A 136945-nucleotide genomic window follows, 5' to 3' on the forward strand; every position below is an offset into this window, starting at 1 on the left:
GGTCATAACTTCTTACCTGAAGTTCAGTTCACCTGACACTCGGACCGGCGGCCGCCTCAGGTCTCTCCTCCTCCTGCCTCCCCTTCCCTCATCCACCTGCTGGCCTCCACCACTTGTTAATTTTACTGAATCTGTGGAAGCTCCGCCACAGCCACCACCAAACAATTGAGTTATTTTTACACACCGACCAGCATCTGGCCAATCCACCACCTCTCATTGTTTATACCGTTACAAAGAAAAAAATTCAGTCACCGGGCCACCCAGCAAATGCCCAGTATGCCCGATGGCCAGTCCAGCTATGGTCGTGCCATCAGTTAACCCTTCGCATGCCAACTGTGGCACGCGTGCCTAGGGTTGCCGACCCCTGAGGTAGAGGATCAATACAGGGTCCATTACCCTCTTGGGGACACTCCCATATGGCTTAAAATCTGGGACTCTCCATTATTTGACCCTAGAACTGAAGAAGCTTCTCGGATGAGACGTCTTCAAGAAACTTAAAGAAGTCCAGACGCTTTTCTTTCCAAGCTCCTTAGACTACAATGACCTGGATGACTGAGAACCTACACGGATGTGCTTAATAATAATACATTTTATTTTAAAAAAAATAGCGCTTTTCAGAGCACCCAAGGACACTGTACAACAAATACACAATATACACAATAATAAGAATAACAGATAAAAGTTAAGAGCATGCAGAGGTTTATACATAAGCAATTTTAAACAGGTGAGTTTTGAGGGTGGACTTAAAAAAAGGGAATGAAGTAATGTTTCTGAGGTCAGGGGGTAAGGTATTCCAAAGTCGAGGGGCAGAGCAACTAAAAGCCCCGCCCCCCGTTGTAATCAGACGAGCAGAAGGAACAGAGAGAGAAAGAGAAGATGAAGATCTGAGGCACCAGGATGGGAAGTTCATTTGTACTAAATCAGAGAGGTATGATGGAGAGAGAGAATGAATAGTCTTAAATGCATAAAGGATTATTTTTAAAATGAATGCGAAATCTAACCGGGAGCCAGTGTAGCTGCTTCAGGATTGGGGAGATGTGGGGGGTAGAGGAAGTCCTAGTAATAGGGTTAGGGCAGCAGAGTTTTGGACACGTTGGAGCTTGTTAATGGATTTTTGTGTAAGGCCAAAAAATAGGGAATTACAGTAATCAATTCGAGAGATAATAAGATCATGGATGAGAATGGCAGTGGCATGAGGAGTGAGGAAAGGGCGGAGGCGATTGATGTTACGGAGTTGAAAATATGCTGCACGTGTGACATTATTGATATGTGAATTAAAGGATAACGTGCTGTCGAGAATGACACCCAAGCTTTTCACAGAGGGAGAGATAGGAAGCAGCGAATTATTGATAGTGAGAGGAAAATCGTTAATTTTGGATAGCGATAGTTTAGTGCCGACCAGGAGAAGTTCTGATTTATTGCTGTTGAGTTTAAGGAAGTTGGAGGAGAACCAGGAATTGAGTTCAGCTAAGCAGAGGGTGAGGGAGGGTGGAGGAAGAGTAGAATCGGGTTTGGTAGAGAGGTAAAGCTGGGTGTCATCGGCATAGAAGTGGAACTGAATGTTATATTTACGAAAAATGTGTCCGAGTGGAAGAAGGTAAATGATGAAAAGGAGGGGCCCGAGGACAGATCCCTGGGGCACCCCAGTAGATAGAGGAGAAGGCTGAGAAGTGAAGGATTTTAACTGAATGAACTGAGTGCGGTCAGACAAGTATGATTTAAACCAGGCTAATGGAGTATGAGAGAGGCCAATAGAAGCTAATCTGCTAAGAAGAATGGGATGAGAGATGGTGTCAAAGGCTGCACTCAGATCAAGGAGAATAAGGATGGAGAGGAGACCAGAATCAGCTGCCATAAGAAGATCGTTTGTTATTTTTATAAGAGCAGTTTCGGTGCCATGCAGAGGACGGAAACCAGACTGGGACTGTTCGTAAAGGTTATTATCAGTTAGGTGTAGATGGATTTGTGAAGCAACTATTTTTTCAAGAATTTTTGAGAGGAATGGTAGGTTGGAGAAAGGACGAAAATTGTTAAAGTTGTTGGGATCTAGACTTGGTTTTTTCAGGATTGGAGTGATGGCGGCAACTTTGAAAGAAGCAGGAACAGTTCCAGTGGTGAGTGAAGAGTGAATAATAACAGATATGAGGGGAAGGAGAGGGGGTAGACAGGCTTTGACAAGGACAGTGGGGATAGGATCAAGCTGGCAGGTAGAAGGCTTTGATTTGTGGATGAGATCAGCGATATCAGTTAGAGACGGAAATTGAAAAACAGAAAGGAAGTGAGAAGGGGGTGGAATTAAGACGGAGGAGCTACATTGAGCATTAGGGACCAAGTCTAGGTGTATTTTATGAATTTTTTCAGTGAAGAATAGCAATAGAGAGTCGCAGAAGTTAGATGAATAGAGATGAGCGGGCAGAGAATCAGGTGGCCTGTTAAAGGAGTTGAATAAAGAGAATAGGGTCTTGGTGGAGTTCTCACTTGAACAGACAATGGTAGAATAATAGGCAGATTTGGTTTGACTGATACATTCCCGATAAAACAGAACATGGTTATTAAACATATCCTTATGAATAGTAAGGCCAGTTTTCTTGTAAAGACGTTCAAGTCGTCGGCCTTTAGCTTTCAATAGTCGGAGTTCAGATGTGTACCAGGGTGCAGAGCAAGAAAAGAGTACAGTTCTGGTTTTTGAATTCAAAATACTACTGAGGCTATGATTATAATGAAATACTAGATCATCTTGAATAGACAGATTGTTAAGAGACAAGCAGCTAGAAAGAGCAGAAGAAAGGATATCAAGATTTATATTCTTGATATCCCGGAAAGAAATAATACGAGGATTGTTAATTATGGAGAAAGTCATGTGAACATTAAAGGAGAGAAGTAGATGATCCGAGATTGGCAGCGCGTCAGCTGTGCAATAAGCAAGTCCAGAACAACAGACTAGGTCCAAAGTATGGCCCTTAGTGTGGGTAGGGAAGTTTATGTATTGTTTAAGGCTGAAGCTATCAAAGCAGGATAAAAGGTCCTTGGTAAGAGGATGATCACAGTTATCCACGTGGACGTTGAAGTCACCCAGCAATATTATATTAGGGGAAACAGTAGCTAGGTTGGTCAGCAGATCAGCAAAGTCACTTATAAAAACAGAATTAAATTTTGGGGGGCGGTAAATGACAGCTATGACAGTTGGAGCAGGTCCTGAAAGTTGACAAACAACAGATTCAAAGGAGCTGTAGGTAGGGACAGACAGCGGTGAGACTTTCCAGTTCGCGAGGCCACCACCACGGCCGGACTCAGGAGGTTGGCAGGTGTAAACAAACCCCCGGGGGTTGGAGTCATTGAGTTACGAAAAGTCATTGGGCTGTTGCCATGTCTCAGTCAAGCAGAAAAAGTCAAACTTACAGTCTGTTAGGAGATCCTGGATGAGATGTCCTTTGTTCGTAAGCGAACGGATACTAAGCAGGCCTAAGTTGACGGAAGTTCTGTCGGACTGGATGAGAGTGTTGGCCGACCTAGGCAGGTTAGCCAAAACATTGTGTTCAACAGACCTGCCGGGGTTCCGTTGAGAGCGACCAGAGGTGGAACAGAAGGACTGAATTGGCTTGGAATTATCCTGATGGAAATACCGACGGGAGCCCCGATGTACGTACTTTTGGCGAGGGAGGAAGGCAATGTCCGTGTGGAGATGAAGAACAGCTGGCAGTGGAGCAGCCAGGGAGAAGCGGAGCCGGAGGAGATCATCAGCTGTATACTGATGGAGCCCAATGCCGAGTCGGTAGATCGAGGACATAAACATCCAGACCCACACAGACAGTGCATAGATCCTGAGAGGCCACATCACGGACAGGAACAACCGGACGGAAACAAAGATACCGGTGGGCCGCAGAGACAGGAACAGGACAGGAATCCGGTAGTGACAGAGTTAGCGGTGAGTAGCGGCAGCAAGTCGCGCCAGCGTTCACTCAACCGGAAGACATCGAGGTATTCAGGTATTTCAGGTATACAAAAATGAAGGCAGAGAGCCACAAACCAGCAGCAGCTGAAGGAGCTGCAGTAAAGACCTGCAGAGCATCTCAAGGAGGAGACGCAGCACGTAGCTACATCCGTGAGTTCCTCAGGCTGACTGCAAAGGATTTTCATCCAAGTAGTAAAAACAGCCCTTATTTTGGAAAAGATAAAGGTTTGTCCGATCACTGACGAGACTCTGAAAATGGGGACAGTTCATGTCAAACTTTATTTAAACTAAAGCTGAAAGCCTGAACCTCAGTCACATCTTGATGGTTTGGTTTGTTTTGGCATCAGAGCAAAGCTAACTGAGAATTACTTTGGCTTCATTTGTCCTCATGCTGGAGTTGTGTTGTTCACACACTGGAACAAAATAATGATCTAATACATGAAAAATGCCACACAGCTCACATTTTAAGACACAGTAATAACTCATTTTTCTTCCAGGTGTGGGATATCCCGATGTGGAGCAACTGAAGTTGATCAGCTCTGATCTGAATAAAATTTACTTAGCCGACAGTTTTGACTCTCTCCACCACATTCTCAACAAACTCACCATCGACTTCTTTAACAGTGCTAATGTTTTAGGTAAGCATTCTTCCATTACACTGGTGCTTATTAGCACCAACCTGGTCAGTTGTCCAGTGCATGTATAAGCCTTTTCAGACTGGTCCTATATCTTCTTCCAGAAGGTATAGGGACACGTTTGAGACCAGGAGATGTTCTGTCTCCTGTTCTCACCACCTGAGGCCTGTTGGTGAGAAAGTCCATGATCCACGGTAGTTGTAGCTTATGGAGCTTCAGTGCTAGTTTATCTGGCATTACTGTATTAAAGACAGAACTAAAGTTAACAAATAGCTTCCTCACATATGTGTTAGGAAGCTGCAGGTGGGACAGGTCAGCCTCTCACCTGACCTACAGGCAGCACGCCGGGCCTTAAGAAGAGGTAATATCCAGCTAAGGTTTCTGATTTGGAAACAAACACTCTGATGGTTCTTCTGTGGAGGACAGTATCACTACAGAAATCAGACAGGACAGATGATGTGTATTCACAGGTTCACCTACTAATGGGAAGGTTGGTGGTTTGATCCCTATCTGCTCCAGTCTGCATGCCAAACATCCTTGGGCAAGATGCTCCAAGTTGCTCTCTAAACCATACATCTGAGTATGAATGTGTGTGAATGTGAGATAGAAACACTTAGATGGAAAGATCATAGAGAAAAGTACTTGTACAAATAAGTGAATGAGGCAAGTTGTGTAAAGCACTTTGAGCTTTGATTAGAAAAGTGCTGTACAAGAACCAGTCCGCAACTGGCCTCTTTACTTCATACCTGTATTGTTTTGGTTGGTCTGGTGCTGCAGGTTAATTTGCCCCTAGAGTTTAAAGTCTCCGGCCATGATCATGACCCCCTCTGTGGTCCAGCCACAAAGCTGTAGTCTAATCTGAGTTTGTTTGTTGCGTTTTAATATTTTACTGGATCTCTGTTTGATTTCTCTGATCTCTGCAGACTCTGTCAGGCTGCTGAATGGTTCCAGTCTGTGTTCAGGCAGACTGCAGGTGAAGTCTAACCAGAGATGGTCCTCAGTGTGTGAAACTGACTTTGACCTGCAGGATGCAGAGGTGGTCTGTAGGGAGCTTGGCTGTGGGCCTCCTTCGTTCCTCCAGGGGGCGCTCTATGGAGAAGTGGAGGCTCCAGTGTGGAGCAGAGAGTTCCAGTGTGGAGGCCATGAGTCTGCTCTCCTGGACTGTAGAAGCTCAGGCTCAGTGAGAAGCAGCTGCTCACCTGGCAAAGCTGCTGGACTCACCTGCTCAGGTAGAAGAGGAGCTGCAGCTTTGGTTCAAACTCACTTTATTCTCTCACTGATGACTCTCTGCTTTCTGTCAGAGCCTGTCAGGTTGGTGGGAGGAGCCAGTCGCTGTGCAGGTACACTGGAGGTGAGACGAGGAGAGTGGAGACCAGTGGCGATGGATATCTGGACCCTGAAGGATGCAGCTGCTGTCTGTGGACAGATGAACTGTGGTTCTGCTGTTTCTGTAGGAAATACACAGAGTTCTTCACAGAGATCGGTGTGGTGGGTGGAGTCACTCTGTGTTCAGGCTGGATATGCTCTGAAAGAGTGCGCATCAGCAGATCGCTCTGACTCCACGCTGAATGTCACCTGTTCAGGTAAGTCTGTCACAGACATCATCTTGGATGGTGAAGTTTCTTGTTACCTGTCTCCTCTTTGACCGTGGTAGAAGTTCACTGGACGTGTTCATGGTCTCCTCGTTTGGTAGGAATGTTGAGACACTGTAATCTGACGGTCCTGAGTCCAGCATTGTTGAGCTGATTGTGTTTAGAAGGCCTTTTTGGTTTGTGTGTAAAGTATAATTCATTTGCAGTTGAAGCTGTATAATGAAACATGAAAGTTTTGAGTGTTTTTCATGGTTTCATTGCTTGTGATGATGCAAATCTTACATTAACTTATTTAAGTTAATTCATCAAATGCTGATGCTGTGTAAACAATTTTAAAACTCATAAAATGAAATAAAATTCACTGAACAATGAGTTAGTTCAATTATTCATCTAAATAACATAAAATGTTTCCAGTTTAGCAGTTCAGTGTGAACCCCAATCACGGCCTTCGGCATTCAGTGTGTTTCTGATGCTTTTACTTAGAATCAGAATCAGAATCTTTATTGTCATTGTCACAGGTACAACAAAATTAAAAATCGTCCCCGATCATTGCATCATCCCTAACGATATCAAAATATAAATAAAACAATAAAATTCAATAAATAAAATAAATAGAATACTTAAAGTGCTAATAAGAGGTATCAACAAACATTCACATACATTCCCACATACATGCTTCAGTCAGCGCATAGATTAATACAAGAGTGGCATGATTGGCATTTTTTTAGTAGCAGTATTCAGACGTGTTACTGCAGTTGGGTAAAAGCTGTTTTTGAGTCTATTTGTTCTTACACTGACTGCTCTGTACCGTCTGCCCCAGGGCAACAGTTCAAACAGGGAGTGGGCAGGATGTGAGGTGTCTTTTATGATGTCTTTAAGTTTTTTAAGACAGCGGCTGTTGTGTAGATCTTCCAGTGTGGGGAGAGGGCAGCCAGTGATCTTTTGGGCGGTGTTAATGACCCCTTCCCTTGGAGTGCTTTCCTCTGAGCCACTGTGCAGCTAGTGTACCAGATGCATATGCAATAGGTTAGTACACTCTCAATGGTGGCTCTGCAGAAGGACACAAGCAGTCTCTAGCTGTGTCCCAAAACGTCGGCTGCATCCTCCGGAGGCCGCATTTGAAGGCCGATTACATCACAGCCAGGCGACGAAGGCTGTCCCAATTCGTCGACTTCTTCAAATGCGTCCTTCATTTCCCCAAATTTGAAGGATGGGTCAGGTGTGTCCTTCGTGGCCCACCATATCCCAGAATTCATAGCGCGGCCCAGCCAATTTCAGTTTCCAACAATGGCGGCCGCTACTGAGTTTTAAAATTAGTCTTATTAATCTTTCTGGGTCACAAAATAAACTTTTAACATATTTTCAGGCAAGAATGTAGCTGTATAAACTTCAAATATCTGCTTGGTTTATCAAGACATCGTATATTTGCAAAAGTGCACCGACTGTTTCGGAGACGTCTGTTACCCACCTGCTCTATAGCAAGCCGGGGGGTTCAATGGTCACTCCAGCCGGCGAGAGCAGCGGACTCCCGGCTTCATCATTTTCAGACCCCCGCTCTTTCGCTACTCAGGTTAAACATGATATATAAGTCACTCGGATAACTTAAAAATGTAATTGTTTGGCTTTTTTCTGTGTTTTATTTGTTCCGGAGTAAATCGGTTTGGCTGAGATTAAAGTTATTAGATTAAATAAAACTTTATTAATCCATTGGCTGGGTTCCTCCGGGATTTTCACACAGCTGAATAAACGTCAAACGTCAAAGTGTGAGACGGTCGAGAATTTACGCCAGTGTCCTGTTATATTTTAGATAGCAAGGAGCAGATGGCCAAAACTCCACCGACACAGTGGTGACACAAATCTGAAGGCTAGACCGTCCCATTTCACAGCCTCGTACTTCCGGCCTTCTCAGCCTTCGAAGGACCCGGCCCACGTAGACCGAGAAGGCCGGGTCCTCCGAAGAATGCAGCCGACGTTTTGGGACACAGCTACTGTGTGATATTATTCCTCCTGAGAATTCTCAGGAAGTGCAGTGGAGCTGTAGACCACACCTCTGCCACACACAGAATATTCACGTTTAAAGTAAAAACCTTACATTTTGTAAAATGGATCGAATTTAAAAGAAAGAAAACAGTTTGCTGTTCAGATTTTTCAGTTGTAAGTTATCAAGCTCTCAAAAATAAAACTGCATTAAGATAACATTTTTGATAGCCAGAACTCATTTCTACCAAATCTAGCCTTAATGTATTTTTAATAATGATTCAACATCTTGTTAATGGCCTAAGATTTTTGCATATATAAGGCACGAAATATCATGTTAATCAATGACATGATATATCATTGAGGCATGAGGGCATCTCTTGACTTAATTGTGAAATAGTTTTGAACCAATAGTACGTACAAACTCCAAAACACAATGGAAATGCTCCAGGATCCTAGTGGCTACACAAGCCAGGAAGTACCAACGACCGGATTTGGTGTGTGGTAGTAACAGGTAAATGAACTTTTTTTTTAAATTATTTGAATATATATGAGTGCTTGTGTATAAATACACAAACAATACACATATGCTTTCAATTGTGTAATTTAAGTGATCTAGGTAGCTCTGTTTGGAAGTTAACGCTAGAAATGTGTTTTTGAGTTTGTACGTGCTTTGTCTCTAGGGGCCACCGCATATATACTTTTATTTATTCACTCCACATAAAATGTAATAAATAAATCATATAATACAAAAACCAATTATTCATAGTTCAACTTTTAACTATTTAAATTTTCAGTTTTTTCATTTTAAACAAATTTAAAATGAAACAACACAAAACACTGCAAACCACAACACAATTAAATATAAATTAAAATATGCAGAACAAAAAGAAGATGCACATTCTCTGTCATATGGGCCTGGGGTGATTTTTTGGGAAAGTGTTTTCCTGCTTGGAATTGCATACATAGGATTCACTGCATGAATAAACTTTCTGAATCCTTTGTCATCCACAACTGAAAATAATTGTGGATGATTACTATACCTTTCTAATGTGACGATGTTGTCTCTTGTTGTTGTCCTTGGCTCTCTTCCTCTCTCTGCTTTGTCTCTAGGGGCCACCCTATATATTTATTTATAAACATATATAAATATAACCACATTTTTTTACATTAGTAATTCCTTTTGTGCATAATTTTACATTGTTGTTCATAATAAATTAATTAAAGCAACAAAACAACCTGAAGAGCCGGTTGGTAGCTGAAAGAGCCGGTTCTCTAAAAAGAGCCGGAATTCCTATTACTAATGACTACTCCCTGGAAGTACCGAAAAGGAGACGGGAATATATAACCATTAAGAAGGCTCTGACAGGGGGCTTCCGGTGTCATGGTGGCGAGAGTAGCAGCATAAACGGGAGCTCCTGCATCGATAGCTAAAATAATCCGCAATTCAAGAATATAATCCACTAAAAGTGACTTTCCTCTCAAGAATAATGAGCGGAGATAAAAATAAGAAGGGACGAACCCCAGGCCGAAGCTTAGAAACGCGACTTGAGAGCAAGACATACGAAACACGCTCCGAGCAGGAGGGTGAGAAGATGGCGGAGGAGGCCTCAACATCAGCGTTAGGCCCCCTCAGACAGGTGGTGAGTGAAGTAGTGGCGGAGGGCATGCAAGACCTTAAGGCAGAGATGAAGAAGGAGCTATCGCTTGTGAGAACAAGTTTGAAAGAGGACATGAAAACCCAAATGAGCGAGTTAACACACGAGATAAACCAACAGGTTACCGCCGCCACAAGCAGGATCGAGGAGGTGGGGAAACGTCTGGAAGAAATGGAAAGAAACATGGTAGGGAAGGAGAAATGGGACATTGGAGTGAGGGATGCCATTGTCCAGCTGCTGGATAACCAGAGGCAGCTCCAAGAGAAGGTTACGGATTTGGAGGGGCGCTCACGCCCTAATAACATACGGATATATGGCATCCCTGAGAATATAGAAGGCACCTCCATGCTAAGGTATGTGGAAAGCATGATGATATCGGAGTTGGGGGACGGTGTGGGCAGCGAGAAGAACCTAGGGATAGAGAGAGCTCACCGGGCGCTGGGAGCGCAGCCGCCTCCGGGGGCGCCCCCCCGATCAACGGTGGTGCACTTCTTAAAGTTCAATATTAAAGAACAAATCCTACGCGCTGCATGGAAGAAGCCTGTATATATACAGAAGAAGCGGATTTTCTTTGATCACGACTATGCCGAAAACATACAACTGAAGAGAAAAGAGTATGGCCCTGTTAAAAAAGTACTTAAAGAAAACGCCATCCGGTTCCAGACCCCGCTTGCCAAAATGCGGGTTCATTTTGACTCGGGAATGGTCCTATACAATAGCGCGGAGGAAGCTGCGGCGGATCTAAGAAGACGCGGATACACGGTGGGACCGGTGGCCACAAGAAAGCCCAAAGGCATTACGGCGGAGATGATCAGCAGTATGCTACCGACGAGCGTGGTTGGGCCGCGACGTGCCGGGAATACAGCTGATCTACGCGGGAGCGCACGGGAAAAGCTGAAGGTTTTCCAGCGCACGGAGGACGTCGGTATGGAGGAGTAACACCCGCCGCCCCACCCACCCCGTTTCGCTGTTAAGATGAACATGGATCAACAGGTGCACCGGGCTGCTGATATAGGGGTATATGATTGGATGGCCTTCTCCCCTGGCCGTGATGGAACTTGGGATGTCGATCGCCCTTTGATCATGGAGTGGTGAGGGTCCGATGCAGGTGACTCACATGTTTTTTGTTTTTGTTTTTTAGTTTCCCTTTTTCTTTTAAAATAGGAAACGAGAGGGGCCCCACACTGTGGCTTTTCCCCCCAGACTGAGAGGAGAAAAAAAACCTCTCTCATGGAAGACCTGGTTTGTTTGGTTAAGACAAGTTCTGTCTTTGTTCATGTGTGTTTATTATGTGTTCTGAGGGCTGGGAGTATTGCTATGTTGGTGCAGGAAAATAAGTTGGAAATATATAGAATGTATGCGGTATTATAAGGTACTGTCTTTGAATGTAAATGGTATAAAGAATCCCATTAAGAGGAGTAAGATAGTTTCAAAGCTAAAAAGGGAACAAATTGATATTGCATTTCTGCAAGAAACGCATCTATCAAAGGAGGAACACGAGAAGTGGAAGAGAATGGGATTCAAAAATATTTATTATGCCTCACATAGATCTGGGAAAAAAAGAGGAGTGGCCATTCTGATACCGAACAAGGTTGGTTTTGAGTTTACGGGAGAACATAAAGATAAAGAGGGAAGATTTGTGTTGGTGAAAGGGAAAATGGAACAGGAAAATGTCACGCTGTGTAATATATATGCACCCCCTGGTAGTAGTACAGGGTTCTTTAAGGAGATATTCAGTCTTATTGCCACGGAAAGTGTTGGAACATGTATATGTGCGGGAGATTTCAACTTACTTCTCCATCCAAAATGGGATACAACTAACCGAGACCGGAGGGGAACTAAATTAGAGAAACAAGTAAAAACAATGTTATCTGAGTTGGGGCTTATAGATATATGGAGATATTTACACAAAAATGAATGCAAATTTACATTTTATTCAGCGAGACACAATATGCACTCGAGGATTGATTATTTTTTTACTTTTAGTAAAGATCTCCACAGAGTGAAGGATTGTATAATAGGACAGAGAGATTTATCTGATCATTAGGGACTAACTATGAAGATTGGGTTTAAAGCTAGCCCCAAAAACACCTTATGGAGGCTTAACACAGGTCTGTTAAATAATGACTCGTTTAAAAGAGAAATGGGACAGGAGTTAAAAACATATTTAGAACTCAATGACAATGGAACAGTTAATCCTACAATTTTATGGGATGCGGCTAAGGCATACCTTAGGGGTAAAATTATTGCAAAATGTGCAGTCCTAAAGAAGGTGAGAGCAAAAAAGCTGTCAGATTTGCATGAAAATCTGGGAAAATTGGAACAACTGCATGCCGTTACAAGGTGCCCCCAGGTATTGGAGCAGATGAGGCCGGTTAAACAGGAGATCCACCAAATTTTAAGTGAGGAAATTGAAAAAAAATTAAAATATAATAGACAACGGTGTTATGAGGCAGGACCCAAAGCTGCTAGGCTATTATCATGGAGACTCAGGAGGCAACAACAGGAGAACACTATTCATAAAGTTCGAAATTTAAAAACTAATAAGATAACTAATAAACTCGAAGAAATTCAGAGAGCATTTGAAGAATATTACACTGAGCTATACACACAACCGGATAAAGCTGATGAGCATAAGATTCAGAATTTCTTATCCAGCTTAGATCTACCATTTATAGGTAAGCAGCAGAATGAAAAACTCGTCAGAGAAATATCAGCAGAAGAAATCAACATTGGGATCTCAAAGCTCAAGACTTTCAAAGCTCCAGGATGTGATGGATTCCCACCAGAGTGGTATAGGCAGATGAGGGAACCCTTAATCCCACTATTAAAGGCCTCTTTCAATTACACACTGAGTGGGGGGGCGCTCCCACCATCGTGGCGGGAGGCGTATATCTCTGTCATACCAAAAGCAGGGAAGGATAAAACTGACCCCAGAGGTTATAGACCTATTAGCGTGTTAAATATAGACTATAAACTATTTGCCGCGATTTTGGCTAAGAGGTTAAGTACATTGATGCCCACGCTGATTGAGGAGGATCAAACAGGCTTCATTGGTAACAGACAAACACACGATAATATCAGAAGGGCCATTCATATTATTGACCAGATACTTAAAGGGGAAACTGGAGCAGTTCTCCTTGGGCTTGATGCAGAAAAGGCATACGATACGGTCGGGTGGGAATTTCTGTTTCATGTGTTGAAGAGATTTGGGCTATGTGACAGGTTTATTCAATGTATAAGAATGATTTATATGTCTCCAACAGCGAGGATCAAAGTTAACGGCAGCCTCTCAAATCGGACAATATTACAACGTGGCTGTAGGCAGGGCTGTCCGTTGAGCCCGCTGCTCTTTAACCTTTTCATTGAACCGTTGGCTCAGTGCATCAGGGAAGAGACTCGATTGGAGGGGGTTACAACGGGGAACGTGGAGAATAAAATTTGCTTGTATGCAGACGACGTGCTGGTAGCGCTAGGAAACCCGGAAGAGGGAATCCCGCTGCTTATGGAAATGCTGGAAGAATATGGCAGACTGTCTGGTTATAGACTAAACATTCAAAAAACTCAAATCTTGACATTCTTTTTTAACCCCTCAAGACAATTGGTAGCTAAATATAGATTCGGATGGCATCAACCTCAAATGGAGTACTTGGGGATCCTGCTGACAAAAGACCTTGCATTGTTATATGAAGTTAATTATAATCGGGTGAACAAGAAGATATATGAAGATCTGGAGAGGTGGGGTCTGCTCCACCTCGATCTGGGCAGCAGAGTTAGAGCGATAAAGATAAATATCCTCCCAAAGCTGCTATATTTGTTTGCAGCACTTCCAGTGGAGGTTCCAGCAAAACAATTTAGGGAGTGGGATATGCATTGCTCAAGATTCATATGGGGAAATAAAAGGCCGAGAGTGAGATATGCAACATTGCAGCTGCCTGGTGAGAGGGGGGGCATGGCCCTACCGTGCTTTGAGGATTACTATCTGGCAGCCCAGATCAGACCTCTAGTGTGCTGGTGTAACTCTAAGTATGAGGCAAAATGGAAGGACATTGAGCTTTCCTTGATGGATTTCCCAATACAGTCTGTTCTGGGGTCTCTTGAGAGATTGCCACAGGTGTATCAGATGCAAAATTTCTGTGTAAGTTTTTCCCTGAAAAAATGGGCAGATGTGATTAAAAATTTTGGTCTTAATAGGGAAATAGGGTTGCTGGGATGGCCGGCGTATCTCCCACGCTTCCCTCCAGCATTGTTAGACCATAAGTTTAGAGAGTGGTCCAGGCATGGAATCACTGCAATCTGTAGGATAGTTAAGCATGGGGAGATGATCACTTTTGAGGACATGGGTCAGATTTACGGGATCGGCAGGGAAGATTTTTATCGTTACCTACAGGTTCGGAGCTACTTCCGGAAGGAAGTTAGAACGCCTGACGCAGTTGTTAGTGGGGTGATCCAAATATTTATGGATGCTTATGGTGAGAACATTATAAGAGGCACTATAGGCAAAGTGTATAGAAGTTTTATAGCTATGAAAAAGACCTCAACAAGATATGTCAGTCATCGATGGGAAAAAGAAGCAGGTATAATTATCTCAGAGGAAGATTGGTCGCAGATGTGGAAGAATGTGTTATCTACCACAAATTCTTTAACATGGCGAGATTTTGGATGGAAGAATTTAATTAGATTCTTCATCACACCAAAGCAGAAATCCAAAATAAGTGGTTCAGGCACCTCATGCTGGAGGGAGTGCGGGGAGGCCGCTGCAGGTTGCTTTCATGTCTTCTGGTCATGCCCTAAACTGAAGACCTTTTGGGAGGAAATTAAACAATTGGTGTTGGATGTGCTGGAAGTAACACTGGACTTCTCCTTTAGTACCATGTACCTTGGGAATATCCCTGAGGATATAAATAAAAGAGACTCATACTTACTGAAAATAATTATGGTTGCATGCAAAAAGGCAATTACTAAATGTTGGTTACAGACAAGCCCCCCTACACGGAAGCTGGTCATAGACATTATTAACACAATTCATCATATGGAACTGATTACCTTCTCACTGCGGCTGCAGAAGGAGAAAGGAGAGAGACTTTGGGAAAGGTGGGATCGTTATACGTCAAGAGACTAGAATCTGATACCTCTGTGATGCAGAGGGACAGCTGCAAATTTGTTTGAATGGAACATGCACCTGTGTAATATGTAATGTATGAAAGTAAGACAAGGCGATGTGTATTTTGGACTATGTGAACATATGTGAATGTGTTGGTTTCCCTTGCCCTCTTTAGTTCTGTATGTAAAATAAGATGAAAATCAATAAAGAGAAAGTATCAAAAAAAAAAAAGAAGGCTCTGACAGACAGGAAAGATACGCTTTCAGACACCACTTATCAAGATGCTGGTGTTTTTTGCATCAGGCAGTGTCCTATACAACACCGTGACCCAAGCTGCTGAGGATCTGAGAAAGCAGGGAATCCAGTCTTTAAGTGATGACGTGATGAATCCTGCTTCCGGGCCCAAACTACTCTGCGTTTAATAAGGCTGTTGTGTTTTTTACATGTTTTAATGTTTTGTATCTTGTTCTATTTAATTGGACAAGCCCCTAAAAACAGTCAATGATCACAACGTGCTGGCTTTGTAAAGATCCTCCCACTATAGTGGAAAACATCAGATTGATGGAATGTATGACTTTCACCCTGCGAATTCAGGGGGGCTTGGGAAGGAGACGTTGGAGAAAATGGCTGGGCTCTACAAACTGTGGCAGCATTCTTTAATGCATAGAACTTACATGTATGTATGTGCAGATGTATATACGTGCATATATTTAGCTCATAATATTTTGTTTGTCTGGGGTTTTTTTCTTTCCCTTTCTTTCCTTTTGCTGTATAAAAATGTTTCTAAATAAAAAGTAATCATGTTGCAGTTTTCCAGAATTTCTGAGCATAGCAAAAAGTCCATCTCATGGCCTCTCCAATGTCCATCAAGTCCCCAATTTTTGCTTCACCAACCACTGAAGTTACCCACCTCCTAACCCCCCTAGTAACAGTCTATCTACCAGACCACATCACTTCAGAGCTTTGCAGGCGGTGTCAGCAGTAAGAGAGAAGGGATGATGATACTGGAACATGTCCATCCCCAAGTTTCTAACATGGTTGTTTTGGGTTGTTTTTGGCCCTGTCCTTCTCCATGTTGCAGCTGAAATACGATTCAAAGATGGGATTTGAAGACAGAGGCCTCAAAAAATATGTTCTCACTACAATCGCATAAAGTTGGTGTCGTGTGTCAGTGTGTGGCTGGCAGTGTGGACCTAAACATGAAGACGGGATTGATTTTTCCACAGGGGCAAGATTAGGACAGAAGACACAGGGACATGACTGGAGGGACAGGCAGGGATACAAAATAAGCAAAACTTAGACCAGAACTAGATAAGAAACAAAAATTGAAACTATGAGTAAATAAAGAAAAAAAAGGAAAACATAGCAAGTAACCAAAACATCAAAGCACTAGGACCAAAATAGAGAGACCCTAACAGCCGGGTTTATGAGGGATTTGTGAAACGTCTGATCCAGCTCAGCAAATATTCAAGATTCAAATACGCACGTTTGTGGATAATCTGTCAAGCTGGGTGGGCATGCCAAGCCCGCATTTATCTCAGTTGGGAGAGGCCACAATGGGAAAACTGCTGAGTTTAAATGTGGGGCCCATAGCAGTTTGGGCCTTTTTGGCCCCGGAGGGATAATTCTTTGGGCTCCCTCAAAGGAGTTTGGCCCACTGTTGATGTAGTACTTGTACTTTTATAGTTTTATTACTTTTTAAGCTTTTTTTCTTGCCTTTCCTCTCTTTGTTCTTGCAGACTCTGTCAGGCTGCTGAATGGTTCCAGTCTGTGTTCAGGCAGACTGCAGGTGAAGTCTAACCAGAGATGGTCCTCAGTGTGTGAAGAAGACTTTGACCTGCAGGATGCAGAGGTGGTCTGTAGGGAGCTTGGCTGTGGGCCTCCTTCGCTCCTCCAGGGGGCGCTCTATGGAGAAGTGGAGGCTCCAGTGTGGAGCAGAGAGTTCCAGTGTGGAGGCCATGAGTCTGCTCTCCTGGACTGTAGAAGCTCAGGCTCAGTGAGAAACAGCTGCTCACCTGGCAAAGCTGCTGGACTCACCTGCTCAGGTAGAAGAGGAGCTGCAGCTTTGGTTCAAACTCACTTTATTCTGTGACTGATGACTCTCTGCTTTCTGTCAGAGCCTGTCAGGTTGGTGGGAGGAGCCAGTCGCTGTGCAGGTACACTGGAGGTAAAACAGGGACTGTGGAGATCTGTGGAGGCCTCAGGCTGGACCCTGATGGATGCAGCTGTAGCCTGCAGAGAGCTGGACTGTGGCTCTGCTGTTTTAACAGGAAGCAGAAATGCATCCTGGGATGGATCAACGTGGAAGATCAAACCTGGCTGTGTTAAATCTGGATCTACACTGAGGGAGTGTGCCACATCATCCCAGTCACCCACCGTCCTGGAGCTCATCTGCTCAGGTAAGAGAGTTGCTGTGAGCCAACGGAGTTTAACCTTAAACGAGTCGAGTAAAGTTCAGCCAATCGTCTCTCTGTTTACAGACCTGCTGGTTCAGCCAATCATCTCAGCGTCCTTCTCGTCCAATGACAGGGACTCCCAGGTCCAGCAGCAGGAGTCTTCTTGGGCATTAAAAGGCTCCAGCTTCACCATCAGCTGCTCCATCCAGCCTCAGTATCCAGGAGGCTCTTTCCAGCTCACCTTCACCTCCTCCAACACCAACAACAACTACACCCAGCCAGCTGTCAATCACTCTGCCCACTTCCTGTTCCCTGCTGCAGAGCCCGCCCACCAAGGAACCTACAGCTGTGTTTATCACATCTTCGTGTTTTCTCGTAGCTTCTCCTCTGAGAGCCGTCAGCTGTCTCTCACTGTCTCAGGTGAGCTGAAGCAGAGTGGAGCTCAGGTGTGAAACAGCAGCAGGTCCCACCTGACGTAGACTCAGATGGAGTCAGAGATGTAGGCGGGGCCTACCTGATGTTTGTGTTTGATGCCAGCTGTTGTTCTCCTAACATCTAATGTGACGGCTGAATGTGTCTCATCAGATCCAACAGTGTTTGTCATCAGACTGCTGCTCCTGCTGCTGAGCCTGCTGCTCTTCATCTCTGCCGTCTGTTTCAGCCATAAGGTACCGTGCACACGTCTGCTGATCAGAGGACGCTCTGGAACCAAGCTCTCGGCCCGTTGGAAGACTCGCTGACTCACACCTGTGTGCTGCTGTGTCTCTGCAGGTCACCGGGAGACAGGAGCCCCGCCCACAGGAGGACCCGGAGCTGGATGGTTAAAGCTGGCAGTGTCCAGAAAAGCAGGCAGCTCAGCAGCGCCTCCACATGGTGGAGGAAGTGTTTGCATCCTTCACCACAGTGTGAACATGATGTACAACCACAGTATCACTTATACTTTTGCTTATGCTGTATCGTGATTGTGATGATGGTCGTGATTATTAGTTTTGCATTTATATTATATTCTTAAGAAAAAAAAGTTTAACATTTGATGGTATCAGACACGTCGGGCACGTGTGAGCTGGTGTTGTGGTTGGACACAGGTGAACTAAACCTTTTAAGGTGGATCTCACCACAGGACACTGTGCTCATTAAGTTCACTCTCAGCATGACAGCAAAGACGTTCCACTGGAGCTGTTCGATCCATCCATCAGCATGCATGTTTGATTACAGTGCTTTGTCTGTAGGTTACATATTAATGTAATTTTTACTTGTCCATACAACATGATATGAGCCAGGAGTCATAAACGTGGGGTCCTCCATCAGCATCTCACAGCACGTTGTGCAAAGCTTTTGCAGCATCAGCCTCAATAAAACATTTCCAGCTGAGAGATGCTCTGGTACTCTGCAATAAATGTAACCATCTCCTCATGAGCTCTGTGTGAGGTGACCCTTCTCCAGGTACTCCCTGGTGTTCTGGCTACGCTCATCAGCAAAAAGCTGAATAAATCCATCTTTGCACACGGGCCTCGTCGTACAGTTTGCTCGGTGATCATTACTAGACAACTCCTCACAGTCAGGTCCAAACAGTGTGGGATCATCCCGACAGAAGGCAGAAACATCCAAAGGTTGGAGAAGTACTCCTGAAGATACACACAAAACTAGCTCAGAGTTCAGAATAACGTTAACTCTGCTTTAACCTTGCAAATATGCAAGTGAAATGTATGAGACAGTAAGTTGATGGATGTCCAAACAGTCCAAACAGCTGAACTCCGATCACCTGTTTGGACTGAGTTTCATGGAGGGAAGTAATCAAGTACAAATACTTCACCACTATACTCATTTTTCCTTCAATGTTTACTTCCTGCAGGTGTACACAAGTTGCACCTGCTGTACTTTAAACCTACTGAAGCAGAGTAAGGATAAACCAGCACAAACAAACGAACTGTTTTTGTGCGTCATCACTATCGTGTCCGTTAGCTAATCGTCCACCTGCTGTGCTGTAATCGCATTTTTAGAGTTTGTTTTCTTCATAATTCAGTTTCAGTTGGTCTCCAGGTTAGGTTTACCGTTTATTTTAGTATTCCTCCATCTAAGATCCAGGTTTAGCTCTGACATCATGATACCAACGCTTCACTGGGAGCAGCTGTGATGAGCTTCTCTTCTCAAACATAACATCTGATACAAACAGTGTATATTAAGAAAATCTTTATTAGGAGCGTCCAATATGAAACCACAGATTAAAAACAAATTAAGCTGAAGACAAAATGAGAAGAACAGAACAGCAGCTGGATTTCACAGGTTCAAACATTTCAGTCAGTCTGTGCAAAAAAAAGCTCAAACTCCCTTTTAAACGATTCTGAGCAGGAACGTCGCCCGCGCCGCACGGATCGACTCGCCGCTTTTCCAGGAGACAGTAAACGCGTCGCTGTGGATCGGCGCCGTTTTCAGGACCGTGAATCATTCATGTGCTGCATCAACATGGCAGCTCGTCCACGGGTCGCCCTGTGAGAACGCCTGAGCTCAGAGTAGAGACGCTCGAGGGACCAATAAAAGACATAAAACAGGAAAGCCAACAGGAGGTCAAACAACAACACTGACAGAAAAATATTTACTATTGACAGAAAAATGACACACTGTTGTTTTTCCACAGGAAACATGCTGATCACTTCCAGATGGAAATGTCTGTGGCGAGGGCAGGAGGCGGGTCTGAACCAGAGCTACGATGACAACGTCCTCTGCGCTGCCTCCACCCCGCTCGCCATTCTAATAGTTCGACCCATATGAGCGCGCTCAGACGTCGCTGGGCGTCCCGTGTACCCTGAAGCGGTACATGCAGGTGTACTCCTCGTGGCCCCAGTTAGATAAAACCTGGACCTCGATGATCTGAAAGGCTTCGTCGTTCTCCTCCTGACGGGACAAACAGAGCGTCATCGGCATATTTGAGAACTTCAGGAAAAAGAAACTCGTTTTCTGCCTCGAATGAAAAAACACTTAAATTTGGATCAATTAATTATTCTGCTCATCTCAGCAGCAGCTCTGCAAAACTAACCCCCAACCTGCCTGTGATTATTTGTTTGGTGGTTTTTTCCATTGATGGGTCGAGGGTCCAGATTTAGATCTGTGAGGTCATATTTTGCAGTCATGTGACAGCCTCGCCGTCTCGTTCTTGCGGTTTTAAAAACAAGAACAAATTTAAAGAAACAAAGTGAAGCAGCTGGTATCTGACAGGCTTCTGTCGCCCTCTGCAGCTGGACGGTCTCAGAGAGCTGAGTGTTAACGACTGTGACAGACTGGCTCGCCAACATTAAGGAAGGACAAAACCACAAGCCCCGCCCCATGACTCACTGAAACAGCGAATGTCTGCAGAGCGTCTCCATCCTGGTCATAGGTGTAGGTGCCGAGCAGCTTGCCTCGCTCCCGGCTCTCATTATCCAGACCCTGAAAGAGCGTTCAGGTTACACAGAGACTACAGAGCAGCGGCTTTATGAATGCACACCATCGCTCTCTTACGTAGACGGCGAAGTCTCGGGGGGCGCTGTGCAGCGTCCCGCTCGGGGCCAGGGCTTTGGGGATGTGCTCGAGGGTGAAGGCCGAGGGCAGGACCCTCATGGAGAGCCGGATCACCAGGAAGCCCGTGGAGCCTCTGAAGGCCCAGCAGTTCCCCGGGTGGACGTCGGGCTGCAGCAGAGAGCACAGATCTCACATCAGGTAATTTCTCATTCATCAGTCTGAGCAAAAACATCTGGAGGAGCGCTGAGAGGAGGACAAAGTCCTATTACAGAGTCAAAAATGAGGAAGAGGAGAGGCTTCATATCACAACCACATGACTGTGCGCTCCGTACAGGTGAGTTACCTGGATCACAGCTCGGGGAGACTGAGAGAAATACCAGAGCGGGACTCCGAACAGGCTGAGCAGCGCCGCCTTCGTCTCGTACGTCTCTGAGCAGCGAGTGCTCAGGATGCTGCCCCCTGCAGGACGAGCACAGAAACCACACTGGGTAAATCAGCAGGTTCATGACATCACAGACAGTCGCTGTTGGATTCTGACCTCCAGACTCCAGAGCGTAGTCCGCCAGGCCGGTTCGATCCTCAGAAAACAGCTGCAGAGCGTTCTTCACCGCCGCACGGACATCCTGAGGATACGAGGGAGGCGTGAGTGGCGATTATTTCAGCGTGAATAAGCGACAGTCTCTTTGAACACCAGACGCGACAGGTCATTACTCCGAAGGTTAAACAGGTTTATCAAACTCATTCTCAGGTGTTAAATTTAGGCCCGCCTCTGACCACGCCTCCTCACCTCCTGGGTGACCGTGGCCCCGACGCCCTTGGCAGCATGCAGGACGGGCTCTCTGACCGTCTCCTCGCCACGCCGCTGCTCCAGCTGCAGGCTGACGTTCTGCAGGATGCTGAGCTCCAGAGAGGCCAGCGCCGCCTGCAGGTCCGTCTCGCTCACGTAGCGCTCAGAGAGCCACCGGAGGAGCGACTCTGGGAGGGCGGCGGCGTCTCCACCCGCTGTAAGCTGGTTGCTGAAGAGCAGCGCCCGAACTTCCTCTCGCACCTGAGCGGAGACCTGCCCCAGAATCTACAGAAAAGGACAGTCAGAACAGGAAACTGGTCCTTCACTATAAAAGCAACCGTTCAGCGAGTCTTTTATTGTGAAGGAGACCGTTAAAACGAGTGTCTCACCGCCTGCTGGATCGTGGTGAGCTGTTGGCAGCTGTCCTGACATCTGGACAGAAGCTCGACGTCCCGCCTGACCTCCCCCAGAGCCGCCTCCAACCGAACCACCTCCGCCAGCAAGGCATCATGGGACTGCCGGTCAACACTGGAGGAGGAAAAAGACACGTCAGCCACGAAGGAGTCGCACCAGCATCAGCAGCTGCTTCTCTTTGGTCCAGATAAACCTACAATGGCCTGAAGAAGGTGATGATGAAGAGGACGAAGGTTACCTGACAGCAGCAGGAAGCGTGGTCGGCGAGGGTGAGAGGAGAGATCCAGCAGCTTCACGTCTCCACTGAACCTCCTGCAGTTTTAGTGAAGCTGTTTTATTTCTGAAGCTTTCACAGGTGAAACACGATGCCAGGCTCGTCTCAGGTCATGTGACTCACCTTCGTTTTGGCCACCAGTTTCTGCAGCTGCAGCTCGAGCTGATCCAGACGAGACGTCTGCGTCTGCTGCTGCAACAGATCCTGCCGGCGTGCCTGCAAACACAAGACAACTTAAAGGTTTCAGTAAAGTGCAGTTCCTCCGGTGTCCAGCGGGGGCTCCAGTGAGTCCGTGTTAAACGTTCACAGCACGATACAGAAACCGTTCTGGTCTCTGGATAATGGCCTCCATCACATCTGCATTTTATAACTGTTTAAATTGTAGTAAGGGTTATAGTTTGTATCATTAGGGGCGTGGCCTACTTGACTGACAGGTGGATGGTGCTACTGCTGTGTGCTAGCTTCAGCTCAGCGTTGGTGCTGCAGACCCTCACCTTCTCCCTCTGCTGCCTCTCCTCGTCCAGCTGTCTCCTCAGCTCGGACAGCTGCTGGTCCAGCAGAGCGCTCAGCGACGCCTCCACGCCGTCGCGCTGAGCAGACGAGAGCTGCTGCTGCTGCAGGCCGGTGTAGAGCCGGAGCAGCTCTCTGTGTCTTTGCTCCGCCCGCCGTCCTCCGGCCTCCACGCGCTCCCACAGCACCATCAGACTCTGCTCCAGACGAATGAGCCGCTCAGCATCTTCTGCCGCCGCCTCCACTTCCTGTAACAACCACATTCATAATCTGGAAGAAACCTCAGAAACTTCCAGGATTCATGTTAGTTTATCCTAACCTGTCGCCGGCCTCAGGCACGTGTTTTGTTGCAGGTTTTTTTTCCATAAACATGTGTAACTCCTGTTAATCAAAAAGCGACTGTGCTTTTCAGTGATACTATGGTAACGCCTGAGAAGATGAAGAGAGCGTGACGGCGCTCTACAGAAAACAAATGTTTTGGTTATCGCGCTGTTTTTTCCCTTTGACGGCACAAACAAACCACCAAACATAAACCTCATCTGCTGCCGGCTGAAAGCCTCTGGTGACGGTGCCCGAGGTCATACCTCCTCTCCTGCTGCCGTTTCTGCTGGTGGAGGTTCGCTGTGAAGCAGCCCCGCCTCCTTTGACTCATCTACGTCGCCCTCTCCTGATTGGCTCTCAGAGGACAGGAAGCTGTTAGTGGACAGAGCGGGGACATTGGAGACCGCCGGCCTCCACTCTGTGATGTTAACAGCTGGAAGCACCAATTGTAAAACAGCCGGACCAAACCAGCGCAGACCTGAGGAGGGAGGAGTCCAGTTACATCACTTCCTGAAAGTCAGCTGTGATCATGTGACTGCTGGGTTTCCTGTCTAATCCTGCTGTGAACGAGCATCAGACTCCGCAGGACTGTGTTTTAAACCCAACTGTCAGCCACACAGAAGCTGCATTTTAGGAAACCGAGGAGAATCGTCCACGTTTGCCGTTAAAACGGTGATTTAATTTAAGATCATTGAAGTCACTGAACTCACCGAACAGGAGAAACAGCAGAGAAAGAACCACCAGGAGGACAGGAAACCTGCAGAGACATCAGCCATGTTTTAATCACAGGGAGCCTTCCTTCCACTCATTTAAGCTTAAATGTATTTGAGCGGTCGAACAGGTTTGATGATGCACATTATGATGAAGCAGATTTACTCCAGAATGAAAAAACGTAATGAATCAGCTCAAACTTGCCAACTCAGCTGTGTGTTTGTGGTGGTGTGACGCCACCGTGTGTGGAGCCACCTGAAGGCGTCGCCTGCTGTCCGACCTGCAGACACAGAACGATAAAACCAATCAGAACACAGATTCAGATGGATGGGAGGGGGAGGGGATTTTTTTTCCACCAACTATAAAACCACACACACACACACACACACACACACACACACACACACACGACTTTCCAAACCAACAAAGCAGCGAAGCAACAAACAGCTGGGGGTTGGGTCAGGGAGCAAAGCTGCAACAAATCAAACGCACACACGGCGGCGTTAACCTGCAGAGCGTGCGGCGCTCCACAAAGCAGAACCGGCTTTCCTGCTCTGAGGCCCGAGGGCCCGAGCCGCTCTCTGAGCGACGTCAAAGAGAACCGAAGCTGCAGGAGGAGAAGAGGAAGGTCAGTCAGCACGTCGGGAAGCGGCTGCAGACGCTCAAGGGCCACGCCCATTTTGGCCAAAGTCAGTCTGGTTTTTAAGGCCTGACCAAACCAAACGCTCCAGTGAGCTCAGTCCTTAAAAACACAACGTGTGGACGCGCCTGTGACTCAGCAGCACGTTCACACGGCGCTGCGCTCACACGCCGTTATTACCGGTCACTTCTGTCACCGTTTTCAGGATTTCATTGAATATCGGCTTTAAAACAAACAAAATAAATAAAATTCTTCAATAATTTTTTTTTAATTAGTCAAATGGCAGCGACGAGGAAAAAAAAAAAATCAAGTGACATCACATTACACCCATCTTTTATATACAGTCTGTTAACATCACTAAGTTTTTGGTTTTGAGCCAATCAATCGTGCTGCTGAGTCCAGATTTGACTTTGTGTTGCCGTGACGACCAATCTACTCAGGAGCGAGTTTATTCTATTTAAATAAGATTCAAATTTAAACCGTCACAGCGTGCGTGTGTGTGTGTGTGTGTGTGTGTGTGTGTTGCCCTTGAAGTCAACAGGATGTATAAAGGGTCAGATAAATTGTGTGTTTTGAAGCATCTTTATGACTCGCAGCTTTGAGATATTTGTCGTCATTTCCGTCTTTAAGTGTTTCTGCTGCTCAGAAACACTTAAAGACAGAAGAGACTGACAGTGCTGCTGTTCACAGGCCAACACGTTCTTCACACATACTGGAATCACTTTGTGGACTCACACTGCGACTGAACAGATACGACTCGGAGCGAACATGAATAAAAACGATCTGCACGGGCCGATGGGACGCCTGCAGCTCAGACTGCTGGAGCGGATATTGAACCTGTGAAAAGAGCAGCGCTCCATGTGAACCCCAACAAACAGGAAACCAGGGAGGTCCACGAGGACGAGGACGAAGAAGACGTGACCGCATCCATCGGCGCGCGCCGTCTGTCCTTACAGTCGTTACCTGTAGGTGTCAGCAGAGCGTTTAACCGACACACAAACACAAAGGAGGAGACAGAACAGGAGAAACATCTACACAGGAACCATGTGACCGCTGCTTCAAACAGGAAGCTCTGAGTTTGGCTGTGGAGCCTCGAGGTTTACGGAGAACACCTGAGCGTGCACACGGCGACCTCTGCATCAGGTGATCACTGTGAGTCACAGACCGACTGTTCCCAACACGCTGCTGCTGCTGCAAAGCCGCTCTGAGCCGACTCCACAAACACAGTTTCATCGTTATAGTGTTAAAGGGCGAGGTCGGGTTTGGCTACAGCTTTTCGTAACATGAGCACCGCCCATTTCAGAGGCAGCGTTGGTGCAGCAACGGAGCTTTTGGTGAGACTCCACCTGCTGGTTGCCGTCTCTGTGCAGGCAGCAGGTGGAGACGATACATTTACAGACAGAGTCGGCTTAAAGAAAATCTGGAACCTGCTGTGATTTGGTGCTTTATAAATAAAGTTCAACTGAATCTTTTCTGTCCTCAACATCACACACACACACACGACTGTTGTCTGTTTACGCTACACCCTTCATTCAGCTTCTGATTCCTGCCATGCACATCATCACATACAAGTCCAACATTAAATACTGTGTGTGTGTGTGTGTGTGTCTTGCAAATGATAATCAGCATCATAAATGAGTGAGTAGCATGAAGAGCAGGCTGATTAAACCCTCTGAGGTGTGTGTGCTGCTCACACAGAGATCCGTTGGGCTGTAGCTCCCTCTGGCTGGACTCCGTCAGGCTCATGGCTCCACCGCGGCCGGGTCGAGCTGAAACAGAGGAAACAGAGTCAGGACTCACCGAGAGCAGCGGATCACCACCGTCGACCTCCGAGCCGAGGCCTGAATGCTCGCTGCAGGCAGGCGAAGGGCAGATTTGCATTTTGCCAGGGAAACAGCCAAAGTGAAGAGGTGCAGCCCATTTGTTTATTTGGAAAGAAGCACAGCAACTGCAGGGTGGTGTCAGCGCTGCAGGTCCAGAGATCCAGAGGACGCTCTGGTCTATGAGTAGTCAGGGATGTTTAGCGAGGAGGCGTCAGGGGACTAAAACTAAATGGAAATAAACCCTTTGAGGTCTAATGACCACAGAAGGGACACGTGAGGGTGGAGCAGCTCCTCCTCTGTGTTTAATGAAGCCTGCCTGTGCTTCAAGGAGGACATTAGGCCCTCCTCCTGAAGATCCAAAACAACATTAAGGCCGTTGGTAGACATCTTTGATCTCGGGCTACTTTGGCAGATTCTCCTTTAAGAAGTTCTAAAAAGTGATCTTAGTCTATCCTCGGGGTCGTGTAGGCGGAGCTAACGCAGTTAAGTGAAGGGTGAGAAAGGTCAAAGGTACTGAAGCTTGAAGGACAGAGTTCATACCACCTCCTCATAAGAGCACCACTTTAGGTAACGCAATGCTGCCTCTGCAGGTAAAGGTGGGTGTGGGTCATTCACAGGGAGCTGAGGGGATTCTGGGAGTCTGGTTCCTGCTAACCACTCAAACGGGGTCTTTTGGTCACCGAGGCGATTTTGGGTGCTTTCACTGGACAGCGGTCCCGCTCAGGTGAAGCAGATGTGTTTTACACCAGTGTGTGAAGAAGAAAGGTGCACAGGTAAATTCCACCACCTGCTGTAAACAGACAGTCAGTACCTCTGTGTCCGTTATCAGCCTGTATGTTGACCTTTAACCCCCGACACACCTGCCAGGTGTGCATCAGCAGAGACACGCAGCAGGCGGCGGCTCTCCTGATACACAGCAAACACGAGTCGAGCCACAGCTGCAGCACATCTGGAAGAGCCAAACCACAACGAGTCAACGAGCAGCGCCTTCACCCCGACACCTGTGAGCGGGCTCGCCGCACACAAACACATCGGCAGTGCCACAGAACAGGAAGTGACACTCAGCTGATTCTTAAATCCAGGAAACTAACCACAGCTTCATGAAAGTGGAAGCCTGCGCAAGCCCCGCCCCCCAGCACCCGCCCAGGTGCCTCAGAGCAAACCATCAATCTCTGCTCGGGTTTGTTCCCCCCCCCCCAGCTGATAAGTGACCGTCAGCTGCTCCACCTGCTGAAGGTGAAGCAGAGCGAGCGGCGAGATTCACACCTGCTGAAAAACAGGCAGGTCAAAGAAACGGCCATCCAATCACCTCAGCACCAAACAGCTTCACTCTGTGTCATTACATGAGTAATTATAGTGAAAAGTTAAAGACTTGTTGTGGCAAATGCTGAGGCTCAAAAACCTTTAAATGCCTGAAATGGCAGATAATTTAGTGACACAATAATCAGAATTAAGCCTCAAATATCCGTCACTGGCTGCACATGAAACCACGTCACACTGCAGAAACACACTTTAGTATTTGTTTCTCGTCCCACTCCAGGGTCACACGGTGGTGGGTAATGTTGTAGTTCACAGGCTGACCTGATGGTGGCAGTAAATCATCTGCATATAAACTAACCCTCAACTTTATCAGTCTGATTTACATTCACCGCTTATGTTTATCACTTCAAACTTATCAGATCAAATTCCTCAGTTACTCCAACCTCCTGGAAGCCGTCAGCAGCAGAGAGGAGCTGATGGAGCTGATGGAGGCTCTAAAGTGTTACGTTTGTCCAGAACCAGAACCAAAGCCAAACTGGACACACTGGTAGCAGCAGACGGAGCCCCGTCCTGATAAATCATGTGCTATGGAGAGCAATGACTGTGGTAAACCTGTGCTGCACTGATCGAGAAGGTTGCGTGGTTTAATCTGTAACAACACTGTGATTACAATGTGACAGAGAGGAACAGAAACTCAACAAGTGTTGCTTTGTCTTAATTCTGGAGATTTGAAATGTTTCAGGAATGATGGGAAAAGATTTTTACTACAAATCGATTTGTTTTTGTTACGTTTGTGTTATCATATTATAATACTTTTACAGACATTATCATTATTATAAAAAAAAAAAAAAAAAGTGGTCATTTTGATACATTTCACAGTAAAGACAGTCACGTCCGTCTGCCTCACCCGTCCTCCTCCTGCGGCTTCTGTCTCTGTAGTAGATGGTAGAAGGTTCTGGTTCCTCGGATGCTGAGGGTCCCGGTACCATTAGTGTTGAGGTGTCTGTGGTGTATTTGGAGGAAGAGGAGCCGGCCTCCTTCTCATCCAGCGGCGGCTCAGATTTCAGAGCGCTGCAGTCTTTACAGTAAACCCTGCTGAGCGCCTGGCCCGGGTGTTTGGTGCAGAGGGCGTCTAGACCAATCAGAGTACTGTTCAGTGCGACGCTGCTCGGCTCCGCGATGGTGCTTTCTGCAGACAGAGACAAGGACATGATGAAACTGACTCATCATGTCCCCTTATCAAAGCCTTTATGAGTCAGGCACAGGCGTACGGGGGCACAGGCGTACGGGGGCACAGGCGTACGGGGGCACAGGCGTACGGGGGCACAGGCGTACGGGGGCACAGGCGTACGGGGGCACAGGCGTACGGGGGCACAGGCGTACGGGGGCACAGGCGTACGGGGGCACAGGCGTACGGGGGCACAGGCGTACCTTTGGAATCCGAGTCGTGGTCCAAACCTGAGGAGGAAGATCAGCGTTAAACTATAGTCTGCTTCAGGTGGAGCAGGTCTGTTCAACAGATGCTCCAAACTCAACATAGCAGGGTAACGAGTCCAAAACTGAACCCAGATCATTTCCTTCGACTGAAAACATCAGACCAAAGTAATCAAAGCAAGAATATTGAATCCGTGGATCTGATGACCTGTGCTGTTGCCATGGTAAAGCACTGCAGAATGTGCTCTGTAAACAGAGATCATCATAAATCTATGAGGAGGCATCGTACCCCAGAACGCATCGACCTGCGTTTGCTCCTGGATGGAGGACTCGTTCTGCAGGGAGGAGAGCAGGGAGGCGTCGGACGCCACGCTGTGGAGGCTGCTGTTGGGGAGTGCCATGATGGCAGGTTTATGCGGCGCATCGAGGAGCGACTCGGAGCAGGAGACCGAGTGCTGCTGGGAACGACGGGACCTCAGCGACCTGCAGAAGGAGGCAGGAGGTGAAGGAGGAGCAGACCTGAACAGAACGCACCTTCAGCAGACGTCCACACCGACCTGCTGCTCCTCCAGTCGCCTCCTCCCGCACTAAAGGAAGCGCTGCCACGAGGAAGACTGCGGTCCAGCAGGCCTTCATCGAGCCGCAGGCTGCGTCTCGACATGACCCTCGCCCGAAGGAAGGAGGTGACCTGCTGCTCCTTCTCAGAGTCCGACGAGGAGTAGGTGGAGCTGAGGAGACAGGCGTGAAAGATGAGGGAGCAGGAACAGGAAGAGGCGTGTTCCTTTATGGAAACAAAGTCTGAAAATGTTACCAATTTAAATGAAAAACTTTAAACTGATCAAATAAAGCTGCAAAACCATTTTAACAGAATATAGTAAGAAATATATATTTACATCATGGATAAAAGAATTAGATGCCAAGTAAGCTTTTAAAATGTGTAAGGACATAATGAGAAAACATTGAAACTTGCCAAGCAGAAACACGTTTTTCCCTTTAAATATGAAAAAAAAAAAAAACTATTAAAACATAAAGAGGAAAGAAATCTGATTAAAAGTCTACAATTAAAAAAAAAAAAAAAAAAACTTCTGTAAAATTATACAGACTACATCGGTGATGATGTATGAATCTGATCAATAATCCACACACACACACACACACACACACAGAGGTCTGGGCTTCTCTGCTTACGCCGCTGCCCTCGCGACCCGGATAAACAGAAGACGACGGATGGAACAAAGAAAACTGGACAACACTTCCCAAATATGATTCTAACAGGTTTCTCCAGCAGGTTTTAATTTTATAATAAGAGTCTCACTAAGTCAACCATAAAATGCAGTTTAATAAAATTAAAAACGTTAAAGTTCCCAGCATGTACAGAGGAATGTTATTAGTATTCCGAGCCACATTTCCTGTGATATGGAGGCAGATCGATGGAGGTCTGGGGTCGTGTTAACCAGACGCACAGCGAGCTGCAGATACTCGCTCTCTTTTCCTTCATTAAACTCTGAATTAAAAGCAGCTTCAGCTTAATGATTAAACTGGAGTTTCCTGAAACACTTGTTAACCTGCAGACACGCTGCAGCAACTCAGCAGAAACACAGAAACCACTTCTTCCTGAAATACTGAAGGAAGACACACACACACACACACACACACACACACACACACACACACACACACACACACTAAGTCCCTGCGACCTTATCAGACACCTGACCTACATACAACAGCGCAGAGAAAGAAGCCGAGCATACACACAGGTCAGTCCAGCCCCAGCTCTGCAGGTCCTCGTCACTCATGGCGGCCGGCAGAGCCGCCAACAACGCTGCCACAAACACACAAATCACACCGACGCCAACTCTAACACACACACACACAGATCCAGCCAGCAGCTGAAGTTCACCTTTAACCTGCTTACACTTCCTGTCTGTGGGTCAGTCAGCTGCACACACACACACACACACACACACACACACACACAGTTCTATCTCTGTGAGGACACTGATATTTTTATTGAATTAAATAAAGTCAGATATTTCCCGCCACATGTTCGCATGCTCGGGTGTTCAGCCTGCTGTTCCTCCCCCCCAAATAACCAGGATGTTACTTCAAAACTAAGAAAGAAAATTCTTTATGTGGCCAAACTGGGTGCTGGAGTCCAGAAGTCAGCCAATCAGAAGAGAGTGGGTTTAGAAAGGAGGACATTATTTCACCGTAGAGCCCCACCCACCTACCCCTCAAACCTTCTGTTTGAGAGGAGCTGCCAATTAGAAGAAAGCTGTCTTAAAACAACGTGTGTCAGAGAATGAAATGAGGAGCTGCACAGAGAGCGAGGACGAGACAAAGGAGGATCATCTATTACCTCGAGCTGCCACCTCAGACTCAGTTACCCAGCAGCCCTCACCTTCAGGTAAACGCCGACTTCCTGCTGAGCTGTCAGGTGGCGCTGCAGTGCTCCCCCTTCACCTGCTGAGAGCGCCCTCACCTGAGAGGCTGATGGGAAAATAAGATCGTGTGTTTTAGGTGATTGTAAACTGCACAGCGGGGTAAAACACGTAAACACACAAACGTACATTTTTATTCTTGTGTCTTTATTGTTCCTTCCATCACCATCGTTACTCTACTTACATATAATCGCCCTTCTACACCCGCGTGCGCGTGTCCGCTCTGTTTGTTTGCAATTGAGCCCACGTGTGCAGTCTTTTAACTGCAAGCTGTCAGCTTCCAACCAATCCGCGGTCAGCTCACGTAAATGATGTTGTGCGTGGCCAATAAAATCCCGCAGTGGGCGGACCCCCGCGAAAAACGAACCGTGGCTCTGCTAACGTCAGCGTTAGCGCTCACAGAAAATAAGAGTAGAAAAATAAAAGTTAATCAGGACGGTACAGAGAGGAAAAACGCTATGCTCACCCGCAGCGGGGGGCAGATAGGGAGAGACGCCGGCCACAAGCTGCCACTAGCTGTTAGCAACTAGCGAGCGTCAGATAGAGCTGGCGGAGACAGTTAAATGGTGTTCCCGTTATAAACCCGCCGGTTAGCAGCGTAGCGATGAAAGCAGACTGCGAGAGCTCCTCTCAGGGACTCACGTTCACACTAACAACAGGCAGGAGACTTAACACTAGTGGTTTACAGTGGGGGCATTTTATAGCGCCAGCAGTGATTTACGCCCCCCTGTGGCCGGAGGTGCGACACGCTCTATGAAAAAGATTATATATTGATTTGAGATGGTTCACTCCGAGTTCAATGTATAGAGACATTTTCATTAAAATGTTGTTTTATTGCAGTGAGTGAACTTTTGAAAACAGAAAAAAAAAACAAATTTTCCAAAGAACATCACATTAACAGATGATTTCGCCTGTTATCATTTGTTAACGGAACTACTTTAAAATAACTTTGAGGATATTCAACTTTTTCCAGAAACATCCGAGTTCGACCCTGTACCTGCTGTCACATTCACGGTGTTAAAGTGGCGGCGGGAACGTGAAACATGGCCTGAATCTCAGTTAACGAGGTCAGTCCGTGCTGGAGTAATCTGAGTACTCCCTGCGTCTGCTCCGACCGTTTTTAGGGGGTTTTTGCCTCTTGGCCGCGTGGACTTTAACTGGCGGGGATTTCCTTATATGGTCACGGGAGCGGGCTCCGCCTCCTCCTCCTCGCGCTCGGACTCGGGAAGTTTTCCAGCTCCGTGTGCATGAGCAGGACTCGGACCAGGATGTCTCCCAAGAAATGCATCTTCGGCTGCGAGGGGAAGCTGAACCTGTTCGCGCTGCCCAAAGAGGAGCGGATCCGGCAGCAGTGGATCCAGTACCTGTTCTCAGACCAGCGGCCGCCCAAAGCCACCGTGTACGTCTGCTCGCGCCACTTCTCCGAGGACTCGTTCGTCAACAAAGCCCAGTATGACGCCGGCTTCTCGGCCAGGCTGCTGTTGAAGGACGGGGCGCTGCCGTTCATCCACGGGGACGTAGAGGAGTCCAAAGCGGCGGCGGTGAGTTTCAGTCTAGCCCCGGGATCTCCGCGGCGAGTAGCTGCCGAGTCCCGGATCACCGGGAAACGGACGATAGAAACGGTTTAAATCCACCGGCGGAATTAAAAAACAACAAAAATGGCTAACCGGGCTAACGGTCTCAGTTAACGTGTAAAAAAAAACCTAAAACAAAAATAAAGACCGAATTTATCAGAAAAACACTGAAAAAGCCTGAAAATAACGACACAAGCGGCTAAACCGTGACCGCTCTATGGAGGTCCAAACATGCCAAAAATAATAAGAATAAGCCCGTTACTCCGTAAATAAGGTTGTATTGTTAAAGAGTCGTTAAAAACCAATAAATATTCGTATACTGCTACAGCATGCTATGATTTTATTGGCCATATTTGTCAATACTCTGATAATTGGTGTAAAACAAACCTATAAGTGTCATTACATCCTTTCATAAAAGCGACACCTTATAAGTGTTAGTAAATTAGCGAGCAAGGCTACCTTAGCTTTACTTTTTTCTTTTTAAAACCAGAATTAATTTTAAAAATACTCCCAACATCTGATCTGATCAGCAGTTAGGATATGGAGCACCAAAACGGCCAAAATAACAGAAATGACTCAATATTTTTTCCAAAAACCTTTTAATTATTTTAATATTTAGAGTTGGTAAGGAAGTAAAAGTTTATTTATATAGCACTTTTCACAGACATGTCACCAAGTGCTTCACAAGAAAGGTAACAAAACATAGTACAGTGATGGTATCATAATATTGTGCATAATCATTGTTGGACATCAGTACAGTGCTGTTAGAGCCTGACCGATACTTTCACTGTATCGATAATTTGACTGTTTATCGGTATAGCGCTATAGCGGAATCGGCAGGAATCATGTCAGCAGTTACACATTTGAAATCTGTGGTGAAGCCGATTAATGTAAAAATAAACGGTTGAAAATAATGATAATATTAATATTTATTTTGTTTACATTACTTTAATGTATTCTGCTTTTGCTTGAGGGAAAACAGCAACAATCTAATTATTAAAAGCAGAAACATTAACTGAACCGTTTTAAAGATTTTCAGCTCCTCGTGGCGCCTCCTCTGAACAGTTAGCCACAAAATTCATAAATATGGACGACAGCCAAAACTGTTTAATGCACCGTCATCAACATGGCCGACGTGCTCCAGTGTCTCTAATTTTTCCGCTTTGAGTCCTCTATATTTTTAAAATTAAAGTCTATGGTTTTAATCGAATATTCCATGAATAATTATGGAGTTATTTACTTATTTTGGCACCTTGGGTCCTCCGTAGGGCATTAAATATCATTTGGCCTCTCTCCCGTGAGCAGAGTCCGGTGCTGCTGCCCCTCACTCGCTTCAGAAACACCGCCTGTCAGACCGACCCTGAACCCAAGGTCTCCGTGGCGACGCAGTTCTGTCACTACATGGTGTCGGTGGGCACGCAGACGTCCTACTCCCCATCTACGAGGTGCGCCGCCACTCAGCTGTCCTACAACACGCTGAAGCAGCACGTGAGAAGCAAAGGTGGGTATGAGTGCCACACACTGTAAGTAAAAGATGGCCACATACTAACTGCTGGCCCCTGCTGGTTGGTGGAGGAACTGCAGGTTTTGGACTGAAATGAAGAGGAAGCTTTGTTCAGTTTTAAAGAGTGTAAAACGTGTTTTGTGCGTTTCAGCCACACAGGCCTCGGTGTTGCACTGTAACGTGGGAACGGTGACCACCCAATCAGAGACGGGGATTCAGCCGGGTGTCAGACCAGCGAAGAGACCACGTCTGGAAATGAAGGAAGAAGAGGAGGAGCCAGAGGAGGAAGCAGAGCTCCCTGAAGCATCCGACCAGTACGACCCCATCTGCGAGCCGTATGAGCCGGACGAGTCTTCGAGCGAGCCGCCTGACAGTCGGTAAGGTGCCGGCGCCTCCTGCAGGTTTCTTGTCTGTCTGTGCAGCAAACGTCTGATCCGGGACCTGTTGTTCTCCACCCACACAGCGAGGCGGAGGCCACGCCCTCCCACTACAACGACCCCAAATACATCGTGTTTGAGAGCTGCCTCAGAGACCTCTTCCTCACCTGCCCCGTGTGCGGGCTGAGCTGCGAGGTGCGGCGGCGGCGGATGGGCACCTTCGTCTCCTTCAGCCAGCTGTGCCCCAGCTGTGACTACAGCAGGAAGTGGGAGAGCCAGCCAGTGGCGGGAAGCACGCCGCTAGGAAACCTGCAGATGTCTGCGGCCATTTATTTCACCGGAGGCTCATTCAGTCACGTGGAGAAGGTAACTTTGACCTTTGACCCGAGCACACGTGACGGTAAAACTCTGACGTCACTGTCCGAGTGTGCACACGTGCAGACGTCCTCCATGACGGCGCGTGTCTGCTGTACGTCACCTGCAGGTGTGCAGAGCCATGAACCTCCAGGTGTTCCAGTCCGACACCTTCAGGAGGCACGCCCGCATGTTCCTCGAGCCCGCCATCAACCACAAGTGGAAGCGGGACCAGCAGGTGCTGATGGAGCGCCTGAGGGGTGAGGGCAGCGTGGCGGTGGGAGGGCGGATGAGGGCGGACCTGTTGGGTGAGCAAACGCCATCGTTAGTGTCTTGTTTTTGTCACCTTGTGGTTACTTTGGCCTGATGATGTCATTTCCTCTGACAGGACACTGCGGGAAGCTGGGCAGCTACACCCTGATGCACCTGAACAGCAGCAGCGTCATCGACATCCAGCTCATTCAGGTAACGCTCGCTCTGTGCCAACAGGAAGTAAGAGCCGATCACGTGACTGTTTATGGTTATCCTCTCAGAGCGCCGGGGTCAGCAGCAGCTCGCACGTGGAGACGGAGGCTCTGCGGCGAGGCCTCGATCTCCTCCAGGTCAACCGCCTGAGCGTGGACCACATCGTGACCGACCGCCGCACGCGCGTGCAGAAATACCTGAGGGAGCGAAACGTCCGCCATTACTATAACATCCAGCACTTGGAGAAGGGTCGGTACGGCGCGGTCACGTGATGATAAGCCATCAGACACACGCTAACATGTTTTTCTCTGCAGGTTTGTCCAGGAAGCTGAAGAAGCTGGCGAAGAGTAAAGAGTGCCTGCTGGTGCGGCGGTGGCTGCCCAGCATCAGGAACCACGTCTACTGGAGCGCCACGACCTCCACGTCCGCGCCCGAGAAGGTGGCGAAGTGGAAATCCCTCGTGAACCACATCCAGAACGTCCACACTCACGACGACCCACTGTTCCCGACGTGCGCGCATCCTAACCGCGTGTCCTTGGATCCCAGCAAGTGGTTCCAGCCAGGTGAGTGTCAGCTAATCAGAGCCAGTCACACCTGTGCATGTGGACCTCACCTGCTCGGGGCGAAGATGACCTCTGCCTCAGGTGGAGAGTCTGGGCTTTAGGAAGGCGCCCACGAATAAAATGTATGATTATTAAACTGTCCAGTCATTGGCCGACAGTGTATCACAGGTGAAGCCGCTCACCTTTCTAACCAGCCTGTGACATCACAGCGGCGGTTTCCACAATAACGCGGGCAGTCAGACACTGACGTAGCGTGACTCATCTCAGCTCCAGAGACGCAGAGAGAAGGCGAATAAATTAACCCTCTGTAAACAGTTGACCTTTGACCTCTTGCACGTAATGATGTCATAAACCTCTGGTCAAGTCATGTGACTGCTGGCCTTTCAAATGTGTCCAGCAGAGTGTGACGTCCACACTCAGCGCTCAGATGAGTCATCCCTGCAGACCCTGCTGACATCACAGAGAGGACGCCCCTGATATAGTCAGCTTAGACACAAGCTCCACCCACTCGCTGTTAAGAGCCTCTGCTGAGGGGGAGGGGCGTTAAAAGGGCAATTAACAAACTGTTTAATCGTTTGATTTATTATGATGGGTGTGGCTTAACTCTTTGCTGCTTTGCTATTGGCTGACTGTTTACCTGTGGGTGTGTCTGTACTCACCTGTGTGGCTGCAGATTCGGTGGCTCTGCACAAGCTGAAGAAGCTCCTGCTCAACAAGCGAATTCTCGCCGACGTCGGGAAACTGAGTCACGACCACCAGGCGTCGTCGCTGGAGCGCTTCCACTGGCTTGTGCACCGCTTCGCGCCGAAGAACGCCGCTTTCCCGTTCGTCGGCGTGCTCTGCAGGTAAACGCTGCTGCTTTAGCTCTGATGTCACAGCTTCAAACACCTGTGTGACTGTGGGTCTTGTTTCCAGGCTGTACCTGGCCGCCATGCATTTCAACGAGGATGCAGAGAGACACAAAGAGAGGAGTTCAGAGGTCACCGCCGAGCCTCAGCAAAGCGAGCCCAAACCCAGTGAGTGCAGCGCGCGCACACACACACACACACACACACACACACAGAGGCGAGGCTGAACTGCTCCTCCCCAACTTTATTGACACCAGTGTGGTTTACAGTGACCTCCATGTCTTCCAGAATATGTGAGCGAGCTGATGAAACTCCTGTTTGAAGAAGTTTTTAAGGAACCTTCGACCTACGTGGACGAACTCAAACGGATCCCCGTCCCTGACGACCTGACGCGCGTCTGAGGACACGGAGCAGGAAGGAGGAAACTGCTCTAACGTATCCACGCCGACTGTTACTGAGGGAACCGCCTTCACCACGGCATGAGTCCACTGAAGAACATTTAGATACACGTTTGTCTTTTCTCTGATCACCCTGTTATTTATCTGTAAATAAAGCACTTCTTATTTACCTGGTCTCTGCTCGTCTGTGTGGGAACACGCTGGAAGACACAGAGTGGAACAGGAAGTGGCAGCAAGTTTGATTTAGCTTTTTTTCTTCTAATCAAATTTTAGCTGCAAAATATTTTTAACATTTAAAGTATCTGCAGCGACGCTTTCAGTGCGGAAGTCATCCAAACCTACCTTTCAAAATAAAATACAATCTTTTTAAAGACTAATAAAATAAATATAATAGCTAATTTTGTTATTATTTATATTATAAGAATTAATAATAAAATAATTATTTCATTATAATGTTTTGTTTTGTAAAATATGTAGAACCTTAAACCAAAATTACATTATATTATGATCATAGAATCATTTTATTTTTCTCTGATTTTCGTTCAAGTTTTTTTTTGTTTTTTTTACGTTTTATTAATTTACATGGAAATTGATTCAGTTTTATTTATTTTAATTTAATATATTTGAATTTGATTTTAAAGCGTTTTTCTTCGGATTGTTAAAAACAACTTTACGGAAGTAGATGGAGTGAATCATCTCGCGTCGTCATCAAAGATTGAGAAAAAAAAAGAAAACATCCGGAGTGAACCGGATGTAGAAGGATCCCGGTCACGTCGAGCACCGTGCGCACGTGTGTCGGTGCTGTTTGAGGACTCAGGTTTGAGTTTTGTGTTTTTTCGGTGAAATATTGAAACGTTTGAAAGTGTTGGAGAGCCTTTGAGACTTTTTGGAAGTGACGCGTATTTCCGGTCAGAGCAGCCTCAGAGGTCACAGCGAGTTCATCTGTGACCCGATAAAAGCGACGCGTGTTAGTGCGGGCGGAATAAGTCTGAACTCTCTATGAGCTTCATGTAATCTGGATCGTAGTCCGAAAACAGTGCTCAGAAAGCGAGATAACGTTTAAGTCTCGAGTTATTTTACATGCAGAAGTTCATTCAGAAAACGGCAGATTTAACGTTTCCGCTCATGTCAGGACGTGACCACCCATGTAAACGTTTAATTAAAACCTGTATTTTAACAGAAGGCAATCTGGCTTTAAAGTCGGATGTGATCGAGTTTGTAAGTAAACTTAAATATGATTTTCTGACTTTTAAAGAAATAATTCCGGAGTTTTTGTGGCTTTGATGTTGAAGAGTTAAATGGTGTAGAAACTTTGTTATTAACGCGCAGCTGCAGAGGAACCACGTTTCCCTGATTATTAACGGGCTCATCTGCGTTCAAAAGTCCCTTAAAAATACTTTAGATTTAAGGTTTTCTTGTTCAAAAGACAATGTAGCCCCGTGTAAAAGTGACCTTAACTTTCACTTCTTCCAAGCGCAGTCACTCTGAAATTCGTGAGGAAAAAGGTTATTATTCAGTTGTTTGGTTTTAATAGTTGTCTTTGCACAGCTGCTGTTCAATATGCTATTTTGGCTCAATCATGTGTACCGTAATATTGATCCAACATTTAAATTTCAAACCTGCTGTTTCTGTGTTTGTGTGTGAACCTTTTTCATCTTCTATGTAATTTACATTCCAAACTCCCTTTAAAAATCTGCAGATTTAAGGTTTCCCCCTTTAAGACAAACACGGAGAAAAAGGAGGTGATATTGATTATTTTTTTATTAAAGATTCATCTAACTGTCTGTTTTCCTGCTGTTTAAATAAAGTTTTGTGCAGAGGCCTCAGACTGACATCAGAATTTGGCTGTTTTTGTGTCTCTATCAGATTAATCGTACATCATGACGTCGTTAGCTCACCAGCTGAAGAGGCTCGCGCTGCCTCAGAGCGATGCCAACCTGCTGACCCGCAGGGAGGTCGCCTCGCTCCTCTTCGACCCCAAAGAGGCGGCGTCCATGGACAGGAGCACCTTCTACGCCCTCGGTGAGTCCCGCCCTCCTCTTCCTCTTCTCCTGTTCCAGCCCGTTTCCTCCCTGACCTTCATCCTGTCTGTCCTCTTCCTCGTGCAGGATGCACCGGGCTGGAGGAGCTACTGGGAATCGAGCCGGCATTCCTGGAGTTTCAGAGCACCCTGTTCAGTCCCGCCTCGACGACCCTGGAGCGCAGCATCCAATCCAAGGAGGTCAACAAGAAGCTGGACGCCGGCATCTCGCTCTTCCTCACCCGCCTCTGCCCATACTTCCTTCTCAAACCGGCTCACAAGTGCATCGAGTGGCTCGTTCACCGGTACGGCGCTGAGGCGTCGCAGCTCAGTTATTCTCTCAAGAAAAATACAGAAAATGACACTTTGTGTTTGAACAGTGAATCATTAGATAAATGAAAAACAAACCAAACTCCGTTCAGAAAACTTCTGATTTAAGATTTCACTGTCTGTTTACGAATGGCACGCCTGTATGGCGGGGCCATTAACGCTTCAGAAGTCAGAAGGATCCACTTTGAAATTCAGCATGAAAATATTCCATCTGGCTGTCATTTAACTACAGATTTTCATTCTGCCTTTCCAAACAGACATCTGTCATCATCAGATATTAACATGTCTTGAATTTAAAACGTGACTCATTAACTTCTCACTTTAATTTTTTTGGTCTGAGGCTGATTTACAAGCAAAAGTATATTCAGAAAATGGCAGATTTAAGTTTTTCCTGCTGATCTGAAATATTACTGTGTGCAGAAGTTGTTTACGCTGCTTTTGTATGAAGTTGAAATTTGGCTGTGATCAGGAACTAATTTATGGACCACGGTCCCCTTTTAAACGCAGCACTGTCATTTACCATCAGCCTGCTGTGTAACGATGACATTTCTTCACTGAATTGTGACAATAACCTGTTATTTGGTCATTTCCTAGTGTGGAGCTGATTTATGGTCAAATAGTCCTTCAGGAAACAGCAGCTTTAAGGCGCTGACGCTTCATTAACACATTTATAGCAATGCTGACGATTATTTTTCGTATTTAATTAGTTAAACAGATGTTTAACTAGATGAACCTTACATGTGCACAGAAGCTCTCCTTCACACTCTGTATTTCCTGTTTTATACTCCGGTGGTGATTCCCGTGTTTTCCCGTGTTCAGCTTCCACATCCAGCTGTACAATGCCGACAGCCTGCTGGCCTGCGCGCTGCCGTATCACGACACCAACGTGTTCGTCAGAGTCCTGCAGCTCCTGAAGATCAGCGACGCCACGAGTCGCTGGAACTGGCTGCACGGCCTGCAGGTCGGTGACTCGCCTGAGCTGAGGCGCCTGTGAGGTCCGTCTGCTGATCCGAGTGACGTGAAATCTTTTTGTTTGTCGTTGTTTGTTCAGAAACCCGGCGTGCCGTTATCCAGAGGAACTCTCATCGCTCACTGTTACACTGACCTGAGCTTCATGGACTTCATCTGCAGCCTGGTGACCCGGTCCATCGAGGTGACCTCCCTGACCCCTCCTGTTACCTGTCGACGTCCCGGCGAGGCTCTCGGGACACCTGGACAGTTACCTGCATTCACTGCTCTCCTTCTCCTCTGCAGGCGTATTCCGGACATTCGGGAAGTTGCTCCCAGCTCAGAGTGATCTTCTCTTTTTACGCCTCCACCATCGTCCCCGCCCTGGACGCCGTGGACAGAGTGTCCAACACCATCATCTCCAAGCTGCTGCCATACGTGCAGACGGTAACGTGCGCTATTATTCACCTGACCCGACCCGACAGGTGACGTGAGATTTAACCTCACATGTGTCGTTGCCTCAGGGTCTGAAGTCGTCGCTGGCGGACTACAAAGCCGCCACCTACATGATCGTGTGCCAGCTGGCGGTGAAGGTGGTGATGGAGGCGAGTCTGGTGGACAGCCTCGCCGTGCACATCAGCAAGTCTCTGATCAAAGAGCCCGTCCTCGCCAAGGAGGGCGTGGGCTGCCTCATCGTGCTGCTGCAGAACCAGAAGGAGGGCGCCGTGGGGCCCAGGTAGGACCGACGCCGCCTGGTCGTGATGTTTCGGACACGCTCTGTCCAGGCGTGACGTCCTCTCACCTGTCTGTTCCTTCTCGTGTGCTCAGAGCCGCCGGCCGTCTCTGCTCGATGGCGGCGCTGGTGCCGACACTGCAGGTCATGGCGGTGGTTCACGATGTCAGCCCTCTGCTGCGCTACCTGCTGCCTCACCTGGTCCAAAGCGTGTTCATCAGCAGCTCAGGTGAGGCCTCCAGCTTGTACGTCTAATGCTTTACAGCGTCGCAGGTGGAGTTTACCTGAGTTTCTGTGTCACAGGTGAGACGAACAGGCTCGCAGTGCTGGAGTCCGTCCTGGAATCCGTCCCGCTGACCAAAGACCTGGACTGCACCGCGGCCCGGTAAGCCACCTCTCAGCCAATCATGCAGCCAATCACGCGACACATCTTCTCACTGTTGCCGTGTTTGTCCCGTAGGTTGCTGCTGGACGAGTATCTGAGTCAGAGCGAGCGCTCACCTGAAGAGCTGTCGGCCCTCGACCAGCGCCTGCTGCCTCTGGTGCGCCTGTTCGAGTCCAAGTACGTACGAGTAAATATTATATAGTTCCTGGTTTGTCATAGAAACGTGTTCAGGTAAACGCGTCTGCACGGAAACAGCAGTGAAAACATGGCCGCCGGCCGCAGCTGCTCTGGGGTACGGAGGATGGAGCTGTGTTTAAGTTTTCTCCTCCATCAGGTACTGTGCAGCTCTGGACGGCGTCCTCGCAGGTCACGTGACCGACATCGGCAGCACGGAGCAGAAACGGCTCTTCCACCGGTTTCTGTCTTTGTCGCTGAGCAGCGGGAAACATCAGGTGAGCTACAAAACGGCGTCGCTCAGGTGAACTGTGGCGTCTTCGTCTCTCTGAGCTCACAGTCTTCGTTCTGTGTCGGCAGATTTTAGGCGACTCGGACACGTCGCTGCTGCTCAGCCTGAAACACCCTCAGCCGTCGGTCAGAGTCTCGGCCGTGGAGCACCTGAAGGACGTCATCGCCGCTGGACAGGTAGACTTCCTGTTTAATCCTCTGTGTCTGTTTCATTCAGGTGAACTTTGAACTCTGAGGCAGGTAATTGTGTAGCTTTGGTGCACCTCGGGGCTCTGCTCCGGGTCCTCTTCTTTCAGGGAGGCTTTAAATCTGTGAAGCATGTAAAGTCACGAGCGTGTAAACGAGCGGGCCGATGTTTTTAACCACACATTTATTTATTTTTTATTTTATGTTTTATTTAGAAAGAGAGGCAATACATGTTAATGAACATTTAACAAATGTAAATATGCCAGATTACAGCCTTGGGCTAATTTGCATCTGCAGACGCTCTGGCAGGTTGGTGTTAAACACACGTTAGTAAAAACATACAGAGACACTGTTTACAGCTCATGTGACAGTGAACACATTAGACTAGAACAAACAGTGACAAGAAGAGTGGACACAGAGGACGATATAGAGAGCAATAATGGAAACACATCAGTTATATTGCACATGCCCCGACTGTCCTGATATTGCACTCACACATTACACTAATACTTGTTTCCCTTTTTGTAACACACTAACTCTTTTTCACGTCCAATATGAAGCATGATTATGAAACATGATCACATGTTTGTGTCCCTCAGCCGCCCTTTTAAGTGACTCTTAAAGACGGGGAGACTTTCCCTCACTGACAGTGGAAGAATATTCCAGAAGCTCACTCCCTGATATGACGGAGCATCTGTGAAAAGGTGCTCCGTCTAAATGCTAGTTCACAATCACCTCTCACAGTGGCTCGAGTCAGTCTTGACCCGGCAACACTGCTAGACTTTTGTTTAATAAAATCACTGATTGGTTGAGGCGCCAGACCATGTAGAACTTTGTATATTAGGCAGATTTAAATAATTTGAAATTAGTAAAATGTAGAAACTTGTATTTAATTTAAATTTGACAGTGGTGATATGAAAAAGGTTTCTTATCTAATATTTTCAATGCTCTTTTGTAGCACACTTCGATTGGCCCAATAGCAGCAAAGCTACTTGGACCACCTTGTAATACAGTATTCAATATGAGCCAGAGTCATAGAGTGCAGGAATGTAATCGCTGCTGTGTCTGTTAATGATGTGCGGATATGTTTAAGTTCTGTATGTTAACATTTACAGTTTTCACTACGTTGTTTATGTGTTTTTTAAAGGATCATTTTGAGTCTGGTAGCGCTCCCAAATACTTAAATTCCTCAACATTCATTCGTTCTTGTGCACCCAAACTTTGACTGCAGCCACAGTTGTTTTTACTAAAACAACCGTGGCTGCAGTTATTTTACCGCATCGTGGTCGTGTTTCCTCTGAGCAGCAGCAGAGTCTGGATGAGGACTTCCTGAAGGACGCCGTCACGGAGCGTTTGAAAGACGACTCGCTGGAGGTCGTAGCCGCCGCTCTCCAAGTCCTGGAGGTCAGTGAGACGATGGTTAACGGGTCTGATGGCATTCTGCTTGATGGCGTTGTGGTTAATGGCGGTTTTCGTTGTGTTTCAGGTGGTGTTTGACGTTGTGGACCGCGAGGACGCCGTCTCGTGTCTGCTGTCTCTGCTGCACAGAGCCGATCTGCCGGAGTCTGAGCGATGGTCAGTGAAAGCTTATTTTCGCTGCTGTTAATGATGCCTTCATGAACCTCCTGTAAATCTGAGACTCCTTCCTCCAGGGTTCCCGTGCTGACAGAGGTGGTGCGTTTACTGTCCGACCCGCGGATGGGAAAGGGGGACGGCGAGCTGGTGACGAGGACGGGCTGGAGGCTGCTGCCATTCCTGGTCGTCACCTCGACCCAGCTCGACCTCGCCCGCTGCATCGCCCGGTCCCCCCTCCTCGCCAAACACCCGCTCACCCTGAATTGGGCCCGAGGTAACAGACCCATTTCCTGTGGCGCTTTCACAATAAAAGCAGTGCTGTCCATCATTTCGTCAGTGTCTGAAACTTTTTGCATCACACAGAGCTTGATGACGTGATGAAGAGAAGCGTTGAGCCCGACTTTGTGGGTGTGGCCAACGAGCGGCTGGTCTCCACGCTGACAAAGAACCTGGCGAACATGGAGCACTTCTCCAGGCGCGACGCGGTGAGTTCAAACGCCTTTCCTCGTGTCGCTCACGTGAACGTTTTCAAGCATGAATGTGTCTGAGTCACGAGGCAGCCGTACTGTTGGGACTACTTTCAGCAGCGGATTGATCTGTTTTGAGTCTGTCAGCTGATGGTTTCCGTGTGTGTTGCGCTCAGCTGGAGAACCTCGCTGTGCTGGTGGAGCAGCAGCGACGCTCCAGTCTCAGGGAGCGTGCGGCGTTCCTGGTCCTGACCCGGACGCTGCTGCTTGGTCTGGGTGAGCTGAGCGAGACGCAGCACCTGCTCACCGCTCAGAGGGTCTACGCGCTCCTGGAGCGCCCCCTGCTGGAGGTCGTGAGGAGCGACGCGTCACAGGTCGGTCGGCCTTTAACATCCATAAACACAAACTTAAACAGAGCCCGCTTGCATTGTGGGTATTGTCGGCGACGGGTTTTGATGGATTGTGTTGGTTCTGAACAGGAAGCCGAGCGTCCCGTCTCCGTGCCTACCTCCTTCTCTGAGGCGGCGGCGCTCTACCTAAGCAGGTGTGCTCAGGGACAGCAGCCGGACACAGAGTACGGCTTCGTCCTCGTCGCTCTGCTCCGAGACTTCATTTCCTGCCTCAAGTGTCACGACGCCTCCTTCAAAGGTAAAATCTCCCAGAGCAGGCAAGAGCTTAGGTAGAAGAGGGAACCGGTCAGCTGACTGGTCACATGATTGTCTTCCAGGGGCGGCGTGGTGGAACCCAGAGAAGCTCGACACAAACACCTGCTGTTACCTGGGTCTGATCTGCCGCCTGTTCGGCATAATCATGAGTGGCGCCGCTGAGGGAGCGACGGCTGACAGCTTTAGAGAGCTGATGAAGCTGCTCGTCCAGGTATGACATCATTTCCTGTGAGCAGACATGATGTTTCAGCGTGATGGAACGAGCCACTAACCTGAGAAACCGTCACCTCAGGTCCACCTGCGCGAACCGAGCGTGCTCTTCAGGTTCCTGTGCATGCTGTGGGGATACACCAGTAACCATGGAGACCAGCTGGATGTGAAGGTGGGCACCGTCCTGCAGACACGGGCGCTGTACATGGGCGGAGCTCTGCTGAGCACCCAACCCGCCTCCAAGCTGAAGGAGCTGGCGGCCGCCAACTCACCAGGTGAGATTATTACAAATATTTACAAATACAGAAGATAACAAAAACAAAATCACAAAAATGTAACAAATCTTTTAAAAAGGTCCGATTAACATAAACAAACCTCAAACTAACGTTAAGAATAATTTTCTGTTTTAAATTCATGAAACGTCCGAAAGTTTGAAAGATGCGCTGATGACATACGAGGTTATTAAAACACCTGCGTGTGTGTGTCTGTGCTTGTGCGTGCGTGCATGCGTGCGTGTGTGTGCCTCAGTCGTCCCGTCTCTGCTCTGCTGTCTCACGTCTCCTGTTCGGGAGGTCCGGAGGGCGGCGCTCAGCGTCCTGCAGAGCCTATCGGCAGCCAACACGTCCCCCTTCCAGCCAATCACAGAGAAGCTCCTGTCGACATCAGAGGAGATCGTCGCCGACCCGTCCTACCTCAGCACGGTGAGGACTCTGAAACAGCTGATTGGTTTAAATCTGGACTTCCTGTATTTGTTGTTCTGACTTCCTGTTTTGCCCGCAGGTTCTCGGCGTGCTGCACGATGAGTCGTCAGCCAGTAAAGCGAAGCCGCAGCAGAAGAAGCTGGCGGCGGCGATGCAGCTGCTGGTGAGGAGCATTCAGACTCCGAGCTGCCCGTCGTACATCGCCGCCGCCCTGCTGAGAGCGCTGAGTGAGGTCAACGGACAGGTGAGTGGGCGGGACCGCGTCTGAGGATTCACCTGTTTGTTCACCGCTGACGGGACGTCTTTGTTTTAGAGTCAGATCTTTGAAGCTGAACGGTTTCCATTTCCTGGTGTGTCGTGTTTGATGGCGGCGTTATCGTGAGCGCTGTGACGCTCACAGCCAGAGAAAAGCATTGTTGCTGCAGGTGTTCATGCAGCGATCAGATCATTGATTCCTGTGCTGATCTGTTATCTAACCTCACAGTCCAGTCTGATCAGGTTAAATGTCGTCCTCGTCTAAAGATCCATGCTTTGTGTCTCGTTTGACCTCCTCCTCCTCTTCTTCCTCCTCTTCTCAGTCAGAGCTCTCCAGCCTGCTTCCTGTCCTCGATCGCCTCCTGGAGACCGGCCCCGACACGCCCGCCCTGCTGCGGGCCGAGGCGCAGCTCCTGCAGCTCGTCCTGGGGAAGTACAACGAGGCGTCGGCGCCCCTGCTGGCCAAAGACCAGAACTGCCTGGACCTGTTCATCAGAGCTCTGAAGACCTCCACGCAGCAGCACGCCGGCATCCCGAGCTGCCAGATCATCGCTCTGGAGCAGGTCAGGAGGACAAAGCCACCAATTGGGGGACGGGGACTAACCCTACCCAAGTGCACACTCACAGTGATGCTGTCCATCTTTGATTCACAGTCTTTAATTCAAACCCAGATTAAAGTTTGAGTGACTGGTGATGATTTAACGTGTTCAGACGTCTCTGCGTGTCTCTGCAGATCACAAAGCCCTTCTTCTCCACCCTCGCGGACGAGGCGGTGCAGCAGAAGCTGCTGTCGGCCATGTTTGACCTGCTGGTGGAGAGCAGGAGTCCGGCGGTGGCCAACACCATCAGCAGCGTCTTCAAAGCGGTGAGCCGAGATCGTCTGCTCAACATCGAAATGGAGATTTTTCTTTCTCGCAAAAGAAGAAAAATGACTGATAATGAAACGGTTGTTTGTTTCGGGATGAATCGCCGAACGTTTGACCTTTGCATTTGCCTCAGGTCGTCGTTGACTGTCAGCTGCTGGCCAATGAGCTCGTTCCTCCAGAAAAACCCAAAGTCAGCGTGACGGTGCAGCAGACCCGGCGGAGCCGACTGTCGCAGAGGTATTTGCGCCCTGAAACGTTCCTGAGGTCACGTGATCGGACCAGTTGGATCTGCAGGAGATTCCTTTCAGCTTAAAACAATTAATCTAATTAATAATTGTAGGCTGTGACATGAACGAATATGAATGATTTGCTCCTGTGTTTATTTACAGATCTTTGATGACGATCTGCTTGAAAACAATGTTGTAGTTCAGAGTTCACTCTGATGGCGGCGCTGTTGTCTTGTTTCTCGTCCCTGCATTTTAATGATGTAATTATTGAACTGAAGTTGATAGAAATCAGTTAAACCGGTTGACGTCACCTGTTTAACGTCCGTGCAGCCTGCAGGCCCTGATCAGCACTTACACACAGATCTGATTTCCTTCTGATAGTTTCAGGACGAATCCTGACAATCTAGAACATTTCAGCTTTTAGTTGCAAAAAAGAAAAAAATGAGCCACAATTTTCCACGATGAGTGATCGAGTGAACCGCTGCCGTGTGTTCAGGAAACCTCAGGAGAGCAGCGATGCGGCTCCAGAGGGGGGCGCCGTGTCGTGGCAGAGAGTCACTCTGATCCTGGAGCTGCTGCAGCACAAGAAGAAACTGAAGAGAGCCCAGGTGTTGGTGCCGGTTCTGTTCTCTCTGCTCGCCAGGTAACATGACAGCAAACGCCACGTCTTACAGTTTCTCATGTTTTATAATTTTATCTAAACTGAAAGAAGAATGAAGGCTGTAGTAAAAGTCCTCATTAAGACTTCGTGTGGATTTGATCCGTGTTTGGAGTCGTGTGGAAGTGGCTCCGGGCTGCAGAGAGGTCCAATCTAAAAGTGGAGCTTCTCTGCGTGGAATTATTTCTTCTTCTGTTTGTTTATTTAAGACAGAAGTAACAAAAAGATGAAAAATCGATTGATAGAATTTTATTTCAAACATGGAAATGTAACTGAAATAAAAGAAAAACAGAAACATTTGAGTAATAATAACTGCGTCTGTCGTCAGGAGTATGGAGCCGTGCTCCGATGAGAACGCCAACACGGAGTACACCAAGCAGCTGCTGCTCAGCTGTCTGCTCAACATCTGCCACAAACTGGCTCCAGGTGGAGGAGCTGTGGCTGCAGGTGGGTGTCAGAGGAGGAGGAGGATGATGAAGGTGTGTGTGTTGCTTCACTGTGCTCTCCTCCCTCTGTGCAGACGTCCTGGATGAAGACAAGTTCAGCGTGGAGCTCGTGGTTCAGTGCATCCGAACGTCCGACATGCCGCAGACTCACCACCACGCCCTGCTGCTGCTGGGCACCGCCGCCGCCATTTTCCCCGTGAGAGCTCCACCTCCTCTTCTGTCTGTCCACCACCACCTTCGCTCTTCCTCCTCCTCTTCCTCCTCCGTCTCTGTTTGCAGCTGAGAGAGTTTTATGTCACTGATACAAAGAGCGGTCTAAGTCCCGCCCCCTGAGACTGAAGCTCCTCTGCACGTCTGTGATGACATCATGGCGGCAGAAGTGTTTGTTTAAATCAGGGGTCGGCAACCTTTCTGATGATGAGTGCCATTTAAATTTTCCTCAGAAGTCAGTGTGCCATATGATTGCATTAGCAATAAATGTAATAACGCTCTATATTAACAGTTACACACTAGAACAACTTTATAGATTATATTTGTTTGCAGCTATCAGCGAATAGTTTTCAGCTATTTTGAAACAAAACAAACACTTTTTATCCATAACAGCAAATGGACTGTACAACAGAAAATACAAATGCTATTTATGGTCTCCTCACAACAATGATAAGAAAGATAAACTGAGCCAATATGGCATGTTTGTTAATACAGAGACACACATGTTAATGTGATCTCTGGTCTCCCACTCAGAGACACAGGTCTCCAAGTGTCCAGCATTCAGAGGCTACCTGAGGACACTCATGTGAGAGAAAATCTGCTCACACAGATATGTAGAGCCAAATACTGTCAATAAGGCCTCTGCAATGTTCTGAAGACAGTTACACGTGTCAGGTAGTGATGTCCAGCAGGTGAAAATGCAGCTCCATGAACACGCACAGCTGTGGACTCCAGCTGCGGACTCCAGCTGCCCCCCTCTCCCTGTTAATGCCCTACCTGCCCCCCAGGCAACACTTTGCTAGACCCGCCCCTGCACAGTTACCAGCTGTCAGCTACTTAGAAAAGGATCCTGGTGTTATTTGTCTCTCAGAAACAGTTCATAACTTCAACTCATCCATGTCACCTAAAAGGTAAACCTGTTTCTCCATCACCTGTTCAGCTCTGATGATTCAGTAAGGACATCTCCTGGTTTCATCTTCATGTTTCCCTCTCACCACATATCCAAACCGACATCATGACCAGCAGCTTTACAGCTGTGGCTCCAGCAAACATCAGCTGATACTAGAAATTAATATTAAATAAATGCTAACAACAGGTGATAAAGCTTAAACGTGCTGCTGTTGTTTAGCGCGACATCCGCTGGTTTCCTCTTTCTGGCGCAAAGTGGGCAATAAACAAACAAGAGAGACGATCAGCTGATCATTGATCAGTTTCATGATTGAAGTAGCAACAGGAGAGGGAGGGGGAGAGAATGAGAGAAGAAGAGGCAGCTGTGCAGCGTAACGACAGAATAAATCCAGCTTTGAGTCTTTTTCATTCTAGCTGAAGTTCGGGACAAACTGTTCCTTTTCAGCTCAACACGAAACGCGTAATATTTTCTCTGAATACGAGACTATTCCGTCTTTTTACGGGACGGTTGGCAACTCTACTAACTAACCTTATGAATAAAATAAAGTTCACTATCAGTAACATCATAGCACCCACCCAGCTGTATAGAAACTCCGTCATGCTAGCTAGTACGAGTTATTGTAACTGACTGTAAAAAGTCAGCACAACGAAAATAAACTAAACTTGGTTTATATCTGACCCAGATAGACTGCAGGTCAGAACTTCTTACCTGAAGTTCAGTTCACCTGACACTCGGACCGGCGGCCGCCTCGGGTCTCTCCTCCTCCTGCCTCCCCTTCCCTCATCCACCTGCTGGCCTCTGTGGAAGCTCCGCCACAGCCACCACCAAACAACTGACTTATTTTTACACATCAACCAACATCTGGCCAATCCACCACCTTTAATACCGTTACAAAAAATAAATTAATTAAAAAAAATCATCTGCCCATAAAAACGAAAAATCATGCCCGATGGCCAGTCCAGTTATGGTGTGTCATCAGTTAACGCACGCGTGCCCGGGGTTGCCGACCCCTGGTTTAAACAAACGTAAAAATATTGATGTCCTGATGGATATGGAGGATCAATGCAGCCGACATTTTAAACAAATATTAGACGATTGTTTTGATTTTTTTTTTAATTTTTACTTTTAATTGTAGTTTAATGAACCCAAAGAAGGAAACACGAGAAGCAGTTAGTGATGCAGTTAGAGCAACTGATACAAATAAATGAAATAAAGTAGTAATTTTGATATTTGGTACGTTTAGTATCAGATTTGTTTTAGAAGAGAAGAATTAAAGGAAAGAAATAATAATAAATAAATATGGGAATTAAAGTAAACAACATTTATTTAACTAGAAAGTGCATTTTCTGAAGAAACTGCAGTGTGAATGCTTGAATCTGAATGTATGCACTGAAATGAATTAATATTAACCTAAAAATGTTGAATGAGCTGGAAAAAACAGAATTTTTAACCTGAAAACAAAAGTGCAGAACCTTTGAAAGCTGATTTTTACAGAGAAGTTGGAAAATAGCTGAAAATGTTTTAAATGTAAATTAGAAAAACCTAAGATTCAAAGTCAGAAAACATCTGAATGAATATTAAAAGTTCATATTCTTTGAATCACTGAATTACTAAAATGTGATCCCTCCGCTTGGATCCACACAGTTTAAAAAATTTAAATGTCTGAGCTTTGAAAGACACAGTGTTGGAAAGAGAACAACGATGGTGACATTTTGAGGGTAAAATGATGGCTGTAGAGCAAACACTGTGGACACAGCAGCAGCTGAAAGTGTTTAAGATGAATCTTGGCACAGTGAGAGAGAGAGCTGGTTAAGCAGGCAGGTGTGAGCCTGGTTGCTATAGTGACTGCACCCAATGGCTCCATACACACGGACACAGACATGCACCTCACTTTTGCTGCTTAAAATGAACAGAAAAGTCAGGCCGAAACAAATCGTTCCCAAATGAAAAGTACAAGTCGTATTGACAAAATTCTTTCACCGTGAGCGACGGCAACGTCTAGTCTACCTAATTCTCGGTTTTCATGGCGGTGGAGTTTATTATATGGACGTGGTGACAGTGGAAAGACACCATGCTCTTCTGATTTTCAAACGAACCTTCTGAGCCATTTTAACATTGGAGTCTATGGAGCAGTTGGAGGGAGTAGGCTGTGCTTTGGTGACAATTATGAAAGAACCATAACACCTAGTACAATAGTAAACACATTGGATGAAAGAGGACAGCGATGGCTACGTTTTGAGGGTAAGATCAGACCTGTAGAGCTAACGCTGCGGACACAGCAGCAGTTTTAAAAAAGATTTTAAGATTAATTTTTTTGCTTCTCTCACTGTAGCAGTTGAGCTGTCTCACTCTGGCCCCAACATTCCGTCCCATACACACCCATTATAAACTCTGAAACGGCTGAAAAAACATCATGAAACTTAAACTGGAACTGAAGAAAAAGTATAAAAGATATTGAAAAGATAAATACAAGTTGAATAGTTGAATGTCTTGTCTTCGTTTTAAAGTTTGAATGGTGGCTCTATGTCAACGTATGTGGAAGTAGTAGGAGTTTAAAAATGAGTAAGTTGAATGAGGATTTGAAGGGTCTCCCCATTGAAATACATGGGAAATTTTTGTTGAAAAAAGTTGAATAAAATTAAAAATATAAATGTTAAAAATGAGAAAAATAGAAGCAGTCATGTCCTAAAGAAGAGGAATCTAACAGTGTTTGAATGGTTTTTCTAAGTTGAACGGTTTTGAAGTAGTAGGACTACAAAAAACGTACGGAATAGATAATAAAATAGAACTAGAAAGTGCATTTTCTGAAGAAACTGCAGTGTGAATGCTTGAATCTGAATGTATGCACTGAAATGAATTAATTGCTGAATTTAAGTTAAAAATGTTGAATGAGAGAAAAAAAACCTGAATTTTTAACCTGAAAACAAAAGTGCTAAACTGCTAAAAGCTGAAGTGCACAAAGAAGAAGTTGGAAAATAGCTGAAAGTCTTTTAAATGTAAATTAGAAAAACCTAAGTAATGAGAAAAGAAAATTTAGCGTCAGAAAACATCTGAATAAATATAAAAAGTTCATATTCTTTGATTAACTGAATGACTAAAATGTGATCCCTCCACTTGGATCCACAGAGTTTAAAAAGTTTAAATGTCTGAGCTTTGAAAGACACGGTGCTGGAAAGAGAACAACGATGGCGACGTTTTGAGGGTAAAATGATGGCTGTAGAGCAAACACTGTGGACACAGCAGCAGTTTAAAGAGAAGTGTTTAAGATGAATCTTGGCACAGTGAGAGACAGAGCTCGTTAGGCAGGCAGGTGTGAGCCTGGTTTCTATAGTGACTGCACCCAACGGCTCCATACACACACACAGACATGCACCTCTCTTTTGCTGCTTAAAATGAACAGAAAAGTCAAGCTGAAACAAATCGCTCCCAAATGAAAAGTACAAGTCGTATTGACAAAATTCTTTCACCGTGAGCACCGGCAATGTCTAGTCTACCTAATTCTCGGTTTTCATGCCTGTGGAGTTTATTATATGGACGTGGTGACAGTGGAAAGACACCATGCTCTTCTGATTTTCAAACGAACTTTCTGAGCCATTTTAACATTAAAGTCTATGGAAGAGTTGGAGGGAGTAGGCTGTGCTTTGGTGACATTTATGAAAGAACCCTAACACCTAGTACAATAGTAAACACACTGGATGAAAGAGGACAGCGATGGCTACGTTTTGAGGGTAAAGTCAGACCGGTAGAGCGAACGCTGCAGACACAGCAGCAGTTTTAAAAAAGATTTTAAGATTAATTTTTTTGCTTCTCTCACTGTAGCAGTTGAGCTGTCTCACTCTGGCCCCAACATTCCGTCCCATACACACCCATTATAAACTCTGAAACGGCTGAAAAAACATCATGAAACTTAAACTGGAACTGAAGAAAAAGTATAAAAGATATTGAAAAGATAAATACAAGTTGAATAGTTGAATGTCTTGTCTTCGTTTTAAAGTTTGAATGGTGGCTCTATGTCAACGTATGTGGAAGTAGTAGGAGTTTAAAAATGAGTAAGTTGAATGAGGATTTGAAGGGTCTCCCCATTGAAATACATGGGAAATTTTTGTTGAAAAAAGTTGAATAAAATTAAAAATATAAATGTTAAAAATGAGAAAAATAGAAGCAGTCATGTCCAAAAGAAGAGGAATCTAACGGTGTTTGAATGGTTTTTCTAAGTTGAACGGTTTTTAAGGAGTAGGAGTACAAAAAACGTACGGAATAGATAATAATAAAATAGAATAAAGATTACAACAACAATACTGTGAATGCTTTTACAAGCATTCACACTAACTAGAAAGTGCATTTTCTGAAGAAACTGCAGTGTGAATGCTTGAATCTGAATGTATGCACTGAAATGAATTAATTGCTGAATTTAAGTTAAAAATGTTGAATGAGAGAAAAAAAACCTGAATTTTTAACCTGAAAACAAAAGTGCTAAACTGCTAAAAGCTGAAGTGCACAAAGAAGAAGTTGGAAAATAGCTGAAAGTCTTTTAAATGTAAATTAGAAAAACCTAAGTAATGAGAAAATAAAATTTAGCGTCAGAAAACATCTGAATAAATATAAAAAGTTCATATTCTTTGATTAACTGAATGACTAAAATGTGATCCCTCCACTTGGATCCACAGAGTTTAAAAAGTTTAAATGTCTGAGCTTTGAAAGACACGGTGCTGGAAAGAGAACAACGATGGCGACGTTTTGAGGGTAAAATGATGGCTGTAGAGCAAACACTGTGGACACAGCAGCAGTTTAAAGAGAAGTGTTTAAGATGAATCTTGGCACAGTGAGAGACAGAGCTCGTTAGGCAGGCAGGTGTGAGCCTGGTTTCTATAGTGACTGCACCCAACGGCTCCATACACACACACAGACATGCACCTCACTTTTGCTGCTTAAAATGAACAGAAAAGTCAAGCCGAAACAAATCGCTCCCAAATGAAAAGTACAAGTCGTATTGACAAAATTCTTTCACCGTGAGCACCGGCAATGTCTAGTCTACCTAATTCTCGGTTTTCATGCCTGTGGAGTTTATTATATGGACGTGGTGACAGTGGAAAGACACCATGCTCTTCTGATTTTCAAACGAACTTTCTGAGCCATTTTAACATTAAAGTCTATGGAAGAGTTGGAGGGAGTAGGCTGTGCTTTGGTGACATTTATGAAAGAACCCTAACACCTAGTACAATAGTAAACACACTGGATGAAAGAGGACAGCGATGGCTACGTTTTGAGGGTAAAGTCAGACCGGTAGAGCGAACGCTGCAGACACAGCAGCAGTTTTAAAAAAGATTTTAAGATTAATTTTTTTGCTTCTCTCACTGTAGCAGTTGAGCTGTCTCACTCTGGCCCCAACATTCCGTCCCATACACACCCATTATAAACTCTGAAACGGCTGAAAAAACATCATGAAACTTAAACTGGAACTGAAGAAAAAGTATAAAAGATATTGAAAAGATAAATACAAGTTGAATAGTTGAATGTCTTGTCTTCGTTTTAAAGTTTGAATGGTGGCTCTATGTCAACGTATGTGGAAGTAGTAGGAGTTTAAAAATGAGTAAGTTGAATGAGGATTTGAAGGGTCTCCCCATTGAAATACATGGGAAATTTTTGTTGAAAAAAGTTGAATAAAATTAAAAATATAAATGTTAAAAATGAGAAAAATAGAAGCAGTCATGTCCAAAAGAAGAGGAATCTAACGGTGTTTGAATGGTTTTTCTAAGTTGAACGGTTTTTAAGGAGTAGGAGTACAAAAAACGTACGGAATAGATAATAATAAAATAGAATAAAGATTACAACAACAATACTGTGAATGCTTTTACAAGCATTCACACTAATAAAGATTACAACAACAATACTGTGAATGCTTTTACAAGCATTCACACTAATAACAAGAAAACAAACGCGTTTGTGTTCCTCCTGCAGGAGAAGGTCCTCCACAACATCATGCCCATCTTCACCTTCATGGGCGCCAGCATCATGCGGCTGGACGACGCCTACAGCTTCAGAGTCATCGACAAGACTGTGCAGATGGTCATACCTGCTCTGATCCAGGTGAGGTGGCGACGGAGCCGACAAACATGCCCGTTTTACACGAGTGGTGTGGCGATAACTCTTCGTCGCTCCTCCTCCTCCAACAGGCCCAGCAGCTTTCTGATGGAAGCTCCGCCTCTCACGTGATGGCTGTGGTGACGAAGATCATGCACGTGTTTGCCGACGCGCTGCCCCACGTGCCCGAGCACCGGCGGCTGCCAATCCTGTGTCAGCTGGTGACCACGCTGGGTCCCGCCCGTTTCCTCTGGGTCCTAATGCTCCTCCTGTTCAAGCTGCACACCACACAGAGCGCCGGCTCCACCAGCGAGAAGGTAACAATCGCCTGCTTCTGTTTCTGCAGAGCTTAGCGCGTCATTTCGTGTCTCTGCGTGTTTAACGTAGTTTATTTTGTGTTTTCGTGAGCAGGATGCAGCGCTGGAGCGAGACGTGGACTTCTGGATTTCTCTGTGCTGTCAGTTTGACATCAGCGATCAGCTAACCTCGCTCATCAACATCCTGAACTTCCTGCTGCAGCTGCCAGACGACAAAGAGGATGGTAAAACAAAACAAAAGTTTTACATCATCAATAACATAATCATGTTTTTGGTATGGAGGACTGTAAGTGCCAAATCTAAAGGACTCATTTCAGAATTATTTCCTTTGTTATGATTCTTCTATCAGTTTACTTCATTTACGAGAATCACTTATTATCACGATACGCTCCGAGTGTTTCATTTGGCAGATTTTTACTGTTACAGATGAAACACCCAGGAGCCAATCATCTGTCTTTCATTAAAGTAATAGATTAAAAATACAATGTTTAAAATAATGAACATCAAGGTAAATTAAAATATTTGCTGCTTTTATTTCTGACTCAAATTTTAGACATTTATTTTAAATTTAAGAAGAGAGGACGATATAAATAAATAACTATAAATAAAGTAAATTACTGGACTTGAAAATACTTGAAGAAACAGGTAAATTATTAAGAAAGTAAACAGAAATGTTACCACAAAGAACAATGGCTATGAAAACATGTACATAAAAGTAAATATGGTAAAAAAAAAATTAACAATTTGAATTTCTTTCATTTAAAATTTAGGAAATTGAATTTAAATTGAAACATAAATAAACTAATTTGTAGAAAGTACATGAGTTAATCCAAATTGAATAAATATTTGAACCCATCAGTCATTAATTCTGTATATAGAGTTTTGGCGTGTTTGGCCCTCCGTAGTCTGATGGAATTCTGGGTGTTCGTCTTGTGTAGCTCCAGTGAAACGGCCCGCCGCCCGGCGAGGAGCGAAGAAGGAGGAGGAGGAAAAGGTGGAGGAGCTGATCTTCAGCGTGGATGCTCACGGTGGCAAAGAGCTGCGACACTTCAAGTTCCTCTCCGTGTCATTCGCGGCTCAGCTGCTCGGCTCGGCGAGCTTCATCGGGAAGGTGGGCGACTGAAGGTCAGGCGGTAAGGAGCGCGCTCAGAGTGCGACGACAATAAACGTTTGATTTTGTTTCAGGTCGCGGACAGCGACGATGACATAGACGCATCTCTGCAGCCACTGCAGCAGAGGTGAGTGATGCTGTGATGTCACGTTGTCATGTGAGCGTTTGGTGGCGTTGAAGGTGATGTCATGTTCGTGTTTCAGGCTGTTGGAGGACATCCTGCGCTACATCCACAGCATCGCTCGCTGTGTGGAGGAGAACGCCGACAAACCCACCGCCAAGTTCTGGCGAGTTCTGCTGAATAAAGCCTACGACGTCCTGGACAAGGTTTGAATCCAGTTTTATTTAAACTCTTCTCGTTAACATTAACAGCAGGTCATCCACCGTTAACCTCAGTTTCTTCTTCTGCTGCTGGAGTGAAAGCCGCCCTGCAGAGGCGCTCTAACCTGCTCACCTTTGTCCAGGTAAACGCGCTGCTGCCCACAGACACCTTCATCACGGTGATGAGGGGCCTGATGGGAAATGAGCTGGCGTCGGTCAGGAGGAAGGCCATGGACCTGCTCAACAACAAACTGCAGCACAGAACACAGTGGGATGCACAGCAGGTAACAGGAAGTGATGTCAGAGTTCTCCGCAGAGCATGTTTTGGGTATGAAACGATGACATCAACTTCCTGTCTGCCCTCAGGTTACCGTGCTCCTCCAGCTGATCGGCGAATTGCTGAACATTGTGGGCAAAGATCACAGGAAGTTCGCGGACGGAGCGGAGCAGGCCATCAACCGCCAGACGGCGCTCTTCAGCCTCAAGCTGCTCTGTCGCAGTTTCGGGTCCGACCACCAGGAGACGTTCGTGCCCGTGCTGCTGCAAACCGTGGAGCTCGTCGCGGCGGCAGAGGAGGAGAAGAACGTGACGGGCAGCGCTCTGCTCTGCATCGCCGAGGTGGTCAGCACACTGAAGGCCCTCGCCATCCCGCAGTTACCCAGGTCTGTCACGCCCGTCCTTCACCCTCACACGACAAGGTGGGGAAGCCGCCCTCCAGGCAGCTGACGCGTGTTTGTTTCCACAGGTTGATGCCAGCCATACTGCACGCGCTCACAAACAGGAAGGAGCTTCTGACCAATGAGATCTACCTGCTGAGCGCCGTCACTGCCCTGCAGCGGGTCGCAGAGACGCTGTCACACTTCATCAGCCCATACCTGCACGACGCCACCTTACAGGTAACGCCGCCCCGCGAGCACTGCAGTGCATCAGAAAAACAAAACAGGTTATAAAGGATTGCGGTGGAGCTGTGCTTTGATTGGATCGTGCTGTGCGCTCTTCCTGCTTTGATGAGATGTGCTGATTGGTCCCAGGTCACCTGGGGAGCGTCACAGGGACTCTGTTATTCATTATTCCTCTTCGTTCTTGCAGGTGTGTCGGCTGACACGGCTGATGGAGACTTCCTCCTCCTCCTCATCCTCCTTTGCCCAGCTCTCCATCCGTCTCGCCTCCCTGAGGAGCACCCTTGCCACCAAACTGCCCCCCAGGGTCCTACTGCCCACCATTAGCAGGTGCTACAACACTATGGTGGTCGATAAGAAGGTGAGAGTCGAGCTTCAGGTGTGTTTACTGTTTTCTACTGAAGCCGGTAAAGTTCAAAGTTTGTGTGTGCGCCTTGGCTTAAAGTTTTCCAGAATGATCCAAAGACACTTACTGTCATTATTGGATTCAGTCGTTTAAAATGGCTCCACGAAAACAAATCAAACATCCACCGAAAAGTGGAACCAGGGACTTAAAATTCCAAATTCTCACGCTGAACTTTGTTAAATGTCTAAAATCAAACAGCAGCAGTAATATCCTGTAATTTAATGTTTTCGTGCTTCAAGCCAGAAAAAACCTTAAAAGTAGAAATCAGTGATAAACGGTGAAGCATCATCGGTGTCGAATCCCGCTCTGGGAGATTCCTGATGGTTTTCAGCTGTTAACGTCTCGTCATTTCCCCACAGAGTCAGCTGGGGGCGCTGCTGAGCATCCTGAAGGAACACATCACTCACATGGAGAAAGACCAGCTCAGCTTCCACCAATCAGAGCTCACCACCTTCTTCCTCACCGCACTCGACTTCCGCTCCGAGCATTGCCAGGTCCGCTCAGCTGGTGATTGAGTAAATGTACTTAGATTACTTTACCTTTCTCACCCGTCTCTTTTGTCTTCAGGGCGATCTGGAGAAGACGGCGCAGGTCGAGGGCTGCGTGATCGACTGCCTGATCGCCATGGTGATGAAGCTGTCAGAGGTCACGTTCAGGCCGCTCTTCTTCAAGGTAACGCCGCTGTGCCTAGGATTCAGCCGCCGCCCCAGTTTCCCGCTGTGTGGCGATAACTGTGTGTCTGTGCGTCTGTCCCGCAGCTCTTCGACTGGAGCAAATCGGAGCGTAAAGATCGTCTGCTGACTTTCTACCGGCTGTCCGACCGCATCGCCGACCGCCTCAAAGGACTCTTCGTGCTGTTCGCAGGAAACCTGGTGAAACCATTCGCAGACCTGCTGAGACAAACCAACAGCTCCAGCACAGGTCTGACCTCATCCACAACATTTTCTCTTTTTATTGATTTTTAACTGTAAATTGTTACATTTATGTTTATGTAAATGTTATATTTAAACAGCTGTTTGTTGGTAAAGCAGCTGTTTCCCAGCTGTCCAAGCTTGACGGTGGATTTGCTTCTTTCTTGCAGAGTCGCTGCTCTTCGACTCCGAGGACGATGGCGAGGAGAAGAGCTGCCTGCTGCTGCAGTACGTCCTCGACTGCCTCCACAAGACCTTCCTGTACGACTCGCAGCGCTTCCTGAGCCGCGAGCGAGCCGACGCCCTGCTGAGCCCGCTCGTAGACCAGGTGAGGTGCAGACACTTCAGAGGGTGTAATATTTGTCCAAAACTGCATGACTTCACCCGCTGGGCGTGGTTTCATTGGTGACATTGAACTTGAATGGTTTCTGTGTTTGTGTCCAGCTGGAGAATCGAATCGGTGGCGAGCAGCGATACCAGCAGCGCGTAACCCAGCACCTGGTGCCCTGCGTCGGGCAGTTTGCTGTGGCGATGGCCGACGACTCGCAGTGGAAGACCCTCAACTATCAGATCCTCCTGAAGACCAGGCACTCTGACGCCAAGGTAAGGCCACCTGCACACCTGACGGGCTCCCCTGAGCCCCGAGCGACGCCTTGAAGGCGCAGAGAAGTCGGTCAAGCTTCACTCTGACGCTGTCTGATCTCAGCCAGGCAGAGTTAATTGATCCTTGATGGTAATACAAAGAGTTTTAAATTAGACTCTGTGTTGGTGTTAGTTATTGACTCAGCAGCTTCCTCCTACTCCTCCTCCTCCACAGGTGCGTTTCTCCTCTCTGCTGATGCTCATGGAGGTGGCGTCCAAACTGAAGGAGAACTACATGGCGCTGCTGCCGGAGACCATCCCCTTCCTGGCTGAACTCATGGAGGGTGAGGCGCACACACAGACAGCTGTTCATGCACACCTCTCATATTAACTGTTGGCTCTAAGATGTAATGTAGCTGTCGGCCACAAGAGGGCAGCACATCTCTAACAGTGAATCTAGATCCAGATGTTTCAGAATAAAAGCATGACAGATGAAACACATTTTCACCATCATGGAGAAATATCAGTAAAGGTTCAAATCAAATACGACATCAGAGATGATAAAATGCAAACAGAATGCAGTAAAATATCACATTCGTGTTTCAGTGGAGCTTCGTTCCACCTGTGAGGCCAGGTGACGGCGTAGGTTCAAACCTGCTGTTTGTTTTGCAGACGAGTGTGAAGAGGTGGAGCTGCAGGTCCAGAAGGTGATCCAGGAGATGGAGAACATCCTGGGAGAGCCGCTGCAGAGCTACTTCTAACACGCATGCTGGTGTGAAGCTTCAGCAGAAACATAAATATTCTGATTCTGATGTTTTTCATGTGAGAAATAATAAACATTTGTGTCAAATCTGCTTTTTATTTACTCTGAACCTGTTTGAAGAAGGTCACATGACTCACGCGTGGACACTTATCGCAAATCATTCCTGCTGGGCAGCGGCATCTACGGAAGCCTGCTGATGCCAACTGAATGAAACCGTTAACAGCTGACAGCCGTCATCAGTAACACCACTTTAAGGTTACCATGGTGATGATGTTTCAACAGGTGTCCACCTGCTTTAAAAATCACGAGTGTCCCAGATGTTCGTCCACAGGTCTGTGGTTTCACTTTTCCAGGTGTTACAGATGTGTCGGTGAAGCGAGGTAAAAAGAAACGCAGCGTTTCTGCTCCAAAACTCCTGGGTCAAATTTAAAGGCCGGTTTGAGGACACTCGTCTCACTCAGATGATTCTGGATCATAAAGGTTGGATCTGCTGGTTTTGGGAGACCGCACTGGAAAGAAGAGTTTTCCTGTGAACGCTGTGGCTCTCTGACAGTCCGACCATTTAACCCTGTCATGCATGAATTATGACAAACTCAATCAGGATTCTTAAGTGTTTTTATTCATTTTCAGGCAGGAAAAGATGAATAAAAATACTTAAAAGAGTTAAATAACAGTAATTACAATGAAACACGTCATACATCTGTAGTAACATTAAACATCCAGTGGGTGGCAGAGTATGGAGTGACCGATCAGTGTCCAATGTAGTGGTTTCTGTGCAGGTATACCATCAACACTGGCACAAATGCAGGCAAACAGCTTTGGAGTAGCTGTAACTGTAGGGACCACTATGGTGAAAGGGTCAAATGAGTTGGGGCGATCGTGGCTCAAGAGTTGGCAGTTCGTCTTGTAATCGGAAGGTTGCTGGTTCGAGCCCCGGCTCGGACAGTCTCGGTCGTTGTGTCCTTGGGCAAGACACTTCACCTAACGCCTACTGGTGATGGCCAGAAGGGCCGATGGCGCGATATGGCAGCCTCGCTTCTGTCAGTCTGCCCCAGGGCTGTGGGCTACAGCTGTGGCTACAACTGTAGCTGCCTCCACCAGTGTGTGAATGTGAGAATGAATAGTGGAATTGTAAAAGCGCTATATAAATGCAATCCATTATTATTAACAGGACCTTTTTTCATTTTTAATTAAAACCCAGCCAGTCTCTGTGATGCCCGCCCCTCCCCTCCCTGCTTCTACTGGAGGTTTCTTCCTGTTCAAAGGGACTTTGTCCTTCCCACTGTCACCCAGTGTTTGCTCATAAGGGTCGTCTGACCGTTGAGGTTTTCGCTGTATTATTGTCGTGTCTTTATCTTACAGTAAAAAGCACCTTTAGGTGAATTCTGAAGGTGCTAGAATAACAGATAACCAGTTGGTAAAAGAAAACCCGTATAACAGCGCGGTGTGGTCGAGTTTATAACATCAGGTCAGATTCCTCTCCGTGACTTTAACGTCTGCCATTAATGCAGTTCTACAAAGTTTCTTCCTGGAACTGCAGATGTAGGACGAGTGCCGGAAATAGTTTTATACTTCGGAGAATCCTGACTCACACCAACGACGTTAAGTTCTTAGAGAACAAAGACACTGTTTGCATTTCTTTAAAACACAGTGTGTTTTCAGGTGAGCTCACCTGCATCCAGCGCTGTGCCCACGTGTTTACAGATGGTCGGCATGCTGGAAACGTCTGTATGACACTTCAAATGTCATCAGTTTGACTTTCATGTTGTTGTTTTTTTTTTTTTTTTACCTTTTTAGCTTCTGACTGCATCTGAAAACTCTGAATTTTTAAATCATAATTTTAAAAATCTATTTTTGAATCCTAATGTTTTCGGTGTGTGTTACTAAAGGTTTACACAATCACTTTAACTGACTCGTTTAAGTTTTTTACTCAGTTTGGGACAGATTTTCAGATAAACTTGATTTCTCTTTAATGGACTCCATCATTAATGTTAGAGTGGTTAAAAAAAAAAGGATCTGCAGAATGAGCTGTGAGCTTTCTCTTTGTGAGGTCACAGGAAAGTGCAGCTATGAATTAACCATCATAGCCAGTTAGCTGTAAGTTAGCTAACTAGCAAGTTTGCTAATGTTACACTGAGTGGATATGCTAACATTAAAACCAACCACTGAAGGATTTGTACATCTTTAATACTTTCTGGGTATTACAGAGCGTTATTGTAGTTAACTGAACTGAAAGTGGGCTGAACAAATATTCTAGTTAACACAAACACTAAATTTCATTTAAGTGCCTGTTATAAACTTATTACCACTGATTAGATTGGCATTGTGAGCCATACAGCTCACTGACATATTGCTGATGTATATCTGCTGTAGTGCGAGGCACTATGTAGCAGAGACGTCTGGTTACTCATCAATAAGATGTCGTTTCGCTGCCACAGTTCTGACTACCTTTAACCTTCCTCATAGACGCAGCGAATCCCACTCAGAGGGGGATTCGCTGCGTTTATGCTACCCAGGTAGAGTCGCACAAAGAGAGAAAGCTTCAGTGAAGCGGAGGTTGGCGACGTTGTCCCAACATCTTGCAGAGTGAGCAAGCTACATTAACGCCAGCAAATCCCTCTCTGAGCAGGTCAGAGTTGGAAAGTCAAAGATAAGCTGCGTAAAAACGACTTCTTACCAATAAGCAAACACGGTTCCACTACGTTGGTGCTACCTTCAGCCACACAGCACATATATTTCAGTGATATGTCGCTGCACCATGCTGGATGAAGCACAATTTACTGGCTACATTCCTCTGAAACGCTGAAGTCGAGGCGATGGAACGTGCTGTCTGGATTTATGGCTTTATTATAGTTAAATAAAGTTAAGCTGAAACTGGGCTGAAACATATTTTAGGTAACTGCAAACTTAATATCGCTGCCACACATCACTCACTAATATCACCCACCGCACTCAAACAATAACTGAAACTAAAAAGAACAAAACCTTTTCAAAACATAAAAACAGTAAAACTGGAAACTAAAATTTCTAAATAAAATAAAAATCATAAACTTCAGCGTCTTTGTTTTTTTGTTGTTGGCATGAACGAGCCTCCGTACATCAGCCCACTGTCTGACCTTCATCACTTCAAAGTGTTTAAACAAGCTTCATGACGTCACGGCTCCCCGCGGTGCCTCCCCCTGACGTCACGTGGAGTCTTTAGGAGACTCGCGCTGGTCGGTGGCTCAGAGACGGTGTGCGCGCGCGTGTATCAGCATGAGGAGCGCGAGGACGCTGCGGCAGGTCCAGGTGGCCGTGACGGTGCAGCGGAGCCTTCATCACCAGCATCCTCCTCCTGCGCGCTCCGCGGGGATCGTCGGAGCTCCTTTCTCCAAGGGACAGGTGAGAGCGCGAGGACAGGCTCCGCGTGCACTTGTGCGCGTGTAATCCTCCAGCTTCTTCTTCTCTGTCCGCTGCAGTCCCGAGGAGGCGTGGAGGACGGACCGGAGCGGATCCGAGCCGCGGGCCTGCAGAGGCGGCTGCAGCAGCTGGGTGAGCACAGCAGCGGGTCCGGTGACGTCACCGGGAGACTCCAACAGTTGATGACGTTTATTTTTGTGCTTTCATACAGAATCACCTTCATGCAGCAGCAAATGTAATGACAGCAGGTAAAACTGACCGGAAGTTAACATTTGAATGATGAACCGCCCTGTGAGCGTCACCGTGGTTACCACGGTGCCTCACAGCAAGAAGGGCCCGAGTTCGACTCCGCCGTGGAGCACGTCCACAGACATGCTGTGAGTGGGGACAGGTCAGCTCCCACTCACAGCTGTGTCTCTGTCCAGGCCGGCCCCGCCTCTCGGCCTGTGGTAGCTGAGATGGACTCCACAGGTGTTCTCACCTGTTCACACATCAGGAAGCTCCTCCTGCAGCTGTGACACATTTCTGTTAAAAATCATCCGAGCACCAGAGTGGCAGTTTGCCTCTGCAGCATCTGGACAGATGTTTCTGCTGTCAGGGCTTTTTCCCGGGATAAGAAAGGCCGACGTTAAGTGGAGCGCAGCCGGCCCAGTTAGTTATCCGTGTTGGTCGTCATTCCCAGTTAAGGAAACATTGTTTTTGTTAAATGTACAACTCAGAAACTTCCTGAGTTTCTCTGGGTCATCAGTTAATGTTCATCCAGAGCCGAGTAATCAGTGATGAGGAAATCCAGGAGACTCGTTCTCGTTTGATTAATACATCAGCCTGAGCGGACGGCGGTCTGCACCAGGGACGGAAAACCCCACCCAGGTGGGGGCACAGAGCTGTGCGGCCCCGTCCATCAAAGAGACAAAATGAAGCTTTAAAATGTTTCTGCTGATTATTGCGAGCAGTCACTGATTTCCTCCCACACACTGGATCAGATCATCCTCCTGTGGCCAAAAAATTAAACACGGTCCATAAATAAAGTACAACAGCTCAAAAAATCAAAATGACACAAGATCCCGAACAAACAGAGACGATAAAAATAAAATAAAGGAGCTCAGATAGTCAAAGTTGAAATAAAATAGAATAAAAGTGGAAAATAAATCTCGTATCTCGTCTTTATGATGGGTTTAATCAACTACAAACTTGACAGTTTGATTTAAACAGCTGTGCAGCTCAGTAACAGCGACAGTGTCTGATTTTTAATATTCAGAAACCATCGAATCGTCAAACAAACTGGAGGCGGAGCACGACGGCGTTTCCACTTTCAACTATTCATCTGAATGAATCTGTAACGTCGGTAAAACATTAACCTTCAGCACAGTTTGGATCCAGAAAAGGTGCTCAGAGCTGATCTTCAGGGCCTTCAAAGTCAGACTTCAAATAAAGTGTTTAAAGTCTGATTCACGTAACGCTCCGTTTAAAAAACTCTGTAAAAATCAGAGTTTGGTGATTTTTCCTTCAGCTGATTGTGAGTACGCAGGTAACAGTTTCACTGATACAGTGAGTTCAGGAACTGTAACGTCCTCAGAGGAGGTCACTGCACACGCTCAGTTTCATTACTGGAACAGCACTGACCTTTATCCACGAACAGCAAACAGTAAGTGTTTACAGGTCCACATGGGTCAGTGAACGCCTCATTACACCATCGTCTTCCTCTCTGAACGCCTCGCTGTTAATGTTCACACAGAGAGCATGCTGGGAAACGCCTCAGCTGCTAATGTTGGACAGTCAGTACGAGGAAACCTGCAATGATTGACACCGTGTGTGTGTGTGTGTGCGCGCAGGCTGTGCAGTGAAGGATTATGGGAACCTGACGTTTGAGGACATGTCGCCGGACGAGCCCCTGGGCTTGCTGAAGAGCGTGAGGGCGGTGGGCGCCGCCAACCAGAAGCTGTCACAGGCGGTGCGAGCGGTGAAGGAGGATGGGCACACGGTGGTGATGCTGGGCGGAGACCACAGGTCAGTCCACGCAGGAACAGGAAGTCAGGACGTAGGTTCCAGGTGCCGGCTCTCCATCGACTCACTTCCTGTTTGTGTTTTCCGTCCTCAGCCTGGCGATCGGTTCCATCCACGGGCACTCTGCGGCGGTCGGGGAGCTGAGCGTCGTGTGGGTGGATGCTCACGCCGACATCAACACGCCGCTGACCACGTACACGGGGAACATCCACGGGCAGCCGGTGTCCTACCTGCTCCAAGAGCTGCACTCAAAGGTGATCTCAGCGACAGAGATCAGCAGCACGCCGTCACACAGGATCACTAACCCCTCCCCTTCCTCACCAGGTTCCCGTCTTACCGAACTTCTCCTGGCTGAAGCCGTGTGTGTCCGCCGCCGATGTGGTCTTCATCGGGCTGAGAGACGTGGATCCAGCAGAGCAGTGAGTGCACCTGAGTCCATGCAGAGACTCACCTATTTCTGACGCCCCTCTGACCAATCAGCTCGTCCCGAGGCATTTTGGAGATGATTGAAATGAAATCTCAATAAAAAATTTAAAGAAGCAAAAAGCTCTGAAAGGTCAGCGACCTCGCTCTGGTCTGAGGGTCACCAGAAGTTTATTACCTGTGTGTACCTGCCGGCAGGCTCTAATCCTGAGGTTCTCTCCTCCTCAGCTACATCCTGAAGATGCTGGGGGTGAAGACCTTCTCCATGAGTGAGGTGGATCAGCTCGGCGTGGCCCGCGTCATGGAGGAAACGTGTGATTACCTGTCCGCCAGGTGATGCCCGCATGAAGCCATCAAGGTGTGATAGTCTGAGCGAATGTTAAAGATGCTTTGTGTCCTTGAACAGAGGGAAGAAACCGATTCACCTCAGCTATGACATCGATGCCATCGACCCCTCTGTTGCCCCAGCAACCGGGACGCCTGTAGTCGGAGGACTCACCTACAGAGAGGGCGTCTACATCACAGAACACCTGTGTCAGACAGGTACGAGTCAGAAACTCAGGGGAAAACAAACCCTGCTCTTCACAGTAGAGTTCACAGTAGAAACGTGTTTACTGTAAGCAGCTAATGTGGCTGCTTACAGTAAACACAACAGCTCTCACTTGGTGTTGGCTCTCGCTGCGGTAGAGAATCACTTCCTGTTCCTGTTCCAACGCACACTGGTTTAGCTAATCTGTGTATATTCACAGTATTCAGTCACTCTGTTGTTGGGGATTAGGGCTGACAGCTGTCCCGTTTTAGCCGGGACATCGTCACAGTCTCTTATTTGACAGTTAAAAAGTTGGCAACCCTATCCTGCTGTTAAGTGATGACGTGTGAACCGTGCTTCTGGGTCCAAACTACTCTGTGTTTGTTAAGGCTGTTGTGTGTTTCACATGTTTTAACGGTTTGTATCTTGTTCTATTTAATCTGAACAAACCCCTAAAAAGTCAGTTATCACTGTCGGCCTCTCTGGGTTTTTATTACCACCTTTCATCAGCAGCACATTTTAAAGCTCAGTTTTTAAACCCTAACGATGTAACTGCAGCCCAGCCCATGCAGCAGTATATTAATGACTAACCTCGTATTGTGGATGGATTATCTCAGTTGTTCTCCTGACTGAAGTTTGGTCCGTTTACAGCATCCTGCCATGCGATTGCATTTGTCTCTAACCATCAGGAACCCTCATGTTAACTTTTATCCAGTGGAAAAAAAGTTAGCGTTCATCCTCCAGCTTCACTGTGTTTATGTTATGCTAACATAGCTGTGTAGCTAGCGATCACGTAGCACATCATTATATACCAGCTAGCCCAGGGGTCGGCAACCTGCGGCTCCGGAGCCACATGCGGCTCTTTAGTCCTTATACTGCAGCTCCGCCTGGTTTGGGAAAATAAGAAGTATTTAGCTGAAGTGTATTTTATTTATGTTAGTTCTTTTTTTAAACTATTAGTTCTAAATTGGAAGATTATTGTGATATTGAAATATAAAAATAAAATGTTATTATTTTTTCAGAATTTTGCAAATATCTAATTTTCTCGTGGCTCAAGAGTTGGGAGTTCGCCTTGTGATCGGAAGGTTGCCGGTTCGAGCCCCGGCTTGGACAGTCTCGGTCGTTGTGTCCTTGGGCAAGACACTTCACCCGTTGCCTACTGGTGGTGGTCAGAGGGCCCGGTGGCGCCAGTGTCCGGCGGCCTCGCCTCTGTCAGTGCGCCCCAGGGTGGCTGTGGCTACAATGTAGCTTGCCATCACCAGTGTGTGAATGGGTGGATGACTGGATGTGTAAAGCGCTTTGGGGTCCTTAGGGACTAAGTAAAGCGCTATATAAATACAGGCCATTTACCATTTACAGGCCATTTCTTTTTCTTTTTTTCAGCAGCATAGTGCCTTTTTTCCAATTATCTTTTAAAAGTCAGGTCAAGCCTCCAAAAGCCCAAAGGCGATATAAGGGTGGCAGCTCACAGTTTTTGTTTGCTACATGGATCATTTTAGTTCAGTTGGGTGTCTTTCCTTTTGTTATATTTCTTTAAGAGTTCAAAATGTGTTCATTACATAAATAAAATGTAATTTTCTCTGTAGCACTTCATGGATTTCATAAGCAACACACCTTAGTTGTTCACACAAAGCATAAAGGTAAAAAACAATATATACAGTGTTATCTTCATTTTAGATGTCAAAAAGTATTTGCTGCTCCCAGTGTTTTCTTTTGCATGGAAACCAACCAAACGGCTCTTTGGGTGTTAAAGGTTGCTGACCCCTGAGCTAGCCCAACTTCAGTAACCCTACAAACGTCACTGCTGTTTAGTTTTCTGTCTTCATTTATGTTGGAAGTGACATAAAATATGGACAAATTTATTAAACCCCCCAAAATATGACTATCCAGAGTTGGGACCAGGAAGCAGAGTTGCAGTCTTACACGCCTCTCTGCAGCTTCTCTCCTCCTGCTACCCCCCCAAAACCCATCTCCATAGAGACTGTGTCAGCTCCCAAACAGACAAAAAACAAACTAAAAACCAGCAACAAACAACTTAAACATAAAAAATCACAAAGAAAGAACAATACAGAATCCACATCTGAACCAAAGAGTAAAACAGTGAAATGTGGATTATTAAATATTAGGTCTCTCTCCTCCAAGTCTCTGTTAGTACATGACTTAATAATTGATCAACAAATCGATTTACTCTGCCTTACAGAAACCTGGTTGCAGCAGGATGATTATGTTAGTTTAAATGAATCAACACCCCCGAGTCATTCTAACTACCAGAAACCTCGAAGCACAGGCCGAGGGGGCGGTGTGGCAGCAATTTTTCACACCAGCCTATTAATTAACGAAAGACCAAGACAGACTTTTAATTCATTTGAAAGCCTGATGCTTAGCCTTGTCCACCCCAGCTGTAAAACTCAGAAACCAGTCTTACTTGTTATCATCTATCGTCCACCTGGGCCTTACACAGAGTTTCTCTCTGATTTCTCAGACTTTTTATCTGATTTAGTGCTCAGCTCAGATAAAATAATTATTGTGGGTGATTTTAACATCCATGTAGATGCTAAAAATGACAGCCTCAACATGGCATTTAATCTGTTATTAGACTCAATTGGCTTCTGTCAAAATGTAAAAGAACCCACCCACCACTTTAATCACACTCTAGATCTTGTTTTAACATATGGCATAGAAACTGAACATTTAACAGTGTTTCCTGAAAACCCTCTGCTGTCTGATCATTTCCTGATAACATTTACATTTACAATAATTGATTACACAGCAGTGGAGAGTAGACTTTATCACAGTAGATGTCTTTCTGAAAGTGCTGTAACTAAGTTTAAGAATATAATCCACCCACTGTGATCATCTTCAATGCCCTGTACCAACACAGAGCAGAGCAGCTATCTGAACGCTACTCCAACAGAGGTCGATTATCTTGTTAATAATTTTACCTCCTCACTACGTACGACTCTGGATACTGTAGCTCCTGTGAAAACTAAGGCCTCAAATCAGAAGTCCCTGACTCCGTGGTATAATTCTCAAACACGTAGCCTAAAGCAGATAACTCGTAAGCTGGAGAGGAAATGGCGTGTCACAAATTTAGAGGATCATCATTTAGCCTGGAGAAATAGTTTGTTGCTTTATAAGAAAGCCCTCCACAAAGCCAGAACATCTTACTATTCATCACTGATTGAAGAAAATAAGAACAACCCCAGGTTTCTCTTCAGCACTGTAGCCAGGCTGACAAACAGTCAGAGCTCTGTTGAGCCAACCATCCCTTTAACATTAACTAGTAATGATTTCATGAACTTCTTCACAAATAAAATTTTAATCATTAGAGGAAAAAAATGACTCATACCACACAGGCCTTCAAGCTGGCTGTAGTTAAACCTTTACTTAAAAAGCATCTCTAGACCCAGCAGTCTTAGCTAATTATAGGCCAATCTCCAACCTTCCTTTCATATCAAACATCTTTGAAAGAGTAGTTGTCAAACAGCTAACAGATCATCTGCAGAGGAATGGCTTATTTGAAGAGTTTCAGTCAGGTTTCAGAGCTCATCACAGCACAGAAACAGCTTTAGTGAAGGTTACAAATGATCTTCTTATGGCCTCTGACAGTGGACTCATCTCTGTGCTTGTCCTGCTAGACCTCAGTGCAGCGTTCCATACTGTTGACCATAATATCCTATTAGAGCGATTAGAACATGCTGTAGGTATTACAGGTACTGCACTGCAGTGGTTTGTATCATATCTATCTAATAGACTCCAATTTGTGCATGTAAATGGAGAGTCCTCTTCACACACTGAGGTTAATTATGGTGTTCCACAGGGTTCAGTGCTAGGACCAATTCTGTTTACATTATACATGCTTCCCTTAGGCAGCATCATTAGAAGACATAGCATAAATTTTCACTGCTATGCAGATGACACGCAGCTCTATCTGTCCATGAAGCCAGGTAACACACACCAATTAGTTAAACTGCAGGAATGTCTTAAAGACATAAAGACCTGGATGGTCTACAGACGCAGCCTTTGGGGAGTGACTGCAGCACCCGACCAGCTGGAGAATTTGTAAAATCCTCGCTCACGTTAAAGTCTTTATGCGCCTATAAAACGATCAGAGGAACTGTGTGGTCACATGATACTGAAGCTCTTTGTCTCTCTGCAGGTCTGCTGTCGGCGGTGGACCTGGTGGAGGTGAACCCTCTGAGGGGCCAGACTGAGGAGGACGTCCGCTCCACCGTCAGCACCGCCATCGATCTGCTGCTCGGCTGCTTCGGACGCGTCCGCGAGGGAAATCACCTGCCAGATTACCGCCTCCCCGAGCCTTAACGCAGGCCTCTCTGACCGTGCCGCACAACACCAGCACAAAGGGCCAATCAAAGTTCTCCCTGCAAAACTACAATCCCACAATTCCTGCTGTTTTCTGCCTTGAACCAAAGACGTTGTCTTCCTGTGGGTGGGGTAGTCCATCGCTGATCAGCCAATCGATCGTTTTGTTTTTGATTATTAAATTTATACGTTTGAAGAGTGTTTGTTTCTTTTCTTTTTTTTCTTTTTTTTTTTTTAAACACGATAAATGGTTGCCATCTTTAAAACGCAGCAGCACGCTGCTGAGGCAACGCTGCCGCCAGATAATAACGACAGACGCCATTTTCTTACTTCTCCTGGGTTGCAGCAGCATTTTATTCTGATAAGAAACATGTCTTACATCAGGTCGCTGCACAGGACATCATCCAACACACAACAGACACACACAAACAGGAGTGAGGGTTGTCACGGAAACGGCGTGGAGCAGAAATTAGTAACTGCACTCAGATCTAAGCTAACAGGGTTAAAGAGGAGGCGGAGTGCTTTGCTTATCTGGAGTTTGACCTGCAGCATCTGAACGACCTTACGGTTAAACCTCCTCGAACGCTCACGCTATTGGTGGAAACGGGGGTGTAACCATGACGACGGGTGGACAGCGCAGAAAAATCCACTTGGACTGACTTTGTAAATCAAAGAGCCTCAGATGTTTTTTCTTTTCATGGACTTTGGACTCATTACGGGTGTTCTGCTTTTCAGAATAAAAGCATGGCAGCTGAAGCGTGGAAGACTTTCCAAAATAAAACCCACTTTGTCACGGCTGAGGTGACATGAGTCAGATCAGGAGCAGGAGCTCGGCGACACGTTTCAGACTTCAAAAAGAAACAGGAAACAGAAAAAAAACGTGCAAACATTTTAAAACTTTTAAAAGAGGAATTTTTAAAACGCAGATGAAAAACAGTGAAGAGGCGTTCACACGAATCCTGTCAGAAATCAATAAATACGCAGCTCAGTTTCAGCTATGATTGTCTCACAGAACCACACCATCGATCGTCGGTTCAGATTCGATCGGTTCTTGCTTCTGGTTGATTCCCCCGGAATCAGATTACTCTCGTCATCACGGACGAGAGTAATCTGATTCCTCGCCGTCTTTGTAACAGTCGTGAAGGTCAGGGAGTGACACGGGTGACGGAGTGTTTCTCGGTCTGTAGTGTCTGACTCATCGGAAGAACAAAGAACGCTGAAATGGACGGACGTCGGTTTAGAGTTTAGAGCTCGTGTTAGCGACCTCGGGCCAAACTCCATTCAAAATTTGTCACATTTAGCGCTCCTTCGTTCCACTCGCTGGTTTAATCGGCAGAACCGTCGATGGAACAGAATTAAATCAGTCAGATTTTCTGCTTTTAAGTCAAAGCTCACGAGATTTCAAACATTCTGGATCCAAAAAACCCAAAAAACTTTATTCGTCTTTAAACGAACCTCTCGTGCAGCGTTCTTTGTTCTCGAGAAGTTTTAGCTCTCAGGCTGAACACCTGGACAGGTACGGACGTCTGAACGTCGGCATGTGATTCTCATTAAAGGAGAAACGAGTCAAACACACACACACACACACACACACACACACGCGCTGTAGAGAAAAATAAGCGTGTTGGATCACATGTGCAGTCACACTCTGCGCCTGCAGGCAGGAAGCAGAGGAGGAAGACGGCTGAGATGGAGGAGGAAGGTCGGTCGTCAGTCGGTCTCGTTGAGGCTGCAGCGCCGCCTGAACTCCTGTCCTCGCTCATGGATCCATTTGTTCGATACTGCAGGAAGAAAGAGTTTCATCAGAGCCTCGGCAAACGCCACGAGTCTGAGCAGCGTGAAGGTTTCACCGTCTTTACTCGTTTCTGTTTCTCATCAAATCTGAAGCTTTTCATGAAGCTCAGTCAAGTTTGTTTCATCTGAAACCATCAAACACCAAAAATCAGCAGGAACGTGAACTGCTCCAAACACACCCAGAAAACATCAAATATCCATCAATCATACACAAACATTTAAAAATAAATCAACTCGAACATAATAACGAAGTTTTTAATGACCCAAAAATAGTTTTATACAACTGACAGGAAGTTTGGATTTCTTCTTTTACTTATTTATTTTTAGAAAATCATTTTTAAAAGAAAAAAATATTTTTTTATGTCAATCATCACCAGGCGTGAAAATCTGAAAGTATTTTTACTTTATGATGATTTTGTGCGTATTTATTTTTTTACTGTGCACGTGTGCAAATATGGCGCGATGACCTCACCCCACTTGTTTCCGAGCAGCACGGGGCAGGCGGCGTGTCGGGTCCGATAGTCTCCTTCTCCGCTTGGATACAGGTTGTACCAGAACACCGCCGTGCCCTGGAGAAACACGGTCACATGACGTGTCACATGACACTGCATCAGATTACTGAGAAACAGCGCCCTCGTCTCCCCGCCTGTTTCTCAGTTTGGTTTATTAAACACAGACGTGTTTCTGTGATGATGATGATGATGAAGAAGAAAGTGAGTAGTTTAACCTTTTTGGGTTTCACAGCAGCTCCGATGTCAGTGAAGACGGTGGCGCCCCCTGCCTGCACGTCAGTCATCTGCAGTGGGAAGGAGGAGAGTGTGAGCAGCAGCAACACAAACGCACACACACGCACACACACGCGCACACACGCGCACACACACGCGCACACGCACGCACACACACGCACGCGCACACACACGCATACACACGCACACGCACACACGCACGCACACGCGCACACACGCACGCACACACACGCACGCGCACACACACACACACGCACACACACGCACACACACGCACACACACGCACGCGCACACACACGCACACGCACACACACGCATACACACGCACACACACACGCACACACGCGCACACACACACACACACAAACGCACACACACACACACACGCACACACGCGCACAAACAGCAGCACTGACGTAAAGCAGCCACGTGGCGATCCGGTTCCCCGTGCCCAGCTCCTCGAACGCGTCCGGCTCGTCTTTCTGAAACAGGAAGTGCACGGCGGTCAGAGTAATAAAAATTCATTCATTCATCTTAAAAAACTGAACTTTTTTAAAAGTTACAAATAAATAAATCTACAATACAAATACATACACTGGATCTATTTCTTTAGTTGTTTTTAATGACATGTGTCCAACATGGATCCATGTCTGTTAGTAACTGATCGTTTTCGGTCTTTCAGTGGAAATAAATGCTGACAGAAACAGATTCTCATGTATCTGGTTTTATTTACCCGTCCGAAGTCGAAGTGCGGCTCGTACTGTCCCCCGAGGCCGTAGTTAGCCACCTGCATCAAACACAGCGCTTAAAACATCAGAGGTTCAAAGGCGCCGGACGGTTAGCGGTGTTTGAACTCAGGTGAGGCGTTACCTGCAGGTCCTCGGCCGTCTTCACGTTCAGCCCCGTGACGTCCTCGATCAGCTGGTTGATCTTGTCCACCACGGGATGCTCGTATGCTCCGAGCCAGGCGCTGAGAGGACAGAGAGGACACAGAGTCACCGCCGAGGTCACGAAAACGGCACAAACCGGCGCACGGCGAGGAGACGGAAACGAGGAGGGCGGGGAAACAACAGACAGTTTCTAAAGCAGCTCCTCTATGAAAAAAACCAGAAAAACGACATTTACAGAACTTCACCGCTGACGTTTGTGTCATTACAGCCAGCTGAACGTTAGAAAAGCATGAAGGAGGAGACTCCGCCCCCGAGACGGTGGTGACCACAGGCTGTAAATAAAGATGGACGCCCAAAAACATTTATATCATGACTTCAATAAAAGCTGATGTGAAAAAAACTCGCACGCTCACTGATGGATCCAGGAGTTCAAACGCGGCTTTACAAGTCGGCTTGTGACAAAGCCGTCCGGAGCGCTGCACGTGCGGCGTCCATCGTTACGAACAGCCTGTGCTCCGCCCGGGCCTGAAGCGAGTGGCGTCCAGCTCTTACCTCTTGGAGACTCGGTAATGGGCCGTGGTCAGTTTGCCTGTCTGAGGGTCATGCACCGTGGCACGTCTGAGCTACTCCCAATTATAGGTTAATGCAGAGAGACAGAGAGAGGACAGAGAGAGGGCGGTCACTATCCACACGCTGCAGTCAGGGAGGCAGCACGAGCTTCAAACGCCACATAAAGTCACTTCATTAGGTACACGTGAAGCCCTGATCTGCCGTGGAGAGTTAAAGAGCGCAGAGTCCAACCCAGAGCCAACAAGGTGTACCTAATGAAGTGGACATGGAGTGCATGTGGTCAGCCTTCAGGATGTTTGACAGTTCATCCTCCTGAAACAAGCTGCTTTAGCTCCTCCCACCTTCAGACAACTTTCCTCTGATTGGCTGCCCCTCACAAACAGAAGGTTATGGCATCGATATTCTGCCATAATTGAAACTGAAAATAATCTCAGTTGATGTTTTACTTATGAAGTAACTACACCAGCATTATACACAAAATACACAGTAATATTGCAGTACCTGCAGTAGTTTTACAGTAACTACTTTAGAAAGTATTTCCGTGAAGCTGACGCACTGACAGGTTAACATACTGTCTGACTTCAGAACTTTATTTTGAAACGTTTGCAGACGTTTGTTATTTTACATAACAATGTGCCGGTAACAGTGAGAAGCACAGGTATGAGACACGAATCCTCCTGCTGCCTCCACGAACACGTTAAAGCGACATCGAGAGTCTTAAATGTTTGACTTCCTGTCCCCGAATGAGCAAAGAAAACAAGCAGAGGCTCGAATCCCAGCGAGAGCAGAGCCTGAAAAGAAGACATTTAAAGTAACTGTTCCTTCCTTCAGTGTTACAGGACCTTCTGATGTCTACTCTGATGTGGCCTTTTACACCTGCCCAGGTGGGACTGATTGAGCTGATGACAGTTACAGCTGAGTCTGTCTCTCTGTGCTGCAGCGCCCCCTGGTGGGAGGACAGAGGTAAAACCGGCCTCTCATGAACATCGGCTTTATTATTATTAACAATTTCTCAGCAACAACAACGTGAAACTAAAAGTTTATGGAGATGTTTCAGAGCTTACTTTACAGCCCATCGTGGACATTTAAACGTTTAAAGCTGAATGTGTGAAAATGTTTTACTGGATTTTATAAAACTAAAGTCTTTTATGTTTCAGATTGTTGGGGAGCGTCAGACTGAGGTGTGATGATTGGAGGCTGTAAGTCTGTAATGACGTCAATAATGCCGATTCTTCCTTCTGTGACGTTTAAATGAGAATTCCACTTTGGAGGAAGGAACATTTTATTTATTCGTTTATTTGAAGCGACTCGTCGCCTTTTCTGCTCTCGCCGGGACGGCCGCCATCATAGAGGGGGGAGGACAGGGTGGTGTTGGGGGCAGAGAGGTGAGGTCCACCCCGCGGATGCCGCCTCCTGCCCCGGCAGCTCTTACCTCTTACTGATGCGGTAGTGGGCCGTCTCCAGCACGCCGGTGACGGGGTTAGAGATGGTGGCTCGACGGAGCTGTGGAGCCAATCGGCCGACAGTTACAGGCAGACACAGAGCGACGCCCGAAGCACCGACTAACGCCGACCGACACCGACGGAGTAGCCGCGCCACTGACCTGCACAACGGACGACCTCGTGATCCTCTCCACCCACCGCCCGCCCATCACCTGTCACCTTTCTTCATCGCTCACTGATGAGGCTCAAACTACACACTGAGTAACTACACAGTAACTGAGTAACTACACAGTAACTCTTAATTTCACTCTTTCACTTTGTTTATCTTACAAGTGATTTGAAGCTGAAGTTTTTGATGTGTTTGAAAAACAAATGCAATTTTTTACTTTAAACATTTTTTTTTGTTTTCATGCAAATATTTTTTTCTGGCTTTAAATAAATTTTTTCAGTTTTAGACGTTTGATCCTGATTTTGTGGGCGTGTATCAAGGGGTAGGGGCGGGGCATAGATTAATGATTAACAGCACCCGTGTCAGGGGTTACAAGTTAAAAATTAGCATTTTGGTCAAAGACAGCCACCGCTCGTTGGCAGGACGCCGCCGGCAGCGGCCAACAGGAAGCAGTTTGTGATGATGGATGTTTGAAAGCTGCACTGAGGTGTGAACGGGGATTCATTCTAATTTCAATATAATATATTACATTTCTCTACAGAGCTCATCGCGGCTTAACGACCTAGCAGCCAATCAGATAACAGCATTCACTGTTGCCGAGGTAAATTTTGTGCATCCACAGGATAGAAACATCGACCTGATCCAGAGCTACAGTGAGACATGAAGCGGAGTTTCTGGATGTTTTAGGTGAAAGTGCTCGCGCTGCTCTTCTTTACTGTAAACCGTGAACAGAACAAGCAGACGTAACCGCCATCCGATATTCGAGCCACGAAAACGAAAACTGACAGTTTAGAGTCGCAGCGACACATCAGGCAGGAGTCATGTTTTCATCATGACTCTTGTCCAGTTTTAATATTTCTGAATACTGATATTTAGCCCCGCCCCTTGCATTGGTAAAGCACTAATGGCGTCCGACCTCGGATCAACTCTGCAGCAGCGCGTGAGTTAAAGATGCTCGGACTCACCCTGGGCTTGGCCAGCTCTTTCACCTTCTCCATGTCTTTCTCCGACACGATGTTGTGGTAGCGTACGATGTGCGGGCTGTCCCACTCGTCCTCCTGCTTCACCGGGCCAATCACGTACCGCGGGTGCCGGTTGTTGTCATAGTAGCGGCAGAAGAGGCGGCTCTGCCTGCGGGGAGTCTGACAGGAAGCAAAGGTTGAAGTGACGCTGATAAACGACTCTCAGAGGTGCGCTTGTTTCGCTCGCCTCACCAGCTTGATGCCTTGGCCGCGACACAGCTGCTCGTACTTCTTCCTCTCAGTCAGGTAGTCGTCTTTGCTCTCCCTCCTCTGCCTCACCTTGCTTTCCTCCTCCTTCTCCTCCACCTTCTCCACCTTCTTCTGTTTGGCCAGCTGGTACTCAAAGTATTTCAGGTTCCCGTTGGCTCGCTGGTGTGTCGGATCTAACGGGCAGAAAAACAACTTCAGGTGAGCGAGATAAACAAATCTGCACACGAGCTCTGAAGATGTGAGAAGAAGCCTTCGACGCTCTGGAAACTCAGCTTTGCTCCTTTTTTCTAACTCTGTAAAACAACAGCAGCACGTTTGCTGACTGAACTAAAGTGCCCGTCTGCAGGTACTAACCCAGGTCCAGCAGCCTCTTGGTGAACTCCAGCGCTCTCTCCAGCTCCCCCTGCTGGTACACGGAGTAGCTCAGATAGTCGAGGACAGTGACGGCGTCCACGGCGCGGGACGTCTCGCCCTGGTCCAGCTGCCTCAGGGCCTGAGCCATCCACAGCTCGGTGTGGTAGTAATCAGCCTCCGAGTACGCCACCTTCCCGAGGTCGTAACAGTCATCCACGGTCAGAGTGCTCCAGGCGGAGGAGGTGGAGGACGAGCCTGAGGAGGCGAGAGAGAGCAGGAGCCTGTTATTAAAGCGTGAGCTGGAAGGTTGAATCATGTAAATGACTTTCAGACACACGACCGAGAGCACAGAAACATTTGTGGTCCTTTTTCCTCCTGAGCGCAGTCCCACTCTGTCCTGTAAAGCAGAGCAGGTCCTGGTTCACAGACCTGGGAGCTCTCCGGTGGAGATGGCGTTGGTGTCCAGCTGGTAAGTGTCCTGCAGTCTCATCAGAGCTTTGGCAGCGCCGGTCTGGTCGTCGTCGTTGGGGAAGTACTGCCTCTGGATGGTGAGGTTGGAGATGAACACTGAAACACCACAGAAGAAGAAGAAGGAGGACAATGAAAACAAGGAAAAAAGATTCTGTGTCCTAACGTCCAACAGCTGAATGCAAACAAAGTCGGTTTTGAATAATCGGATTTCTGCGTCGCACCATCAGACACGTCGGTGAGCACCAGGCTCTCCAGCTCCCCCCACTCCGTGTTCAGCCTCTTCATCAGCTTGAAGGCGTTCACCGGGTGACCCAGGAAGCCTTCGGGGTCCTGAGTGGCAGCTGCCGAGAGGACGTCCAGTTTGTCTGCCCACCTGAACACACACACACACACGGCATGCTCAAACACCTGCACAGGTAAGAGTGTGTCGCAGATCATTACAGCAAAGTAAACCTAGTTAGCTGCCCCCCCCCCTTCCCTCCCCCAACAAACAGGAGGTTCTGTTTCAGGAAAACAGGAGGCGGAGCTTAAAGTGTTTAACGGCGAGCAGCGACACTCACTTTTTGATCTGCTCCAGTTTGCTCTCCTCCGCTCGGATGTAGTCCTTCAGGGAGGTGACCAGGTCCTTCTCCGTGAACAGCAGGTCCGTCATGTGACCTGTGGAAAAAAATAAATTACCGCTCACACACACGTTCAGCAGGACCTCCACGCTACGATACAGAGCGGGTAAACTCACCGATGGAGGTGAAGAAGTCGTGAGCCGAGCAGGAAGTGAAGACGAGGAAGTGGATTAACCACCACCCACAGAGCGCCATCGTACCTGCACACACCGGCAGAAACCAGGCGTCAGTGCTGACATCACACCAACGCCAGATGTTGAAGCGTTACAGGAAGTCAGAGCGCTCAGCACACAGGACACTCACAACAACTACAAGCACACAAAAACATCAAGACACGCCCACACGCACGCTCTGTCTCCTGTCACAGGTTGAAACAGTGACGTGTCTGAAGCTGAAACGTGGCGTCGGTGCTGCTGAGGGGGAAGCCATCATCCTCCTGGGCCTGTGAGTTACACTGAAGCGGAGCCAGGAGAGGACAAAGAAGAGTCCTGGCCTCGTGCTGAAGAGCATGAAACACACCAGAGCTGTGACCACACACACACACACACACACACACACACACACACACACACACACACATACATTCTGGCCCAGTGACAGAAAGTCCCAAACCAGCAGACAGCCAAGAAACCAGACGCCACTTCCTGTGACTGGACGCTTCTGCTTAAAGAGCTCGATCTGCCCTTCTGCGCCTCTCAACAGATCAAAGTTCACCTGGAGGGCACTGCAGCTGGGGGCCAAAGGTCACCAGAAAGTCTCTGGAAGGTGAGGGTGAGAGCCTGAATGAGGCAAAAGCAGCTTTGCATGATTCAGACTCACAGTCAGCTTTCTTTGACTGAGTCTGAGCTCACTGAACACCTGACACACCTGCAGCGGTGCAGCTTTGTGACGTCACACAGGTCCCAGAGTGGAGAAGGCTGTGGTAAACTGAGTGTTTGGAGCAGCTCTGAGACAGTACGTGACCGGAAGTGAGGCCGGTCACGTCACTTTTATGACCACACAAACCCACCAAAGCCCCCTTTACTGTGACTCACCTGTGCTGGGCTCACCTGTGCGCAGTCTCGCTGGCAGACAGACTGTCTCTGTTCAGGTCAGAGTAAAGAGTCTGAACCGTAGAAGTTTCTGGATAACCGGAACCGTCACCTCTGTCAGCTTCCGATGAGGACCGGAGGGTTTCTGCTCTCACTAAGTTTGTGTCCGAGAACAGCTTCAGCTTCAGCCGCAACGCAGACTCCTCTCAGCGCTCCTCACAGCCAGGCTGGCAACACAAACCTCCTCCTCTTCCTCCTCCTCTGACGACGTCACCGCGGCTCTGCCCCGCCCCCTGCTGGACTGGAGGCGCCCTGCGTCTGATTTTCATCTGCAAGCTGGAATTACTGCGTGATGACGTCAGAGCCACCAGCGCGTTCATCTGAATTTACTAATACTAATTATTCCTCTGTGACGTCAGACATGCACGTGATTATAATCACAGAAAATCAACCAAGAACAACCAGCAAACACGACGGGATGAAGAGTGAGCACAACAGACCCAACATTAACACAAGGTGACAAAAAAAAACACAATCAGAAACGCACAAAATCAACATATGATAAACTGTGAGGCAACAATATGGCACAAAGTACCAAAACTGGATGAAAACAATGATTACAACGAGACGTGTGCAACAACACAAACACACAGCTTCAAGTTTCAGAGTTCAGAAGATTCAACATCGTTTTAATGTCACAACAAAAAAAACACGTGAAGCAGGAAGTGCACGCTGTGACGTGGACAAACTTTATTGAAACACTGACGGTTTACAGTCACCTCCTGAGCGCGTGCTGCAGGGGTCAGCTTCATCATCACCATCATCATCCTCAGCTTCATATCAAACAGGCGTATTTACAACACGTACAAATATCGCACACAAAAAGTTTGTGTGTCTGAAGAAGAAGAATGATGTGCAAAAGTACAGCTTCAAAGTGCTTCTATGTACAGGTGAGTCCAGGTGAGGAAACATATTTAAGCTCAGCGCTCAAGTGGAAATGTGGCGCAGGAAGTGTCAAAGGTCACGGTTTCAGTTCATCTTACAAACATGAAGTCTGAAATCAGAGGCTCCGAAGAATTCCAAGAATAAAGTCCCAGAGTGGAAAACTGTCACACCCGCAGATCAAATCACATCACGAAGAAGAGTCGGAACTAAAAACCACATCTGAACGATTCAAGAAGGAAATCTGAATTTTACAAATCTGACTGGAAGTTTTTTTTAATTAGAAAATCTGTAAATTAAAAAAAAAAAATCTGTTTCAAAAATTTAAAAAGATTAAAAAAATACCAAAGTAACAAAAACCAGAAGAAAGCAGGAAGAATAAATCAGCGTCTGCAGCTCTGATTGGCTGCTGAGAACGCGCGCTCAGTTTTCTGAGTATCGAGCAGCTTTACGTTACACTGTCAGACTTCGGGCTGACGTGCTCCGAGGGTTTTTCCTGACACTGTCGTTTTCCAACGATGTGATGTCACCTCACCTATGATTGGATGCCTGCAGCTCACAGGTGGCAAAGCAAAAGTCACCAAACACCAAAGTTTGAAGCGCGGTTCAGGTTCTGGTGAGGGATTCTTCACTTCCAACCGCCATCTTCAAATGTTCGAGCAGGCGGTGCCTTCACTGTCGTTAGGAGATTTTACAGCTGTTTCTGCAGCTCTGAGCCGACGGGCTGAGGGGCGGCGCCCGGATCAGTTTGGGCTTTTTCAGCAGCGCCCCCCCAGTCCTCTTGGTGGCGCCGTAGTGGGCGCTGGCGGTGACGGAGTAGGAGCGTCCGTGCATCATGCGGGCGTTGAGGCCGTTGGCCATAGCGAAGGACTTCAGGTGAGACTTCAGAGCCAGTGGGAGGGGCAACTTGTCGACCAGGTGGACCGGCGTGCAGGAAACGATGGAGCGACAGCAGAGGTCCTGCAGACTGAGCACTGACACACACAGAGAACCAATCAGATTACAGCGCTCACAGAGAAGAACCAATCAAAACAGGGAATTATTATAAATTTATTGTATTTCATGAAAAAACACTTTATCAATAAAGTTATAAAATTTTAGGAAACAAACTGAAATATTGAATATGGAATCATGTATTTGTACAATAATATATTTTTGGATACATTTGCTAATATTTTAGGATTAAAGTCATAAAAATTTAGGAATAAAGTTGTAAAATATCCCAAGAACATTAATTTAGCAATAAATGAATAAGATTATGAAAAACATATTTCAGCAACAAAGTGAAAATGTTGTATTAATAAAGTGACAAATAAAAATAAAGTTGGAATATTTCAGGAATAAAAAGTGTTTTGTGGGAAAGAGTAAAAGCAGAATGATGTTGGAATGAGTGAAAAACAGGAGAAACGTATTTTTGTGAATGACGTCTGACTTTATCCTCAGTGAGGCGGAGCCTCCAGCAGGGGGCAGCGCAGAGCTGAACGTCCCACTTTAAAGCTGCATCACAGACCTGCAGGGGGCGGAGCTAATGGCACACCTTTACTGGGCCTCCACAGGCGCTCCATGCCGTGCCTCATCAGCACGATTCGGGCGAGCTCCGTGAACGACTCGGTGATATTGAAGTTGCATAGCGGGCTGACCTCGAAGAAGGTGACGCCCAGTTTCTCGGCGTACATCTGCGCCTGCTCCGTGGTCACTTGACGCTTGTAGGCCAGATGCAGACGGTTGCCAACGAGGATCTTAGGAACTCCTGGGGCATGCTGGGTAAACGGGGAACAGAAAGGAAAGGGGGATGTGGGTCTTTAAGCACACTCAGTGTTACAGGTGTGTCAGGTGGGAGGAAGGCAGCTTAAAGTAAAGGGAAACGTTCGGCGACCTAAAGGGGCGCTGCCTCAGCGGGCGTGGGCGCCGTTTTGACTCAGTCAGAGAGTTTGTGACATCACCGGTCAGCTGTTAGATAACAGGAGAGCAATGGAGAGAGAGCCGACTGCACACACAGCGACACACGATCGATGGCTCACCTCGTCAATCTCTTTGATCCACCTGTCGATGCCGTCAAACGACCAGCGGTTGGTGATGTCATACACCAGGATGACCCCCTGAAAACAAACAAACTCACACTCTCATCAACGTGTTTACAGCCTCTACAGATAATCTCACCTTCATTACATCACCTGTTTAAATTAAAGCTTAAAGGCTGCATCGCTGGGGGGCGTGGCCTCTTTGACTGACAGGTGTGAACGCCCTGCTCTCGGGCCAGCGGGCCGTTACCTGCTCGCCGTGACTGAAACTACAGATTCAAGATCAACTTTTAGCCTCGCCGTGGCAACAGTGACACTGTTTCCATGGTTACATGTCCTCTAATAGCCCTGATGAGCGACTACAACAGAACAGCTTCATTCAGGGAAACATGTTTTGGAGGTGTGGGATGAGTTTTCTCACACTTCCTGCCACCGCCTGCTGCCTGAGTCACATGGCTTCATGTCCAATCAGAGAGCAGCAATCACAGCTGGTCAGCATCAGCATCTTCAGCCTCGAAACCCCCAAAATGTGTCTAACACGGTGCTTCAGAGCACGTTTGAAACTACAAACCAGTTTAAAACTAAGAATGTTATTTGTTCGGAAAATAAGATGAACTCATGTTGATCATTCTGATGATAGAACCGTTACTGCTTTACAGCAACCGAGGGGTTCGTTTGCATTCAGTAAAGGTCAAAGGTCATTAGGAGAATGGAGAACTCACCCCCAGGTTCAGTGAGCGCCCCCCTGTGTTTGTCTGCAGCAGTGCACTCGGTGCTCACCTGTGCTCCTCTGGAATAGGATCGGAATATGGTGCAGAACCGGCCCTGCCCCGACGTGTCCCTGCAACAACACAGACCAGGAGAGGTTAAAGGTCACTGTGGCGACACTCACGCCTCCAAACAAACATTACTCAGAGTCTTAACTAATGACTGTGAAGCTGAAGGTCAGACTGGGACGAGCTCTCCCGTTGTCCAGCCTTAATGGGAAAGAAAAAACAAACTCCCAGCTTTACTTTGGAGAGCCGCCTCACGGTGCCGACTTGTTCTAATTATGGAAAAAGGTCCAAACACAGGAAGCCGAGCACAGAGTAGAGTGCCAGTGGTGTGGACTTTGGTCTCGACCCTCTCAGACCGGTGACAGTGTGCGTCTTGGTTTTAAGGGTTCGGTCATGAAGTCGTGGACAGATTAGGATTGAAGTGTTCCTGAGCTGAGGCTCTGGAGGAAGTGTGCACAGACATGGTGGACTGGGTTCTCCCCTCACTCTTATTGTGAAAGGTCAGTGCTTCCTTCAGTTCAGGTTGCTGAGTCGTGGTTTCTTTCTGTTGTTGTGTTTGACTGGATTCAGAGACTCAGAGCTGCCCAGTGTCTCAAACTCCTGTTAAAAACCTGCTTTTATGAAGCACACAGTCGTATTTACTGCTGAGTTCAGCTGAGGCTGTTTTAATTGTGCAGCTGCTTCACATTTTCCTACAAGATTTAAGACATGAAAGGTGGCGCAAGACTTTTGCACAGCAGCGTCCTGACTGTGGTGATGAACGTGTGCACAGACGCTTGTCTCCGCCTCTTCCTGCAAACGTAGCGCGCTCTGTGGGTTTGTTGTTCCTGTCCACAGTAAGAAACACGAGTGTGTCTGAACACCACAGCGGGGTTTTGCTTGGCTCATGAGCACACGGGCGGGGAAAGATGGCCACCAGTTATCAAAGTCAGAGCTGCAGATCCAGACAGGATCATCACACACACACACACACACACACACACACACACACACAGAGCGTCTCGTCCGCTTAAACATCAAAGCTGCAGATCGAACATGTGACGGCGCCTCGGCTGAAACACGTTTCTACAAACACGAGTGAGTTTGTGCAGAGCAGCAAACCGTCATCACAGAAACAAACTGAGTAGATTTACTCGAGTACAGCTCCGCTGATTTCATCCAATAACATCATTCTTTTATGCCAGAGTAAAAGCAGCAGTGCTGCAGACGCTCTGACGATGACATCATCATCCTGGACTTCTGGACTGGTCCTTCAAATTAAAAGTCCCGGTCACTTCCAGGTTAGTTTGTGTGACGCATCCAGCAGGACGGGTCACACACGTCTTGTGTGGTTAAACTTTTACGGTGTTCGCCCTCTGATGACGACATCCTGTCAGCTGCAGCATCAAAGGTGGTTTTTAATCCGACCTGCTGTCAGTGTCACATTAAGGCTTTTAATCATCATAAGTTATTTTCTTTCCACTTTTATCCACCACACACCGCTCAGGCTGTGCTGTCAGCTCCATTCCTCTCAGTTTTTTTTTGGACATAAAACTGAAACTTCAAACTAAAACTGAAGGAATATTTTCACTGAGTGAAGCGAGCCTTTAACACCCGTCAGGCTGAAGCTGGATGAAGCTCAGCAGCTACCTGAAAAAGCTTTTTATGGAGTCAAACGGGCCTCACATGCCTCCTGTTTAGTTTGGTCATCCTCTGCTTTCTTTCTACACAGACTGATCACATGACACGAGGGAAGCCGTGTGAACGACGGCGTGTTCGTACCAGAGCTGCAGCTTCACTCTTCTCCCGTCCAGGAGGATGGTGGTCGTCTTGTAGTCGATTCCTGAAAAACAGCAGAAGGAAAGATTCAGATCAAACCAACGAGCAGCATTTTTAGATCCAACGTGCCAAACATCTCAAACATGCATCACAAATAACTTAAAATCAGAAAAAAAAATGATTTTGACTGCAATGAATGAATTTGTGAGGGCCAACCAATCAGAACAAACAAAGGCACAGTATTAGAAGGAATCGTCAATCATGCAAAGCACTGCAGCATGTCTGAGCAGATACAGCGGTTTACGAGGAGTTCACGTCCATGGCTAGCTTTATGTTGCTAAACCACGTAGTTCGGTTTAGGCTGTAAAAACAGTTTGCTCTGAATAAGGACTTGCTCAGCTTTAGTTAGTAACTAGATTTAATTAAAGGGTTATTCATGAAACCCTCATATATTCATGAACACCTTCACCAGAGCCCTGCAGCTGCCCAAATCCAGGTGTGATGCTGGGTATTCAGAGCGTCCTGTGCAGGTGTGTGGTTTCTCTCCAGCTTGTTACTGGTTAGCTGCTAATATCAGGCGACTCTCACAGGGGACAAAAGCAGAAAGCAGCTTGTCTCCTCTGTAACTGTAATTATTATTAGCTTCCTGAAAATAACCACAGCGCACTTTGACGCATCGACACAGGCGGCACACGCTCACCGTCACGTATGTCACGGGAAAGCTGCTGGGTGCAGGAAGCAGGGCTGGACTGGGACAAAAAATTGGCCGGGCATTTTGACTAGAGACCGGCCCACCAGGTATTATAGGAAAAGCCATAAAGCCTTTGAATGAAAACAGACGCTGTTGTGACAGTGATGTACACTGTCTTGTTGGTATATGTATGATTTCTATACATTTTACATCATACTAAAAACTTTGGTTGTAAGATTCAGATAATTATTTATTAAAAGAGAGACATTTTAAATGAGAATAAGAAAGTATTTCTTTGTGCCCCCCTCTCCCTGTTAATGCCCTACCTGCCCCCCATGGCAAAACTTTGCTAGACCCGCCCCTGCACAGTTACCAGCTGTCAGCTACATAGAAAAGGATCCTGGTGTTGTTTGTCTCTCAGAAACAGTTCATAACTTCCCTTCAACTCAGCTGATACTAGAAATTAATATTAAATAAATTCTAACAACAGCTGATCAAGCTTAAACGTGCTGCTGTTGTTTAGCGCGACATCCGCTGGTTTCTTCTTTCTGGCGCAAAGTGGGCGATAAACAAGCAAGAGAGAAAAGCCGATCAGCTGATCATTGATCAGTTTCATGATTGAAGTAGCAACAGGAGAGGGAGGGGGAGAGAATGAGAGGAGAAGAGGGAGCTGCAGCGTAAAGACACAGAATAAATCCAGCTTTGTGTCTTTTGTGACGATTCCGTTTTTTACGGGACGTTGGCAGCTACTAACTAACCTTATGAATAAAATACAGTTCACTGTGGTATCAGTAACATCATAGCACCCACCCAGCTGTATAGAAACTCCGTCATGCTAGCTAGTACGCAGTACGAGTTATTGTAACTGACTGTAAAAAGTCAGCACAACAAAAACAAAAACACACAACACTAATTATGAATACTGATTCCTGTGTCCATGCAGGTTGAATCCCAGCCAATCCCTGCACAGAAATGTCCAAAGATGAGTTAATAATTATAAGAATTCAACTGCTCAACCAACAGAAAGAGGGCTCCCTGATAACTGACTACAAATTAATAATGTGCCATTAGCAAAGAACAAACAGTGAAAGCCAGCTCCTCGTATCGAACACGTATATGAAAATATCTGCGGGAGAATATCCTGAGAGAACAAGATGTGATATAACGTAGGAGTTATTCTGGGAGACATAAGCCCCCCCGACACACACTGTGTCCAAGTTATTGCACACACACTCTGGTGTGCATGATGCATGAAGGGAAAGTGGAGTTACATAACAGTCTATAACAGAAAGGTCTGCTGACAGACATCTAAACAGCAAAGCGCTGGGAAATGTAGCTGCTGCAGGGTGACAATAAGAGCTCCATGATTCAGTTTAAACACCAGCAGGCGTGAGTACACGAAACAAGATTCCTTTATTCAAATCTGCACAAATTGATTCATCTTTGTTCTTTCAGTGTGACACAATAACACAGAGTTGCACAGTACAGGAGGAGTTACTGAGACTTTTCATGTCTACAAGAGTGTGAGTCAACTGATTTCACAAAGTTCTGTGTTTTTATTGTATAAAAATAAGAAGAAGAATAAAACAAACACTGAACTCAAACAAAGCTAAACTAACAGTAAACATTTTCCAACAATAACAAATAAACTGAATTAGAAATAAAAACGAATTTAAAAATATAAAACTGTAAAACTCTGATTAGCAGTTGTTTGTAGCTTAGCCACACTACAGTTAAAACAGCCTTATAGTGCACAAAAATAATAAGCAGCTTCTTATCTTACATTAGCTTCATGTCCTGCTCTCAGATATTAGCCACGCTAACACTACGATACGTTAGCTGACGTTAGTCGAGAAAATCATCTTTTTATGTTGCTCTAGCTTCATTTACTGCTGTCAGCCTATTTAAGGTTTACCTTAGCTAAACTAGTGTCACATTAGCACGCTATCTGATAGCTTTGTGTCCCATTAACTAAGAATTGATAACTTAGCCACATTAGTGTTGTGTTAGCCTCACAGCCTGACGTTAGAGTGGCCCTTCTTGTGTTAGCTCTGTGTTATAATTGAGTCTGAATAATAAAACAGGCAGTATTATGGTACCGATTACCCCTCTTTAAGTTTTATTGTAACACCTGGGCGAGCAGCCACACGGATGATTTTATCAGACTGTTAGTAACTCTCTTTGGGAACTGAGGGGAGATTTGGACTCACAAATGGTTAATGATGTCAGAGGTTCTGTCGGAAATGTGACCACTTACATCTTTGTGTGCCATGTGTGAAGAAGTCCTCACAATCAGTTCAAACCCAAACAAACACATCACCTCTAACAGTATTCTTCATGTATGGTGAAGGTCAGCCTGTAAGAGCCGGTTCACACCGGAGGAATGAGTCAGCCTCTCCTGGCAGCACCAGCAGCATCATTATACCCCCACCGAGCAGCTCGCAGCAGCACCACAACCACACAAACACGCTCACAGTGCACATTTGGAGTAGATGGGAGAGTGGAGTTACACAACACTCAGAAGGATGTTATAAAAGAGCCGATCGTGGCGTTCAGACCGTAAACAAGCGCTTGGCCCGTCTTCGCGTGTCTCATTTGTGAGTAATTATCAACGGCTCATAAAAGCACAGAGAATAAACTAGCAGGCTGTTTGTGTGCATTTTTCCGAGCTCGCGTCGGTACTAATCAAGGCTTCCCCATGTGGTTTGGCTCAGCTCTGCACTGCAGCCAGCTCTTCTCTGGACTCGGCGGGAGAGCAAAGCCCCCTCCTGGACCTGAGAGCCAGAAATCGTCCCACAGTTTCACCACAGCTATGTCTGTGTGCCGTCATGCCTCCCGTTAGAGGAGATGACCCAGAAACAGCAGAAACGAGCGGTTTTCCATCAGCCTGAAACCATCCTCACACCAAGGAAAACCCAGAAACAGCACGACTCGAGGCCTCTGCTGATGTCGCTGCTACTGATTAATCCACCAACGGTCGGATAACGAACTACTAAACAAAAACTGATTTCTGTTCATCAGCAGTGTCACAGCTGAGGTTCATCAAACATTCAGCTCAACATGTCCAACGTAGTTCCTCCAGAAAACCACAGATCTCTAGTTTTCCTGTTACTGTATCAATGAATACTTTATCCTACAGTTTCCACAGTTTCTCAGAACCCAGGATGTGTGTTCAAAACCAATTTACTGCATGAAAGGACAAGGGCCCAGCAGCAGTAGCGGTTTTAGATACGGGCGACACGGGCAGTTGCCCGGGGCGGCATCGTGGTGGGGGGCGGCATCACGGGCATCGGCAAAAAAAAAAAAAATGCTCGTACTCATGCTGCCCCGACATCATGCCAGCGCATATTGGGAATGGCATAGGCACCGATCGGTTTTCTATCGCCCATTTGCTGGGAGTAAGGGCGCCCTCCGTTTGCGAGGTGCGCCTGCTGCTTGCGGCACAGGGAGGAGAGGGCGGGGCGGCGGGGGATTCTCTGGCTGGCTGGAGCAGCATCTAATAACCAACTTGCAAAATAAAACAAAATAAAAACAAACCAACAAACACGAAAACAGCAGACATTATGATACAGACTTATAATTTGCACCGATGTTTGTTCGAAATTCTATACGCGAAAAGTGAGCGCGAGAGCCCTCGGTGCGCCTGCTCGCTGCTGAAGTCAAAGTAAACTTTATTGTCATCTCCGCTACATACAGTCCAGTATATAGAGAGACGAGACGACGAGGCTCCAGTTACAGCAGTGCAAGTAAACAAACAATAAATATAAGAAGAGTAAGAAAATAAATATACACTTTAGGACCAGGGGTAAAGGGATCAATAACAATTTAAAATGTATATTTTATATTTTGTTGATTTAAAGTCTCACACACAACCCGTTTTTAAAGTTTAAAAAAAAGAGAAAAGAAGAGGAGTGTAGCGACTTCCACAGTCGCTAGAGGCCGGGGATGGAGCCTGCCTATTTGCCTGACGCGCTGTCAACTTCACGCAATAATGCGAGAGGTGGAATTGCTTGCTTGTTTATTAAAGTGCTTGAAAAGTTTACAGAGCAATGTGATCGGCTCGCGATTCAAACTCTTAAAACATCACAGCTCTAATGCAACAAGGGGAAACTCGTTGTGCTGCGGTCAACAAAAACTACGGCTACCCAGCCCTCCTCTCTGTCAAAATCAAACCAGTGAAAGACAGACTGACAACGCCCTCTTAATGTCACCGCTAGCACCCACGTGACTCCCGTTACACATCACCATAGCAACCAAACAAATGAAAACCCAGTGATCATTAAAATTCAATACATTTAATTATGGCTCCTACAAGGAGAAACGAGCAAAAGATACAGGTAAGCAGATGTGTCATTGGATAATGGCAGGTCATGTATCCTAAAACATTAAGAATCAGAATACTTTCTTAATCCCTAAGGAAATTATGTGGGTTACAGTTCCTCCAAGAAGAAATGGTAAAAATAGTAACAGTAACAGACTAAACTCCAAACAATATATACAATAATATAATATTAATTAGTCAGTGTCAATTGTTGATTTGTCCTGTTCTCATTGTATGACGAATTATGATGTCTGTTTAGTAGCCGTTTGCATACAATGCATACTCTCTCTCTCTTCATATGTGTGTGCGTGTGTGTGTGTGTGGGGGGGGGGGGGCGCCAGAGGGCGTGTTCGCCCGGGGCGCCAAAAAGGCTAGGACCGCCACTGCCCAGCAGTATGGTGCAAACTGCGCCCAGTACAGAAACAGCTGCATTATAGTGCTAACATCTGCACAGGTAGCATGCTAACACTTAGCTAGCCAAGAACCCAGGCTGATGGTAAAGCTGGGTGTATGCAGACCCCGGCCAGCAGCCAGAGCCTGAACATCAACAGGTAACAAACTGATGAGCAGTCAGCCTGCAGCCTGTTTCTACCTGTTCAGAATCACCATGGTGACCACTCCAAAGCGTCTTTGTGCTGGTTTCCATCTTTGCTTTTTGTTCATACCTGAACAATAAAAGAAAGACCGTACCTGTGTCCTCATTACGACTGTGTTTCAGGACAATTTACGGAATAATGAGAAAGCAATGGAACACAAAACTTTCTTCAGCGTAATTAAGTAACGCAGTGCATCACTTTTAAGCAAAGTAATGAGTAATGTGTAATAGATTACTTTTTTGAGTAATGATTTTTGCTCCATATTGTAATTCTTTGCTTGACTCACAGTTCAGAATAATCCTTCATCTCATACGGAGACAGCTGGCTGCCCCTCACAACAGAAGGTTTAAATAGCAAGTGGGCGGGGCTTCCGTGCCTGAAATTGACCGTATAAGGATTTAACCTCCCTATGACATCATACAAAGCCAACGCCATAAAAAACAGGTATAAACTGAATGTTTAGATCCGAGCTTTGGTCTCACAGTGATTAATGAACATAGGCTGAGCTGATTATTATCACTGGGACAGCAGATAGATGTCATTTCACTGTTAGGAGACACAAATATTACTGACGGTGTATCTGTGTGGAATATTTTAAAAACAGGATAATTGGATAAAACTTACTACAGATTTTTTTATACATTTTCTATTTTTTGAATTTACTTCTTTCACTTCAGAATTAGACAAGAGAGTACAGCCTTCCTTCCTCCAGGATGATTCAGAGACCACATGGGTGTTTTTCTGCATCCACAAAGCATGGCGCTGGCCTGTCATCTGTGACCTTTGACCTCCTCACTGCAGGCTGTGGCTGGTGATGTCAGCAGGCCTTTTTATGTGCGGGGGAGATTTTTTGGCGTGTGAGGACTCACTCATCTCCTGAGCCAGCAGACTGTTCTCTGCTGGTAAATCGTTTTCTGTCCAAGTATAAAACATGAAAACACGAGTCTGCTGTAAACAGGTGAGTAACATCACCTGCTGCTGCTGCTGCACGTCACGTCTGACCACGGTGGAGCTCAGATCATCTATGAAACTGTCCTAAAAGCTCAGTTTGGACTTTTCTGCAGAGAGATGACAGCCGTGTGCAGGACGTTACATATTTAAATATGAAATCAGTTTTTATGACAGCAGGTTGAGCGTGTGGTCATGTGACTCGTGAGCACAGCGTGTTAAATCGTGTGACAGCGCATCAAGCTGGAGAGCTTCAACTCATCCCGTCGCCCTCCTGCAGGCCGAGCATGAGTCATGAGCAGCTGCCTGCCAGCGTTTATTAACACACACACACACACACACACACACACACACACACACACGCACGCACAGACCATGGCAACACGGCTTCAATATTACAAACTAAAACGGTGTGTGGAGCTTCTAATGCTTCCCAGAACAAAGCAATACTTCACTGCAGTTCCTCTGACGTCCACAGGGGGCAGGCTTTAAAACCAGCCAATCACTACTGTTGAGTGACATCACAGTGATTATGTCCAGTTTTTATACGCAGTGGATCCAAACCATCAGTTAGTTGGATGGTTTCTGCTCACAAGAGAACAATGCATATCTTAACAACTATGGCTCTTATTTTGAAAGAGTAAAACTTGTGAACCAGTTTAAATGCTTTCAATAATAAAATACACTCAGCTGTTTATTAAAGTAAATTAGATACATTTATTTATTTTTAAGAATAAACTTGAACTTATTTCACAAAAACGTCTTTTTCTTGTAAACTTTAATCACTAAATGTCATTTTTCACCTCAGAATAAAATCTTTTCATGAAGCTTTGAAATCAGAGAGGCTGCTGTGGAGAACTGGAGCTCTGATGGAGGCGCTTAAAGTTTGAGTGAACATGAAGTCAGACTCCTGATGGAGGACTCGGTGTCAGCAGCCTCCACAGAGATCACCGGACAGCTGACCCCACTCACCCATGTTGTAGCCGTACGGGGACTCGGTGGCTCCGTCCTGCAGGCTGGCCAGGATCTCGCCCTTCCCCACGTCGCTGTCGCCCACCAGCAGGAACTTGAGCAGAAAGTCGTAGGCGCGCGCCGGGCTGCTTCTGTGGCTCATGCTCGCGGCGGGTGACGGCTGTGGTGTCCCATCCTGAGATGAGAGCAGGCTTCCTCCTCCTCTCCGCCCCCCAGGACCCCGCACTCAGACTGGAGCGTGTTCAGGAGCTGCTCGGAGCGCGTCCAGCTGTGCCATCGGCGCGCTTTTACGCACGAAGGTAAAAATCCTCCGCAGATTCAGGTCTGCTCCCGGACTGAGGAGCAACTCACGGATCTCTGGCCTCCCCCCTCCCTGCTCCTGCTGAGGAGGTGAGGGAGGGTGTTTACCTCGGTTCGATTGGGCAATCGTCCGAGTTGCTAGGGCAACCTTGAGTCAGGATTGGACGTTGGAGACGTCCATCAGCGAGCGGGACAAGCTGTGCGATTGGCTCACTGAGTGACGTCAAGCTGAACAGAAATAGATAAGGTAACTATTTCCTGTTTGGCTTGAGAAAATAGGAGCATGACAGCGGCTGGGCGGAAGAGATGCTTTACTCAGGAACAGTCTAGAGAAGAGCTGATGTTCAGATCAGCAAGTGCAGCACTCGGAGCAGACTGAGGTTACATTTACAGGAGATGTCCTTCTGCGTCTCTCTGAGTTTTGTGAAGCAGTGACTGTTGGAAATGTTTTCATGCAGTTAAAGGACGTTTTCCTCCATCAGCTCATACTCGAGTAACCAATCACTGATTGAAAGCGTGACAATTTATACAGCACCAACTCACAACAGCAGTCACCTCAAGGCGCTTACATGCATGCAGCTTCCCGTGGATCTTCAAATGAAGTTTCTCAGCAGTCATCTCTAGAAGAAAGTTGATTTCAGCTTAAAACCTCTTACAATAAAGAGGAAACCATCATTAACCAAAGTGTTCTCGTGGGAATCTTTGGGTTTAGCCACAAAGGGTATTTATGAAAAGAAAGAAGGAGAGCTCTTCAGAAGAAGACAGCTGGAAGAATCTTCTTCACCTCCACCTTTTTTTTCTTTTTTCTTTTTTCTTTTTTACATTAATTTACTTTATTTACTTTTGAGTTATCAGTTAAGCTAACCACTCTGTAAGTGATGGCAAAGACATCAGAATTATGATAAGAAAACTACTACTACTACTACTACTAATAATAATGCTAGGCTAAACTAAACTTCTTTTGGATAAATCAACAACATTACAAGAAAAAAGTATTATCAGAATACTTACTTAATACAGAGATATCCACAGGCAGGAATGTGTTGATGCATTCTCAATCATCCAGGTAAGTAAATCTCCAAAAGTTGAATCTGTTCATCTGGACGTTTTCAGTGGGAGAAACGTTTCGTCACTCATCCAGGTGACTTCTTCAGTCTCAGCTGACTGCAGGTTTCAATCTTATAAACAGTACATTTGCATAATGACTGAAACCAGCCCACTGAAGGAACAATGGGCTGTGAGGTCAGTTCCTTAATCATAATTATGCAAATTCTCATGACCATTGATCAACAACCACTGATCAATAACCATGAGTAGCATTCACAGAGAGTTGGGGAATGGCTGCAATCACAGCATTGTAAGATGGTGACAGATGAACCCTTAGGCCCCCTCCTCGATTCAGAGATGGTCTTTCCCTTTTCACGTAAATGGCCTCCTTGACTCCGCCCTCAAACCAGCGTTCCTCCCTGTCCAGGATGTGTACATCCTCATCATTGAAAGAGTGTCCACTGGCCTGTAGGTGTAAATAGACTGCAGAGTCCTGGCCTGACGAGGTAGCTCTTCTGTGTTGTGCCATCCGCTTCGCCAGAGGTTGTTTGGTTTCCCCGATGTATAAATCCTGGCAATCCTCCTGCACTTAACAGCGTACACTATGTTACTCTGTTTGTGTCGGGGGACCCGATCCTTGGGGTGGACCAGTTTTTGGCGCAGCGTGTTTTGGGGTTTAAAAGCCACAGAGACCCGGTGTTTAGAAAAAATGCGTCTCAACTGCTCCGATACTCCTGACACATACGGGATCACTACAGGTTTTCGCTTAGTCAGTGGTTGACCTTCTCTCCTGGATCGGCTGGAGCTTTCTTTAGGTGCCTTCCCAGCTTTGACAAAAGTCCAGCTGGGATAACCACATTTACTCAGGGCCTTCTTGATGTGCTCTTCTTCTGCCTCCCTGGCCGCTGTGTCAGTGGGGATGGTGTTCGCTCTGTGTTGTAGCGTCCTGATGACACCCAGTTTGTGCTCCAGTGGATGATGAGAGTCAAACCTTAGATACTGATCCGTATGTGTAGGTTTACGGTACACGTCAGCTTTTAGATGTCCCCCATTACTGATGGAAATCTCACAGTCTAAGAAGGCTAACCTGCCACTTTTCATATCCTCCCTGGTGAATTTGATGTGTTGGTCCACCGAGTTAATGTGATCCGTGAAGTGTAGTACGTCCTGAGATTTGATTTTCACCCAGGTGTCATCCACATACCTGAACCAATGGCTTGGTGGTGTTCCAGGGTACGATAGCAAAACCCTCTTTTCCACTTCTTCCATGTACAAATTGGCCACGATGGGTGAAACTGGGGAGCCCATGGCACACCCATGTTTCTGCCTGTAGAACTGACCCTTGTATGTGAAGTAGGTGGAATGAAGACACAGGTCAAACACACTTGGTCGATGCTGAGAGTGGTCCTGTTGCTGAGGTTGGGGTCATCCTGTAATCTCTTACAGGATGCAAGTGAAGAGAGATGTAACATCGTACGAGACCATGAGTTTCGAGCCATCAATGACCATTGATCAGTGGTTGTTGATCAATGGTCATGAGAATTTGCATACTAATGATCAAGGCACTGACCTCCCAGCCCATTGTTCATTCACTGGGCTGGTTTCAGTCATTATGCAAATGTACTGTTTATAAGATTGGGGAAACCTGCAGTCAGCTGAGACTGAAGAAGTCATTTGGATGATGATGAAACGTTTCTCCCACTGAAAACGTCCAGATGAACAGAATCAGCTTTTTTGGCACAGGAAGGAATGACTTCTTGTGTTGTTCGGTGGTTCATTATGGGTAATCTCAGTCTCTCACTGAGCATGCTCCTGTGTATGGCCAGCATGTCATGGTGCTTTAGGGGTGGGAAGCCTTTTTCTTTCAAACCTTTTCCTCCTGTTTAGGTTAGGGCAACAGGTAATGAGGCCTGCACGTTCTTTTGAATTTCTCGTGAGGGAAGTTAGTTCTGTTTCATTTCTACAACATTTTGTTTGCCGTTTTGGCCGTGGCCACCTTGACAAAGATGAATTACATATTTGGTTGCTGTAAAACCACAAACTCTGTGGCAGGGTTGGTCATTCCCCGGGAGCAGGGAGTGGGGGAGTTATCTTTTTTGTGTTGTGCTCTGGTTTCCCCGAGGCCAAGGCACAACAACAGCAACAGCAGATATAAATTAGTGACTACTGTAAATATGAAAACATCCTTTCAACCTGTCAGGACTGTTTGATGTCAGAGTGTAAAGCTTTGAATTTATCTTTTCTCCTTTATGTTTTTTAAATAAAGTTTAACTCCTGACGTCGGTATCCAACAAACAGGAAGCAGCACACAGTGTTCAACTCAGGATTCAGCTTTATTGATAACATCCAGCAGGTGTCAGTGTCACACAAAGCTGAGAGCTTTAGCTCCACAAACATCAGTGTGTTAGGAGTGTGTGGTGACTCTCTGGGCTGGATTCTGAGTGTTAGAAGACTGTCAGGGGTCGTCTGCTTTAATACACACGCTGATCCCTGCAAACATTTTTATGTCCAACAGAAAGAAACCAAACTGCCGTTACATTTGTTTGTTGCATCACTTTGATATTCATACACAGTAAATTTCACACATACAGTATTTTAGGTTTGTCACATTAACAGCTGTGAATGGGAACACGCAAGAAAAATGAGAATAAATGCTTTACTGGAACAACAACCAACAACCATCGCTACATTTTTAGCCATTCTTTCAAGAGATTAACTGATCCTCAAGAATATTTTTAAAAAGAAAGTGATTCTAGCTTTATGTAGCTCACTGATACCCAAAGTCCCCCTAATTAACAGAAGCTATAATAATGGAAGATAATTATTAATTATTAAGTGTGAAACATCCGAGTAAACTTAAGATCTCTTTTATTTTCTCCGTAACGCTTGAATGAGATTATACTTATCTACTCTACACAAGCCTTTAATAGTGATTTCATGTCATATGCATCATGTAGCTGTGATTAAAAATAAAAAAAGGAAAAAGGTTCACAAGCGATCAAGAAGTAAGAATAATGTCTGTGAAGGTTCTCAGTCATCCAGGTCATCGTAGTCTAAGGAGCTCGGAAAGAAAAGCTTCTTTAAGTTTCTTTGAAGACGTTTCATCCGAGAAGCTTCTTCACTTCTAAGAGCAACTGGTGGAGAGTCCCAGGTTGACCACAGGAATTCACATGATAGAGTGGGGCTAAGTTTCACAATGAGCTCACCCGAAACCCTGGCTCATTGTGACCCACACCCGTTTTAACACCTCGGCTCATGTGATTAGGTAGAGGATCATCAGGGGGTCCATGATCCTCTTGGGGGGAACACTCCCACATAGCTTAAATCTGGGACTCTCCACCATTTGACCTTAGAACTGAAGAAGCTTCTCGGATGAGAGGTGAAACGTCTTCAAGCAACTTAAAGAAGTCCAGACGCTTTTCTTTCCACGCTCCTTAGACAACTGAGAATAATGTGACTGACTCTGCTGCTCTAATTAAACTGGGCGTAGGGCAGCATAGTTGGATGTGTTGTATATCCAGAGGCCTGGGTACACAGCCTCTGTGAAGGAGGTGTGGAAGGTGTAGAAGTGACTCAGTGTGTTATGGGAGACTTTGTAGAAAGACAGAGTGCCAGCAGGCCAATCAAGATACACTCCAACTCTGCTGCAGCCGGTACTGGGAAGATTGCCATTCCACTCTTTACCATTATGCCAAGCATTGAGCTCTTGCTCGTACACACCAAAATACCAGGATTTGGTATTAGAACCGAGCGCTGCCTCGTCACTGTTTCCCTTCCTTACAATGCTTTGGTACGTAACAGCTACACCTACGTTATTACTAGAACCAGTACTCCACTCCACTTCCCAGTAATGGCGCCCAGTCAGCCCCTCCCTGCACAGAACCTGAGTCTTTGTATCAAACCTCTCAGGACAGTCAGAATACGTCTGCCATGCTCCACACGTTGCCTTCTTGTTGTCCTCAGACAGAATCAGGTAGTTGTTTGCAGTGTTTGGGTCCAAGGTGAGATCACAGGCGTCTGAATGACAGAAAAAGAGTCATGTACTTGGTAATCATTAATATCCATTCCACTTTAGAACACCAGACTCACATACAATAATGTCAGCATGCACATTAAGGCTTTAATAATTCTAACCAGCATGATAATTAGGAGTAGAAATTATATTATTGCTGAAAGATGAAACAAGTGGATTAAAGTGGACTTACACCAGATTAGATTTTGTCTGTCTTTAACTTTTTCCACATCAGGAACAGCAGGCTTTGAAAACTCTTCAGTGACCTGACGGCCCTTCCTGTAGTGGTAGATGGTTGCTCCTTTGTATTTCTTATTTGTTTTTAATCCCACAATGAAACTAAACCTGCTGCTGCTCTTCAGGCCTTTGGCAATGCTGCAGAACTCTTCAGCTTTCTGTCTCAGGTTGGCTACCACTTCAACTGAGAAGAACCAGTGGTCTTTAGTTGGTGGAGTGAAGCTTTTATCATGTGAATCATGGCTGTGGAGATACTTTTCCATCTGGTCCAGGTAGGGGTCGTCAGTTTCCACAGAGGTGAAAACAAAGCTCAGGACATCGTCTACATCCTGAGAAAAAACCGCTCTGTCGAACTCGGACTCATCTTTAGTGATTTTTATCCCCTTCATTGCTTCCACACAGGACCTGATGACGTTGATTTCTCTCTCTGTATTATCTAACCACTTGTCTAAGTTCTCCCGACTGAATGGTGACTTCTCCTGGTCGTCTAAGAGTTTCTCCAGTGAAGTCTCGTCTTCTTTACCCTCACGGATAGAACAGAATGTCTTCATCATGGTCTGTCTGAGTTTTTTTGTGTAATCTTGACAGAGGTTTTGGAAACGCTTCAACTTGTTGCGAATCTGTGGAAAACTCTGAACCACGTCTTCATCCAGAGAGTCATTGCATCTCATTTCCATTTCTTTGATGATTTCTAGAGCATTCTCAGCTTTCCTCAGTAACCCGACACAAATCTCTCCCTTCATCTCCTCAGCGGTTGGGTCCAGATTCTTCAGCGGTGTCAGCCACACTTTGACAGGAACTCCTTTCTCTCCGTTTCCTCCAAGGAGCTTTGGAAGCTGTGAGTAGGTCTTCACTGCATCTTCAAATGTTGAAGGGTTGCTGTCGAGAATGAAGTCTCCGTAGAACTTGCAGGAGAATTCATCAGTTACAGCTTTTTCTTCTTTACTCAGCTTGACGTCAACTTTTGCCTCAAAGTCAAATGATGGAATCTTCTTAATCGTAGCCTGCATGCTGGCCCCGATGTTCTCAACACTGCTGCTCTCCAGCTTCTTGCTGTCAAACACAAAGAAAGCATGTGCCCCATACTGGATGCCTGTGACTACGTGTGTTGCGTTGCTTTTCTTAATGATGTCTTGCAGCTCCCTGTTCTTTGCATCAAGGTGAGTCATTGCCAGCCGTTCAAATGCAGTCGTAGCTTTGAACTGAAGCGTCACTCTGCTCTGGTTCTTGAACTTCTTGTTGTCATTCAGATAGCTGGCAGATCCTCCGACTTCAATCAGCCCCCCCAGGAAACTGGCTTTGAGAGAAGCACTGACATCCAGCAGAGAAGACTTGGTCTCAATGGAGTCTAATGCAGTAATTTGATATGCACTGCTGGTCTGATTCTGCGTAGTCTTGTTGTTTGTAATTGTTTCTTTGTCCCACAGTGTGAAATCTGAAGAAGATATAAAAAAAACAAAACAATGTGTAAGCAGAAAAAAGGTTTTATAGACTTTATTGTTCAGAAGAACAAAAAACTCCACTACTCTGCTGTACTTGGAGTTTTTTTCTTTTTTTTCAATCAGATAAAATAATTGTAGTAATCATTTAATAATAATAATAATAATAATAACAATACATTTTATTTATATTTAAAGACCATTAAGGTCACCTTACATTATTACAAGAAAGTAAAAACATAACGTAAATGAAAAATAAAAAAACAAGTATGAAAGTATAAAAGTTAAACAAAGTAAAAATAGACCGAGTGATAGTATTTATATGTGCTCTGGAGGAAAGAGTGCTATCGAGGATGACACCAAGACTCTTAACCTGAGGGGAGGGTGTGACAACAGAGTTATCAATCGATAATGAATGACTTCTGGTTAGAACTTTAGTCAGTTTTGATTTGGTGCCTTTTAAAATAAATTCTGTTTTATTGCCATTAAGTTTAAGAAAGTTATGAGTAAACCAGACCTTGGTTTCACTTAAACTATTAGAAATAGATGTTTGTGGGAGAGTTGCTGTGGGTTTGGAAGATAAGTAGAGCTGGGTGTCATCTGCCTAGCAGTGAAACTGGATGTTATATTTCTTGAAAATATTACCTAGTGGTAGGAGATAAATGATAAAAAGTAAAGGACCCAGGACAGAGCCTTGGGGTACATCGGAATTAACTGGAGTAGATACTGATCTGTGAGTAAGTAATTGAACAAACTGTGAACGACCAGAGAGATAAGAGGTAAACCAGGTGAGTGCTGTACCATTGATGCTAATAGATGTTAATTTATGAAGAAGGATGCGGTGGGAGAGAGTATCAAAAGCTGCTGTAAGGTCAAGGAGAATGAGAATAGTGATGAGTCCAGAGTCAGCTGCAAGCAGAAGATGATTTGTGATTATTATTAGAGCTGTTTCTGCACTATGAAATGAAAGGAAGCCAGATTGAAACTGTTCATACAAGTTATTTCCAGTGAGGTGTCTATCTGTGCAGCTAGGGCTGCTCGATTATGGCAAAAATGATAATCACGATTATTTTCACTGAAATTGAGAAATCAATTATTTGACGATATTTATTTAACAATAACAATGTAGTGAATAATGGCTTTAAAGATGTCAAAAAATAATATAAAATAGTGTGCAAATACTGATAACAGTGCAAATGTTTGCAATATAAAAATAAATGAAAAATGTAAACATCTATGTTTAGTGAACTTCAAAATACTGCATAATACTGGTTGTTCACTGTGTTAATTGAGCAGTGGTCTTTGGCGAGGAAAACGTTACCGCGTTTGTTATCTCCTTGTGTCTCTGGGAGCTGGTGGGATATTCAGTCGCGTTGTACAGGGGAGCGTGAATGGAAGTCTGTGAGGATGAAGCAGGTGTTGTCAAGAGTTTTTTCTCTATGTTCCTTCATTGTTTGATCGTATGTCACTTTGTGAGCGGTCTTCAAATGATTGAATAAATTTGTAGTGTTGCTCTGTGGTGCAGCTACGACACCGTAGCAAAGTTTCCACACTATGTCTACTTGATCCGCGTCTGACTCCGCGAACCCAAAATGTTTCCACACCACTTAAGTCGTTTTACCTCTCTTTTCAACCAACGGCATTCTTGCTTCAGCAGCCATTATCCTCTCCTCACCAAATAACTTCTGCTTAGCTTTCCGAGCTTCCCTCGGGTCCTCTTAATTGTTGTGACGCGTGTTCGAAACGCAGAGAGGTGCGCTCGATTTGCCACACGGAGCAGCGCGAGAGGAGGAGCTAATAATCGGCTCAGTCATTTTTAATGATCGTTGAAAGCCCAGATCGTAATCACGATTAAAATTCGATTAATTGAGCAGCCCTATGTGCAGCCACTATCTTTTCCAGAATTTTGGCTAGGAAAGGCAGATTTGAAATAGCCCCGAAATTATTTAAATTGGTGGGGTCTGAACCATTCTTTTTCAATATTGGAGTTAATGTGATACAAACTAAGGTGTGATCACATTTATGTGAATTCATTTATATTTAAGCTATTTTGCTTTAAATGTAAGTGATATCTTCATTTGAAAATGCGCTAAATTAACTAGTTTTAACCAGATACCTGGAAACTTGTCCGAGATATTTGTAGCTGCCGTATATATAGTGTATATTTTGTAAACTACTCTGTTATATAACAGGAAATAAAGCAAGGAACTACCTCATTGATGTCGAGGTATGTGCAGGGCTTACCCATGTTTAGTTTATCTTTCCTTACGTCGTACAACATCCCCAAAGCAAAAGGACGACTGAGGGCGGCAACCTCCATCTGACCTGAGGCCATGTCTTCAACCTGAGAGAAAAGATCCAGCAACGTGTCAAACCAACAGAAAACACATTTTAAGCTTTTAAACAAAACTAACATTAAACCAAAAGCAATAACACTGTTACTGAATTGTTAAGACAGTTCTTAAAACTTTCACCCTTTTCTTAAAACTCTAAACCCAAAACGAAACTGAAGAAATGAAACCTGTTCTGTAATTATGCTTAAATTTTGCCTCCTGTGGTTAGATTTATGCATCTCATCTGAATCATTGCAAAGTGATGATATTTCAATGAGTGCAAATCTGCGGATTGTCAGAAGTCAGAGTAAACTGATTAAGACATTTAAGGGTCCCCTCCCCGAAAAAAAAAGCGACTGATCAATAATTTAAGATTAGGACACTGAGAATTTGGTTCAGAGAAAGAGTTTTTGTTGTTTTCTTAGCAATTCAAAGGAAATGTGAAAGTCAGCGTTTGAAAAATATTCACTTATATTGTGTAAATAAAGAAAAATGCTAAAACTCAGTTACATTGGTTATAAGAAACAGAATGATTTAAAGTCCTCCTACTGTGAAGTGTGATTACCTGGTGAGGATGTGCAGTTCTGACTTGTCTGAAGGTCTTAGCTTCTTAGCTCACAGCTGCAGCTTCCACTGCACAGACACACGGGTTATCTTATAGCTTGATGAGTAACTCCTCCCCCTGACACCTCATTCCTGATAAGAGTGGTGTTGTAGTAAGTGAGAAACCATTCCCAACAAAGAGATAAAAACTTTCTCAGTTAATAAAAATGAGCTGGAAACAGATTATCAGTAAGAACTAGTAACAGAAAGTTAAAGAGCAATTTATGAGTACTTCTTTAACAACTCCGGATGCAGAGTTCATAGTAGAAAAAACATCTACTGAAGAGCTACAGTGATCTAGTAGGATAAAAAAGTTCATAATTATGCATAACTCAGTCTCCACTTGGTTCCTGATTAACTCCGATACAAACATTGATCAAAACAGTAATAATTATTGATTATTAACAATTAGTAACATCAGTTACTCTTTTTGTGATCCCTCAGGTTCTGAGGCCATCATAGTAAGTAACTGATTACTTGAGGATCACTTTCTGTGTCCCTGTAAGTAATGTTTTGATCATGATCAGTAAATATTCTGTAGTTATTCATTGTGTGTGTTTACATGTGTGCAAAGTTAAACTTAAATCAGTTTAATAAGGTGAGTATTTGCAAAATGCATCAGTTTATACTAAGACTATAGTTCAAGATGGGCTGTAAAGAAACAATAAACTGACAATAAAGTCACATTTTTGCACATTAGATTTAAACTTCACAAACTCCACAATAACAGATCTGTCCTTATAGTGATGGTAAAAGTAATACTACAGTGGAAATGTTCCTTCTGCTGATGCAGAAACTTTGTTTTCTCTCAGGGTCTAAGAAACAACATTTTTATATTTAAATGCAAATATCAAAAATAACAATAAATCAAGCTGTTCTAAGCTCAGCAGAAAAACGCTTATTTCCAGCACGTCATTACAATACAGGTCATGTTTGACCTGAAACTGTCCCTAATATTGAGAGCATAACACTGTCACATCATAGAAGTGTCACCGAGGTGATCTTTGACCGTGTACACTATATTTTGTACTCTCCTTGGGTTAGGGTTAAGGGTCTCCTTGTTGTTGTTGTATTGTATTTATGCTCCTGTGTTTTCAGTCATCATATTTTAAAGATGTTTCAGTAGTGAAATTATGTAAAATTATAACTGTCATTTGAAGCATTATTCTGGTTTCAGTGCATTTTGGGGCACTTTATTGTACTTTCTGGCCTTACAGACTGCGACTTTGTTAAAATATCAGCTTTACTTCCAGATAAATCAGATAACTGGAAACATGTTTTACATATTCAGCTGAAACTTCAAACTGAATTTTGTCACCACCTGTTAGTTTGGTTTTTGCATAAATATCTGTAAATGTGCAATCAGAAATGTTCTGTTTCCAGGACCTGCCGTGCAGAAACATGCCCGTACATGGAAACAGTAGAAGGTGGCATGACCTTCTACTGTTTACACTCACTGTAACTGTAAATGCTGCTCTTCCACGTAAAACAGATAAATGAAAATTTATGATGTGAACACTTCATTGGTTCATTCAAATTTAACTTGAGAGTTTTGTAGACATAATTTAAATTTGTGCCCAGTTGTTTTTTGCATACATATCTATAAACCTTTCATCAGAAAGTTTCTGTTTCCAGAAGCTGCTGCACAGAAACCGTTCCATACATGGAAACAGTAGAAGGTGGCATCACTTTCCTGCTCAGTGTTTCATTGTTTACTGGTTCTTTACAATAAACTGATCACTGTTTCCGTTGGGGGCTCAGGAGAGCTGCTCCAGCACTCCCTTGCATCAGCTGGCAATTCTGGAAGGAATGTCCAGCCAGTTAAGCAAGGGGTGCGGATCGCACGGGCGTGGGGCTGCACGGGTCAACGCATTAGCGCGCTTAGCTCGTTAACGCTTAACCCGACTACGTAAGACAACAGACGCCCAGGTTGAGTTCATTCTCCACCTCTCCTTCATTCTTAGTTATGCTGTTTCTCATTCTCGGTGTTTCATTCTGCATTTCCTCCTCGGCGTTTCGTTTCACTTGTTCATTTGTTTAGCCGTTTCCAGTTTAGGTTTTCCTTTTTATTTCTCAGTTCCTCATTTGCCTGTTACTTTGTAGTGTTTTGTACAGCTACCAAAATAAAGGCTCGCTTTCTGTTCAAACCTCCATTGTGTCTGTGCTTGGGTCCTCTCTCTCTCTCTGTCATCTCCACACAGTATCCATCAAGTCAAATGACATACCAATTAATTAAATTATAGGAACACCTTAAAGACATAAACACCTGTAAATAAATATGTAGGGCAGCTTTCCCTAAAATTAGAAACATTCTGTAATCACATAGAATTTCTAAGGCATACTGGTCAGTGGTATTATATGTGAGCATACTTGACATATGTCTACTCAGAGACTTGAAATATTTCTGAAATAGTAAGAATCCAGCTAGGCAGCTTGTCTTAAATGTAACCATATGGGGAAGGAGATATGGATATATAAATATATTTAAGTTAACCATTATAATGAATAAGAACATATAGAGTATAATAATGATTCTAAAGTTAAGCCTTGCACTAAGAACCTGTCCTTGTAGTGTATGTGGACATTTTCAACCCCCCCCAAATCCATTGGCCGTCCTGTCACAGGGAGGTAGGTCTGGTATTCCTGGCCATCAGCTTCTAGTTTGCTCCTGCTCGACTTGGCTTTCAGCAATGCAGCTTCTGGTTTTCCTTTTTTAAAATTCTATTTAAAACTCATTCTATGTGTGACCATGATGACCTCACATGGTCCAGTCTCATGCTGACCCCTCAACTGTTACATTGACACATTGATTGTAATCTGTGTGCCACATGGGCAATCGGTTTGCATGACCTTTCTCAGTAAGCTTAAGTCATTAGAATCTATATGTGTTATATGCTGAGGCCAAAGGAAGTCCTTCTGGCTAAACCACAGTGTTCTGTCCTCCCTACATATGGGCTTGACTTAGGTCAGTGGTTCCCAAACTTTTTTTGCTAGGCCCCCCTTTGTTTTACAAGAAAAATCTCCCCCCAAAACAACAAACCACCTACAGTGAAGTTGGGAGAGGACTCAAATGACTTGGGGTTAAATGCCATCCAGTTTACTGTGGGATCTACCACTCATCTTCATGGTGCGTTATCCTACATGTATACTCAAAACAGGACCACTTCTGTATAGCTGGTGCAAGCACTATGAAGCGAAACACAACTTCTTTAAAAACCAATTGAAACACTTGTAAATGTAACTACAACTTTGGCCATAAATCATCAAAGTCATATTGCTTTCAGTTGGCAGACATTCGACCCCAAGACTCTGACCACTGGACTAGGTAAAATGCTTTCTTTAGATGCTGGTGCAGGACTGGTGCTGAGAGATCCATAAGTGACTGAGACAGGACTCTCTTATAGACACTCTGAACCCACCGGCACAATGTACAATTTAAATTCTTTTTTTAAATTTTAAATATGTTCATATTTTCTATTTTGTAAAATGTTCATATTTTCTATTCTTATTTAGTTCACTTAATGTACAGAATTCACCTGCTTGCTGCATACATGCTACTACTGCACATTCATCTAATGTATATAATATATAATGTTCTTCTTCTCTCCCCCCCCTTTTGCACAAGTCGAGGAGCGTGTCAGGTTACATTTCACTGCGTGTTATACTTGTATAACTATGCATGTGATGAATAAAGAATCTTGAAACCTGTCTGTTCGTGCAGTTTCACGCTCTCTGCGCTTGAATCCTGCTTGCTCAAATGAGCGCCTACTGCTGCTGAAAGAGGTTCCACAAGCTCCTGGGTCACTGGGTGGAGGCTGTTTAACTCACACTGCTGCTGCAGTTTGGCTTTTACTTAAATAAATGTTAGATGATAAAATAAATGTGTGTAATAATTCATCTGTTGTTGAGCTCAGCTTGTATTTGCATAATTTTACAACCTGATGATCAGGACCAGACGATTTTTATCGCGTCCTGATATATCAAAGATTAGACGCGTCATCTTCTTTTTACCGTGAATGTACATAAAACACAATAAAATAAAGTCTTTCGTTGGTGCTTGTTTTGATGGTTTGCAGTTAAATGGAAGTGTAAGTTCAGTCTGTGCAGACACAAAGCAGTAAAAAGACCTCTGAGGAGTCTTTTCCTCTGCTGCCCCCTGGTGTTCAAACTGTCCATGACTGTGCTGACAGAAAAAGGAAAAACTGAAATACATTTTTTTATTTGTTTGATTCGACTGACAGGAAACATCCTGCAAGAATACTCAGCTGTGAAACTCTCAGTCATCTTTAAATAACGAAAGTAAAAACAGGACAACATGTTAGAATACACAGAACAGTATCTGAGTAAACACGTACTGCATATATTCACCACCACGCTCTCTTTAATTTGACTTTATTTCCAACCACATTTATTAAATATTTATATCCTTACAGGCACAATGTGTACCTGTATATGTGTACATGCACTTCCACACGGTGCATGTTGTGTTTTTCCTCCAGGCTTTAAAAGTAAAAATTTAAATGTTTGAACCTCAAAGAAAATCAAACATATTAATAAGTTTAAGTCAGACATCGATATTTATCTTAAGTTCCATAAAAGTTCCTTAAATGTTCGAGAACTGATGAAGAGCTGAAAGGAAACTTTGGAACAACAGGAGGTGGGACAGAAACCAGGAAAACAAAGAGTAAGAAATAAATTAATAAATATCATCATAATAATAATGATTAGCATCTGTTAATGAAAACATGAAGGTAAGTTTCATGTTGTTGTTTCAGGTTTAAAGTTTTTTCCATAAATTTAATTTTCTTTGATCTCTTCTGGTTTTTCTTTTTTAGAATTTTTCATACTTTTTTAAAAAAATTTTTTACATTTGTTTTATTTTTATTTCTTTTTGTTTATTATCATGTACAATTAATTTTTCTCCTACGTCTGTGATTCTTGTTTTTGAAAGCGTGGATTTTTTTCTTGTTGTAACTTCCTGGAAATGCTTCGACCCTCCGGCGCACAGCGCTCCTCCGTCGGGACGTTTGATGATCAGCGTAAACTTTTAATGTGACGTCCGACAGAGTGAAGAGTCTCGATTATCCGAACAGTTTTTTCTTCGTTTCCTTGGAGAAAGGCGGAGCCCTCGCTCAGCTGTAGCTGTATCCGGGCAGAGGAAGCTTCTGACCCTCTTTGGCTTCGAAGAAGGTGTAGGACAGCGTGATGGTGTCCACTCGGGCCATCCGCGGGTCGTTGTCGAACTCGGGGTCGATGTAGAAGAAGACGGGCATGTCCACCTCCTCGTGAGGGTTCAGGCGCTGCTCCTCGAAGCAGAAACACTGCAGACACACGAGCAGAGATCACGTGTTACACGTGTGATGGCGACCAGCTCGGATCACCCGCCAACGCCACGGCTCTACGTGCTGAGAGGACTCAGAGCTTCTCCGTGTAGGGCTCTCTCCCACAGTCCAAACACATCCATGTAGGTGTGAATCTAAGAGTGTGTGTGTTAGTCCTGCAACACACTGGCCACCTGTCCAGGTGTGCCCCGCCTCTCAACCTCCTGCTCACCTGTCCAGTGTGGAGAGTGCTGTGCCATTGATTGATCATGTGACTGATTATTGATTACCTGGATCTTGTTGAAGTACTGTCCGGCGTCAAAGGGCACCACGTTGTAGGTGGAGATGCCGATGATCGGTTTGTCTGTGGGGTTCTTGGCTCTGTAGAACGCCAGCGCCGTCTCCCCGGGAACCACCTGAGGACAGAGCGTGTGCGTGAGGAAGAGGAGGAGGAGGAAGTGATGAAGGATGAAGACGGAGCGTGAAGCCTTACGAAGATCTCCGTCTGCTGCGGCCTGAAGTTCCACTGCATGCTGGCGTGCGTGTCGGCGTTGAACGTCACCTTGATGACGCGCTCCTTCACCGGCGTCATCGTCGCCACCTGCTCCGTGTCGTGTCCGGCCACCGCCGTGCCGCCGAGCCCTGTTGCCTGGCGACAGAAGCTGAGCGTTCAAACGAGCTCTCAGCAGCTGTGTGTGTGTGTGTGTGTGTGTGTGTGTGTGTGTGTGTGTGTGTGTGTGTGTGTGTGTGTGTGTGCGCGCGTGCTCACCTGGCAGTAGAGTCGATACAGCGGCACTGCGGCGTATGCCAGGCCGATCATTCCCACGCCAGCTGCGGCGATGTAGGTCAGCGCAGTCTTGTTCCTGTTCCTCCACTCCTCCTCCTGGCTCTGGGTCTTCCTGCTCCGCCCCCGACCATGGAGGCGCTGAGGACGCCACCGCCACAGGAAGTTCTTAGCCTGAGAGCGCAGCCCCCTTGGAGCGCCACAGTGAAGCGTCCGGACGCATCGCATTAATACCACCGAGGCCTGAGGAAGGCAGAGGGGCGGCCGCAGCAGGAGAGGCAGCAACATGGCTGCAGTCAGTCACACCTGAGACTCACCTGCACGACAATCAGAGTGTTAGTGTGGAATAAACAGGAAGACACGCTCTCTACATGTTTAACTCGTCAGGTGAACCAAACTCCATTCAAAAACTGCACGATTTTATGCCACCATGCCAAACTGCACCGACTATTCAGAGTTCATAGAATAATTTGAATGTTGGTGACTTTATGTTGACACATCACAGTCTGTAAACTGAGCTTTTAGTTTATATTCACCTGCACTCTACTTCAAAAATGTGCACATTTAGAAACTTTGCCCGGTAACAAAAGTTCTTAACGTGCTAAAAGTTTATCAAACAGCTTTTCCACATTTTTAAAAGTCACTCTTTAATTCCGCACATTACACACTGTGTTAGTGTGGAAGTGTTAGCGTTACACTGACCTAAACTGCGTTGAGCCCCCAAACTACATTTACAAAAGGTTCACTTTTAAGACACTTGTCTTACAAACAAATGTAAAAATAAATACATATTTAATAAATATACATCCTGCGAGAGAAAAAGTCACTCTTCAATTCGGCCAATGTGACACTTGACAAGCATCAACTCTTTAAACGTAACCGAGTCGAAAGTATCGATGACCTTCTCTTCCAGCCGATAATCGCAACAGGAAACAGTTTTTTTTCTGCTTTTATTCAGCCTTTCAAAAGCATCATTCGTGAGCCGAATATTTGCACGGACACCGATAATCATGAAAACGTGTCTCTGATCTTTTGCTGTGTGAGTCCGCGTCGTAAAACAGAGCCCAGTCTGAATTTAAGGACTTTTAGTTAGAGGTTTGTAGCTCATTTAACCACAAAGAGCAGAAACGTTATCGGGGATCATCAGCTTCACAGATCTGCACTCAATAAATCTGTTTTTAAATAAAGCGATCTGACAGCAAACACACCTGACACACACACACCTACCTGCACCGGCTGACTGCACACATCACGCGGCTCACTCACCTGCTGTTAAACTCTAACTGTGGACTAACTACAGAAGCTCAGTAGGAGCTTCATGGTTTAGTTACCTGTGGAGTTTCTTCGACATTCACCTCTGCTCAGTTACCAAACATGATTCCGGAAACACTTCGGTGTAACACACAATGTGGTCCCCTCCGCCCCATCGCAACAAGCGGAGCGTTCCGCCGGCAGAGTTCCGCAGGGTAACGGATCACGTGACTGAATTTATCCGCTGAGAAATGTTGTTTAACCCTCTACTGCATAGCGTTGCCCTGAGGCAACAAACCACATTTTCATGCCTTACACTGGCCCTTCAAAAAAAAAACCTTTTTTTTTTTCAAATAATGCTACCAGACACATCTCTTTCCAATAAAATGATGAGTTGAAGGTGGTGTGACTTTCATTTTGGGGGGGGAGGACCCCTTTCTGCAAGTTGCACTACATGAGAGACATCTCAATTAGGAGGCAAGATAAAGATCACTATTTTACATGTTTATAGTGAAATAAATGTATATTAAAAAATACTTGTATGTGCATGAATATGTTAAGAAGCATATTTGATTGTTTGTTCTACTTTTTTAAATTTATTTATACAGTAAAACTGTTAATTTTCATTCGTTGCTTCAAGGCAACACTGCGCAGTTAGCCCAATTTTTTTCAGGCAATATAATGCATTTGCATATGTGTGTAGAGATGTGTTTGTGTGCATTTATATGATCATAGTCAATGTTTTTTACTTTACAATCTACTCATAATTACAGGACATGGATGTAAATACCTTTTATGGAAGGAAACCAAGGGAATGTGCACTTTCTGTTCTCAGAAAGTGAGGACAGTGAGCTTTCAGGGAGTGACATTGGAGTAGAGGAGTGGATCCCTGAATGAGGTTTGGGGAATACTTAGGAGCTCAGGGGTCAGGGATCAGTTGGTAAAGTAACTGTGCCTGTGTGTGTGTGTGTGTTAGTGCCCACATAGCAAGCAGGTCTGGCCACGATCTGGTATCAAGTCGGCACTGCTGGCAGACTTCTGGCACGATAAGATGTATGTCATCCAGATAAGGGCCAGGCCTGGTATAGATGGCACTGTCTATGTGATGGCATGCCATATCTGGCTTGATTGTGGCTTGGTTTATGTGGCCCAGGCCTACAGAAAACAGGTCTGGCCCAGATCTGGCATCAATCTGGCACTTCTGACTGACTGATGTTTTGGTAGAATGTATGTCAACCAGATGTGTGCCAGGTCTGGCAATGACCCCACTGTTTATGCGATGGCATGCCATATCTCAGGTGGTAGAGCAGGTTACAAACTGATCGGAAGGCTAGTGGTTCGATCCCTGGCTCCTCCAGTCTGCATGTCAAGAGTGTGAATGTGTATGAATGTAGTTAGGAAGCACTCAGTTTGGTGAAAGTGGGTGAATGTGGCATGTTGTATATAGCACTTTGAGTAATCTGGGAGAGTAGAAAAGCATTATATAAGAATCAGTCTGTTCACTGTCTGAACAGAGTTTCGGCATGTTACTTTTGCACTGTTTTGCATGTTCCGGCACATGTTGTTATTACATGGCTTGATTAAGGTACACATTAGGCTGACATCTGGGGCCAGAACTGAAACTGTTCTGGGCCAGCACAGGGTCAGCAGTGTGTCTACAACTGGCCTTGTGCTGGCCCATGTGTGGGCCACCTCTGGCAAACCAGGTCTGGGCCACCAAAGGGCCGTCATTCTTTGCGGTATGTGGGCCATGTGTAAGCACATTGTGTGGGCCTGATCCGGGCCATACCAATTTTGCTGTGTGGGTGTGTGTGTATGTGTGGTCGTGTATTACTTATTGTTGTAGGGACACAAATTTCTTTACACACTCACATTGTGAGGTCTCGCCTACTTCATGGGGACAAATTGCAAGGTAAATCATTCAATTTTAGGGTGAAGGCTTGAGTCAGGGTTAGGGTAAGGTTCAGGCAGGGAATAGTGATGGGTAGAGTCAGGATAAGTCTCCAGTATATGAATGTAAGTTAATGAAATGTCCCCAAAAGTGATGGAAACACAACGTGTGTGTGTGTGTGTGTGTGTGTGCGCGCGCGTGCATGGGGTTAGGGTCAAATGTTGGATATTTTGGTGTTTTATTGTTCTGTGAAATGTTTACATTGTTTATTTGTTGTGTATTTATTTGTTCAACCTTGTTGTACTAATACAACTTATTATAGAATAACTTGGCATTTTACTACCCTTGTCGCACAGTGTTGCCTTGAAGCAACAAACCAATATCTGTTTGGGGGGGGGCAGGGTGTCACATTTTTTGATTGATATATTATTAGGGACCCTAAAGCTCCCCCAAAATAGGTAGAAATATTTTTTTCCCCAAAAATTAAAAAGTCATGCAGTAGAGGGTTAACACAAACTTCACTGTAAAAATACCAGAATAGTAGTATGGCGTTATTTTTGTGCCACTATTCTGAGCGCACGTAAACAAAATTTGCAGGTGCAAGTGTTGCAGTTTGAGGAGAAATTTATTTTGAGCGAAGAAAAGCTACGTTTGAGTGAACAAAATTCATTCCTGCGTGCAAAAAAAAGTATTTCAGTGTTTGCTATTATCCACACACACAAAATAGCAGCCCCTCTCGCTCAGTTTTTGCATTTGCGCTCGCTCGCAGTGTGTTGCTTGCGCTCTCAACATTTTGTGCCAGAATACTGGCACAAAAATAACACCATAGGTATAAGAGGAGTGGTTTGTAGTTTATTGGTTTTTTAGGGGCACAGCTCTGCAGCACTATATATATATGGACAGCATTAACAGACGGAATATATATATATATATATATATATATATATATATATATATATATATATATATATATATATATATATATATATATATATATGTGTGTGTGTGTGTGTGTGTGTGTGTGTGTGTGTGTGTGTGTGTGTGTATATAAAATGTACAAATATACAAGCCAGTTTTAAAAAAGTAATATGTAATACTTTAGTGTTATGTATATACAGTTGGGTTATTGCACAGTGATGGTTCACAGAGGAAATGGGGAAAAAAGAAATGGGGGGGGGGGGGCTGTGTTATCGGTGCATGTGTGAGTTCAGGGTGGTTATGGCTTTAGGGAAGAAACTGTTTTTGAGTCTGTGGGTTTTTGTGCTGATGCACCTGTAGCGCTTCTCTGAGGGAAGCAGGCTGAACATGTTGAAACCAGGATGGGAGCTGTCCTTGATGATGTTTGCTGCTCTGCTGAGGCAGCGGGAGGAATAAATTTCCATCAGGACGGGGAGAGGGCAGCTGGTGATCTTTCGTGCTGTCTTGACTACACTCTGAAGCCTCGCTCTATCTGCTTTAGTGCAGCTGCCGCACCATGCCGTGATGTCTGTAGGCTCTCAATCGACGAGCGGTAGAAGGTCAGCAGCAAGTTGGAGTTCAGCTTGTACTTCCTGAGGACACTCAGGAAGTACAGCCGCTGTTGGGCCTTTTTGACGACCGCTGAGATGTTGTCTGTCCAGGACAGAGATGAGGACACCAAGGAAGCAGAGATGAGGACACCAAGGAAGCAGAGATGAGGACACCAAGGAAGCAGAGATGAGGACACCAAGGAACCGGAGTGTGTGGCCGCCTGCGGCTTCCACGCCGTTCCCTGCAGCGCCACTGCCTGCAGCTTCCACGTTGTTGCCTGGTCCTGCCTCGTCTGGTCCTGCCTCGTCTGGTCCTGCTTTGTCTGGTTCTGCCTGGTCCTGCTGCCACTACGCCGCCGTAGTGGGGCGGCACATCCATGTCCAGCATGCCCGGCTCTTCTACGGCTGCCACCTCTTGCCACCACTTTCTGGGCCACTGGGTGGACATCATCGCCCCTGTGGACGGCCTCCTGAACTGCGTCGCCACCACTGCCTTTCACACGGCCGGCCTCTGAACCTGCAACCTGCTCTTCAGTTTTGGACTGTTCCCTGTGCTCCTGTGCACTTGACAGATATTTTGTTTTGCCTAATGAGTTCCAGCTGTGTGCCCACCTGTTCCTTGTTTCCTCATGTGCCTGCCAGTGTATTTTAGTCCCTGTCAATCAGTATCTGTTGTCGCATCATTAACGTGAGTTCTCTGTTTTAATATTATCCATCAGTTTGCACTGAGCAGATACAAAATCCTCACACAGACCCAAAATAACCAAACCACTTCTAGCTAACATAACTGCCCCTCAGATGAACTCTGAATGCTTCGTTTTAATTAAAAGAATCTAACAAAAGTCTTTCTTGATTTAAGGTTTCTGACATTTATTGTCTGATATTTTGTCTTCAGCTCGAGTCTTGATTAGTGGGAACGTTTCGTCATTCAAGTTTTCTTCTGTTTACATCAAATTATTCCATGAGGAATAAACCGAAAAGTATATCTGAGTACAGTAATCAGATTCTATACTGAATATGTTCCTTCAAGTAAAAATCAGTCAGTTCATCAAATAAAATCAGTCGCTGTTCGACTCAGTTTGCTTGACAGGACAGATGATCAGAGGTGCAGAGTTTTTATCACCATTATTGTTACAGGGACTGAAGAATGGGTGGAGTTTGTGAGTGAAGGAGCAGCCAGTAAAGGAGTAGATCAGAGCTGCAGCACTTACATCATAAAAGGAGACCAGACCCTTCTCATAATGCACAAACACCCCCACCTTCTCAGGACCAGGGTGAAGACAGAGGGGGACAGAAGGACCTGCACAAGCACTGTACTCATTTCCATTTCTGAGTGCTACAGTCCAGAAACCATTCTGAGGACTCGCTTTGATTTGTGCCTTCCTGTTGATCGACTCTCTGGCCACTCCTAAAGTCCAGTCAGTCTTTCCTTTAACCTGAACCTCAAAGTAAAACCTGCCTGAAGAGAAACTCTGCTTTCCTAAAACATTAGCACACTGAGAAAATCTCTCTGGGTTGTCTGTAAATTTCTTCCTCACATCATTATGATACACTTGTTTTCCATCGACAGACAGGATGAGTTTAGGATTCGCTGTATCAGGATCCAGAGTCACGTCCACTGCATCCTGCTGGACCCTCTTCAGCTCTGCAGCATCAACCAGCTTCTTCATGTGTTTCCTGAGTGTCTCCACAGCTCTCCCCACAGTCCCCTCATATGATGGTAGACGGACTCTCACCTTTGTCCAGTCCTTGGTGGATGGAGCAGCTTTCAGGGAGGAGAAGCTTTGGAGGAGGTGGAGGTGGTCTTCAGAGTGTGAGAGCTGCTCCACCTCAGAGCTTCTCTCCATCAGCTCAGAGATTTCCTGTTCCAGATCTTTGATGAGACCTTCAGCCTGTTTCTCTGTAGTTTCCTGTTTGTCTTCGATCTCCTTTATGAGCTCCTTCAGGCGTCTCTCAGACTCCTTCAGAGCCGTGAGGACCTGAACACCTTCTGCTTTCTGTCTGTCTGCAGCATCTTTATTCGTCTTCACCGACTCTGTGATCTCCTGAATCTTCAGTCGTCTCTTCTGGATCATCTGCTGAGTTTCAGCTTGTGTCTTCTCCAGCTCTGCCTTCTTTCCTTCATATTCTTCTCTCAGAGGAACAACTTCATGAGTCTTGTGCTCTAAAACACAGCAGAGCACACAGACACATGTCTGGTCGGTCTTACAGAACAGCTCCAGATGTTTATTGTGCTTCCTACAAATCCTGTTTTCCAGGTTCTCCACAGGCTCAATCAGCTGATGTCTTTTCAGACTTGTAGCTGTCCGATGAGGCTCCAGGTGAGTCTGACAGTAGGAGGTCAGACACACCAGGCAGGACTTCAGGGCCTTCAGTCTGGTTCCAGTGCAGGCGTCACAGGGAACTTCTCCTGGTTTGGCAGCTTGTTGCTCTGAGCTGCTGCTGCTGGCTTTCTGCTGAGCTTCACGTCTGCACTTCGCAACCATCTCAGAGAACAAAGTGTTGATGTCTAGTTCAGGTCGTCTCTTGAACACCTTGTTACACATAGGACACTTGTGTCTGTCATTAGTGTCCCAGTGCTGAGTGATGCAGTTTTTGCAGAAGTTGTGTCCACATGGTGTAGAGACTGGATCAGTGAAGACATTGTGACAGATGGAGCACAGAAACTGATCTTCAGATTGCAGATTACTGGCAGCAGCCATGTCTGCACTCTGAGGGAGAAAGGGAAGACAAATGTGTTTTAGTTCAATTTTAATTTCATTTTTAAGAAGAAAGGAAAAAGAAAGTGTCATTATTTTACTCTTTACATGTTTCCATCAGCAGTTTTGAGTTACTGCTGTGATAATCAGATGAAGCACTTTAACCCTCTGAATGACCAAACCTCCAGGTGAGAGTGAAAAGTGTGGAAATCACCAGAATGATGTCATTTGTCTCGGCCACAACAGACACGATTGGCAGAGTTTCTACTTTATGGTGGTTCTTGGACCATAAAGTTCTTCTGGAAAGTAAAACAGCAGAAAATGTTCTAAAAATTTACCTAGTGTTGAAATCAAAATATGTTCTCAGTTAAAATTAGAGTAGAATTTGAAAACTCCAGAATGTTGATCTATTGGTCCTGAGTCTGTGAGATCAGTCAGTGTTTCATGTTCTGGTTCAGTTTCTGTTCTGTGATGTTAGTCATGCTCTTCCCAGTTTAATCATCTGTGTTTCCCGTTCGCTTATTTTAATAGTCTTTAGGTTCTCGTTACTGTGCCTCACCTGTGAGTCACGTTTCATGTTTAGTCTTTGTTGTTTTGTCTGCATGTCCCTCGCCCCCTCTCTCTCTCTCTCTCTCTGTCCCTCACCCCTTTTTAAAAATATTTCCTCATGTCATTATGAGACGCGAGATTGCAGGCATTTGAGCCTCTTAATGCGTGTTTTGTATCAGATGCAAAACCAACAGACTAAAGAACAGCTTCTTCCTGTGGGCTGTCAGAACTCTTAATGCAAACTAAGAGTGTGTACAGACTCTGACACTGCTGTTGATCATCTATGTGCAATATCTCAGTCTTTGCATGTTTTGTGCAATATTTTTGGCTCATGTGCAATATTTTTTTGGTTTCTTACACATACAACATGTATATAGTTTCACTCACATATATGTATACATATACATTGATTTTTATTTTATTTTATTTATTTATTTTCCCTCTTTGTATATTGTTTTCTCTTCTTACTTTTGCACCTTTGTGGTCCAACTACCCAATTTCGCTGTGCAAGGAACTGCACAATGACAATAAAAAGCTCTAAGTCTCTCTAAGTGTTTTGTTTTGGTTTCCACGCCGGTGGAAACCAAAAATAGAGAGGACATAGCCGAACATATGAAATAGGAAAAGACCCCCTTGTAATCCCTTTATTTCAACAAAGTAACTGTATTCTAAATACCACCTTTTTAATCGGTAACTGTAACGGAATACAGTTACTCATATTTTGTATTTTAAATACATAACGGCGGTACATGTATTCCGTTACTCCCCAACACTGTATCCAAGTTATTTGTTATGGACTTGTCATGGGCCAAGACCACCAAATTCCTCTTTCTTTTATGTAACATGGTGCGATGACAGGGGGCTAGGACATATCACACAGCATATTCTTTCTCTTTGTGACCTGCTGGAAGCTCGGGGGTAGAAAGTGAATAAGCTTTAGTAAAATCTCTGTGAATACATCAGTGTATGAAACGAGGAAGCTGTTGAGTGCAGAGTTGAAAGCTGGGTGGGGCTTTGTGTTGCGGTCTGACAGACACAGGTCCTCCAGTCGGCTCTGTGCAGTAGACAGGCTCACAGAGAGAAACACGTCTCTATCAGACTGAAACTGTGAGAACAACAGTGGACTAGTCCCCCACTGACGGTACAAATATAGATGTATTTTTTAGTTGTTAATTATCTCACGAGTCGCTGTGATTTTGTCGACAGAGACTTGCTGCTTCATTTTGCTCTGCCCTTCCTACTGAGAAACCTGACACCGACTCATTTGCATACTAACAGTGACTGGATGTTTAGCTGCGTGGAGCAATCTCTGCGGAGTGCTGTGTGAGTCTGCACACAAACTAGTGATGGGAATTACGGTTCTTTTTAGAGAGCCGCTTTTTTGGCTTTCGGCTCCCAAGCGGCTCTTGATGTTATTTTGTTGCTTTAATTAATTTATTATCAACAACAATATAAAATTATGCACAAAATAAATTACTAATGTAACAAAAAATGTGTTTTATTTATATATATTTATTATACACATATGCTTTTATTTATTCACTCCACATAAAATGTAAAAAAATAAATTATAAATATAAAAAAACCTATTTTCACTAGCTGAGCGCACGTCATAATTTTAGGTTTGACAACGTTTTAGTAGGTAAAGGTGAATGCTTTGACATGAACTGAGCTGCGGTTTGGGGAGGGTCTTGAAGGGGACTGGTGATGGCTCCCGGGTCTGGCAGATCCCCATGGACTAAATAGAAGTGAAGAAGTTAAAGGATGGAGAACGAGGAGGGAGGGGTGTCACGTAAATGAGAATGAGCAGCTTGCAGAACTGAGGGAACCTATATCGATGACAACCGGAAGGAGCGTGTTTGGAGGTGTGGTCCTGCTCCTGAAATTCCGATACATAATCTCCAATACGATTAAACTTTTTACTCTACATTTTCAGCTTTTTCCTTTTAAACAAATTTAAAGTGAAACATGACAAAACACTGCAAACCACAACACAATAAAATATAGATTAAAATATGCAAAACCAAAAGAAAAACATGCACCTACATTAATATCACACTCAGCTGACTGTGTTTTCTCTTCCCATTCCACTGACGGGTGGACAGTTCTCAGGTGCCTGTGCAGGTTGTTTGTGGAGCCGGCTCTATATGATGTTCTTTTCTTGCAGACTCTACACTCTGCCTTTATGTATTTGTATATTGTAAATTTATTTTCATACTCTTCTTCTTATATATTTTTGTTTGTTTTTTTGCACTGCTGTAACTGGAGCCTCATCTCTCTATATACTGTACTTTATATAGCAGAGATGACAATAAAGTTTACTTTGACTTTTGTATTGGCAATAAAATTTAAATGGTTCCAGATTTTGTTTCTTTTCTTGGTGTCACTCATTTTCTTTACTATACCTCTCTAATGTGTTGATGTTGTCGCCCCTGGCTCTCTTTCTCTCTCTCCCTTCTGCTCTGTTGTGTGCTACTGCTGATGCCCGTGTAACTACCGCCCCTCGCCCCTCTGCTCAGTGCAAAAAAACAGAGGGGGGAGGGGCGCAAACACAAGGCATGAAGCGAAAAAAAGTGAGACAGAGAGGGTGAGAGAAAGAAAAAAAACATGACTCCAAATAAGTAGCTTCCATCCTATAAAGTCGGCTCTAAGAGTTGTTTCGTTCACGACCGACCCATCACTATCACAAACAGAGCACGGAGGGAAACCGAGAACGAGAAGTGAAAACATCTCATTTGTGCCTTTTTCAGTGGATTTTTCTGCTACTCTAGTAAATCTCATTCCCATTCATTTTGTGGGTAATCTATTATTTTCTTTCTCAACTTCTAAAAGGTTGACTTAAAGGGCGTTGCCCCCTCTTGCACTAGTGTAAAGCCATAAAACACTGGCACGTTGGAACATGTGTTCTAACCCGGTTAAGTAAGATCAGTGTTTTCTAGTCTTCTGAAGTTCTCAGTGCACGGCTCTTCTCTTTTCCTAAGTCCTTATCATATCTCCTACCAACTTTTCCTTGACCTCAGTGTTTTCATCGAGGTCAAGGAAAGCAGGTTAGGAATATGGGATAGGAGGTACTTGTGGACACCCAGAGGTTTATTCCAAAGTCCTGAGCAGTGCCACAGTGAGACTCTTTCAAACAGCAGCTCCATGTTTCTACTGTGGATGTACAGTGGCTTGCAAAAGTATTCAGCCCCCTTGAACTTTCCCACATTTTGTCACATTACAGCCACAAACATGAATCAATTTTATTGGAATTCCACGTGAAAGACCAATAGAAAGTGGTGAACACGTGAGAAGTGGAACCAAAATCATACATGATTCCAAACAATTTTTACAAATAAATAACTGCAAAGTGGGGTGTGCGTAATTATTCAGCCCCCTGAGTCAATACTTTGTAGAACCACCTTTTGCTGCAATTCCAGCTGCCAGTCTTTTAGGGTATGTCTCTACCAGCTTTGCACATCTACAGACTTAAAATCTTGTAATGTGACAAAATGTGGAAAAGTACAAGGGGGCTGAATACTTTTGCAAGCCACATTTCTATTGAACCAATGTGACTGTGATGAACAAAACGATCAGCTGCACTCACCACTGTTGCTGAGAGAAACCTGATGGACTCGGCTGAAACTTCTTGCAGAGACAAAGAGGACGCAACTGCAGCTCTGCTCCCTCACACGTTTACTTTCACTTCTGGAAAATGACGTTGAACTTTTCACTCCGCCTCTACCTGTAAATGTTTGCATTTCCTGCTTCTCCCATTAGGATCAGCTGGTTTGTAGCCGCTAACTGGTGTAGCAGGGGGCAGGAGTGGATCCTGAATTTACACAGTAATGACCGCATCAGGGGATCAGGAGAAACTCAGCCTTTCTCTGAGCTGAAATGATGCTTGAAGTTTAAGATGTTAGAAAGTCATTCTTGAAACCTCTGAGTTTTTTCTCTCCTTTCAGCCAGATACAGGTGACATCAGGTTAAAAGCACATGTTCATCTACATTTCTGTATTTTTATTATGTAAAAAAAAAAAGTAAATATACTTTTATATTCATATATATTTGTATTTTCTAATTAGCGTTCTTAAATATATACAACAATAATATTAATTATTACAGTATATTATAATTATAATGCTATCATCATTAGTAGTAGTAATCTGGAGGCCGATTCGATTAACCGGCTAGTCTGGCTCTGGTCATTGACGCTGTGAGAAGTACGGTGGCCGGCAGGCTGAAACGCGCTGGTAGTGCGGGGAGCTGCAGCCATGGAGGGGGTCACCGTCGGCCAGGTGTTTGACGCGGAGTGTATCCTCAGTAAGCGGCCCAGGAAGGTAAGCTCGGCGCCGGTGGCCCGGGTGTGGTGTGGTTCCGCTCAGCCCGGCCCGCTGTGACTGTGCTGTCTCCGCAGGGAAAGTTCGAGTACCTGGTGAAGTGGAGAGGATGGTCCTCCAAGTAAGTAGCTCGCTAGCTGCTAACGGCTAACGGTCATAACAAAGCCGGGCCGCGGCTCGGTTCGCGCCGCCGCCGGGGCTCCTACCGCGGCACACAGGGGGAGAAGCACGGCCGGTACCGACCCATCGGCGCCCGGCGTCGATCCACGGCCTGCCGGCGGACACGTCCAGCTCCAGGGCCGCAGCAGCTGAGGCTCGGCCGGTCCTGCGCCACCGAGCAGCCTGATGTTGATTTGCTGACATGTTTTGTATTTGTGGATAACGCTGGCAGCTGTGCGTGGGCCTCCGTGATGGCTCCACACAGAAAACCCGCTCGTGTCCGTCCTGAATGTGAAATGTTTGTCGTGTTTTCAGGCACAACAGCTGGGAGCCCGAGGAGAACATTCTGGACCCCCGGCTGCTGGCAGCCTTTCACAAGAGGTCAGTTTGTCCCCAGACTGCAGGTAAACTCAGGTGTGCTCCACGTCCACCTGCGTGGAAGCTCACCTGAAGGGCCTGAGAGAGGAGCAGTCAGGGGAGCTCCTCCCAGCCGCTCATTCAGTTGAACACCTTAATATTTGTTATGTTTTTAATCGTAATTTAAATAAAAATATTTGTGTAAGCAGTTAAAAGTAACTTTGTTAAGAAAGGTTGTACAGTAACAAAATGTATTTAATATTATTTAATATTTATAAAAATATAAACATGTCATATCAGAGTTTATAAATTATATATTTAATTTTACTGATAGTTATAATTACTGAAATAAAAAATCCTGCTATTATTAGTATCAAAAAGATTTAAAAAATAATATAAAAATGTGTTTTGTGTCTAATATACATATGAATCAATGTAATTAATGAAATAATACATTTCATTATTAGTAAATGTTACTGTCACAGTAAGATAAATGTATAGATATATATTTTAAAAAGTTAATGATGGTGTCAATAAATAATAAATTATTAAGACTAAAAATATAATGTATATTACATATTTATATAGTGTAATTAATACATTTAATTTATTATTAAAAATATAGAAATATGTTATTATATTCTGCAGCACCGTGGTTAGCACTGTTGCTGCACAGCAAGAAGGTCTTTCTGTGTGGAGTTTGCATGTTCCCCCCGGGTACTCCGGCTTCCTCCCACAGTCCAAAGACATGCAGTTGGTGGGGATAGGTTCAGTGATTAAATTGCCCATAGGTGTGTATGTGTGAGTGCGATTGGTTGTCTCTGTGTGTTAGCCCTGCGACAGACTGGCGACCTGTCCAGGGCGTACCCCGCCTCTCGCCCTATGACAGCTGGGATAGGCTCCAGTGACCCTGAAAAGGATAAGCGGAAGCGAATGGATGGATGTTATTATATGTTATGTATTTTAAATATGTTACATATTATATGTTAATAAATTATTATTCTAGTATTCAAACTGAGAAATATATGTAAATAATATATAAAAGAATTAATATGTATTAAACACTAGTAGTAATAATAACAAATATTCAAATTACTTTTAAAAGAATGATGTATATTGAATGTATTTAATAATAAATTACAATTTAATAATTATATTTTGTGGACATGTAATAAATATATATTCGATATGTAATTTCATATTGATGGGTGAGCAGGCGCCCGGGTTCGAGTCCAACCTGTGGCCCCTCCCCCTCTCTCTGACCGCTCTCGTCTCTCTTTACTTTCATTTAAGGAAAAATAAATATATACATGTAACTATTTAATTTCATATTTATGATTTTAATGAATGGAAACAAGCAGCAGAATCAAAGAAATTTAAAAACTGACAAATCTTTGTCAAATGTGACGCGCGTCAGTTCACGAATCATTTAACGCTTGTTTCTATAAAAGAACGACGTGTTGAGTTTTTGGACTTCTGCGTGTTTAAATAAAGTTTGTTTCGATCTGTTCCAGAGAACAGGAGCGCGAGCTTCTGTTTCAGAAGAAGGGAAAGAGGCCGAGAGGACGACCTCGAAAGATTCAGGTGAAACACGCTGACCCCGCCTCCTGATTCTGTCTCATGACCTCTGACCCCTCTTGCTCATCCCGTTCTGTTTCTGTTCTGCAGCCAGCGCCCACCGTCACGAAGGACGACCGCTCCTCGTCCTCCTCTTCCTCTGGTCTGTCATCAACCGCCTCCTCGTCTTCCTCAGAGGATGAAGAGCACACAAAGAAGGTGAAGCCCGCCCCCCGCGTCCACCCCGTCCCTCAGAAGAGGCCTCAGATCCTGCTCGCCAAACCTGACACCCCCCGAAAGAAGAAGCGAGGGAGGAAGCCACTGCACCCCGACCTGAGGGCTCTAAGGCAGGCAAAGAGCCGCCCTCCCCCGCCGCCTTCTCCACCCGGTCCACGCCACCACCAGCTGCCCAGAGACGAGCCGCGGGCCAGCGTGAAGAAGCCACTGCAGCCGGCCAGCTTCACCTACACCGGCCTGAGCCGGAGCTCCAGAGAGGAGGCCGGCTCCGCCTCCCAGACCTCCTCCGCCTCCTTCTCCCAGGCCTCCAAACCCGGTGGGCTCGGCTGCATTTGGACCAATCGCTCGCTCTCAACCTCCTCCCTGTCCTCCAGCTCCGCCTCCCAAAACAAAGCCACGCCCACCGCACAGAATAAGAACTCTCTGTCAGAGCTGAAGCGCTCTGTCCCGGAGATCGGCAGAGGAGACGGCTTTAAGGTAATGCCTCTGAAGCAGGGCGGAGCCTCTGGGTCGCTGGGACTGCACAGCAGCTTTGGAGGAGGCGCAGTGGTGCAGCGCCCCCTGCTGGCTCAGAGGAGGCAGGATGGCAGCGGTGGTCAGAGCGGGGTGGCTCCACACAAGCAGCTGAGCACGAGTTTGTCCAAACCGCCATCGTCAGCATCGCCGTCGCCCCGAGACAGAGCCAGCCAGGCGCTGAGCCTCCGCGCCCTTAACCTGCAGAGCGTCGGCAAACTGCCGCCCATGAGCGGCCTTCAGGGAAGCAACACTAGCGGGGTGGCGGTAGCAAGAGCGAACCCACGGAGTAGTGGCAGTGGGATGGTCGTAAAAGGAGGAGCGAAAGATGCTCGCACTGGAGGCGGAGCTACAGAGCAGGGCATGACGAAGGACAAACTGACGGGTGGTGGCGCTGCTCGAGGGAATAGTGGCGGGAGGCAGGACGGCCGTAAACACGCGCTTGGCTCTCAAAACAGGAACCTGAACGAGCTCAGCACCGGCGACTCCGACGAGACTAGCACCAGCGAGTCAGAGACGGAAGACGCTCTGTTTCCTAGCAACAGCAGACCCAGCCTCGGCAACAACGCCACCGACTCTGACACGGAGACGGACTGGAGGCCGGCGCGGAGCCTCCTGGAACACGTCTTCGTCACAGACGTCACAGCCAACTTCATCACGGTGACGGTGAAGGAGTCGCCAACCAGCGTGGGCTTTTTCAGCTCCCGGAACCACTGAGCCGGGCGCTCTGCTCGCTTCCTAAAACAGCTCAGGGTTCCTACACCTCTCTGGAAATCCAACACTCAGTCATTCCCGGCGCCTCCAGGGCGACCCTTCGGTTCCAAGAAACAAAAACACGGTGGAGAGATCGGATCGAGCAGGAAGCTCCTCACAGTCGGCAGTAGGAACCCTGACGTTCAGACCCCGTTCACACCTGAGATCAGGCTGCAGTCTGCAGACCTTTAACCTGCAAACAGGTCACCTTCACAGGGTCAGAGGTCAGGCGACTTTCATACCTTTTTAGACCTTCCTGTTAGGACGGAAAATGTATTTAAAAAAAAAAAAAAAAGTCAATATAACAAAATGTGCCCTTCCTCTGAGATGTAATACACTACGACTGCCAGGAGGGGGCGCTAATGTATGGGCTCAGATTATGCTCATAAATATTGTGAGCCGTCTGATTGACAAATACAGTTTTAAACTAAACTATCTGAAAATGTTACGTTTTTTGTATCTAAAGATGAGAATTTGTGCTTGTAAAGATAATTACGATTATGCTGTCCTCCATCTTTAAAATGTATAGAGATTGACAGACCACGTGACTTTCGCGCATTGCATGTCGGGAACCCGTGGCAAAACAATCCAAGTACCGCATCAAATGCAAGCATTTGCAGCACCGCAAAACGTTCATTCTCCGGTTCCAATACCTTCTTGCTTTTTCTTTGCCCCCCAAAAAAGGTATTTACAAAACGAAGGAGAACAATGCCGGTCCGTACAAAGACAGACTCGACTAAAAGTCAAAGAAAAGATACGAGGAAAAAATCAAAGGAGTGAAAGGGTTAGTAGTGGAAATAATTTCTGGTAGGCATTACAGAAATGTAGCAGTGACAATAATATTGTATGTTGTAATCGTACTGGGCAATTAGTGATACAAAACAACTGTTTTATCCTGTGAATAAAAGTATATGTTTTTGTCAATGTACCGTGGTAATAACAGAAGCGAAACGCAATATTGTGTCAGGACAATTCACTATTTATGCACAATAAACAAAGGAGCATAGCGCGACCATTTCTGTTCAGCGCCAGACTTGCTTGTAACCTATATCACCAATTATGTTATGAAAAATGACGTATTAACTACTACAAAACACTGACCTTTGTGGGAATGCTTGGAGCAGACTAACATGTGAGCTGGAGTGTTCTGGGACGTTATATTTGGTATATCCAGACCATCCGTCGGCTCTTTGTTACTTCGGAAACATGGCTCGAACAATTCCTCTTCCATGACGTAATCCGATAAAAACCGATCTCTTTACCCGTCGGCTTCCCGTGGCTGTCATGCGACCGGCTATTGCAGTTAATAATACAACAGCTTCTTGCCATTTTTTGTGTTTCTTTTTATCGCTGTGTAACTGATTTCAATTGAAAGCCTGGGTGCGCTAGTACCTCTTGCCACGAGTTCCCAGAATCCTTTGCGGTTTTACCCCTGAAAGACGTCACATTTTCAATCTCTATTACCCTTCCAGGACCTGAAGCTCAGTCAAGCTCCACTCTGACAGCCAAACCATCTGTTCTCTGATTGGATTGTTAAATTTGTGATTGACGTGACATTGACCAATCAGCTGAAAGGAAGAAAAATTGGGTCAAAATTTGTACTTGTAAGTTGAAACTGACAGCGTGAGGGAGCACAGTTTTACACTTTGGATCTGTAACCTTAACAAAAAAATGTGTAACCTGTGTAAATATTTTTTAGACGCACACAAATTCTCATCTATAGATGCACAAACATAACATTTCTTTAGATATTTTAGTTTACACAGTTCTAAAACTACAACTACTCAGATTTACGAGTGCAAAATATTTACGAGCACAGTTTGACTCCACACTAATGAACCTAACAGCTGATTGCTGCCATCGGCGATGGAGGGAAAAGAAAAGTCTGTATGTATGTTTGAAGTAGCGTTCCTGCAGGATCGTCCTCGCAGTTTAAAGTTTCGTCTGTACTGAGCACGCTCAGGTCGAGCAAACAAACAGCTGCTCATTGTCTGCATATAAACACTCCCGGCGCCGCCTCACCTCTAATTTCTCTCTGTCTTAAACACAGAGAGCGTCAGGTGTTTGTCAGGAAGGTGTTCAGGTGTGAAAGTAGGTCAGGCCGAGGCCCCACGCAGCTGAGACCAAACCAAAGTCAGGATGAGGCTTCGATGATGTCGTAAATATGACAAGGATGACATGAACACATTGATTTCATTGGCTAGAAGCCCCTCGAAGCTGGCGCAGGCTTCTGCACCCTCTGCTTCTGCTTAAAAAGGAAGTGACGTCCTTCTTGGAGCTTCCTGATCCGCGGGGATGACTCAAGCTTCCATACAGACCAGCCAAAAAACCCTGAAAGACAGAATTATTGATCCGATTGTTTCTGAGCGACACGCCGCCCACATCCACAGCTGCTGTCGCTGAACCTCGGACTGTCACAGCCAGCGGCTCTGTGTTGTCGGCGGTCGCTCAGCGCGATGTGAAACCACGCCACTGTGAGTTGGTTTGTTTCTCGTCCGAAAATACTTTTTGTTCAGTCGCCCAATAAAATGATGAAATCGTTCTTGATCACAAAGTGATGGAAACCGTCCGCTCGGGTTTTCTCACATCGTTGAAGCGTCTCGGGTCGCGTCACGCATGCGTTTTGGTGCTACGCCGCTTACAGCACAGTCCGACTATTCTGGCGTCCTTCAGGAGGCTTTGCGTGCTCGCCTCCTCAGGTCTGCAGACTGCAGCTCTGATGGGTGTCTAAATGGGGTCTGGACTCACAGGTGGACGTAGACAGCGCCTCTCCGGTGCCTCAGGTTCCCCCCTCACAGCAGGACTGTTGGACCGCCGCTCGGCGGGATTAGCTCCAGTAGGATGTTTGTGTTTGTTCTTCTTCCAGGGCAGCATGTTTAAAAAAAAGAAGTTTCCTCCATCCGTCGTCTTTCAGTTCTCTTTGGACCAAAGGTGTTACGAATGTGAACTGTCTCGTTCTCAGTGTGGTATCGACAGTGTTTCTTGCACTACGTGCAGTATAAGCTCATGAGACATCCCATAATCACTTCTATATATGTACATATATATATTTAGCAGTTTTGTACCATTTGAAACCATCGCCGTGTCTTTTGGAGGTGAAATATGTGTTAATTTATATTTGTAAATATGTTTTTCATGTGATATGTAATGATCTATGCGGTGCTCATTTTGGCTTTTAGCGTCACGTACCTGTAGCCTGAAATAAAGCAGAAGCACCTGAAACTTCACGGCTCGCTCGGTGTGTCTGTGCGCTGCCGTGTTTCACCACCAGGTGGCAGCGCTGCACAGAGGAGTGCAGCGTGGATGCAGGTGCTCGCTGACGGGTTGATGACCAGGAAAAAACTTTTAAATGAATGCAGTTAACAGGAAGTTTGCAGGTCATATGTAGGTCATATGATGTCACACCAGTGACATCATCAGGTCACATGGACGGAGCGTCCAACTGAGACAAAGCACTGTTAATAAATCAGCTCCTGTAATAATGTGATAAACGCAGAATTGATTTTTCTTGTGTTAAAAATGACATTAATTAACCTGTAAATAAAATGACATATTAATAGACTGATTGTTTTAAAAATGTTTAAAATAAAAAAGCAAATATTTTAAACATTTAAAATGAATAAATTATAATTAAAATACTTTTCAAAACAATATTAAAAAGATGTAAATAAAACACCATGAATAAATATTAGAATTTTAAAAACCGCCTTAATTGTGATTTAATAATAATTATTAACAGGAAATATGATGAATAATTTAAAAAGTCAATTACAAAGTAAAATACTGAAATTAAAAAAGTTAAAAATGATTTGTGGAAAATATTATTTTAATAAGCAAACCATTCAAGATATTTCAGAAACTATAAATGATGAAATCAAATCTATTGTGCTTCACAAACGTATCAGACGTCAGGTTGATGCCACGGCAGCCATAAATAAACTTCTTTATGTTTAACGGCGACTCTTTAAGGAGAAACGAGAGTGAAGCACATGATCATCGTGGTTATCATTATGGTTATCGTTCCATTAAGATACAAACTGGACTGATTTACGTAACCGTGGTGTTAGTGGATGAATCTTCCTGCTTGATTAACTTCTGAGTCCTCACAGACGTGTCGGCTCAGACTTGGGAGTAAAAATAGGAATTCAGGTTATTATTTCTAATAAATAACATACGTTTTAGTGTTTCGCAGATTTTTTAAATATTTTTGTTTTGGTTTTATGACAATAAAAATGGTAAAAACTTAAATATAGACATAAATATAATATAGGTAGCAGGACCTCGTCACTGTTTCTTCATTTTTTCTGTTTTTTGTACTGAATTTGATAAAAAGGTGTTTTACAGGCGCAGTTCCTCCAACTGGAATCAGCTGAAAAGTCATTAAAAAACCTGAGATGATATTTCTGAGATGAACTTTAAACGGCTTAAAGCCTCAGAGTTAATCATGAGGGGGCGTGGTCAGATAGGCCACACCCTAATCGTGAAACTGACATTAGGGTAAAATGATGTACAGAGACAGATTTTGTATCGGGCTGTGGACGAGTTCATTTTAACTCTGTGGGTCTGACTCACTGTGGAGCCTCCAGTGGACGTCAGGGGAACTGCAGCTTTGTTTCCTTCACTTTAAGCTTCCAGGTTTTCATGAAAAACTCTGAGCTTCTGTTTGGGATTCATGCAGAAACAAAACACGATAGCCAGAGATGTCAGATTAATGCGGGCGTCACACACTGATGTCTGCAGGCTGCTGTGTGTGTGTGTGTGTGTGTGTGTGTGTGTGTGTGTGTGTGTGTGTGTGTGTGTGTGTGTGTGTGTGTGTGTGTGATTTATGGTCAGAGCCGAGCAGAGAGGTGGAATTTTCCCAAAATACGTTTGAGTAAACTGCTGGGAGACAGGAGTCCTCACAGCACACTGGTATGCATGAACAGTGTGGGGCAGTGTAACACCTCCACCTCCCCCCGAGCTGCACGCTACAGCGATGGAGGACGCTGCTTCTCTCCGACTCCTGGTAATGCTGCAGCTGTTGTCCTGAGGACTCAGAATGAGACACCTTCACTCACAGGTGGAGAAGTTATGGTTAGTTCACTGATGGAGGAGCACAGGCAGCTACACACTACTGCCCCCTTGTGGCTGCTGTGTGTGTTTCTTCCAATCCTGACGCTACAGTCACATCCAAATAACTGAAAATGAAAAATATGAAGTTATCATTAAATTTGTACCTGAGCACGTTATTTATTCCAAAAGCTGGACACATTCTGTTTAGTCAGAAATCAAATAAATAAATCAAAGTAATATTACATGAATAACATTAACGGTTATGAGAAATGTTAGAAGTAAAAAAAAATGCTAAAAAAATATTGTTGAATAAAAACCTGAAAAAGACTCTTCAGCAGCTCTGTGTCAAAGGTTTTCCACTCAGTGGCAGCTGCTGAGAAACACAAACAGAGGAGTGCACACCGCCTCCTCCTCCTCTTCCTCCTCCTGGAGGAGTCTCCCTGCTGGCACAAATACAGCCAGACTGTCATCAGTCTGCTGCTGTGAGACATCCAGCAGCTGACCTTCAGCGATCATCTGCATCACTCAGCAACGACCCGAGGATCTGACCTCTGACCTGACCGGAAGACCCTGACAGCGTTTACTCTGCTGACGGGGACACTCCCTGTGGGCAGTGATCAGCTTGTGTCCTGCTGTGCTCGGGGCGTGCCGGTCTGTGATTGGAGGATCGGTGCTTCGTGCAGTCTTTAAACAGTCAGGTGCTCAGTTTCCCCAAACTTTGCTGCTCTAGAGGAACTACAAACATATTCTTGACTACACTCGATGTAGAATAAAGTGCTGCAGGAAGCGTCTGCCTGCTCTGAAACAGGAAAACAATTCAGGAAATTCCAGAAATGGAGGAAAAAATGTGTCGACTCTAAAACAAAGAGTCTCCACACGTTTATGACATTTTATATAGAAATGAAAGTATATTTCTACAGTGTGAGTGTTTGTGTGCTGCTCATCGTCTGTCTCTGGTTACTAATGTTGTGTTTACAGGTTTTACACACTGACACGTTTGTTGCACCACAGGAAGTCCAGCACGGCACGCCGACTGCAGTGTACGCGTCGGCCTCAGACAGCAGCTCCTGGCAGTCTCCTCTGAACGCTGGGGTTTGTGACGTGTGGGCGGGGACGCCGGCGGCGGCCGGGCCAGGCGGGTGGGTGGCCGCAGATGCCGGCTGTCTCCTCGCTCTGCAGTGAAACCCTTGAAACACGTGGGTGTGACATCCTACATCTCCCACTCATCCCACCTGCAGTCTGTTTTCCAGGCGCTCCGTCTCTGCTGCACAGACTCAGCGTGACTCCGGGTGAACTCTGCTCATCATTTATGTAACGTCCCACAAAACAGGGCCTGAAATCGTGAAAACGCGTCAGACATGGCAGATTTATTTCACTTTGTTTCACTGAGCTCATGTTTGGAGGACGATGAGCTGCAGACGTGTTCCTGTTGGAGGTTTTTCACGTTCAGCTGATCATTTGAAACTTTGTGTTTTTGTGCTACTTTCGGACAGAAATGTTTCACGAACATTATATTGACCTTATTATACTTAATATGTGATTCAAATCTTCACAGTGGTTTAGCTGTTAGAGCTCCTCACGTGGTCCAAGATGAAGCACCACCCGAGGAGAAAGACCACGTCTCAAAGCTCAGGGTCATTGATTGTTTCAGTGGGTCCAGGAGCTCCTGCAGTGATCCTGTTTCTCACATTTTTACTGATTTCCTTGGTTTAAAGTCTTTGTGCTGCTTTAACCACACAGACTTGATGTTTTCTAATATTTTGCAGTGATTTACAGACACAGGTCTGTCTGTTAGCAGCAACCACACAGAGAACCTTCTGGTCTCTGAGCCGCTGCTGCAGGTTTTAAACTGAAACTAAATGAGCGTTAAATCGTTTGGATCAAAGCTTCTTCCTCCTCCTCCTCCTCTCAAACATTTTACACTTCCAGCTCTTTTGTTTTTGAGGATTTGCTGTTTTTTCAACAATACACGAAGTTTTTTATTACTACAAACTGCATAATGACATCACCCTAACTCACTAATGTTTTCAAAGTTTTTCAGGATTTTAGAGAGAAAAACGGACATAAAGACAACAAACAATAAAACTATATCAAAGGTTCACAATAGACTGAAGCTGAATGTGTGACGTGAATCTAATGAGAACGTCGCGCACGTATTTCTGGTGGACAATAATCAGCTGGATTTAGAGAATTTAATCTGGTGATCGTGGCTCAAGAGTTGGGAGTTCGCCTGGTAATCGGAAGGTTGCCGGTTCGAGCACCGACAGTCTCGGTTGTTTTGTCCTTGGGCAAGACAACCGAGACAACCGCCAGTGTCTGTCAGCCTCGCCTCTGTCACTGCTGTGGCTACAATGTAGCTTGCCATCACCAGTGTGCTAATGGGTGGATGACTGGATGTGTAAAGCGCTATACAAATACAGGCCATTTACAATTTCAATCTTAATCTTCAACCTGCAGGAAGAACATAAAGAAAATCTGTAGCTGTTCAGCAGCAAGATGCAACAGCTACAGTGTGCGCTCCACCTGAATACGTGCAGAGGAGAGCCTGCTGGAGCCGTCCACCGCCCCTCCATCCTCCCTGCTGTCTGTGAGCTGAAACTCTGGTTTAAAAACCTGATCCCACATTATTCGTGCTAGTTTTAACTCATTCGTACCGAAACAACGTTCTTCTCTTGCTCAGCGATTGTTTCGTGAACAGGAAGCGTTCACACTGAGCGTCTCTTTTAAACACAAACATTTAAACACAACACAGATATAAAATTGCTGAAACGCTGCCACCTTGTGGTAAATGTGTTTATTTCTCCAAAGAAATGACAGAAGAATAAATCACTGATAATAAACGATAATAATTTGAGTTTCTCGGTTACATCATTTAGCTGGAACCTGATTTGCAGGTTTTCCTTTAGCAAACATATTTCCACCTTAAAATCAAGAAGAAGAAAAAACACACAAAGTCACCTAAATGTGACAAATGTTCCTGCGGTGCTGCTCGTTTCCACTCATTTTACTTTTCTGAGGACATAAAACAGATTCTGGATCTTTTGCACTGATCTTATTCTGAGCAGACTGACTCCACGTGGACCCGCGGGCGCGCGCTGCGTTCAGGGTTTTGGCTGCTGTGACAGAAAATGCAGTTTTGTACATTTCTTGCAAAAACAAATTTGACACTTTTCTGTTTCTCGATCAGAAGACAAAGTCAAACACGTGATTTTACAGGATGACGTGATGAATAAATAAAACCAGTCCGTTCTCTGCTGTCCACGCCTGTGATGATGTCACGCCTGTACAGGTGTGATGCGGGTGTGAGTGGAGAGTCTCAGCTCGGGCAAGCGCACTTGCACTCAGATATGAGCGGGTACTGCACCGGGATCCACGCGCACCGGAGCGCGTTCCTGCGCCGGCAGCGCCACCGCAGCAGGGTCACGTGCGCAGCTCTGGCGGGCGTGCACAGCATGCCCTCGGGCACCGAGCACGAGCGCTTGTTGGAGCAGCTGCCCACTTTCACGTAGCGCGGCCAGAAGCGCGCGCCCAGGTCACTCCAGGCGTGCTGCACCGGGCACGCGGCACGCGCCCACAACCACTGTTGCAGCCGGCGGCGCAGCTTCCGGCCGCGCGGCGGCTCCGGGACCCCCGGGGGGTCCGGGGGCTCCTGCGGCGGGGATGCGGACATGAAGCGCGGGTCGAAGCGGGCTCCCAGCAGCCCACGCAGCTCCGTTACGTTCAGGTCCCGCTCCGTGGGGTCCAGCGCCGGGTCCGGGTCCTCCTGCAGAGCCTCCACCGGCAGACCGTCCCCGGGGACCGGCCGCAGCAGGAAGCAGTGCTGGCACGCCCCCTCCTCGGTCCCAAAGCCTACGGAGAGCACGAGCGCAAACACAGCCAGGAGGGAAGAGGGCTCCATGTCCACGAGCCACACCCCCACGCAGGTATCCAGAAAGTCCTTAGCAACCGTAAGAGCGCGCGGGGCGCAGAGGCGGGTCCGCGCAGTCCGTGTCCAGGTCCACGGCGCGCGGGACTCCACGCGCGGTCCGCATGCTGCTGCTGGTTCTCCCGAAGCCCGAGTGAAGCCTCCGCTCGCTGCAGCCAGATATCCTGCAGGGCGCTGATGTCATCCACGCCGGGCCCACCCCCTCCCAAAATACTCCAAGTTCACGCACAAGCACGTGACCGTGAGCAGGAGGAGAGGAAAGCACCAGCAGGAATCCACGCGTGATGACGGTGAGCTCATAAAGTCAGCACAGACATGAAGTAAAAGTGTGAGTGGTACAAATACTCCAAAGTACTGTGGAAGTACCTCAAATGCCACTTTGCTGCAGGGGTGTATTTAGAGGGCGGCATGAGGTGCCCCCCCCCCCATGAGAGCTTTGAAAGGAATGTAACTCAGTAAGGCAAGGCAAGTTTATTTATATAGCACAATTCAACAACAAGGTGATTCAAAGTGCTTTACAGAGACATTAAAAGCAAAAACAAATAAAAAGCATGATTTAAAATTGATTAAGACAAACAAACAAACAAACAAACAAACAAAACAGTATTTAAAATCAAAAATCAAAACAGTAGATAAAATCAGAACAGTAAATAAAGTCAGTAGTTAAAATGTAAGTTTTGAAATTTAAGCTTAAAAGTGTGGATTTGGTGCTTTATTCAAATGCAGCTGAGAACAGGTGAGTCTTCAACCTGGATTTAAATAAACTGAGTGTTTCAGCTGATCTGAGGCTTTCTGGGAGTTTGTTCCAGATATATGGAGCATAAAAGCTGAATGCAGCTTCTCCGTGTTTGGTTCTGACTCTGGGAACTGATAAAAAACCGGATCCAGATGACCTGAGGGATCTGGAAGGTTCATACTGGGTCAGGAGGTCACTGATGTATTTTGGTCCTAAACCATTCAGAGCTTTATAGACCAGCATCAGAACTTTAAAGTCTATCCTCTGACGGACAGGCAGCCAGTGTAAAGACCTCAGAGCTGGACTGATGTGGTCCACTTTTTTGGTACATTTGGTACTTACAGTACATTTACTGTAACTTACTCTGCTACTTTCTGCTTTTACGCCAATATTTTCTATGTAAATATTTTAAAGCTTAATTTCTGTAGTTCTTGCAGATCAGTTGAATCCTTACAGAGCAGCTAAACAAACAGATCTGAAAGAAACTTTGCACACGTTGTGGACTCATTTGCACCCTGAACCCTGAGGGGTCAAATGTCATTTTTGATTTGACATTTACCTGTTAAATCAACTGTTTACCTTGTTTAGTAAATGCAAATAAATAGATTTGCATTTAAGAAATATAATAAATATAATACATTGCAAATTAAAAAAAACATGCACAGAACTGCAGAACAGTCAGCTGTCCCAAATCTGTAAACTCACTGTTGATATCAGTTTTTTTCTCTTGCTGTCACAAACCTGTTCACTAGTGAGCACCTCCTGCTGCTGTCCTTAGGAAACCCCGTTTTTACTGTTGTTTATATAAAGCAGGACATTTGTTCCAGAAGGTTCATTCAGATTAACATCTTCTTTATGTCTTCATGTTTATGTCTTTTGTCACATTCATTACTGCCGGTGACGACGTGCAGCAGACCCTCGTCAGTCACCTCAGGTTCCTGGTCAGCCTGAAAATGTGAGGAAGGGTCGTGAAGTCAGAGTAGACATCAGGCCGAAGCTGAAGCGGTGCGGTGGCGAGCTCTGCGGTCTCCACCCTGACGGAGTCTTCAGGTCCAGCCTTGCAGTGAACTCTCATGTGTGCTTCATCGATGGCAGCGCTGATGGGGGTGAAGCTCAGAGAGACGGCGTCAGAAAACGAGTCCAGCGTCCAGCGGCATCAGACCCAGATGTTTGCGTGCACTG

The 136945-nt window shown here is 45.7% G+C and overlaps 13 protein-coding genes across 29 annotated transcripts; 6 read left to right on the forward strand and 7 right to left on the reverse strand.

Annotated features, from left to right (window-relative positions):
- The first annotated feature begins 3637 nt into the window (after positions 1-3637).
- Positions 3638-7034, forward strand: LOC134633415 (scavenger receptor cysteine-rich type 1 protein M130-like). The gene is made up of 5 exons (XM_063482262.1): positions 3638-3986; positions 4450-4590; positions 5511-5816; positions 5889-6170; positions 7000-7034. The coding sequence occupies exons 1-5, from the start codon at positions 3638-3640 to the stop codon at positions 7032-7034; spliced, it is 1113 nt and encodes a 370-aa protein (XP_063338332.1).
- Positions 7035-14135: 7101 nt separating this feature from the next.
- On the forward strand, positions 14136-18744 carry LOC134633416 (scavenger receptor cysteine-rich type 1 protein M130-like). Its single transcript, XM_063482263.1, has 6 exons — positions 14136-14286; positions 16658-16963; positions 17036-17317; positions 17399-17734; positions 17900-17982; positions 18086-18744. The coding sequence occupies exons 1-6, from the start codon at positions 14136-14138 to the stop codon at positions 18137-18139; spliced, it is 1212 nt and encodes a 403-aa protein (XP_063338333.1). The 3' UTR covers positions 18140-18744.
- Positions 18745-19516: 772 nt separating this feature from the next.
- LOC134633558 (SUN domain-containing protein 1-like) lies at positions 19517-32537 on the reverse strand. 11 transcript variants are annotated; one of them, XM_063482404.1, is made up of 23 exons: positions 32425-32537; positions 31388-31476; positions 29541-29711; positions 29273-29466; positions 28981-29007; positions 28457-28738; positions 27101-27238; positions 26161-26235; positions 25304-25429; positions 24335-24433; positions 24031-24106; positions 23826-23872; positions 23379-23593; positions 22779-23042; positions 22408-22500; positions 22249-22322; positions 21986-22124; positions 21597-21881; positions 21348-21432; positions 21153-21268; positions 20810-20977; positions 20645-20737; positions 19517-20206 (listed from the first exon to the last, which is right to left on the reverse strand). In XM_063482404.1, the coding sequence occupies exons 3-23, from the start codon at positions 29642-29644 to the stop codon at positions 20090-20092; spliced, it is 2817 nt and encodes a 938-aa protein (XP_063338474.1). In that variant the 5' UTR covers positions 29645-29711; positions 31388-31476; positions 32425-32537; the 3' UTR covers positions 19517-20089. The 11 variants fall into 11 exon arrangements, with proteins under 11 accessions (XP_063338474.1, XP_063338473.1, XP_063338471.1 ...); XM_063482403.1 differs by lacking the exon at positions 32425-32537 and adding an exon at positions 31612-32018; XM_063482401.1 differs by lacking the exons at positions 31388-31476; positions 32425-32537 and adding an exon at positions 30742-30881.
- An 82-nt stretch (positions 32538-32619) lies between these two features.
- LOC134633560 (uncharacterized) lies at positions 32620-37679 on the forward strand. Its single transcript, XM_063482412.1, has 11 exons — positions 32620-32968; positions 34307-34502; positions 34657-34882; positions 34969-35248; positions 35367-35544; positions 35625-35701; positions 35770-35950; positions 36016-36264; positions 36938-37109; positions 37180-37280; positions 37401-37679. The coding sequence occupies exons 1-11, from the start codon at positions 32675-32677 to the stop codon at positions 37511-37513; spliced, it is 2067 nt and encodes a 688-aa protein (XP_063338482.1). The 5' UTR covers positions 32620-32674; the 3' UTR covers positions 37514-37679.
- Positions 37680-38268: 589 nt separating this feature from the next.
- On the forward strand, positions 38269-61241 carry heatr1 (HEAT repeat containing 1). 3 transcript variants are annotated; one of them, XM_063482414.1, is made up of 46 exons: positions 38296-38327; positions 39210-39252; positions 39377-39532; positions 39619-39835; positions 40680-40821; positions 40912-41013; positions 41115-41255; positions 41333-41544; positions 41637-41770; positions 41845-41926; positions 42002-42103; positions 42261-42378; positions 42461-42568; positions 43883-43981; positions 44064-44152; positions 44230-44426; positions 44516-44637; positions 44796-44993; positions 45099-45267; positions 45347-45495; positions 45577-45769; positions 46023-46195; positions 46275-46439; positions 46774-47013; positions 47184-47315; positions 47450-47553; positions 48040-48186; positions 48530-48648; positions 48722-48843; positions 55726-55854; positions 55941-56165; positions 56260-56389; positions 57104-57276; positions 57351-57403; positions 57480-57603; positions 57741-57881; positions 57964-58259; positions 58343-58493; positions 58687-58857; positions 59262-59396; positions 59470-59574; positions 59661-59823; positions 59984-60141; positions 60258-60416; positions 60631-60739; positions 61068-61241. In XM_063482414.1, exons 3-46 carry the CDS (start codon positions 39391-39393, stop codon positions 61154-61156), a joined length of 6429 nt encoding a protein of 2142 aa, XP_063338484.1. In that variant the 5' UTR covers positions 38296-38327; positions 39210-39252; positions 39377-39390; the 3' UTR covers positions 61157-61241. The 3 variants fall into 3 exon arrangements, with proteins under 3 accessions (XP_063338483.1, XP_063338484.1, XP_063338485.1); XM_063482413.1 differs by lacking the exon at positions 39210-39252 and having other exon boundaries at positions 38269-38327; XM_063482415.1 differs by lacking the exons at positions 38296-38327; positions 39210-39252 and adding an exon at positions 38658-38728.
- Positions 61242-64242: 3001 nt separating this feature from the next.
- On the forward strand, positions 64243-72166 carry arg1 (arginase 1). The gene is made up of 8 exons (XM_063482420.1): positions 64243-64539; positions 64617-64689; positions 66390-66564; positions 66656-66815; positions 66886-66980; positions 67213-67317; positions 67391-67527; positions 71673-72166. Exons 1-8 carry the CDS (start codon positions 64414-64416, stop codon positions 71834-71836), a joined length of 1035 nt encoding a protein of 344 aa, XP_063338490.1. The 5' UTR covers positions 64243-64413; the 3' UTR covers positions 71837-72166.
- Position 72167: 1 nt separating this feature from the next.
- On the reverse strand, positions 72168-81427 carry p4ha1a (prolyl 4-hydroxylase, alpha polypeptide I a). Of its 4 annotated transcripts, XM_063482419.1 has the most exons (16): positions 81160-81427; positions 80242-80325; positions 80066-80162; positions 79727-79878; positions 79464-79601; positions 79035-79289; positions 78663-78853; positions 78414-78590; positions 77270-77340; positions 75820-75885; positions 75248-75347; positions 75111-75164; positions 74794-74859; positions 74358-74426; positions 74103-74199; positions 72168-73617 (listed from the first exon to the last, which is right to left on the reverse strand). In XM_063482419.1, the coding sequence occupies exons 2-16, from the start codon at positions 80318-80320 to the stop codon at positions 73547-73549; spliced, it is 1683 nt and encodes a 560-aa protein (XP_063338489.1). In that variant the 5' UTR covers positions 80321-80325; positions 81160-81427; the 3' UTR covers positions 72168-73546. The 4 variants fall into 4 exon arrangements, with proteins under 4 accessions (XP_063338489.1, XP_063338488.1, XP_063338486.1 ...); XM_063482418.1 differs by lacking the exon at positions 77270-77340 and having other exon boundaries at positions 75820-75890; positions 81175-81427; XM_063482416.1 differs by lacking the exon at positions 77270-77340 and having other exon boundaries at positions 75820-75890.
- A 455-nt stretch (positions 81428-81882) lies between these two features.
- On the reverse strand, positions 81883-94551 carry rab40b (RAB40B, member RAS oncogene family). The gene is made up of 6 exons (XM_063482421.1): positions 94182-94551; positions 86657-86717; positions 84900-84960; positions 84120-84197; positions 83636-83858; positions 81883-83072 (listed from the first exon to the last, which is right to left on the reverse strand). The coding sequence occupies exons 1-6, from the start codon at positions 94321-94323 to the stop codon at positions 82780-82782; spliced, it is 858 nt and encodes a 285-aa protein (XP_063338491.1). The 5' UTR covers positions 94324-94551; the 3' UTR covers positions 81883-82779.
- A 3304-nt stretch (positions 94552-97855) lies between these two features.
- On the reverse strand, positions 97856-104170 carry LOC134633040 (stonustoxin subunit beta-like). The gene is made up of 4 exons (XM_063481898.1): positions 104115-104170; positions 103461-103560; positions 99734-101212; positions 97856-99545 (listed from the first exon to the last, which is right to left on the reverse strand). The coding sequence occupies exons 2-4, from the start codon at positions 103549-103551 to the stop codon at positions 99004-99006; spliced, it is 2112 nt and encodes a 703-aa protein (XP_063337968.1). The 5' UTR covers positions 103552-103560; positions 104115-104170; the 3' UTR covers positions 97856-99003.
- Positions 104171-108380: 4210 nt separating this feature from the next.
- On the reverse strand, positions 108381-111679 carry LOC134633033 (cytochrome c oxidase assembly protein COX11, mitochondrial). Of its 2 annotated transcripts, none has more exons than XM_063481890.1 (5): positions 111589-111679; positions 110243-110574; positions 109967-110122; positions 109764-109889; positions 108381-109473 (listed from the first exon to the last, which is right to left on the reverse strand). In XM_063481890.1, the coding sequence occupies exons 2-5, from the start codon at positions 110543-110545 to the stop codon at positions 109285-109287; spliced, it is 774 nt and encodes a 257-aa protein (XP_063337960.1). In that variant the 5' UTR covers positions 110546-110574; positions 111589-111679; the 3' UTR covers positions 108381-109284. The 2 variants fall into 2 exon arrangements, with proteins under 2 accessions (XP_063337960.1, XP_063337961.1); XM_063481891.1 differs by having other exon boundaries at positions 111485-111594.
- Positions 111680-114825: 3146 nt separating this feature from the next.
- Positions 114826-117609, reverse strand: LOC134633417 (E3 ubiquitin-protein ligase TRIM39-like). The gene is made up of 3 exons (XM_063482264.1): positions 117370-117609; positions 115991-117336; positions 114826-115471 (listed from the first exon to the last, which is right to left on the reverse strand). Exons 1-3 carry the CDS (start codon positions 117607-117609, stop codon positions 114826-114828), a joined length of 2232 nt encoding a protein of 743 aa, XP_063338334.1.
- A 4736-nt stretch (positions 117610-122345) lies between these two features.
- Positions 122346-129277, forward strand: LOC134633566 (chromobox protein homolog 2-like). Its single transcript, XM_063482422.1, has 5 exons — positions 122346-122474; positions 122552-122595; positions 122949-123014; positions 124505-124574; positions 124659-129277. The coding sequence occupies exons 1-5, from the start codon at positions 122409-122411 to the stop codon at positions 126012-126014; spliced, it is 1602 nt and encodes a 533-aa protein (XP_063338492.1). The 5' UTR covers positions 122346-122408; the 3' UTR covers positions 126015-129277.
- A 4645-nt stretch (positions 129278-133922) lies between these two features.
- On the reverse strand, positions 133923-135151 carry nog3 (noggin 3). Its single transcript, XM_063482011.1, has one exon. It carries the CDS (start codon positions 134998-135000, stop codon positions 134419-134421), a length of 582 nt encoding a protein of 193 aa, XP_063338081.1. The 5' UTR covers positions 135001-135151; the 3' UTR covers positions 133923-134418.
- Between the last annotated feature and the right edge of the window lie 1794 nt (positions 135152-136945).

This window comes from Pelmatolapia mariae, linkage group LG8 (assembly GCF_036321145.2).
Source record: "Pelmatolapia mariae isolate MD_Pm_ZW linkage group LG8, Pm_UMD_F_2, whole genome shotgun sequence".
In the NCBI taxonomy this organism is placed as follows: domain Eukaryota; kingdom Metazoa; phylum Chordata; class Actinopteri; order Cichliformes; family Cichlidae; genus Pelmatolapia; species Pelmatolapia mariae.

What these genes read in the sequence shown, in the direction of transcription:
- LOC134633566 (XM_063482422.1), top strand. Translation starts at nt 122,409, where the DNA reads ATGGAGGGGGTCACCGTCGGCCAGGTGTTTGACGCGGAGTGTATCCTC. An exon ending in TGGAGAGGATGGTCCTCCAA is followed by an intron (nt 122,596 to 122,948) that starts GTAAGTAGCTCG and finishes TCGTGTTTTCAG; the next exon opens with GCACAACAGCTGGGAGCCCG. An exon ending in CTGGCAGCCTTTCACAAGAG is followed by an intron (nt 123,015 to 124,504) that starts GTCAGTTTGTCC and finishes GATCTGTTCCAG; the next exon opens with AGAACAGGAGCGCGAGCTTC.
- LOC134633033 (XM_063481890.1), bottom strand. Translation starts at nt 110,545, where the DNA reads ATGTTGCTGCCTCTCCTGCTGCGGCCGCCCCTCTGCCTTCCTCAGGCC. An exon ending in CGCAGCAGACGGAGATCTTC is followed by an intron (nt 109,890 to 109,966) that starts GTAAGGCTTCAC and finishes CTCTGTCCTCAG; the next exon opens with GTGGTTCCCGGGGAGACGGC. An exon ending in AGTACTTCAACAAGATCCAG is followed by an intron (nt 109,474 to 109,763) that starts GTAATCAATAAT and finishes GTGTGTCTGCAG; the next exon opens with TGTTTCTGCTTCGAGGAGCA.
- nog3 (XM_063482011.1), bottom strand. Translation starts at nt 135,000, where the DNA reads ATGGAGCCCTCTTCCCTCCTGGCTGTGTTTGCGCTCGTGCTCTCCGTA.
- arg1 (XM_063482420.1), top strand. Translation starts at nt 64,414, where the DNA reads ATGAGGAGCGCGAGGACGCTGCGGCAGGTCCAGGTGGCCGTGACGGTG. An exon ending in CTCCTTTCTCCAAGGGACAG is followed by an intron (nt 64,540 to 64,616) that starts GTGAGAGCGCGA and finishes TGTCCGCTGCAG; the next exon opens with TCCCGAGGAGGCGTGGAGGA. An exon ending in GAGGCGGCTGCAGCAGCTGG is followed by an intron (nt 64,690 to 66,389) that starts GTGAGCACAGCA and finishes GTGTGCGCGCAG; the next exon opens with GCTGTGCAGTGAAGGATTAT.
- LOC134633040 (XM_063481898.1), bottom strand. Translation starts at nt 103,551, where the DNA reads ATGGCCTCAGGTCAGATGGAGGTTGCCGCCCTCAGTCGTCCTTTTGCT. An exon ending in GAAAGATAAACTAAACATGG is followed by an intron (nt 101,213 to 103,460) that starts GTAAGCCCTGCA and finishes TATCTTCTTCAG; the next exon opens with ATTTCACACTGTGGGACAAA. An exon ending in CAGACAAAATCTAATCTGGT is followed by an intron (nt 99,546 to 99,733) that starts GTAAGTCCACTT and finishes TCTGTCATTCAG; the next exon opens with ACGCCTGTGATCTCACCTTG.
- LOC134633415 (XM_063482262.1), top strand. Translation starts at nt 3,638, where the DNA reads ATGTACGTACTTTTGGCGAGGGAGGAAGGCAATGTCCGTGTGGAGATG. An exon ending in TAACAGTGCTAATGTTTTAG is followed by an intron (nt 4,591 to 5,510) that starts GTAAGCATTCTT and finishes TGATCTCTGCAG; the next exon opens with ACTCTGTCAGGCTGCTGAAT. An exon ending in TGCTGGACTCACCTGCTCAG is followed by an intron (nt 5,817 to 5,888) that starts GTAGAAGAGGAG and finishes GCTTTCTGTCAG; the next exon opens with AGCCTGTCAGGTTGGTGGGA.
- LOC134633417 (XM_063482264.1), bottom strand. Translation starts at nt 117,609, where the DNA reads ATGGCTGCTGCCAGTAATCTGCAATCTGAAGATCAGTTTCTGTGCTCC. An exon ending in TTGCGAAGTGCAGACGTGAA is followed by an intron (nt 117,337 to 117,369) that starts GCTCAGCAGAAA and finishes AGCAGCTCAGAG; the next exon opens with CAACAAGCTGCCAAACCAGG. An exon ending in CTGATCATCTGTCCTGTCAA is followed by an intron (nt 115,472 to 115,990) that starts GCAAACTGAGTC and finishes ATATCTGTCAAG; the next exon opens with TGCACAGGAGCACAGGGAAC.
- rab40b (XM_063482421.1), bottom strand. Translation starts at nt 94,323, where the DNA reads ATGAGCCACAGAAGCAGCCCGGCGCGCGCCTACGACTTTCTGCTCAAG. An exon ending in CCCGTACGGCTACAACATGG is followed by an intron (nt 86,718 to 94,181) that starts GTGAGTGGGGTC and finishes GCTGTTTTTCAG; the next exon opens with GAATCGACTACAAGACGACC. An exon ending in CCTATTCCAGAGGAGCACAG is followed by an intron (nt 84,198 to 84,899) that starts GTGAGCACCGAG and finishes GTTTGTTTTCAG; the next exon opens with GGGGTCATCCTGGTGTATGA.
- LOC134633560 (XM_063482412.1), top strand. Translation starts at nt 32,675, where the DNA reads ATGAGCAGGACTCGGACCAGGATGTCTCCCAAGAAATGCATCTTCGGC. An exon ending in GCAGCACGTGAGAAGCAAAG is followed by an intron (nt 34,503 to 34,656) that starts GTGGGTATGAGT and finishes TGTGCGTTTCAG; the next exon opens with CCACACAGGCCTCGGTGTTG. An exon ending in TCGACATCCAGCTCATTCAG is followed by an intron (nt 35,702 to 35,769) that starts GTAACGCTCGCT and finishes TTATCCTCTCAG; the next exon opens with AGCGCCGGGGTCAGCAGCAG.
- p4ha1a (XM_063482419.1), bottom strand. Translation starts at nt 80,320, where the DNA reads ATGGCGCTCTGTGGGTGGTGGTTAATCCACTTCCTCGTCTTCACTTCC. An exon ending in CGACTTCTTCACCTCCATCG is followed by an intron (nt 80,163 to 80,241) that starts GTGAGTTTACCC and finishes TTTTTTCCACAG; the next exon opens with GTCACATGACGGACCTGCTG. An exon ending in CGCACTTCGACTTCGGACGG is followed by an intron (nt 74,860 to 75,110) that starts GTAAATAAAACC and finishes TTCCTGTTTCAG; the next exon opens with AAAGACGAGCCGGACGCGTT.
- LOC134633558 (XM_063482401.1), bottom strand. Translation starts at nt 30,782, where the DNA reads ATGAGTGACGAGGACCTGCAGAGCTGGGGCTGGACTGACCT. An exon ending in GAGCGCCGCACGCTCTGCAG is followed by an intron (nt 24,107 to 24,334) that starts GTTAACGCCGCC and finishes CTGTGTCTGCAG; the next exon opens with GTCGGACAGCAGGCGACGCC. An exon ending in ACAAACACACAGCTGAGTTG is followed by an intron (nt 23,873 to 24,030) that starts GCAAGTTTGAGC and finishes ATGTCTCTGCAG; the next exon opens with GTTTCCTGTCCTCCTGGTGG.
- heatr1 (XM_063482413.1), top strand. Translation starts at nt 39,391, where the DNA reads ATGACGTCGTTAGCTCACCAGCTGAAGAGGCTCGCGCTGCCTCAGAGC. An exon ending in ACTGGCTGCACGGCCTGCAG is followed by an intron (nt 40,822 to 40,911) that starts GTCGGTGACTCG and finishes TTGTTTGTTCAG; the next exon opens with AAACCCGGCGTGCCGTTATC. An exon ending in CCTACGACGTCCTGGACAAG is followed by an intron (nt 57,604 to 57,740) that starts GTTTGAATCCAG and finishes ACCTTTGTCCAG; the next exon opens with GTAAACGCGCTGCTGCCCAC.
- LOC134633416 (XM_063482263.1), top strand. Translation starts at nt 14,136, where the DNA reads ATGATCACTTTTGAGGACATGGGTCAGATTTACGGGATCGGCAGGGAA. An exon ending in TGCTGGACTCACCTGCTCAG is followed by an intron (nt 16,964 to 17,035) that starts GTAGAAGAGGAG and finishes GCTTTCTGTCAG; the next exon opens with AGCCTGTCAGGTTGGTGGGA. An exon ending in CCTGGAGCTCATCTGCTCAG is followed by an intron (nt 17,318 to 17,398) that starts GTAAGAGAGTTG and finishes CTCTGTTTACAG; the next exon opens with ACCTGCTGGTTCAGCCAATC.